General features: G+C 38.9%; 1 protein-coding gene, 1 non-coding gene and 1 pseudogene across 3 annotated transcripts; 1 reads left to right on the forward strand and 2 right to left on the reverse strand.

Annotated features, from left to right (window-relative positions):
• Positions 1–5,780: 5,780 nt before the first annotated feature.
• Positions 5,781–96,672, reverse strand: DEPDC1B (DEP domain containing 1B). 2 transcript variants are annotated; one of them, XM_047086859.1, is made up of 11 exons: positions 96,596–96,672; positions 88,829–89,094; positions 60,707–60,842; positions 55,915–56,042; positions 55,140–55,270; positions 53,160–53,207; positions 49,208–49,348; positions 17,879–18,045; positions 15,465–15,641; positions 8,060–8,245; positions 5,781–6,782 (listed from the first exon to the last, which is right to left on the reverse strand). In XM_047086859.1, exons 1-11 carry the CDS (start codon positions 96,641–96,643, stop codon positions 6,621–6,623), a joined length of 1,590 nt encoding a protein of 529 aa, XP_046942815.1. In that variant the 5' UTR covers positions 96,644–96,672; the 3' UTR covers positions 5,781–6,620. The 2 variants fall into 2 exon arrangements, with proteins under 2 accessions (XP_046942815.1, XP_046942816.1); XM_047086860.1 differs by lacking the exon at positions 96,596–96,672 and adding an exon at positions 95,694–96,293.
• LOC124523631 (small nucleolar RNA SNORA18) lies at positions 12,471–12,601 on the reverse strand. Its single transcript, XR_006965055.1, has one exon. It is a non-coding gene; the product is annotated as a small nucleolar RNA SNORA18 (small nucleolar RNA).
• On the forward strand, positions 26,840–27,663 carry LOC124517462 (protein YIPF5-like; annotated as a pseudogene).
• Positions 96,673–128,191: the final 31,519 nt, after the last annotated feature.

A 128,191-nucleotide genomic window follows, 5' to 3' on the forward strand; every position in this document is an offset into this window, starting at 1 on the left:
TATCCTAACATAACTGTTTTTCACAGGAAATTGTTCTGCTACTTTAGTAAATTACCACTGAAATGTTTGTTGCAGTCTTCCAAAGGGCACAAGTTCTTAGTTGCAAACAGTGAGCAAAAGACCTCTTCATTCCCATGTCGGATAACCCTACACTGATTAAAAGTACTTCTATTTTAAATATCAATTATAGTTTCCTAGTTCTTATGAAAATAAAATAATCTTCAGTCCTCTGGTGTTTTCTTTGTTTTACTAGAATGCTCAAGAAGACTACCTTGTTATTACTATGAGAGAGAGGCTGGCAGCTATAAGGAAAATTTGTGGAGGCTGGAAAAGGGGAGAACACCTTCTGTTATATGCTCTAGAAAAGTATCTGGAATCTGTTCTCGGTTTTGACAGAAGAGGCCCAACAGAGATATTATATAATGAATACACCCAGCCAAACACATATATTATTTTTTGCTTTGAGACAGGTATGTTTTATGGGAAATAGAATTTATTCTAGGTCCTCAAATGAGGCAAACAATTCACTTAACAATTCTCCAAGATGGAATTTGCAAAAACTACAGTTTTTTAACTAAATCTTAGATTCACTGAATTATGAAACTTACAAGAGCAACACAAACCTACACTGAACAAGCAACAACTTTCATTTTTTAATGGGCTAGTACCTTATTATCTCATTGTTGTTCCCATTTCATTTCCTCAAATGGAAAGTTGAAACACTGAGGTTATACAGACACTAAAACACACAAAAAATCCACAAGAAGTTACTCATTATATTCTTAAATTAGTGAATATACCCTCCAGTTATCCCAGGGAGTATATTTCTTCTACAAAATTAACTAACAAATGCATTTTCAAGTTGATAAAAAGAAGCAAATTCTCTGTTTATTAATGCTGTACCAGATCCCAACTTACAAATTACTTGCATACCCAGGAGCAAATATTTTCTTTAAGTCCTAATAATCATAGTTTGTTTTACAGTAATTTGTTCGCCTGGGAGACCCAACATGTAATGATTCAAGGTAGTATACTTTTTTGTAGGTTATGTTGTCTTAGGCAAGAAAATGCAAGTGCAAAATGATTCCAAATGCCACAAAATTAGAATTTCCAATGCTTTATTTTGAAGTAAACACTTCAAATTTGGGCCAATGCTATAATGATGGAGAGACATACAATTGAATTGCCTCTTGCTACTGATTGTAGTAAATAATAATTATTTTGTAAATAAATATTTACTTAGTAACAATATTGGTTTTAGTAAATTACTCCAGGACTTTAATGTTTAATGTCCGTTTTTGTTCTTCAAGGCAAAAGGAAAGATGTTAAAGATTCAGCCACCCCATATAGTAAAGAGGCATTTTAATTGATTGCTTTCTCAATCATGCGAAAAATTTTGTGCTCTTCTAAACATAGAAATATTCAGTTACCTATTCTTATACATTAACAGTTCACAAATACTGGCTCTTTTTAAGTTACATTTCCTATAAAAATGTATAGAAACGCTCTTCTGGCTGTGGGAATCCAAACAGAGCTCCTGGAGGACACAAATGCTAAGTCATGACTGACACATCTGCTGCATTTGCTAGAGCCCAAATATGACTTCCCTGAAGGTAGATGCAGGAACACAATGATGTATGAGAAATGAGAATGAAGAATGGCTGAATTCCATTACATGGGATATACTCAATCTTGAAATGTGCCTTAGAACCCCCAAATTTTCTGTATGGAACACTCGTTTGATAAATTCCTGATCGCAGTCTCTCAGATCAATGATAATCCCTATGACATTTTCTACTCATCCTGCCTATCACAATACCTTAAAAGGCATACCTACAAAGCCGATACATGACTGCACCAGAGAGCTTCTACAAAACACTCTAGTTTCATCACTGTTGCAATTTTTTTTATAGGGATATGTAGGAAATTCAGTGAAAAATCTTTAGTAGATATTCATAGAAAGTGACCAGAAAAAGAGTGGAAATGAATTTGGCAAGGTAGGTTAGGCCACTGAAAACACTGCCAATAAAAAAGAAATTTGAGTTCTTAAGTTTTACAAAGCATAGGCCAAAAAAATAACGTCTGAGCTTATACACAAATATCAAACGGTGCTCATAAAAACCATGAAACAATGCTCAATGGGAGACAATAAGACATCGGAGTCAGGAGCCTGGACAATGCAGTCACAGCTGGTCGTGACCGCTTACTATGCTGTTCACAAGATGGGTGATCTTAGGGCAGTTACCCAACCTTACTGAGTCTTGTTTCCCGAGCTGTAAACTGGATATAAATTCGAAAGTAGCAAATACAAGAATTTAATAGTAGACTAAACATACCTGAACAGAAATGTGCTGGAATGGAAGAAAGAGTAAAGAAATTATCCAGAATGCAGCACAGAAAGGCAAAAATATGGAAGGTACATGAGAGATTAAGAAACAGAGAATAGTATGAAAAGATCTAAAATATGTTTAAAGAATCAAAAGCAGAGGAGAGATTGTGAGAAAGGAAATATTTAAGAGAGTAAAAGACCTTGATCCTCTTATTTAAGAAGCCCCACAAATAACCAATCAGAATAATCACTGAAAGAGTACATTATATAAACCAGAAATGTCATTGTAAACTGCAGACCACCAAAGATAAAGAGAAAATCATAAACAGCAGCTGCCAAAACATGACACACTATCTATAAAGAGTGTCAACAGACTTCTCATCAGTAACAATGGAAACCAGCTAACAAATGAATTACTAAAACGTACTGAGATACAAAAACCTTCAACCTAGAATTCTATAAGCAGCAGAAATATTTGTAAAGAATGAAGGCATTCTTTATACAGAATTGTACGCTTAAAAATGATTAAAATGGCAAGTTTTGATATAAGAAAAACATAAAATGTAAAATACCAAAAACCACTGAATTATACACTTTAAAAGGGTTAATTACATGACATGTGAATTACATCTCAATAAAATTATTTATTTAAAAAAGGAATGAGGGCAAAATGAAAAAGACAAAAACCAGCAAATACTAAGTTCTGAAGAATGTACTCTAAGGAGAAATGTGGTAAAACATGGGTAAGTCTAATAAACAAATACTATATATAAAAACAATATAGTATGAGGTTTAAAAATAATAAAGTTAAAATATATCAGAAGAATAATACCTCATTTGGGAGGGTGTTGTTAGTGCTTTAAGGTCCCTGAACAGCCTCCGTGGAGGGTAAAAGGTATTTACTGACTTTAAACTTTGATATATTAGTATGTAAAATGTAATTTCCAGGGACCCAATAAGAAAATTAGAAACAGAATATTGAGTTTCAAATTAGAAGAAAACATGAAATTAGGTGTAAGATTCAAAAAAAAGTCAAGAAAGTAGAGACAAAGAGGTGTAAAACATCAATAAATGTTTATACCCAAATATAGAATTTTATTAAATATAATTTGTTACAAAATTTTGACTAGAAACAAAAATTGTCAAGTTGGCATCTTAAAAAACAATCTATATGATGGTTATAAGGGACACAACTAAAATATAATATGGAAAGACTGCAAACAAGTACATTGCTAAACATAAAGAGTGACAGTTTATAATACTTCTAAAAAATGAAGGAGGGAAGGAAGAAAGGAGGGATTGAGGGAGGGAGGGAGAAAAGGAGGGAAAACGAATTGGAAGGTGTATTGTATCTATCACTTCATAACAAATTAGCCCCAGATTAAGCGACTGGAAAACCCAAATATTTATTATCTCACAGTTTCTGTGGGTCTGGAATCCAGGCACAATGAAGCTGAGTCCTCTGGCTCAGGACCTCAGGCTTCAGTCAAAGCGTCAGCTAAGGCTGCCTTCGCCTCAAGGTTTAAGAGAGAGTGTGCTTGCAGGATCACTCACGTGACTGCTGGCAGGCTTCAGAACAGCCACTTCCAAGATTGCTCACACAGCTGTTGGCAGGCCGCACGTCCTCGCTCACTAGAAGGCAGAGACAGGAGTTCCTGGCCTGAGGGGCCTCTCCATAGGGCAGCTCACGCAGGTCAGCTGGCTTTCCCCTCAGAGCAGGCCTGGGAAAGAGAGAGGGAGGGCAAGCAAGACGGAAACTGGGTCTTTATGTACTCTAATCTCAAGAGATATCCTATCACTTTTGTCATATTCTATTTGTTACAAATGTGTCACTACACCCAACTTAACATTCAAGGAAAGATTACACAAATACCAACAGGCAGGGGTCACTGGGGACATTTTAAATGCCATAGACTGCAGAAATGAAAAACAAAAACTGTCATTGTTTGCTTATTATGTAGTGAATATGTAGGAAATAAAAAAAAAATCACACTAGATGTTTAGAATTAATAGGCACCTGGGTGGCTCAGTCAGTTGAGTCCAACTTCAGCTCAAATCGTGATCTCACGTTTCTTGAGTTCAAGCCTCACATCAGGCTCTGTGCTGACAGCTCAGAGCCTGGAACCTGCTTCAGATTTTGTGTCTCCCTCTCTCTCTATGCCTTCCTCTCTCTCTCAAAAATAAATACACATTAAAAAAAACAGGAAAGCCTAGCAGGGAGTTTGGATACAAATATCAGTACACAAAAATCAGTTTTATACTATATATAAGCAAGAAGCTGAAAGGGGAAATTTTAAAAATAACCGCCTTCACAATAGGATCAAACAAGAGGTATTTTTCAGTTCAATAATAACTAGAGAAGTTAGGGATGGATACTATTTACTTTTGCATATACTTGAAATTTTTGATACTAACATATTTTTTAAAAGTATCAAATACCTAGGAACACATCTAACAAACGATTTGCAAACCTTTGCAGAGATTTTTTTTCTCATTTATTCTAAATAAATGGAAAGATAAACTATGTTCATCCACTGGAAGACTTAATATTGTAAATATAGCAATTATCTCCAAATTGATTTATAAATTCAATAAATCCAAATCAAAATCTCAGAGGTGTGTGTGTGTGTGTGTGTGTGTGCGCACATGTGTAAAGCTTGACAGGTTGATACTAAAATCTGAATAAAAATGGAAAAAGTAAAAAAAACATATACAGTAGAAGTCTTTGGCTAAACCATATCCATAACACAAAGTAAAACCATAATGAGATACCATTATACACCCACCACATTGACAACAATTCAAACTCTGACAATAGCAAGTTTTGGTGAGGACATTAAGCAAAAAGAACTCTTAGACACTGTCAATGGGAAGGTTTACCGGAGCGCAAAGAAAGCAGAAGTAGACTTATTCTTTGCTTCTAAACGTCATTCTAAGATCTGAAAACAAATCCTGAAATACTAAAAATCTCCCATTCCTTTACCTATTCGGAGGGAAAGGTGGTATCCAAACCAAGAGGAATACTTTTATCCACTTGTAAGTAAACAAAATCTGAGTCACATGTAGGAGGCATTCTGCAACAAAAGAACAGGGCCAGAGGGCAAAGGCAAGGAAATTGAGTCCAAAGCCAACTAGTGACTGTTACTCTTAAAATTTAGGGTAATTACTTACAGAAGAAGGCTTCCAGATGCTCCATACTCTAAGTGTACCATTATTTGCAAAAGGGCAAAGCAAACTGGGTCTTTATGTACTCTAATCTCAAGAGATATCCTATCACTTAGCCACAACGGACAAAGGCTCCTGAAGGCTCATAAAAAGCCTAAACATCACTCATTTTATCATAGAAATAAATGAATGATGTGAGGACACTGGCCAAGATGATGAACTTCAGCATCTGAAGATGTTTTCTAACTGAACTAAATAAATACCAAAAAAGAAACACCACAGAGCATAAAAAAACAAAAACCAGTATTTATTTACATTCCATTTACTTTCCAAAGGACGAGGAAGGTGGGAGAAATACAAAGGAAGTAGTCTTGTTTTACTTAACCTATTTGTGCTTTTCATGAAACAACAAAGACCTGACTCACAATCACAGGAACAAGGGGACCCAAAAAGATTACTCAGTTCAATTTTCCATCTCCAGCCAAGACTGAAATTATACCACTGCAGGCAAATGAAAATCAACCCCACATATAGGTGAACACAAGTTAATATATGTTCTAAAAGAACCAGCTTTAGTTAAAGCTGTCATAACATCCAACGAATCTGCAATAAAAGACACAGTCATAATGTGGAGCCTTAAGACTCTCTGTACAACAATGAAAACCAAATTTTACACAAAGAGAAGTCACAACTATTAAGCTGTGAAGTCAAGAGCATCACAGTAGCAGTACCCAGTGTCTCTCTTATTCAAGTACATACACTATTTTTAAAACTTGGTTATAACAAAGACATCAGTAACTGAAATGTACAATTATTTTATTAACACCATGAAAGATAACAAATAAAAAAATAAAACTACCCACAAATTTTGTAACAATTACAGACACGCATATTAACCATACCACTATACATTTGTCTCAACTTTTAACTGACTTGTACACTTTAAAAATAGCATTGGGTTTTACAAAAATACTGATAATGGCTCAACATTTTAGGAAGTCCGGTAACTTTATATTTTCCGTAGCCCCTATTTTCTGCTCTTCTTTCTTCCATCGCCATAATCCTCCTATCACCACCAACTTGCTCGAGGCAACAGCAACAGAGATCTCTAAGAGCAATGTAAATACTACATCCGAAAACTTCTAGTTCTTTGAAATGGTTGGAAAGGGTTTTTTAGTGCCCACATCAGGAGCTGTGGTTTCGGTTTCGGCTTTTCAGGAAACAGAAGTGCTTCACTTTCTGGTGTAGGAAATCGTTCTTGGTAGACTTCAGGATAGGATTTTTGAAACTAAAAAAAAAAAAAAAAAAGATTCAAGATGAGTCAAAAAAAACCCACATAAGGGCCAATAAAATTAGGCGATCTAATTTTAAAATTAAAGACTTTCTGATCTGATTCCATACAAGCTGTTTTTGTTTTGTTTCAATGTTTATTGTTCTCTATCAGAAAAGAGAATAACAAGACAACTAATCGTAATCAAATTCACTCCAACACAAATCCGTTTCTTTTGGTAAGATCATTTGATTCCACTTGCTATAGATCTAATTCAATTTAAATTTGATCAAAGCTTCAAATACACTTCTCATTTTGGTCTTATTTCTTAAAATTTCCCCCACTGCTAACTATAAATAGACTTCACTTTAAAAATATTCACAAGTAATCCTGACTTGAAAATAACTTATGTTCTACACAGTTAAAGAAAATTTTGGCCCAACTACATTTCACGATCTCCCAGCTTCTCCAACTCAGTCCCACCTGCTTCTGCTCAAATGGAAGGGAAAACATTCCAGTATATATGACTTTATGAAAAGCTTAAAGAGAGGCAATATGCTTTTCCTTCATCCTCAACACTGAACTCTTCTCCAAAATTACTGAGAAAAATACGATAGGGAGTCTAGAACTCTGGTGATCTGTGTATAATCCTATATGCATGATGTGATCAGGGATCAAGCTTGCAGGAGTCAGACTTCAAAAATAAAAACAATTCACTTAATCTGGAATCAATACTTTAAGAATGGTCGAAGTAAATCTAGTGTGAGTTAAACACTATTCAATGAAACCCTAAACCTTGTTCCTAGCAGGAACTAAAAACTTTTAGTGCTACCCGAGGCAAAAAAACAATTTGATACTGGTGATCTAAAACCAAAGCCTTTCCAGTTTTACACATTTTCTATTTGCAAATTCAGTATAATTTGCCTTTCAAAAAAAAAAAATCAAAAGGAACCTGTCCTCATTTGATAGTTTCTCTGAATTTAAAGTTATTACTCCACTAACACATCAAGCCACATACCAAAACAAAGGACAAATAATAGAGAAGAGCTCCACAAATGAAGAGTTCAACAACGGTAAAATATCTACACTGGAAAGTAAAGATGTGGAAAACAGACCACAGTTGTGTAAAACAATGAGACTGCCAGAATGTATAAATTGAGTAATATACTTTCAAAACTGCTATGTCATAGAAGATGAGATTTATATGAAACTTAGTAAAACAGAGAATAAAAAGAAAAAATATAAGAACAGCAGGCAGAAGAAGAAATGACTTCTAAAGAATATTCTTCTTTTACCTGCTTCAGTTTTTTCTTCTTCTCTTTGCTGGAGAGTTTGGCATCTGTTATAACTTCTTCCAGCAAGGCTGCCAGAGGTTCCTGAGAGCCGTATGCTCTCTGGTATTCAAACTCCCCTGGACTGATCTGACGGCAAAATGAGGGAGCAGATAGAGTGATATCCATATCAGCTCCTGGGTATTTTATCTAAGGCAAAAGGATTAATAGTGAATGGAATAAGTATATTTTCACATAAACTGCAAAAATTAGTTCAGATCAAATACAGCATATCTCCTACTAAGGGTACCACATCATTCTTCAATTTGGGGAAAACTCTTTGGTAAAAGGTAACAGTGTTTCTATAACTTCAAAAAAAATATCACAGTCACAGTTTTAAGTAAGAGATATTTACCTTTTTAAACCCAAGATCCATTTTAATAAATAAAAAACCTGCGTGTTCTTTTAAATAAAATCTTAAGTTGAAACATAAACTAAACATGTTGACAAAAATGATTCAAAACAATTATAATATTGACCACACTTTGTGGATCCCTTCCCACATCTGGAGAATCTGATCCTCTCTTTCTTGGGGATGGACAGAGAAACACATATAGCTTGGCTGTTATGTAGAGAGAAGTTCTACAACCATCTCCAAATATGTTAACACTGAAAATCAAGAAAATAAATATTCAGACATTGTATGGGGCAAAAGGGAGAAGGAAGAAAAAAGAGGAAACACAATACCAAGACCTATAAATAAACGAGCATCCATTAAAAATATTTAATTTCAGGGGCATTTGGGTGGCTCAGCTGACTAAGCATTGGACCTTGCTCAGGTCATGATCCCATGGTTTGTGAGTTCTAGCCCCACATCAGGCTCTATGCTGTCAGCACAGAGCCTGCTTCATTCAGATTCTCTGTCCCCCTCTCTCTCTGCCCCTCCCTGCTCATTCTCTCTCTCACAAATAAGTACGTAAAAACTTTAAAAATATATATATTTAATTTACATAAAGCAAATATTAACAGGTATAAAGGGAGAAACTGACAGTAATACAATCATAATAGGAGACTTTAACACCCCACTTACATCAATGGAGAAGTCGTCCAGACAGAAAATCAACAAGGTTAGATGGACGTAACAAATATATACAGAATATTTCATTCAAATACAGCAGAATACATATTCTTTTCAAATGTACATGGAACACTCTCCATCATAGATCACATCTTAGGCCACGAAACAAGACTCAATAAATTTAAGAAGACTGAAATCATATCAAGCATCTTTTCCAATCACAACAGTGTAAAAGTAGAAATCAGTTATCAAAAGCAAACAAAAAAACAAAAAACCTGAAATAAAAACATGTGCAACTAAATAACCAATGGATCAATGAAGAAATCAAAGAAGAAATTAAAAAAAAATACATGAAGACAAATGAAAATGAAAACACAATGGTCCGGGGCACCTGGGTAGCTTAGTCAGTTGAGACCCAAAATCTTAAAACTCCCAAAAGAAAACATAGGCTATAATCTCTTGGACATCAGGCAAGGCAAACAAAAGTAAAAATAAGCTCCTGGGACTACACTAAAATAAAGAGATTTTGTATAGCAAACAAACAAACCAAACCAAACAAAAACAAAAAACCCCTCAATAAAACAAAAAGACAACATAGTGAATGGGAGAAAATATCTGCATATGATATATCCAATAAGGTTATACTATCCAAAATATAGAACTTATATAACTCAACATCAAAAAAACAAATAATCTGATTTAAAAATGGGCAGAAGACCAGAAAAGACATTTTTCCAAAGAAGACGTACAGATGGCCAATAGAAACATGCAAAGATGCTCAACATCACTAATCATCCAGGAAACAGAAATCAAAACCACAATTAGATACCACCTCATACCAGTCACAATGGCTAGAATCAAAAAGACAGGAAATAACAACTGCTGGCAAGGATGTGGAGAAAAGGAACCCTCGTGCACTGTTAGTGGAATGTAAATTGGTGCAACCATTTTGGAAAATAGTATGAAAGTTCCTCAAAAAATTAAAAACAGAACTACCATATGACCCAGTAATTTCTCTTCTGAATGTTTACCCAAAAAGAATGAAAATACTAATTTGAAAATAAATATGCACACACCTACGTTTATCACACACAAAGAACAAAACCTCGCCATTTGCAACAATTAAGGATAGACCTAGAGAGTATAATGCTAACAGAAATAAGTTACTTAGAGAAAAAAATTACCATATAATTTCACTCATATGTGGAATTTAAGAAACAAACCAAAAATAAATAAATAAATAAATAAATAAATAAATAAATAAATAAAAAGCAAGCAAAGGGAAAAAGAGAAAGACAAACCAAGAAACAGACTCTTAGCTATAGAGAACAAACCGATGGTTACCACAGGGCGGATGGTGGGGGATGGGTAAAAAAGGTTATGGGGATTAAACAGTGCACTTGTCATGATGAACACTGGGTGATGTATGGAACTGTTGAATCACTATATTACACTCTTGAAACTAACATAGCACTGTATGTTAGCTATACTGCAACTTCAAAAAAAAAAAAAAGGTGGTATATACATGGAACATTACTCAGCCATAAAAAGAATGATATCTTGCCATTTGTGACAACACAGATGGACCTATAAGATATTTTGCTAAGTGAAGTCAGATAGAGAAAGTTAAATACGATATGATTTCACTTACATCTGGAATATAAAAAAACAAATTAAAAAAACCCCAAATTTACTCTCATATACAGAAGAAGGGGCACAGGGATGGGGGGAGATAGGCAAATAGATGAAGGGAATTAAGAGGTAAAAACTTCCAGTTAGAAAATATAAATAAGTCACAGACATGAAAAGTACAACATAGAGAATACAGTCAATAATGTAACAATGTTGTATAGTTACCATACTCATTGTGAGGAGCACTGAGTAATGTACAGAACTATGGAATGGCTACATTATACACCTGAAACTAATGTAACACTATGGCAATTATACTTCAATTAGAAAGAAATTAAAGTGTTTTTTTAGGTAATAATTTTTTTCTGTACATGTTCCTTAAAATGTTTTATTAACTGTTAGATATTAACAAATATTATCTTATCCATTTCCTGATAGGATATATTAAAACGTCCCATTGCAATTGTGGATTTTCAAGTCAGCTTGTAATTTTGTCATCATTATACATTCTGAGGATCATAATGTGCATACAAGTTCAAATATTTTTTCCTCCAATTTCATTTTTTATTAAATTTTATTAAATTTCTCATTATTCTTAATTCCAAAAATTTACATCACGGTTTTGCCAGTACCTTCTTGCCAAAGATTACCAGGATGACATCTGTGGTCAAAAAGAGAGAGGTAGAATGAATTGTACTGCTAAAGATGACCACAAGCCATAAATAACAATGGGATTGTATTGGGGTACCTGGCTGGTTCAGTCGGGGGAGCACGCGACTCTTGATCTCGGGGTTGTGAGCTCAAGCCTCACATTAGGTGTAGAGATTACTTTAAAAAAATTAAATCTTTTAAAAAACAACAACAGTGGAGTCTGTCAATGCGAAGGTGGTCAAATGGTCTAGGATTTGGACTTGTGAAACTCTTACAGAAATTAATACATTTAAAAAGCAGACATTTTTACAGGGGGATTGGGTACAAAGCACACCCACAGACCCAGGGAAGACCCATGCCCAATAACGGCCTTCATGCTAGGCTGAAGGGGAAGACTTTTCTTTGCATGGAGCCAGTCTGCAAAGAGGTGATGTGGGTGTTTTATCAAATGCCCAAGTTTCAACAAAAGATCATAGGGCATACAAAGAAACTTGGAAACATGGCCCACTAAAATCAAATCCTAAATCTCCAGAAAGCATGCCTAACAAAACACAGGCCTCAGACTTTAGTAGACAATGATTATTTATTTATTTTTTTTTTACTTTACACCCAAGTTAGTGAGCATGTAGTGCAACAATGATTTCAGGAGTAGATTCCTGAATGCCCCTTAGGTCAATAAATTTTTAATTAAAGAATTTTACATGTGATTCTTTGCACTGCCAATCACCACAGTTTCTCCAAAATCAGAATCATAATCTTCAAAATAGCCCTTTTGAAAAGCACTTTGGTTCAATCCACAGTTGTCACTGTCACTCCAGAGTTCTTTTCAGTTGGACTTCTTTGATCTCCACTTGAATATGGACAGACTTCAAAAATTCCCCACACATTTAGGGTCAGAGTAGATGGATCTGATCTTCCTGGTGCTCAATTTCAGACAACCTTAAATGTGAATGAGTGCAAATCATAATCACCCCTAAACTATCCCACCCTAAAACTGTATAGATTGTTGGGATATGCCAATACCTAAGACTTAAAAAATTTGACTATTACATCTTTCACATAGTTTTAGCAGAAAGATGTCTTGCAGTTCTTCCTACAGATCTAAACACATAGTTCTGTGAATACAGAAAACCACACATATACTCTATGAGGAGTTTCCAATGATGTAGGTCTAGAGACAAAGCCCCATCAGGATAGACCTCAGTTAAAGTGTTCCATCTTCCCAAAAATATAACACCTTTTGTTCTTCTGCAGCCAGAAGCCTAGTAAAGAAAATTCTAGATATCTATGATTAAAGATAGCAAAGGAAGAAGAGGACTGTAGTCAAGGCTGATAAAAGGTTGGTGTCAAAAACAACACCTACCTCACAATTTATCTATCCCAGGATCAGCTGTGTAATTTCCCCAGAACAATCCAAGTAACATTGTTCATTTTCAGAGAAGCACTTCCCTAAATCTCACATGCTGTAGGGGCTGAGTAGCCCACATGAGAGAACAGAAATCTCTGAATACTGAAACAACTGGTCAGCAATTCTACTGAGTACTTCCAACAGAGAAAATGTAATTGGACAAATGAGTGCTTACTGGTTTTATGTAGTGCCAGAGCAGTGCCCTCCTCAAGATCATGATGAGCAGTTAAATGAATCAGCACAGCTCAGCCTTCTGATCCTCAACTGAGAGCAAAGGGCTCAGTTATAAGCTGCTGCAGCATATGCCTGTGCTATGGGACACACAAACCCAGCAAGCATATAGAGGAACATAGCTATTGCTATCAATTCTCCCTGCAGAAATTCAGTGAAGTATTTCTTCTTTACCTTTTTTATAGGTAAATAGAAATACTGGGCGGAGGGAAGATTTAACTAAAACAGCACTAAGGTTATACTTTTTACCCATTAAAACGGCAAAGGTCTATGTGTTAATGATAATACCCAAAGTAGCACAAGGGTGCAAAGAAATGAACACTTTCTTAGACAATTCATGGGAATATACATTGGCATAATCATTCTAAAGGGAAATTTGGCAATATGCAATCAATACTTAAAATACACCCACGGCCTTTGACCATGCAATACCACTCATAAAAATTTATTCTTATAGGGACACCTGGGTGGCTCAGTCCGTTGAGTGTCTGACTCTTGATTTCAGCTCAGGTTGTGATCTCATGGTTGTGATATGGAGCCTTGCATCAGGCTCTGTGCTGATGGCATGGACCCTGCTTGGGATTCTCTCTCTTTCTCTCTCAAAATAAATAAAAACAAATTATTTTTAGAAAATAATCAAGGATTACCACCACACCCCCCCCAAAAAAAATCTAGCTACAAAAATATTTACTGGTAGGTTGTTTGCAAAATAGAGGGGGAAATGGAAACAATCTAACCAAAGAAACCCATTTAAATAAATTATGGTATATATCCATATTACCGAACACTATACTATCAATAATAACAATACTGTGGAATGACATAACACTAATGATGATGATAATATTAACAGCAGCTACCAACTGAGGGCCTAGTATGTGATAAATATTATTCTAAGCACTTTACACATCTTAAGCCATTCAATCCCTAAAACAACCCCAGGAGGTAGGTATTGACTATTATTATCCCACTCTACAGATAAGAAAAGAGGGATGTCAGGTAGAGGCTGAAGCAGAGACATTTTATAAAATGTGCCCAAGGTCACAGGGCCAATAAAGGGTATATCAAGAACACAAGTACCACTTAGCTCCAGGGTCTGAGCTCTCAACAACCCTGGTGTCAGTCAAGAATATTTAGTGATATGGGAAATATTTCTTGTTGTACTATCAAAAGAAAATAAGGTATAAAAGAAAAGAGCAAGAGTGAGAGAGAGTGAGGAAAGGGGAGGGGAGGAGGAAAGGGGAAGGGGAAGGGGAGGGAATGGAAGGGAAGGAAAGGGAAGGGAGAAGAAGGGGGGAGGCAAGGCAAGACAAGACATGACACAGAAAAACATCTGAAAGACGATAATACTAACTGAATAGGTAGTGTTACTCTTTGAGTTTTTGGTGTACATTTTCTATAGTTTCCAAATTCTTTCAATAGATTAGGTTGACAATTACCCAAAATTTTTTATTTTAATTTTTAAATTGCACACTGAAACAGGTGAACAGTTATTCACCCTGAAAATACTTTGGGAGGTAGCAGCTCACTGGTCCTTAATCATGGAACCTCAAAAAGTACTTAAGCAGAAAGAGGGCCAATCATTCCAAAGGAGCTAAGCAGACCTTTTGCTTGCATTTATCAAGTTTCTGCTCCCACAGGCTGACGTACAAACCCCACTTGGGGCCCACATAATAGTTATGCATTACATTTCTTTTACATCATTTTAACAGAACAATAGTAAAAGCTACCTTTCAACGAGTACCTGCTAGAAGTCAGACATATATGCTAGGGGTTTTACAATACAGTATTCTACTCTTAGCAACAATTTTATAGAGCAGGTATGGCCCATTTTAACACTTGCAGAAACTAAAATTCAGAGAGGTTAAGAGACTTGCCCAAGGCCACAAAACCAGGAAAAGGGAAAACCAGGAACTGGCCCAGCCAGTACTTTACGGCTCTAAGGCCATTCTTCTACCACACCACATTTTATGGAGGCAGTGTGGTATGACAGACCATGGATTCTGGAAATTGAGTTTATATGTGTGAATCCTGGCTCTGTGACTTTAATTCTCCGTGCCTTAGCTCACTCATTGAAAAAATGCAAATATCAATAGTATGTCGGTCACAGGGCGATTATGATCAAGACATGTATTACACATAAATCATTTCCATCAGGAAGTATATGCAGATTCTAAACAAATTCATTTAAGGAAGTTGCAGTCAGAAGTATGCAGCATTGATTAACATAACCAAACCAAGTAAGCATTCTGTAAGTTTTCAATAATACCAAACACGTACAGAGCTTACCATGCAGCAAGCCCTGTTGGAAGCACTTTGTACAGATTTATTCACTTACTTCTTCCCAACAAGAGGTTCCAAGAAACCTAGCAAGTTTACATGACTTTCTGCTGGCAATTTTAAAGGACTGGTAACATCCCTTTCTTTACCTGGACTCTTCGTAGATGAGCCACACGCTCCTCTATGGAGGTCTGCAAGGCCAAAGGGACTTTCAAAATCTCTTGGTAATTGTCCATTAAAAACGTCACCAACCTCACAGCTAATAACTCATCCAAGTCTACTTCATCCTTGGAACACAAGATGCAACGGGAAAATGTCTGAACCATCTGAAACAAGAAGGGGAGGTATTTTTTCATGAAACACAGATGAAGTCTTCTTTCCCTACAATGAACTGAGTTCAATCTAATTTGCAAAAACCAAATGTGACTAGTCAGGGAGAAATGGCCCACAGGACAGGGTACACATCTAATCTGGCACCTGGCCATACCTGGTCATCTGAGATGGGCTGATTTTTATCAACCAGCAAAACAGAAGGTGCGTCTCAACTCACAGAGACTCAGCAGACATGCTTGTCTGAGCAGTTTTTAAAGCACACCCCTTTACAGACAGTTTTAAACATATATAAACGAATTCTGAAAATTATTATCACTACCATTACTTGAATCATGTAGCATTTCAAAGTTCAAAGTACTTTAAAGCCATTTAGTTTACTAATATCCTTATTTCACTATTGATTTTAAAAATCTGCTAGCACAACATATATGCCTCAACAGTTATGTTTTTTCCCAGTTAACTGTAATTTTCTCTAGGATTTTGGGTGTACATTTGACAATCACATTTGAACAAAATCATTAGACTTTGTAACAAGTTCATTAAATGATGAGACTTTACAAAAAGCAGAAATATAAAAAATATTATGTAGCTGCTTTCATAGAAGGCATATTAACTATTTCCTTCTTTAATACTATCCTTTGGATAGATACTTTTTCCTTTTCCTACTAATTTTACTGCTGACAATCTTATTTTGAAACCTACAAGCATGAAATCATGTAATTCTGCTTAATTAGACTTCATTTCATCAACTTACTGCAGAGGATCCTTTAATTTTCATTCACATGTACGTGTACAGAGAGACATGCAGACAGACATTTTTTACCTGGAGACTATGGACCTTAGGGAATCTGAATGCCTTGAAATTGTATGCAAAATTTTACATGTGTATCCTTCTGGGGAACAGTGCAAAGTTTTCTTCAGCCTTTCACAAAGGCCCATTAGCCCCATTACCTATCTACCCAACCAAAACCAAGGTCAAGAATCCCTCTACTGGGCACTGAGTGCTCCTCTGATCTTACCCCACCCCACACTTCTAAAACTGGACCAGAGGACCCCCAGAGGTACACCATGGTTCACCTGGACGTGAAAAGGACATACACCTCAAAGAAGCATCAAATTTGCTCCAAGGCCTCCAATTTTGAGGAAAATTAAAAATTTTTGTAATAAGAAATTCTAAACATAAACCCTATTTTAAAAGACATGCTAACATTAGCAAAGTAGAATTTAAAATTAGCATATGTGGCACACATGGGTGGCTCAATGAGTTAAGCGTCTGACGTTGGCTCAGGTCACGATTTCACGGTTCGTGAGTTTGAGCCCCACATCAGGTTCTGCGCTGACAGAGCACAGCCTGCTTGGGATTCTCTTTCCCTCCCTCCCTCTCTGCCCCTCCCCTGCTTGCTCTTTCTCTCCTTCAAAAATAGATAGATAGATAGATAGATAGATAGATAGATAGATAGATAGGTAGAGGCGCCTGGGTGGCTCAGTCCGTTGGTTGGGCGTCCAACCTTGGCTCAGGTCATGATCTCACAGCCCGTGAGTTCGAGCCCCGCATCGGGTTCTGTGCTGACAGCTCAGAGCCTGGAGCCTGCTTCAGATTCTGTGTCTCCCTCTCTCTCTGCCCGTAGCTCACTCGCATCCTGTCTCTGTCTCTCTCAAAAATAAATAAACATTAAAAAAATAATAATAAAATAAATAAAAACTTCAAAAAATAATAAAATAAAATTAGCATACATTGGTAAGCAAAACTGAGAATATTTTATGGACCCTAAGATCATAACCTGAGTGAACAAGTTCTCAATCTCCCTGCCAGGCTATCTGATCCAACTCTGTATTTTACTTCTTTCCTCTTTACCCCATTATACAGGCTGAGTCCACTTGTTATAGTGACAAATGCTTCACAACCCTTTTTGTCGTGGAAGAAAGAATACTGTTTTCTTGAGAGACCACTTATCCTCACTGTCCACCCTTCCTTCTCTTTATGTTGACAGTAGGCCCTAGGCAGCAGACGCCTTTAAACTCAGAGCCTATCCCTACTCACTCTCCACTTTGCATTATGTTATTTAAGACACTAACACCCAAAGTGTTTAGTGTCGGGGTGGTTTCCAAGCGATGGCTCTACAAGCAAGCCTGCCTTGCACCTTCCTCTGGCTGCCAAGCTAGTAAACTCTACTCAGGTGGATTTTATTGCCAAAACTGAAGTCAAGTTAGATGGTAGAGATCAACCTACCAGTGTTCGGGTACCAAGGCCATCACACAGGGGTGGCATCTCCTTATTTAGGCAGATTCTTGCCATCATCCTCATCAACAGCTGTAACTTTCTCCTATTTTCGGGTGGCAGGAGGAGGCAGCAAATCTGAAATGCTTCAATAGCCATTTTCTCTTTCTGTAACAAACCTGATTTAGAAAGAAGTTTTTAATCTTTTAAAACCAATAGCCAACTTGACTCCATTATGTTTACATTTTTCAAATTATGTACTATTAAAATTATATAGAACAAGTACACATATCCAACTACGCTGGGCCAAATGATTATAGATCTAATGCATTGGCACCGAAAATACAAACCATCAACTAAGGATGACAAATACATAAACCAAATACAGCCATTTCCCTCTCTCAGATTTTTTTGTAGTATTCTTTCCCAGCAAACCAAGAGCAGTCAGGTTAAGTCTAACCTAACACTCAACACTCACAGTTACTATAGGATGAAGACAGCATGAGCAAAGATATGAATGTGCCACTGCTGCCCTGAATTGCCCCCTTGTATTATGTCCCTGGGATGAGCAGGGTCACCATCTAACAGGATTCTCACAGACTGAAAACAGGTCCGATTGGCCTACAGTCAGACCACTGCCAGATGGCTGCACTTCTTTCCAAACAACACACATCAAATAACCCTTCCTCACACATAAGCTGTTCTTCCTAGCTAAGTGTACCGATTCAATCATGTTATATGCCAGCCCTCCTCAACCAAACTACAGTCTTCTAATACTGTGCTACAAATCACAGTTCTCTAATACTGTGCTCTCTTCAACCACATTTGTCCCCAGACACATCCACATCCAAACCCTCTAATGAGAAGAAACTGCTTTCATCAATTTATTTGTTCCATGTCCAACCTCTTCAAGTTCCCAATGGTTTCTCTTAGAGGCAAAACCATCTTTGGCACCCAGTATTTCTGACCATCTATGATATGCCAGGAACTGTGCCAAGTCCTGGAAATATGAAAATATGCCAGGTCCCTCACTCTGAAGAGCTGATGTGCTATGAGGAGACACCCATTAAAAAATTGTAAATGGCAAAATGTGAGAGGTGCTGCAAGAGACATCTGCAAGGGCAACATTAGGGAAATTATAAGTCATTCCTTAGGACACAGCACAGGCTTGGCATAGAAGTAAAGCTGGAAAGGTCAACAGAGATGAGATCCGAAAAGGCCTTGAACGCCAGACTAAGGAGCTTGGGTTTGGCCCTGATGGCAGTGGGTGGGCATGGGAGAGAAAAGGAGGCAGAAGGGGAGCTTTAATACACCAAGTTCAATCCTAGATGTTCACTGAAAATACTGCTGCTGATTCTCATCACTAGACCTTCTTTCAACTCTATATAATCAGGTCTATGAAAAGAAAAAAGGTTTATGATCAAATATTAATTCTTTCTTTCACTTATCCAACAAATATTTATTAAGCCTTGCCTGTATTCCAGGAACTATTTTAGAAGAGGACATACAGTAGGGAATAAAAACAAAATCCTTGCCTGATGTCATGGAGCTTACTTTCCAGCAGATAATAAGCAAAGAGGTACAAACATATGGCAGGTGGAAAAATGCTATGGAGAAAAAAGAAAGGAGCAGGGGGGTGATGGGATGTGCTCAGAAAAACATATCTGGTTTTTTGGGAAAGGTCTCCAAGGAGGTGAAATTTGAGCAGAGATCTGAAGGAAATGAGAGTAAGCCAGGGAAGTTATCTGAGAGACAAATTTCCAAGGTGGAGGAAAGAGCAATGACAGAGACTGTGACACGAGAGTATGTTTGGAGTGTGTGAGGAAAAGCAGTGAGGCCAGTTTGAAGACAGAGGAGTATATAAGAGCATTCAAACAGGAAAGGAGGTTAGAGTGGAAGGTAAGAGCCACACCAGGCAGAACCCTGTAGGCTACCATTAAGAATTTTGAGTTTTATTATGAGTGACCTCAGAAAACACTGGAGGGTTCTGCGCAGGGGAATCATTAACCTGAATTACTTTTTACTCTGGCAGCTCTAGAGAGAAGAGATTGTAAGGGGGTAACACAGAAGGAGGAAGATGAGAAGCATGATGACAGTCTGGATAAGATAGAATAAGTGGAACTAGTAAGAACTAATTAAATTCTAAATCTCTTTCTCCACAAAGCCTTTTACTTTTTCCATAAAGCTTTCTTTCACATTAGCCCACAAATCCCTTCTTTTTCCAAATTATAAACACCTTTTGACAGACTTTACCTTATTTTATTATGATTCATGTATATATACAATATGTATATTGTATATATGTATTGTTTTACCAAAGAGAGAGCAAGCTAATTGAAAGCATAATCCATTTCCTTTGGCAAGCCTTACTTCCTGATAAAGTACAGGTGAACATTCAAATACCTATTTGTCAATAGAGTATTACATGGCTATTAAAAATGGTAAATTTTGAAGTTATGGAACAATATTTCCAGTACAATATTTATGAAGAAAATCACAATAATAAACCTTATAAAAATAAGGTAGTAAAAAGGAAAAGATCAAGACTACATCAATTTTCTTTTAATTTTCAGATTTCTTTGTTGGGACACTGTTAAACTAACACATAAAAGTTACATTCATCAAATCTTTTAAAAAGTCTAAATTCTAAACTTCCAGTTGCTTAAATCCCAAACTTGGAGTTGGTCATGATTCTGGGTTTTATGAAAATTAGGGTGAGAATGTATCAGTAAATCCATCTCAGGAATTAATCTACACAAACCTACACAAATAGGAGACAAAGTCTACCCTTGACTCGCATACATCCCAATAACTCACTGGGCCCCCTGTGAAGCCAGGGACTCCCTTCCTTCTGCCAGGGATCCCAAGTGAGAACTCCCTGCAATTCATTCCAATTGCCAACTTCCCACCTCCTGTAAAAAGAGAATGCTACTGATACCTTCCTCCATTAAATTCCTAATCTCCCCCAAACAATGCCGCAGCCTCTGGCTGTGGAGGAGCCACCATCAATAGTTTGAATGAGGGAAGCTCCTGCTGAACAACACTCCAGAATGTGGAAGGAAGGAGAGTTGCTTATGCCCAAAGCTTGAAGAGTAACATGAAACTATGAGGCTCCTAATACTCCCTCCTGGAGCCTGGAATGCATTTTACCAGAGGAAGGAAAAACAAAACAAAACACTGTAGGGACTGATTAGGCCTAAAGTACCATTAGATTTTAACTACAGCTAAAATTCATAATGAATTAAGTATATTCTGTAAATTGATCTTATAACTTAGCTGTCCTTTACAGCACTGCTTCTTGGGGAGGGAGGCAACGAGCAGAACATTGTTCTAAACAACATACTCTGAAAGGTTTACAACAAAATCTGTCATTTTGACATAATTTAATAATTTATCAGATAAAATTAAAAAACTAAGGTGTTCCCACCTCCCAAAAGGTATAAAAATTGGTACTCCTAATCCCCGCTGTTTTTTTTTTTTTTTTTTTTTTTAGAGAGAGAGAGAGCGTGCATGAGTGGGAGGGTAGGGGTGTCAAAGAAAGAGAGAAAGAGAGAAAGAGAATGAATCTCAAGCAGGCTCCACGCTTAGCCTGAGGCAGGGCTCAATCCCATGACCCTGGGATCATGACCTGAACCCAAATTCAAAAGCCAGACGCTTAACCGACTGAGCCATGCAGGCACCTCTATTTTTTCTAATTATACATTATCACCTCCTAATACACTACAGAATTTACTTTTTTGTTATCTACCATTGTTTCCCCTCTGCCTTACTAAAATGTAAGCTCTTACATGGGCAGGGATTCCTTTTATTTACTGATACCTCCAACAGGTAGAACACTACCTGGTAGATCACAGGTGCTTACTAAATATTTTCTGTGGTGAACATGTGAATGAATGACTATATGAATGAAGGAATAACAATGAGTCCTCCCTTGCTAGGATTGGAACTAGAATATCTGGCTTAAGTCCCCGGTCCCATTGATTGTATATGCTTGGACAAGTCACTTAACCTCCATGAATCCCAATTAACCCAGCAGTAAATCGTGGTGGACGGCCATAAAACCGAATCATTGTACTGAACTGAGGGCCCACAGGCTATAAAAGAAAGCCTACGTGAATTGAAACTTTTAATAGCATTGATGATAGGTGCTGCTGCTGCTACTACTACAATTACTACTACTAAATTAAAGCATTAAGACTAATACCAGGGTGGAAAATAGGATGCAAATCAGATGCAACTTTGGCTAGATTTTCTTAAAAAGTCAGTTAAGAAATGTACTGTGCACTAGTACACAGACATGAATTTGGCTCTGGATCTCTGTGATGAGAGAATAAATAAAGTCCCACAATGCCCCAGCAGAACTGTATTACTGAGTAACAAATCATCTAAGAATGCCCTCCTCAAGCGTATATGCCTCAGCAGTTGCATAACCCTATGACAGAGGATGGAAAAAAATATAAACATATGTAAACATCATCTCATGCAATGGTTATGTCAACTTGACCATGCGTAATTCAGAAAGACTCACAATTATGACTTTTTGGGTCACTGGAACAATCTCATGCCCACATTATTATTAGGTAAAAACAGCTATGTCTGACTTACTGATGTTAGAAGATCTATAACAACCCTTAAATTTTTCTTGACTTTTTAGCTGAAAGGATGTGGATGCCTTTGTTGCCATCAATGACAGAACTATCACAATATTTGGTAGTTGGCCCCTTGTTAACCTAAAGATTATAGAAGTCTTTGTTAGAATTAACTACTAATGTATAATGTACAACGCTACAGTCTTAAAACTTAGGTGAAAGTTGTTCTTTAGGCAAAAGGCTTACCTTTCAACAGCGTTTAATTTGCTAACTGATATAGCAACCGTGTGGCTGAACACAAGATTTCAAGGATGAACTACAACAGCTGACCTGCTTTGGTTGCTTACTCCAATCAAATAATTCAAATAGATAAAAAGTTCATTGAGAAAAACACAAAAGAAATTATCTCATGTCCATAAGTGGCAAGAATTAGGAGTAGGGACTCACCTGACATGAAAGCAAGACTTGCTACAAAGCTATAGTTAATTAAACAGTATGATGCTACCATGAGAAAACATAAAAGACCAACACAACAAATTTGGAAGTCTAGAAACAGGCCCAAGTATGCTTGGGAACCTGATATATCACAGAAATGTCATCACCAATCAGCAAGGAAAGAATGGTCTGTTCAAAAAAGGTGTTTGGAATAACCTAATAACCATATGTCAGGAAAAAAAATAAATCACTAAAATTAAATCATTAAAAATACAGAAAATTCTGACTCCAACCAAGATAGAACAGCAAGGCCCAGACTAACCCTTCCTCCACAAAAAGCTAGAAATTGCAGTAACAATTTCTATACATGGGATAGTGAAACAGTACCATAATTCCTGAGAAAAGAGAACAAAACAAACAAGCTCTACAATTTCCCCACATTATGCCTAGAGGGGAGCTCTAGCAGACGGAAGAGACAGACTGGAGTTTGTGGAGGCTGAGTCAGCTGGACATTGCAAAGCAGAGTTCCAACTGCAGGGAACTAAACAGAAGAAGGGTTCCATAAACCTGCATAGAAATCCCCTGAGACTCTGATGAACACTGAAATGCATATACATGATTAAGGCAAAACTCTAGGAGGTCATACAAAAAACAACCAGTGAGCTTTGAGCTGAACAGTTCCCAGAGCTCACATAGAAGAGAGCCCTGCTGATCACTGAAGGCATTCCACAGAAAGCCCAGCAGGATTATGCTTCAACAGTAGGACCAAACTTCACTTCAGTAAAGGTTAATCTAATCTGGCCTTAAAAACAGCTTTAAAAATAAGACACAAATGAATCAAAAGGAAATTCAATTAAATTAACTGCCTAAGAGAACAAAGCTTACCCTCTTCAAAGGAAGATAACAAAATTCAGATACTCAACAAGGGAAAACATTTTGTTCAAACAAAATCACTAGACATACCAAGAAGCAAAAAAGTATGACCCATGGCAAGAGAAAAAATTAGTAGAAAATCATAAAAATAGCCACAGATAAAGAACTTAGAAAAAAGTATGTTACAAAAGATATTCTATGTTCTCATATTATTAGAAAATATATAAATACAGGAAGGAGAAAATGGAAGATATAACGAAAAACCAAATGGAACTTCTAGAAATGAAAAATCCTCATCCTCAAAAGAAACACTCACTAGGTGAGAACCATAGCAGACTAACACTTCAAAAAAAAGAAAAAAGAAAACTTAAATTCACAGTAAATGAATCAGCCAAAATAGAAGCAAAGTAGGCAAAAAAGTAGGGAAAAAATAAACAGAGCTGCAGCAAACTGTGGGAAAGCATCAGATGACCTAAACTCTGTGTCATTAGAAAAGTAGGAGTCACAGAAAAAAATATTTGAAGAAATAATTGCTAAATATGTTCCAAATTTGGTGAAATTGATAAATCAACAGAATAAAAAAATTCAATGAATCAAAGGGCAAAAAACACAAAAAAAAAACCCTTAAAAGCACATTATAATTAAATTCCCAAAATCAGTGATAAAGAAAATATCAAAAACAGTCAGAGGGAAAAAAGGCACATTACAAACAGAAGAACAAAAATAAGTAATGACCATAGACTTTTCTTCAGAAACTACTCAAGCCAGAAGACACCTTCAAAGTGCTAAATAAAATTATCTTAGAATTCTATATCCATTGAAAATACTTTCCAGAATTAAGTCTGAAGAAAGACATTTCAGAACCCCAACCTCCCCCTAAAAATCTACAGCCAAGAGACCTATACCATAAAAATGTCACAGGACATTATTCCAGCAGAAGGAAAATGATACCAGATGGTAATGATACCAGATGGATCTGCATAAAGGAATGAAGATTCCCAGAAAAGATTAATATGTGAATAAATGAAAAGAATAATATGTGAATAAAAGATTGCTTTGTGTTCCTTAATTTCTTTAAAAGAAAATTACCTGCCCAAAGAAAAAATAACATACAGTAGGGCTTATTACAAATGTTATAAAAGAATATATCACACAAAATGGATGATGATAATATCAGAAAGGATAGAAAAGAGAAAAAAAAGGATACGGTAACATGATAACATTATATGTGAAGAAATATGATATTTAAAGGTAAGCAAAGGTTTCTTGAGACAAAAAGCATGAACCATAAAAGAAAATGATAAAATTGACTTCATCAAAACTAAAAGCTTCTGCTTTTTCAAAGACATTGTTAAGGAAAAGAAACAAAAGACCACAATTTGGGAGAAAATATTTACAATACATAATCAAAGAAAGGACTTATAGGCAGAATATGCAAACACCTCTTACAACTCAATAAGAGAACAAACAAGCCAATAAAAAGCAGAATATTTCAATAGACACTTCACAAAAGAAGATAACAGAAAAGCCATTGGGCAAATGAAAACATGCTCAATATAACTAGTCATTAGAAACATACAGCTAAAAACCACAGATATAGCACTACCCACCTACTAAGTGAGCTAAAACAAAAGACTGACAGTATCAAATGTTGACAAGGGGGGCGCCTGGGTGGCGCAGTCGGTTAAGCGTCCGACTTCAGCCAGGTCACGATCTCACGGTCCGTGAGTTCGAGCCCCGCGTCAGGCTCTGGGCTGATGGCTCGGAGCCTGGAGCCTGTTTCAGATTCTGTGTCTCCCTCTCTCTCTGCCCCTCCCCCGTTCATGCTCTGTCTCTCTCTGTCCCAAAAATAAATAAAAACGTTGAAAAAAAAAAAAATGTTGACAAGGATGTAGAACTACCAAAACTCTTACACATCATTGATGGGGATGTAAAATGGCACAACAATTCTGGAAAATACCTTGTCAGTTTCATAATGAAAGTAAATATACATTTATCATATGACTCAGCAATTCCACCCCTAACTATTTACTCAAAAGGAGTTAAGATACATGTTCATACAGCTTTATTCATAATGGCCCAAGAATGGATACAATCCACCTGTTCTGCAACAAGTAAATGGATAAACCAATTATGGTTTGTAGTATATCCATGCACTAGAATACTCAGCAAAACAAGCCAGATACAAAGTACACAGTGTATAATTCCACTTGTATGAAACGCTTAAAAAGAAAACCTAATCTATCGGATAAAAAGCTTCTATTTCTGGTTGTCTGGTGCCAGTGGTGGCGTTGGGGACTGACTAAGAGAGAGCACAAGAGAACCTTCAGAACTAATGGAAATGACCTGTTAATTTAATGCTATTTACACTAGTATAAACTCATCAAAACTCACTGAACTGTACTTAAAATGAGTGCATATTAATTGTATATTATGTATGTTAATTATACCTTAATAAAGTCAACTTTATAAAGTTAAAATAAATTATTTATTCATTTAAATAAATTAAACAAATCAAGGGAAATTACAGCCCTAAACATGAGAAATGCAAAATTTAAAAATCTTAAAAGTACAGAATCTCTTTGTGAAAGATTTCTTAAGATACACAAGTAAATTAATTTGACCAAAATAGAACATAAAAGGTTTTTTTTACCTTTTGATTAAAACCAAAAGAGAAGCCACAGACTATAAAATATATTTGCAAGACACAAGGTATGAAGAATTAGTACCTAGAATATATTTTTAGAATGAAGAAAGAAAGAAAGAAAGAAAGAAAGAAAGAAAGAAAGAAAGAAAGAAAGAAAGAAAGAAAAGGGAAGGAAGGAAGGAAGGAAGGAAGAAACCAAGAGAAAAAAATGGGTAAAAGACAGAAAAAGTATTTCACCCAAGAAGAAATCCATATGACCAATAAACAGCAACAAGATTCCTTTTCACACATATCAGATTGCAAAAATTAAAAAGCCCCAGCAATTGTTTGGCCTTGTAACATGTAGCAACAGGGCCAGTTGGGGATCTTAAGCCACGTTTGGGGGTTTTGGGGGGTTCCTGACACTGCTGCCACGTTTGATCATGTGCAATGACAGGCTTTGATAACAAACACAGATTTCTACCAGACAAGTTACAGCATTGATGACCAATCACAGCAATCCTATGACTATGGAGGAAGTGGAGAACCCTATAGCAAACAGTTTGCTGGCTATGACTACTCACAGCAAGGCCAATTTGTCCCTCTAGACATGAGGCAGCCATAACAGCCACATACTGGGCCAATTTTCCAGCCAACTCAGGCATACACTCTAACACATTAGCTTGTCTATGGAAAACACTTTGAGGATAAGCCACCTTTATTAGAAGAATCAGGTATCAATTGTGACCACATCTGGCAAAAAACATGAACAGTGTTACATCCATTACAAGTGGCAGATGGCAGCATCATGAATGTGACTGATTTGGCACAACCAATGGTTTTTTCCCTTGCCTTTGGAGCCACATTGTTACTGGCTGGCAAAATCCAGTTTGGCTATGTATGTGGCATAAGTGCACTTGGATGTCTAGGAATGTTTTTGTCTACTAAACTGAGTATGACAGGTGTTTCATTTGGTTGTGTGGCAAGTGTCCGTGGATACTGTCTTCTTCCCATGATCCTACTTGCCAGCTCTGCAAGGAATGGCAAGAGTCATTCTCACTGCTGGAATTATTGGATGGTGCAGTTTTTCCCCTTCCAAAATTTTTAATTCTGCATTAGCCATGGAAGAACAGCCACTTCTAGTAGCATATCCCTGTGCTTTGTTGAACGGAGTCTTTGCCCTAATTTCCATTTAATGAACTGAATTTATCTGGCATGTGGACATGACTGGGCCAAAAAGGACTCTGAACTCTTAAACTAGACAAGTGAACTGCTACAGGGCATCTCTCATGCAGATCTAAATTTTGGCTTTTGGCGCGGTAGAAGTAAAGATTATCTTTCGTTCATTTTTATAGAACTTCTGAATACTATCTTGGATTTACCTGCAGCATGAGTAGCTTTAAATGTTTGTGCTTATACAAATAAGAAGTGCTATTTCTTTCCTGTTCCTGTGGCCTTTGAAAAAACAAGTGTTTTTTCGTGTAAACTATTAAAATGCTTTTGACAGAATTTTAACAACTGTGGGAAACTAACCACAGAGCTGATAACCTTTCTCAAAACCACCCAGTCATAGTTAAGAAGACACAAGACTTATTGCAGAAATAGTTCTCCAAGGGATTAAGAAAGAAAAATCGCCTGTATTCTCCAGTTAGATGAGCTTGAAGCAAAAATGCAATCCCAATGTAGAGTTTTAGGAGTTTGCCCTTCAAAAATTTGATATTCCTTTAAATTATCTCATGGAGTTTTGCTAAAATTCAACAATATAAGAAGTTCACAATCTACTTTATTGTAGATGGAAATATGAACACCTGTTGAGATTAGCGTTAAATAAACCATAATGACATAGACTGGCCATGTTAATGTATATAGTTGAATCTCCAAGTTTCCTGGGGGGGGGGGGGGGGGCGGAAATCAACACTTTTTTGAGAAAAATATTTAAAATGTCACAATTTCAGTACTGCAGTTATTGATGTAAAGTGCATTTGATGCTTAGTAACTAAATTTTTCCCAATTAAAAACATTTAATGCCTGATGAAACCAAGTATTGGTAAAAAAAAAAAAATGGTCCAACAGAAATATATTTCTAATATATGTGTAAGTTGCTGTGACTCTGGAAAGCAATTTGCTTCAACTAGTAAAGATGTAAATAGCAAACAGCCCAGTAGTTCAGCTTCTAGACATAGAGAAAGACATGGATGTTTTGTATCACTGCACAGTATATGTGTTAAATTAGGGTGATGGGCACATAGATGTCTCTTATATTACTCTCCACACTGACAATTTAACCACTATCCTCCTCCCAAATAGTACATAAAGTGAAAGTTTGGAAATCAGATTTCAGGGTCACTCATTTCATGTCACTGGAGAATTATTTTTTCTACAGACAATATTTCCAATAAAAATGAACACAACAACTATTAAATCTTGGCTTCTATATATCATTCTCTACTCACAGGAAGCAAGAATCCTTGAAGAAATGCCTGAGAAAGAAAGAATAAGGACCTTTCCTGCCAGAAAATAGAAAGTGTTCCAAGAATGATAGGGATGTGGTTTAAAAAATATATAATACATGAGCTAGTTTTTAAGGACCTCCTTCAGGGATTCCAATTACATGTATATTAGACTAGTTCATATTGCTCTATATGTCACTAGGGCTGTGTCTGACGCATGTTGTTTGTTTTGTTTCTAGACCCTGTTCCCTCTGTGCTTTCTTTAGGCTAGCTTTTATTACTGTATATTTAAGTTCACCGATCTTTTCTTCTGCAATGTCTAATCTGTTCCTAAACCCATTCAATGAAATTTCCACTTATAATATTGTGCTTTTTTAAGTCCTAAAGTCCAATTTGGTTCTTTTTCTCTGTTTTTTGTTATGAAACTATCTTTAAATGCACAATTCAGCAGTTTTTAGTATATTTATTAAGTTAGGTCCATCACCACTATCTAATTCCAGAATAGTTCTGTCACTCAACAAAGAAACCCTCATACCAATTAACACTCCCCATTCTCACTCCCCATTCTCTCCTCCCCTCACCTCGTAGAAAACACTAATCACAGCCACAGATTTGCCTGTTTTGAACATTTCATATAAATGGAATCATACAAAATAAGGTATTTTGTGTCTGGCTTCTTTCATTTAGAATAATGTTTCAAGGTTCAACCATGTTATAGCATGTAACAATACTTCATTCCTTTTCATGGCTGCATAATATTCTATCATGTGGATATATTAAGTATTTTCATTCATTTTTTTTAGTTTGTTTTTTAATATCATTTTTTATTTTTTAAAATTTACATCAAAATTGGTTAGCATACAGTAAAACAATGATTTCAGGAGTAGATTCCTTAATGCCCCTTACCCATTCAGCCCATCTCCTTTTCCACAACCCCTCCACCAAACCTCAGTTTGTTCTCCATATTTATGAGTCTCCTCTGTTTTGGCCCCTTCCCTGTTTTTATATTACTTTTGTTTCCCTTCCCTTATGTTAATTCGTCTTGTCTCTTAAAGTCCTCATATGAGTGAAGTCATATGATTTTTGTCTTTCTCTGACTGACTAATTTCACTTAGCATAATACCCTCCAGTTCCATCCACGTAGTTGCAAATGGCAAGATTTCATTCTTTTTGATTGCCGAGTAATACTCCATTGTATACATATACCACCTCTTCTTTATCCATTCATCCATCGATGGGCATTTGGGCTCTTTCCATACTTTGGCTATTGTGGATAGTGCTCCTATAAACATGGGGGTGCATGTTTGCACCTTCAAAACAACACACCTGTATCCTGGGGATAAATGCCTAGTAGTGCAATTGCTGGGTCGTAGGGTAGTTCTATTTTTAGTTTTTTGAGGAACCTCCATACTGTTTTTCAGAGCGGCTGCACCAGCTTGCATTCCCAACAATGCAAAAGAGATGCTCTTTTTCTACATCCTCACCAATATCTATTGCTGCCTGAGTTGTTAATGTTAGCCAAGCTGACAGGTGTGAGGTGGTATCTCACTGTGGTTTTGATTTCTATTTCCCTGATGATGAGTGATGTTGAGCATTTTTTCATGTGTCAGTTGACCATCTGGATGTCTACCTTGGAGAAGTGTCTATTCATGTCTTTTGCCCATTTCTTCACTGGAGTCTTTGTTTTTTGGGTGTTGAAGTTCTTTACAAGTTTTGGATACTAACCCTTTATCTGATATGTTGTTTGCAAATAACTTCTCCCATTCTGTCGGTTGCCTTTTAGTTTTGCTGATTGTTTCCTTCACCGTGCAGAAGTTTTTTTATTTTGATGAGGTCCCAGTAGTTCATTTTTGCTTTTGTTTCCCTTGCCTCCAGAGACAAGAGGCAAGAAGTTGAGTAAGTTGAGTAAGAAGTTGCTGCGGCCAAGATCAAAGAGGTTTTTGCCTGATTTCTCCTCGAGGATTTGATGGCTTCCTGTCTTACATTGAGGTCTTGCATCCATTTTGAGTTTGTTTTTGTGTATGGTGTAAGAAAGTGGTCCAGGTTCATTCTTCTGCATGTCCCTGTCCAGTTTTCCCAGCACCACTTGCTGAAGAGACTGTCTTTATTCCATTGGATATTCTTTCCTGCTTTGTCAAAGATTAATTGGCCATACGTTTGTGGGTCCATTTCTGGGTTCTCTATTCTGTTCTATTGATCTGAGTGTCTGTTCTTGTGCCAGTACCATACTGTCTTGATGATTACAGCTTTGTAGTATAGCTTGAAGTCTGGGACTGTGATGCCTTCTGCTTTGGTTTTCTTTTCCAAGATCGCTTTGGCTATTCGGGGTCTTTTCTGCTCCCATACAAATTTTAGGATTGTTTGTTCTAGCTCTGTGAAGAATGCTGGTGTTACTTTCATAGGGATTGCATTGAATATGTAGATTGCTTTGGGTATTATCGACATTTTAACAATATCTGTTCTTCCTATCCAGCGGCATGGAATCTTTTTCATTTTTTTGTGTCTTCAAATTCTTTCATAAGCTTTCTATAATTTTCAGATTTTTTACCTCTTTGGTTAGATTTATTCCTAGGTATTTTATGGTTTTTGGTGCAACTGTAAATGGGATTGATTCCTTGATTTCTCTGTCGCTTCATTGTTGGTGTATAGGAATGCAACTGATTTCTGTGTGTTGATTTTATATCCTGCAACTTTGCTGAATTCATGAATCAGTTCTAGCAGTTTTTTGGTGGAATCTTTTGGGTTTTCCATATAGAGTATCATGTCATCTGCAAAGAGTGAAAGTTTGACCACCTCCTGGCCAATCTGGATGCCTTTGATTTCTTTGTGTTGTCTGATTGCAGAGGCTAAGATTTCCAATGCTATGTTGAATAACAGTGGTGAGAGTGGACATCCCTGTCTTGTTCCTGACCTTAGGGGGAAAGCTCTCAGTTTTTCCCCATTGAGGATGATATAGCCGTTGGGTCCTTCACATATGGCTTTTATGACCTCGAGGTATGCTCCTTCTATCCCTACTTTGAAGGTTTTTATCAAGAAAGGATACTGTATTTTGTCAAATGCTTTCTCTGCATCTATTGAGAGGATCATAACACTCTTGTCCTTTCTTTTACTGATGTGATGAATCCCGTGAATTGTTTTGCAGATACTGAACCAGCCCTGCATCCCAGGTATAAATCCCACTTGGTCATGGTGAATAATTTTTTTCATGTATTATTCGATCTGGTTGGCTAATATCTTGTTGAGGATTTTTGCATCCATGTTCATCAGGGAAAGTGGTCTATAGTTCTCCTTTTTAGTGGGGTCTCTGTCTGGTTTTGGAATCAAGGTAATGCTGGCTTCATAGAAAGAGTTTGGAAGTTTTCCTTCCATTGCTATTTTTTGGAACAGTTTCAAGAGAATAGGTATTAACTCTTCCTTAAATGTTTGCTAGAATTCCCCTGGAAAGCCATTTGGTCCAGGACACTTGTTTTTTGGCAGATTTTTTATTACTAATTCGATTTCCTTACTGGTTATGGGTCTGTTCAAATTTTCTATTTCTTCCTGTTTCAGTTTTGGTAGTGTATATGTTTCTAGGAATTTGTCCATTTCTTCCAGATTACCCACTGGCATATAATTGTTCATAATATTCTCTTATTATTGTTTTTATTTCTGTTGTGTTGGTTGTGATCTCTCTTCTTTCATTCTTGATTTTACTTATTTGGGTCCTTTCCTTTTTCTTCTGATCAAACTGGCTAGTGGTTTATCAATTTTGTTAATTCTTTCAAAGAAAAGCTTCTAGTTTCATTGATCTGTTTTTTTGGTTTTGATAGCATTAATTTCTGCTCTAATCTTTATTCTTTCCTGTCTTCTGCTGGTTTGGGGTTTTATTTGCTGTTCTTTTCCCATCTCCTTAAGGCATAAGGTTAGATTGTGTATCTGAGATCTTTCTTCCTTCTTTAGGAAGGCCTGGATTGCTATATACTTTCCTCTTATGACTGCCTTTGCTGCGTCCCAGAGGTTTGGGGTTGTGGTGTTATCAGTTTCATTGACTCCCATACACTTTTTAATTTCTTCTTTAACTGCTTGGTTAGCCCATTCATTCTTTACTAGGATGTTCTTCAGTCTCCAAGTATTTGTTACCTTTGCAAATTTTTTCTTGTGGTTGATTTCGAGTTTCATAGCATTATGGTCTGAAAATATGCACGGTATGATCTTGATCTTTTTTTTTTTTTAATTTTTTTTAACGTTTATTTATTTTTGAGACAGAGAGAGACAGAGCATGAACGGGGGAGGGGCAGAGAGAGAGGGCGACACAGAACCGGAAGCAGGCTCCAGGCTCTGAGCCATCAGCCCAGAGCCCGACACGGGGCTTGAACCCACGGACCGCGAGATCGTGACCTGAGCTGAAGTCGGATGCTTAACCGACTGAGCCACCCAGGCGCCCCTGATCTTGATCTTTTTGTACTTACTTAGGGCTGATTTGTGTCCCAGTATATGGTCTATTCTGGAGAACGTTCCATGTGCACTGGAGAAGAATGTATATTCTGCTGCTTTAGGATGAAATGTTCTGAATATATCTGTTAAGTCCATCTGGTCCAGTGTGTCATTCAAAGCCATTGTTTCCTTGTTGGTTTTGTGTTTAGATGATCTGTCCATTGCTGAAGGAGGGTGTTGAAGTCCCCTACTATAATGGTATTATTATCAATGAGTGTCTTTATGTTTGTGATTAATTGATTTATATATTTGGGTGCTCTCATATTTGGAGCATAAATGTCTACAATTGTTAGGTCTTCTTGGTGGATAGACCCCTTAATTATGATATAATGCCCTTCTTCATCTCTTGTTACAATCTTTATTTTAAAGTCTAGATTGAGTGATATAAACATAGCTTTCTTTCGTCGGCCATTAGCATGATAGATGGTTCTCCATCCCCTTATTTTCAATCTGAAGGTATCTTTAGGTCTAAAGTGGGTCTCTTGTAAACAGCATATAGATGGATATTGTTTTCTTATCCATTCTGTTAACCTATGTCTTTTGATTGGAGCATTGAGTCCATTGACATTTAGAGTGAGTACTGAAAGATATGAATTTGTTGTCATTATGATGCTTGTAGAGTTGGAGTGTTGGTGGTGTTCTCTGGTCGTTTCTAATCTTTTGTTGCTTTTGGTGTGTATATATATATTTTCATCTTTTCCCCCCTCAGAAAAGTCCCTCTTAAAATTTCTTGCAGCGCTGGTTTAGTGGTCACAAACTCCTTTAATTTTTGTCTGGGAAACTTTTTATCTCTCCTTCTATTTTGAATGACAGCCTTGCTGGATAAAAAATTCTTGGCTGCATATTTTTCTGATTCAGCACACTGAATATATCCTGCGACCACCAGGTATCAAGCTGTGGAGTTGCAGTCTTTGCGCTCCCCTTGTTTACAGTCTTAATGGAATTTAAACCCTCTTCTTTCTCCTTTCTCCCTTTTCAGTTTAGTCCCTGCGGCTGTTTCCAATTTTCCCACTTTCTCTCCAGCTGCTTTTGGGGAGGGGTGCTTTTCCCATATCCCCCCGCCCCGTATCTGTCCTCTCTCCACCCACAAAAGCACCTCCCTTCTCGTGGCTTCTCGCTCCCCAAGTTTACCTCTCCCCACCATGTACCTGCTGAGTTCAGTGGTTCAGGTTGTGCAGATTGTTGTGTTAATCCTCAGATCGGTTTTCTAGGTGTGTAGGATGGTTTAGTTTTGGTCTGGCTGTATTTCATGGATGCGAGACACACAAAAAGCTTCCATGCTGTTCTGCCATCTTGGCTCCTTCCTCATTCATCATTTCATGGAGATCTCCATTATTTCCACTTTTTGGTTGTTATGAATAATGCTGCCATCAACATTTAGTGGTTGTGTGACATATGTTATCAACTGTTTGGTATATACCTAAGAGTGGAACTGCTGACTCATATGGCAATGTTTAACTTTTTTTAAAGAAATGCCAAAATGTTTTATAAAAAGGCTATGCCAAAGTAGTTAAGACTTGCCCCAAGAATACATCCGGGGGACACCTGGGTGGCACATCAATCGAGCATACGACTTCAGCTCAGGTCATCATCTCATAGTCTGCGAGTTCAAGGCCCATGTTGGGCTCTGTGCTAACAGCTCAGAGCCTGGAGCCTGCTTCCAATTCTGTGTCTCCCTCTCTCTCTGCCCCTCCCCCACCCCGTCTCTCTCTCAAAAATAAATAAACATAAAATACACCTGGGATTCACACCAATGTGCTCTTCCTCCCTTACACACATAATTATCAACACATAATCATCAACCTGCTTCCAATAAACTCTACTTGGTTTTAATTTAGTTTTAAAATTGATGGTCAGCAATTATTAATTGCTAATTAAAAGATTACACTCTTGAATTAATACCATACTCTATATCCTTTATTAACACTGACAGATATATTTTTCTTGACTACTCTAAGAGTCCTAAAGAAAAAAAATAATAATTTTGGAGTAGGTTTAAAAAGTTTATCTGTCAGCCATCCATCATCATTGTGTTAGATCATTAAGGAGTCTACCACCAAAATCTTCAGGAACCTGAAAAAAAAGTCTTCAAGCTCTAGTAGCCATTAAGTAAATCTACATTTTAAAAGAAATTGAACCTAGGGAATAAAGGAGACATAAACTAATAGCATTGCTCAACCACATCAAAGCCACAACTTGTAATCACAAAAATATTAACTGGTAGGAAGTTTAGAAAACTGGCAGGGGAATACTTTATAAATTATTCTTTTTAAATATTTTGGAAAGTTTCAAGAGGCAATAGCATAAAAAGTCATAGTCCCAGAATTCCCTTAGCATTAGAAATATAGATATTATAGACAAGGGGAAAAACATGGTCCCAAAGACATTTAACTGTGCCCCAGTTTATCACATCACTATACATACCAGAGAAAAATAGAAGACTAGATTAAAAGTAAAAATATTTGTAGAATGTGGCAATTTGCAACACTTCCACGCCATTAATCTTGATGAGAGTAGATAGGTCTACTACATGTAAAAGCACATGAATTTCACAAAATACTTTTTGAACTAAAGTACAAGATCTTCCACTACAGAAAGGAATTTTAAAAGAATGATAGTGGTTTTGAAGCTTATTTTTCTGTCTTTAAAAATCAGAATAAAAAAATAAGAGCAGCTAATATATATATTATATATATATATATTATACATAATATATATAATAATAAAACTAATTTTTTATGGGAGAAGAAAATAGTTAACATTAATGGAGTTAACATTAAACATACTTTATTATGTACCTAATAGTGTTCTAAACACTAAACATTATCTCATTTAATCTTTACAAAAACTCTATAAGGTATTTAACCATCATTAATCCCACTTACAGATAAAGACAGTGAGGCTTAAAGAAATGAGGTCACTTGCCCAAATCACACAGCTAGTTAGTGGCAAAGTGGGGTGTGAGCTTACTTACATGGTCTAGGGCAGACACGCCTCAATACCATTCTATATTACTGACTTTGTCCATGTGGCCAATTATTTCCTAAGGATAAATTCCTATAAGTAGAAATGTTGGCTCAAAGAATATGCACAAATATTTCATACGCAGATAGTCAAAATATCACTCTGCATTCTTCAACTGGGGGCAAGAAGTAGATGGTAAAAAGAAGAGAATTTCTCAACATAGTGAAATCTGAAACTAGTTCCTTTATACCAGAGAGAGCACATAAAACCATTTCTTCTCCTCATTTCTCTCTCATCAAGTAAAACTACAATGTAGTGTAACCCTGAAGAAACCTCCAAACCACTTTAAAATGTTAATTACACCACAAAAAGAAGGAAAAATTGAATGTAACTCTAAACAATATGATCCATAGGGGCCGCCTGGGTGGCTCAATAGGTTAAGTGGCCGATTCTTGATTTTGGCTCATGTCATGATCTCACAGTTCATGGGTTCAAGCTCCACATCAGGCTCTGGGCTGACAGCACCGAGCCTTCTTGGGATTCTCTCTCTCCCTCTCTGCCTCTTCTGTGTTTGTGTTCTCCCTCTCCCCCACCCTCTCTCTCTCAAAATAAATAAACTTAAAAAAATATATATGATCCATAAGTAAAAAGTTATTTTTTTATCGAAGTTTAAAGGACAAACCACATATAGCATAAGCATCTTTCACCATTAACTATTACTAGTAATATCTGAGAAATATTACACTTTGAGAGATTTTCTCATTCATTAAATCCTCATAGTCATCTTACTATGTAGGTAAATGGAGATGAAATTTAAAGTAGGGTTTTTTTTCAAAAATTTTTTACTACAACAAAAATTAAGAAATATATGTTACGTCACAATATATACGCATATACATAGGTATTTAAAACAAAGTCTACAAATATACCTACTATGTATATTCTGTCTTTTTAACACTGTTCTACTACAGAGAATTCACATCCAACACACAGTTTCTGAAATAGTGGCTTACAGAGACTCCTGAATTTGAACCAAGGCTCTTGTATAACGAACATCCAGGAATACACAGCCAGAGCCAGAGAGATATTCTGGCTCAGAGCTCAGGAGACAGATCAAGGATGAAAGTAAGGAGTGGAAATCCTTAGCACATGGGTCATCTATGAAGTGGTATGAATATGATCAAAGGGAAGACGTATGGGGAAAAGCTGAGATTTGAAGCGCCTGTAATACTTCAGTCCTTCTTGGCAACCAGTTCCAAGGATGTTATTTTTCAATCTGTCCAAATGTCAAAGCAGGACTCACTTTTAGTTCTGCTTTTGAATGCTGGAGTGCGACATAATGCTTTCCTCAGTTCAAACACATGCAGAATACTTACATTCTCAAAAACAGTTTAATCTGATTTCTCTGTTTCCTAACTTCTTTCTCATTGCTGACCATTACGTTTATTTTCTTTCATAAAATGTTACTGACAAAAGCACACTACAGAACTTGGGGAAATGACTGCAAGAGAATTTAGTTTTAAAATACACATGATGCGGAGTCTCAGGGAAGATGGCGGCATAGGAGGACGCTGGGCTCACCGCGCATCCTGCTGATCACTTAGATTCCACCTACACCTGCCTAATAACCCAGAAAACCGCCAGAGGATTAGCAGAACAGAGTCTCCAGAGCCAAGCCCAGACGAGAGGCCCACAGAAGAGGGTAGGAAGGGCGGCGAGGCGGTGCGTGCTCCACAGACTGGCGGGAGGGAGCCGGGGCGGAGGGGCAGCCTGCCGGCCAAGCAGAGCCCCCGAGTCTGGCTGGCAAAAGCGGAGGGGCCGGACGGAGTGTGTTCCAACAGCAAGCGCGACTTAGCGTCTGGGAGGTCATAAGTTAACAGCTCTGCTGGGAAAGAAGGAACTGGAGGACAAAGGGAGGGAGAGCTGCTGAGCCCCCGGACGACAGAGCTCAGCTTGGCGGGGAACAAAGGCGCTAGCCAGCACCATCTCCCTCGCCCATCCCCCAGCCAAAATCCCAAAGGGAACCAGTTCCTGCCAGGGAACTTGCTCACTCCGCGCAAACACCCAACTCTGTGCTTCTGCGGAGCCAAACCTCTGGCAGCGAATCCGACTCCCTCCCGCTGCCACAGGGCCCCTCCGGAAGTGGATAACCTAAGGAAAAGCAAGCTAAGCCTGCCCCTCCTGCCCCCGTGCACCTTGCCTACCCACCCCAGCTAATACGCCAGATGCCCAGCATCACAAGCCTGGCAGTGTGCAAGTAGCCCAGACGGCCACGCCACCCCACAGTGAATCCCCCTCTAGGGGGATTCTAGGAGAGGGGAAGAGAAGGCACACACCAGTCTGACTGTGGCCCCAGCGGTGGGCTGGGGGCAGACATCAGGTCTGACTGCGGCCCCGTCCACCAACTCCAGTTATACACCACAGCACAGGGGAAGTGCCCTGCAGGTCCTCACCACTCCAGGGACTATCCAAAATGACCAAACGGAAGAATTCCCCTCAGAAGAATCTCCAGGAAATAACAACAGCTAACGAACTGATCAAAAAGGATTTAAATAATATAACAGAAAGTGAATTTAGAATAATAGTCATAAAATTAATCGCTGGACTTGAAAACAGTATAGAGGACAGCAGAGAATCTCTTGCTACAGAGATCAAGGGACTAAGGAACAGTCACGAGGAGCTGAAAAACGCTTTAAACGAAATGCAAAACAAAATGGAAACGACGACGGCTCGGATTGAAGAGGCAGAGGAGAGAATAGGTGAACTAGAAGATAAAGTTATGGAAAAAGAGGAAGCTGAGAGAAAGAGAGATAAAAAAATCCAGGAGTATGAGGGGAAAATTAGAGAACTAAGTGATACACTAAAAAGAAATAATATACGCATAATTGGTATCCCAGAGAGGAAGAGAGAGGGAAAGGTGCTGAAGGGGTACTTGAAGAAGTCATAGCTGAGAACTTCCCTGAACTGGAGAAGGAAAAAGGCACTGATATCCAAGAGGCACAGAGAACTCCCTTCAGACGTAACTTGAATCGATCTTCTGCACGACATATCATAGTGAAACTGGCAAAATACAAGTATAAAGAGAAAATTCTGAAAGCAGCAAGGGATAAACGTGCCCTCACATATAAAGGGAGACCTATAAGACTCGTGACTGATCTCTCTTTTGAAACTTGGCAGGCCAGAAAGAATTGGCACGAGATCTTCAGTGTGCTACACAGAAAAAATATGCAGCCGAGAATCCTTTATCCAGCAAGTCTGTCATTTAGAATAGAAGGAGAGATAAAGGTCTTCCCAAACAAACAAAAACTGAAGGAATTTGTCACCACTAAACCAGCCCTACAAGAGATCCTAAGGGGGATGCTGTGAGACAAAGTACCAGAGACATCACTACAAGCATAAAACATACAGACATCACAATGACTCTACACCCGTATCTTTCTATAACAACACTGAATGTAAATGGATTAAATGCACCAACCAAAAGACATAGGGTATCAGAATGGATAAAAAAACAAGACCCATCTATTTGCTGTCTACAAGAGACTCATTTTAGACCTGAGGACACCTTTAGATTGAGAGTGAGGGGATGGAGAACTATTTATCATGCTACTGGAAGCCAAAAGAAAGCTGGAGTAGCCATACTTATATCAGACAAACTAGACTTTAAATTAAAGGCTGTAACAAGAGATGAAGAAGGGGATTATATAATAATTACAGGGTCTATCCATCAGGAAGAGCTAACAATTATAAATGTCTATGCGCCGAATACCGGAGCCCCCAAATATATAAAACAATTACTCATAAACATAAGCAACCTTATTGATAAGAATGTGGTAATTGCAGGGGACTTTAACACCCCACTTACAGAAATGGATAGATCATCTAGACACATGGTCAATAAAGAAACAAGGGCCCTGAATGATACATTGGATCAAATGGACTTGACAGATATATTTAGAACTCTGCATCCCAAAGCAACAGAATATACTTTCTTCTCGAGTGCACATGGAACATTCTCCAAGATAGATCATATACTGGGTCACAAAACAGCCCTTCATAAGTTCACAAGAATTGAAATTATACCATGCATACTTTCAGACCACAATGCTATGAAGCTTGAAATCAACCACAGGAAAAAGTCTGGAAAACCTCCAAAAGCATGGAGGTTAAAGAACACCTTACTAAAGAATGAGTGGGTCAACCAGACAATTAGAGAAGAAATTAAAAAATATATGGAAACAAATGAAAATGAAAATACAACAATGCAAACGCTTTGGGACGCAGCGAAGGCAGTCCTGAGAGGAAAATACATTGCAATCCAGGCCTATCTCAAGAAACAAGAAAAATCCCAAATACAAAATCTAACAGCACACCTAAAGGAACTAGAAGCAGAACAGCAAAGGCAGCCTAAACCCAGCAGAAGAAGAGAAATAATAAAGATCAGAGCAGAAATAAACAATATAGAATCTAAAAAAACTGTAGTGCAGATCAACGAAACCAAGAGTTGGTTTTTTGAAAAAATAAACAAAATTGACAAACCTCTAGCCAGGCTTCTCAAAAAGAAAAGGGAGATGACCCAAACAGATAAAATCATGAATGAAAATGGGATTATTACAACCAATCCCTCAGAGATACAAACAATTATCAGGGAATACTATGAAAAATTATATGCCAACAAATTGGACAACCTGGAAGAAATGGACAAATTCCTAAACACCCACACGCTTCCAAAACTCAATCAGGAGGAAATAGAAAGCTTGAACAGACCCATAACCAGGGAAGAAATTGAAATCGGTTATCAAAAATCTCCCAACAAATAAGAGTCCAAGACCAGATGGCTTCCCAGGGGAGTTCTACCAGGCGTTTAAAGCAGAGATAATACCTATCCTTCTCAAGCTATTCCAAGAAATAGAAAGGGAAGGAAAACTTCCAGACTCATTCTATGAAGCCAGTATTACTTTGATTCCTAAACCAGACAGAGACCCAGTCAAAAAAGAGAACTACAGGCCAATATCCCTGATGAATATGGATGCAAAAATTCTCAATAAGATACTACCAAATCGAATTCAACAGCTTATAAAAAGAATTATTCACCATGATCAAGTGGGATTCATTCCTGGGATGTAGGGCTGGTTCAACATTCGCAAATCAATCAACGTGATACATCACATTAATAAAAAAAAAAGAGAAGAACCATATGATCCTGTCAATCGATGCAGAAAAGGCCTTTGACAAAATCCAGCACCCTTTCTTAATAAAAACCCTTGATAAAGTCGGGATAGAAGGAACATACTTAAAGATCATAAAAGCCATTTATGAAAAGCCCACAGCTAACATCATCCTCAAGGGAAAAACTGAGAGCTTTTTCCCTGAGATCAGGAACACGACAGGGATGCCCACTCTCACCACTGTTGTTTAACATAGTGCTGGAAGTTCTAGCATCAGCAATCAGACAACAAAAGGAAATCAAAGGCATCCAAATTGGCAAAGATGAAGTCAAGCTTTCGCTTTTTGCAGATGACATGATATTATACATGGAAAATCTGATAGACTCCACCAAAAGTCTGCTAGAACTGATACATGAATGCAGCAAAGTTGCAGGATACAAAATCAATGTACAGAAATCAGTTGCATTCTTATACACTAATAATGAAGCAACAGAAAGACAAATAAAGAAACTGATCCCATTCACAATTGCACCAAGAAGCATAAAATACCTAGGAATAAATCTAACCAAAGATGTAAAAGATCTGTATGCTGAAAACTATAGAAAACTTATGAAGGTAATTGAAGAAGATATAAAGAAATGGAAAGACATTCCCTGCTCATGGATTGAAAGAACAAATATTGTCAAAATGTCAATACTACCCAAAGCTATCTACACATTCAATGCAATCCCAATCAAAATTGCACCAGCATTCTTCTCGAAGCTAGAACAAACCATCCTAAAATTCATATGGAACCACAAAAGGCCCCAAATAGCCAAAGTAATTCTGAAGAAGAAGACCAAAGCAGGAGGCATCACAATCCCAGACTTTAGCCTCTACTACAAAGCTGTCATCATCAAGACAGCATGGTATTGGCACAAAAACAGACACATAGACCAATGGAATAGAATAGAAACCCCAGAACTAGACCCACAAACGTATGGCCAACTCATCTTTGACAAAGCAGGAAAGAACATCCAATGGAAAAAAGACAGTCTCTTTAACAAATGGTGCTGGGAGAACTGGACAGCAACATGCAGAAGGTTGAAACTAGACCACTTTCTCACACCATTCACAAAAATAAACTCAAAATGGATAAAGGACCTGAATGTGAGACAGGAAACCATCAAAACCCTAGAGGAGAAAGCAGGAAAAGACCTCTCTGACCTCAGCCGTAGCAATCTCTTACTCGACACATCCCCAAAGGCAAGGGAATTAAAAGCAAAAGTGAATTACTGGGACCTTATGAAGATAAAAAGCTTCTGCACAGCAAAGGAAACAACCAACAAAACTAAAAGGCAACCAACGCAATGGGAAAAGATATTTGCAAATGACATATCGGACAAAGGGCTAGTATCCAAAATCTATAAAGAGCTCACCAAACTCCACACCTGAAAAACAAATAACCCAGTGAAGAAATGGGCAGAAAACATGAATAGACACTTCTCTAAAGAAGACATCCGGATGGCCAACAGGCACATGAAAAGATGTTCAACGTCGCTCCTTATCAGGGAAATACAAATCAAAACCACACTCAGATATCACCTCACGCCAGTCAGAGTGGCCAAAATGAACAAATCAGGAGACTATAGATGCTGGAGAGGATGTGGAGAAACGGGAACCCTCTTGCACTGTTGGTGGGAATGCAAATTGGTGCAACGGCTCTGGAAAGCAGTGTGGAGGTTCCTCAGAAAATTAAAAATAGACCTACCCTATGACCCAGCAATAGCACTGCTAGGAATTTACCCAAGGGATACAGGAGTACTGATGCATAGGGGCACCTGTACCCCAATGTTTATAGCAGCACTCTCAACAATAGCCAAATTATGGAAAGAGCCTAAATGTCCATCAACTGATGAATGGATAAAGAAATTGTGGTTTATATACACAATGGAATACTACGTGGCAATGAGAAAGAATGAAATATGGCCTTTTGTAGCAACGTGGATGGAACTGGAGAGTGTGATGCTAAGTGAAATAAGCCATACAGAGAAAGACAGATACCATATGGTTTCACTCTTATGTGGATCCTGAGAAACTTAACAGAAACCCATGGGGGAGGGGAAGGAAAAAAAAAAAAAAAAGAGGTTAGAGTGGGAGAGAGCCAAAGCATAGGAGACTGTTAAAAACTGAGAACAAACTGAGGGTTGATGGGGGGTGGGAGGGAGGGGAGCGTGGGTGATGGGTATTGAGGAGGGCACCTTTTGGGCTGAGCACTGGGTGTTGTATGGAAACCAATTTGACAATAAATTTCATATATTGAAAAAAAATAAAAAAATAAAATAAAATAAATAAAAAATAAAATAAAATAAAATACACATGATGGTATACAGTTGAACTCAAAACACATCTTCAACAAGTACTATTGGATTCTTCAAGATCATAAACTACTACTGATTTTAAAGAGCTTCTTGGGGGGTGTTTTAGGTTTTAAGAGCTCCTGAGGGATATTAGTAGGCTCTCCTCATTTTATAACCAAAGAGTTTAAAAGACTAACTACTTTATTCTTTGGATTAATTTCACTTTGCTGAACAAAAGCTAAAAGAGTAACTTTTCATCTTTCATCATTTCTTCAACCTCAACATCACCATAAAAATACTGAGTCTTCCTTTGCAAGAAAATGACAAGTACCTTTGGCAGCCCCAAAGGTAACTCGTTTCTTGCATTTCAGAATGATATACTAGTGCTTATCCCAATCATGGATTATAAAGATGTATCACAAGTAGTTTCACATTAAAAAAATCTTGCTATCATTTGAAAGAAGATATGGCTAGCTAGCAACATATGATTATCCTATCTTAATTTATACATTTTGCCATTTTTTTGTATTTTTCAAAACAAATAAAATGAAACTTAGTAGGAAAACAAGTGTAACCCACTACTTTAAATTTCATGTTTTCATATCTAAAAGTATAATAGGCATTACTGCCATTTACCAATGAAAAAACCAGGGTCTAGAAAGGCAGAGTGAGTCATCTAAGTGGGTACACCTCAGTGAACAAACCAAGTTCTTGAGTTTGGAGATGTTTCCATTGGTAAAATAAGAATAAAATAATGAACAAACAAAAAAAGAATAAAATAATGAAAAGACAATAATCCACCAAATAATTCATCTTTGAGACTTTTTCAATCAGGGAAACATTTCATTATTTAGCCCCAGTGATGAAGGATGAGTGAATAAATAATTGAATACTCAAAAAAATCCAAGTGTTCCTTATGATAAAAATAAGTAAAATTAAAATAATATTCTCTATGATTAGAGATTAGGTGACACCTCAGCCATGAAGATCACATGACAGGCTTCAGAGTTGTCAGTGCTTTGTATGACAACTACCTTTGTCACCCTCCTTCCCATTCTCCAGTGGTTACATCAGATTTCCATTCTCAAATCATTACAAACATAAATTTTTATTTCTGTAAAGTAGAAATGGCATTTCTACTAATATATGCTATGTTATCAATAAGCGATCCCTTATGGGAGCTTCAAAAAAAAAAAAAAATAGTGAAATATGAAGACTTTTGAAAGGGCCCAGCATTCCCCAAAAGACCAGTGGGATCGAGTCTGTTCAGCCGGAGAAGGAGAGACTCAAGAAGACTCAAGTTTTCGAACAACGAAAGGAATAAAAAAAAAAAGTTTCATTTTCACAGAGAAGAGGTATAAAAAGGATAAGGTTTATACTAAGGTAAAAGAATTCAGACTACACATCAATTGGTCAGAACTCCCTGCCTAAAGAAAGACATATCAAGAGAGACTATTTCTCTAGGGGCTTTTAAGGAAACACAAACAAGTCGTCTTTGAATTGCTTAAAAGTAGACACAGATTCACCTACCACAACATGATGCCCTTTCCTACATGAAGAGTCCCAAACTGCTATAGCACTTTCATGACTTCTTTTGCTTTCAGGCTGAGAAAGTCCTTCACCCACCCAACATCAACTATATTTTAGATGTCCATTTTTTACATTTAATTCTCTAATTCAGCTGGAATTTATCCTGATGAATGGTATGAGAAAAGTCTTAAGTTTTTTCCCCCAGAAGTTTTATCAGCTATCCTAGTGATTACTGGTATATTTACAAACAGCTTAGATATTTTGTTATAGCCAAGAAATACCTAGGCACTTCCCTAAATTGCTATCTTTAAGGAGCAGCTAACCCCACTTTATTCCAGCAATTGACTTAACAGTAGTCATTTTATTTGGAGGTGATTCAACATCCTTACCTTGGCTCATCTACATCTTCAAAAACTCCAGCCATAAGCCCTGGGCTCTGAGAGCAAAGAGAACCACCAGCAAGAACTTTGGCCTAACATGGGCAAGAGCCCTCTGTCTGGTCAAGCACACCAACTAGGCACTCTCTGAAAAAAAGAATTGTTTTCCCTTAAGAATTACTATGGGACACAGACCCTAAGATAACTTGAAGAACATAACAAGAGGTAATAAGTCCATGATGGCATATAGCTCCACAGGATATCTGAGAAGTCATCAGACAAAAGAATCAAAGATTGGAAAGTTAACCCTTATAGGTGTCTCTGGCTTAAAAAATACATAGAAGATCTCAGCTATTTAGTTTGATAATCCAGTGTACGATCAATCTAGTGAATTTCAATGGCATTTTCTAAACTTGACATTTTAGAAGGTAGGGAGCAGGAAAGAGCTACTCAGTATTCCAGCCTCTGAGCAAATAAACCAGGAGCCAAAAGCCCAAGTGCCTGCAGGAGCAGACAAAAGGGATAAATGAGCAAAGAGTCAAGTGAACTTAGCTTGAGAGTCTGAGAAGCAGTGGGAAGCACTGCAAATTGGAGTTTGTGTCCCTGGAACACTTGCTCCTTCTAGTGGTGGCACTAGCCACACAGATGCAACAGTTGGTGCCCATGTAAATTCAAGCCCAGAGCAGCCACATTTTCCACTTTTTCTCTTCACAAATTTACAAATTCTTACCTGAACTTCCTGTTTCTTAAAGTTTGGCAATTAATTACATTTTCTTTTTAAAACACAGGGGTCGGTGTGCCAGGGTGGCTTAGTCAGTTGAGCGTCTGACTTCAGCTCAAGCTCGCAGTTCAAGCCACACTGATGGCTCAGAGCCTGGAGCCTGCTTCTGATTCTGTGTCTCCCTCTCCCACGCCCCTCTCATACTCTGTCTCCATCTCTGTCTCTGTCTCTCTCTCTCTAAAATAAATACACATTAACAAAACAAAATAAAACAAAACACAGAGGTCAAATCAGATGTATTTATAACTCAGATCTGGCCCAGAGATCACCAGTTTTGGAACTAAGATTATAACATTATACAACCCACCAAGTCTCTCAACTGTCCAAACACCATCCCCTGCTGCTGTGCCTTTTTGTGCCTCCTACGGGTGTCCATTTTTCCTCAATATGACAAATTACAGCAAGCTACACAGCTCAGTGGATTTTAGGGTACACATGGAATGGAATGAAGGATGCTATACCATCTCATTCACCCCACTTAAGAGTCAGCCAAATTCTATCTTAATAACAAACTGACATTTTAGAAATGAAAATTTATTATTATATACAGCTATGTTGTTTGGTCAGACTGCTGACCCAAATTAAATCATTTTCTAGTGATTAAAGAATAATTCTCATATCTCCAAAAAATCTTTTTTCTTTTTCTTTCTTTTTTTTTTTTTTTTGTTTAAGAACTCTTAGATGTTTTGTTTTTTTTTCACATATCAATAACTAACAGCTCTCAAGGTCACAACTTTTACATCAAGCTAGCATTATTTCATTCCAGAAGCAAAGGAATCAGCCTCAAAAAAGCCCATGAATTAAACTGAAAACTATTTCCACTGAAAATGCTATAGGATTTTTAGCTGCTACACAAAGTATGCTGATTACCTACTTTATTACTTACTTATCTAATCTAATAGCATCCTACTGCAGTCCAAGTAAGTCAAAAAGTTTGAAGAACTGAGTCAACCACACCAAGATTCAACCTATATATCTGCTTTGCACATATCTATATATAACACCTTTTCCCACAGACTCTTAACAAGATTACTATACTAGATGATCTTCATTGATCAAATGATGATCAAATTTATGATAATCTATACGTCCTTATATTTCTCCTTTTACTACATAAGGATCTAAAATATATGGTTTTCAATGCAAGGTGTCTCAAACATGTTCACTTGAGAAGGACTGGATCAGAGAAGGATAATAAATCTTGACTATCTGCACACATTAGTCTATTCTTGCTGATACTTAACTGCCAAAATTCTCCAATCTATCCATCCTTCTCCACCCTAAACACTGTATAAGTGATACTTTAGAAGGAGGCTGATTCTGACATCAATTTGGAAATAATCAGCTTTAATTCCTAGCAGAGATCAAAATGAACAATTGTGGTAGAACAGACCAGTGATGTCATACACACAGCTGATTCAAACTGGAATCTGTTCTCCAAAAAAAGTTCCAAGTACTTGTGTTTCCAAACCAGATCATTTTTACTACATAACATTATGAAAATGGAAAATGAAAAGAAAACCTAAGTAATTTTTATTCCAGTCTTTAGAATTCTTATTTTACCAGTGGCACATGGCAGTGAGTGGCTAAAAGAATCTACTCAATGAGTCTAAATGCATATTAAACAACAGCAAGTATTCATCATTAGGTACGATGTTCAAAAGGACATAAGCACTCAATCCTCTTTGGTTGAAAACAAAATACCAAGACAGCCCAGTGGTCTCAAACACCTGTAACAGGCCTAATCCTTTCATCTGTTCCCAATACTAATCCCTCTAAAAACAAACTCACTCTTATGCGCATGATTTATAGTTTTGTACTTTGTTTCTTCTTATCAGAAAACTTATAGAATCTTAAAATTTAAAGTACTGTACTATGAGATCAGGTAAATTACTCATACTATGAGTATTTTCTATGGTAGCATCCATACTTTCCAATAAGATGGAAAGCAGAAGAAAGGGCAGGGTGGGGCAGGGCAGGGGGCTAAGCCCCCCAGTACTCAGGAACAAGAGCAGGCAAATTCCTACAAATTTACATAACAGAGTATGATATCTACACAATGATCGGTCATTAAAGCAAACAATAAAAGAATAATATTTATTGAACAATCACAATAGCAACAGGAAAATCTGATATGCAAGAAGAAAGGAACAATACCAAAAAGGCCTACAGCAATAACATTGATTTTTTTTTTCCTCTCTACCCTGCTTTTGTGACACTGTAAATTCTGGCATACAGATCTATGTGAAGAATAGTAACAAGTTTCAGAGAATGATAAAGTTACTATATTTATTTTTCATGTTACAAATAACAAATAGCCCTACAGAAACCTGTTCCTTCTATGAAAAGAAATTACATTTCTAAATGAAAATCTGTCTCCCATACATGACTGTTCATAAAGGCACATCCAGAGTAGTAGATCTACTGCAACAGTCAATATCAAACTGACATTCTTCTCTACCAAAGAAGTTGTACTGTTTTGCACAAAAGTGACACATAGCATATTATTCTTTCTTATCAAGTAAAAACTATTGGTCCTTGATTTCAGCTTCTTAACAGAGCTTAACCATTTTCTTTTCCTCCTTCACAGAGCAGGACTGTAACCAGGCAAGCACCTCATCCATTTTTATTTTAGAAACGCTATGGAGGTTTGACTAATGGAAATCTCAAGACACTGGAAAATGAAATGATTCCATATCAATAATACAGACACACGTTCATTATATTCCAACTTACCTAATACACTGACAAAGGCATCAAAAAGATGAAATGTAAGTAGAGGCTCTTTCAAGTGACCATAGTAATCTGCTATAGTTTTAAAGACATCCTTTTCAAATCCTAAATACATAGGCTGCTTCAAATCTGAACAATTAGGCCCTGTTAAAAAAAGAGAGAGAGAAAGAAGAAACATTACTGGGATGATCACTTATGAGGATTAGTCTCTGTGCATATGTATGGTGTGTATAGATATTCAAGATCACAAAAGTTTTCATGGGGAAAATTGATGTTATTTAAAAGGACATTATACATTTGCTTACATGAATACTTTATGTCTAAATCGAAATCTATTATAAAACAAGGAGGAAAATCAATGGCTTACTTGCATTTTAAGAGAAACCCACTCTTTCTTTTACACCTTCTGAAAGGCATTTTTATTAAATGTAGACAATGATTATTTTGTTTGAAATATTCGATGTTTTCCTAGGCTTGACACAGTTGACCAAGGTGATAATTATCTCACATATGTAATAGACAAGTTATAAAGCAATTTTCAAAGCTTTTTAGTATTTTGTCATTGCTATATTATGAAATCCTAGAATCAGAGTTGAGTTAATCAATGTCTGCCTCTAACTAAATTATTTCAGACTAATAAAAACTTACACTCTTTTTCATAAAGATATTCTAAAAAGGAGATTTTACACTGGGTCCTGTGATTCATTTTGATTGTAAAACTCTATGTGATCCCCAACCAACCTTTAAAAGATAGTGTACCAGGCAAAGCATATTCCAAAGTTAGGGTAACAATAAGAAGCCTGGAACAATGTGGTCCCAGCCATATCCCATGCAGACAGCAAGGCAAAGATCCAGTTGTATCTGGGACCAAAGAGGAACAAGAAGAAATGCCTAGCCCTCTACAGATACAGCAGTAAATGCCCCCAAGAATCCACACACAGACTACAGATTGACATTGCCAAGTGGAGAGACAAACCAGAGCTGCCCATGCCTTGGGGAAATGGCAAGTAGCCTCATGAGGGAGAGTTTGGCCAGTCTTCTCAATTGCTCTGACAGCGTGGAAGGGAGAAGCAGTGCAAGTGCAATGGCCGGTTCTGGGCCAGCAGAATACAAGACTAAACAACTAGATCCAAACAGAGCTCTACCCTCAGAGGAGAGTGAAAGATAAAGCCAGTAAAAACTAAAAGAAAGCCTTCCTCCAGCACCACTGTAACTGAAGAGAAAGGATCAAACTAAAAAGAACAGATAAACATTCTGGGCCTTCACATCCCAAGGCCAATGGGACAAAGTGAAAATGGCTTTTTCTTGGTCTCCTTAAAAACCCTCTCACCTTTTAATATTCTGTATACACTTGTCATAAAATAACTTAATTTGATTGACTAAAATAATGAAAATTATGAGAGAATCTTGTGTGGTACCACGTTAACCTAGCAGCCAACATAACCATCATTCTTGCCTGCTTCCTCCTTTGAAATACTCCAAGCTTCATCGATTGAAACAATTAGTTTAATGTCTCAGTAATCCATAATGCCGTGAATTACTTCCTCCCAAGATAAGTATGCGGTTGATTGTAAGCAGCTGTATCCCTGAACAAACATTTCATCATTCTTGCTAAAAATATGCAAAAACAAAACAAAAACAGTTTCCATACAAATGCAAATGCATAGTAGGCCCCATGAGAGGAGGCCATATTTCTAAGATCTTCTGTTTCTTAATCATCTTGAACTTCAGAATAGCTTTTATAAATGTTATTCCTGACAGATCTTGGAAAAGAGTTGTCTGTATCCATCCGTTTTTGGTTTTGTTTTTTGTTTTTTCTTTTTTATTGAATGCAAAGTACATGCACAAAGAAGACATAGTTAACCTGGTTTTATACTTAGTATCAGTTCATCATCCTGTGGCCAACCATGAGGCTGGACAAAGAAAGAATGCAGGCCTATGTGCACATGGTCTACCAATGGGCCTCAGAGAAAGAGGTAGGCAGGAAATCTACAGAAAAGGAGGCAAGAAGCCTTCAAAATATCACATAAACCAGCCGGCCTATCCTTTTTGTTCCCTATTACATGACTGTAATGGGAATCTAGACTCAATAAGGATAAGAAGGATAAGTAACAGGTCATCACTTTGATAGACTCAAAGTAAACTCAAGGGGCTAAGGAGCATTTGGAAAATTTAATAATGTCACAAAACTATTCAAAAGGATGTTCTTGCCTTTTGGTCACTTTTTTTGTCTTTGAAACTTTTAAACAAGCATTTTTATGGATATGCCAACTATCTGTAAAACACTGCACTTGATACATGTGAGACATGTCCCTGTTCTCAAGAATTTCCACCTAATAATATAACATCACCACACACATGGAGAACATTATTAAGTTGCTCTTTACATCTTTCCTCTCCATTAATAAGTAATTCCAATTATTATAATATTCCTGCAGAAGTTTTTGTGGCTTTATGTATACATCTTACTTGCAGGAAAAGTTACACTCTTCACAACGTTTTGATCACTGAAAAATCTGTTTCATAATCCCACCTTAATATACATTATACAACATATTATAGCCTAGATTTGCCATACTGGCTTCTTCTATTCTTTCCCAGTTCATCAATTACCAAATGCTTGGTTTGCCAGGAATTTAGAAATGGGTAATTTAACTTTGCATTTAGACCTTCTATCTCGTCATTGCCAACACTGTCCAAAGATATAATTTAAATTTAATTTACCTCAAATGGTTGAGTGGGAATAATAAAAAGCACTCTCCCAAGCTAAAACCACTCTACGTCTCAGACGTCCCAAAATATTAACCAAAACCAATGAAAATTTAATAGTTAAACACAGAGAACCTTGGGCTTCATACAAGCTAATGATTGGTATTCATATTCAGAATGATAGTATATAATCATTGTCCATATATTATGACTGGAATTACCTACAGTAAACTGCCTGGTTATCTTAATTTCATTCCATAATCAAACAAAACTAACATCAATTAAATAAATCATTCAGAGTCTACTAACTCAAAATTTTATTATACCTGTCTCTGTACATGCTAGTTCTACCCAAAAGGTACCTCTCTCAGGCCATCTGTGAGGCTTGAAGGCCTCATAGACCAAATGTCACCACTATTAGCAAAAGAACTAGAATTCTTCTCATTAAAATCACTTGTTTGGGTTAAGCCATTAACTATTAGAATCCCTTCTTTGGGTTAACCCTTCTAAAAAATCCCCAGAAAAAAATGGCAATGTTAGTGGGATACTATAATACATTTTTCACAGTGCCTACAGCATCCGATGACGTGGATATCACATGCCTGTGAAATGGACTGTGGGTGCCTATGAAAATCCTTAGAAGGACCATTGTGATCCAGGCCCCTTCGTTTTACATCCAATTACTGAAACATCCCTTCTTGTTTCTCTGCATGCCAAGTTCTTCTCCTTCCAAACCAGCCTGCTTATCAGTCAGACTAGTCTAAAATATTTCTTTCCCACTTCAACTGGTGCCCTACAAAAAGCCAATAGTAGATAGGATCTGCTGAGCAAATGGAGATGTAAATATAGGGCATATTTAGGGATATATGTTTTAGGAATAAAATACATGCTTTAGAAATAAAAATGTGCAAACAGTCAACAGGCAGCTATCTGTACAATATTATATTCAATACTACTAATTTTTCTTTACTGTGATGAAGCAGTCAGAAGTAGTAGTATGGGCAAATCTGTAGTGTGATTATATGCACTAGAAAAAAGAAGCACAAAATACCTTTAAAAATGTTCTATAACTCAGCCCTTTCACCGAGTCACAAATTCATCACTAAAAGCACACAAGTCTCAAAATAATTAACTGCCAGTCTCACAGGTGTCAAATCAATGTTCAGGCCATTGAGCAAAAATATTTTCTAATTCAGGGCACTAATTTCTGTTAATCTCATAAAACTGGAGGATAATTAGTACTTACAATTTGCCAAACACTTCATAGCTGACAGCACCCAATGAGGAAGTTCTTCTGCAGAGAAATGAAAATAAAAAGAAGATATTTTACTCAATTGCATATAACTCAAAGAATTATATACATACATAGTATCATAAGAATATATAACTTGCCCAAATAATATGAAACCTATCTGCCAATCGCAAACCACAAATCACCTATTAATATAGCCGAATGTTTTAAAAACATGGAAATTTTTCTTTTGCAGCAGTGTCCAATATGCTTTTATAAATCATGCCTACAAATTTCTCTAAGGATAAGATGCACCTTTTGAAGCTTTGGTGAAAAGTATACATCTGACAGTTTATTCCAAAGAAGCAAACTAACAGATCAGTTATCCTAGGAATTAAAGAAGGAAAAGAAAAAACAGAAAAAGCAAAAATATTAGTTATCAATTGTATTTGTGAATTCAGTTCAGCAAACAGCTAAAAAAAGAAAAAAAAAAAGGTGAATTCTGTATGTCCAATGTCCAATATAAGCATCATTTTACACATTTCAATTTTCAAAATGTTTCAGGGCAAGAAAGTGCTACTGACATACTAATATAGGCTACTCCTTTTAGGACAGTCTTAAAATAATAATTGTTAACACGGCTACAAAAAGTCCCAGCTGAGCCTTTTTTCTGGAGTCTCTCCCCTCTTTTGATGAAATGGACCTCTGATGAGATGGACCATCACTCATGCTTCCCCTTCTCCACTTTCTAAAAACTGCAAAGATACTGGCTGAACTGTGTTAGATCTAATGAACCTGAGGCTCTTCTTTCTGAAGAACTTGATAAGACAAAAGATGACTGGTCATCTAACTGGTAGGTAAAAGTATTCATGTTTGCTGCACTCAAAGAATGTGGAAGGATTTTAGATATATTTCAAAGGCAATACCTCCATCATTCTATGTAAGTTAATTTTATATGTTGATATTAACCTGACAACTCACAAGGTCACAAATTCGTTTGTTTCCTTAATGTCCTTCATTCCCAATACAGGGACTATATGAAAGAAGTGTTTCAAGTTTCAATGACACATTCTGTTCCTGTCAGGAAACATGGCCTAGAAAAACCTCTTCCCCTCTCACAGCTGCTGAGGCTCCTTCTGGTAGAGTTCCATCTTGTTGCCCAGGAGACTCCAGCTCTAAATTTAATAATAATTTATAAAAACCCAAAAGTACTATACCATCTTCCCACATCCAAAGGTCATTCTAGTTCCAGCTATTTCCAGGACCAAGGGTTGGAAGTAAAGGAAGAACTATTCAAAAAACCCATCTAATTCTGATCCATCCCTGATCCAAGTAAAGTAAGCTTTAAAATCAGTAAATCAGTTCGGGGATTCTGGCCCACCATGGGTACCATGACCTTATTTTTCCAAACAAAAAAAGAGGATAGGCAGCTGCCTAATGTCTTTTTTTCCTGATTTGTAAACTGGCTTGGAATAAAAGGTATAAAAAAAATTGAAGCACCTTCAGCATTTACAGAACTACCCTTATTAATTAAAAAACAAAAAAAAAACAAAAAAAAAAACGACATAAACCAAGACTATTCTGGAAAATCTACCACAGAGACTCCATAATGAAAAGGTCGGGGAGAACCTAAAATCAGTCAAGCTCACCTGAAACCTAAAATTAATCTCCAAGACCCAGTTCTAACTGACTTAAGCACTCAGGTCTTAAACTTACCTACTTTTCAGGGATTTTCTGTGAATAATATAGAACCACTTAATGCCCAGTGTGACTAACATTGAACTAGCCTCTGGATGGACTGTGCTGAGGCTTTGACTTTCCATGACATCTCCTTTATGCACACAATCATTTAAAAGGCATGAAAGTGAGAGAAGGCTATACATAATGAGGAGGTACCTTCATTGAGGGTTTGAGGAATGGTCAAAAAGAAGCTGAGGGAGCTGTGCAGCCAGCATAGTGGATCAAATGGGACCACAGGGGTTTTTATGCACTTACTTGACTTGTCATCAAGGATGACAACTCCCTGCTTGCTCACACTATATACATTATGGATGATGAACTTGGAGTTGACCAGTTTAATATCTAAGACTTCTTCCAGAGAATCCAGGCCAAGGACTTTCTGTAAACTGAAAAGATATATGATAATTAATTACTTTAAAAAATCATTATTACCCAAAAACCCGGCATGTAAAAGATCAATCTTCAAAATGTGCTGCTTTCAGGCATTTTATACAATCTTTGGCAAAAAGGCTAGAAACTAAATATGACAAAACAAATTTAAAAGATCTTTGGGTCATTAACATGTTGCTTCACTAATTTAATATAACACCTTCAATGCCAAGAAAAAGATTTCATAAGATACAATAAAAACAGAAAATAGCTTATCCAATGATGAGAAACTGCTATTAGTACACATTTGTGAGGGAAAGAAAATGCTTTGTAACATCATTCACCTTAATTACCTACAGTACAGCAAGTATCTAGGAGATGAAATTTACCACTGTGTTTCATTAATCATAAAACTTCAGTGTTACTAGAAAGCTGAAGAACTTTTAAACTTCTATTCTTAACTGTCCTATAAATGACAAGAGAAAATTCCCAGAATTCAGTTAAATTATGTTTGCTAAGCAGCATAGCTGCAAATGCAAAGTTAAGCTTTTAATACATAATTTCAGAAAATTAAATATGCAGAGAGTAGTAGAGAAGCAAACCACAAAAAAAAAAAAACAAACAAACACTGAAAGTTCTCATTAATATCAAATGCACATACTATGATAATGTCATAGACTTCCATATCTCTTCTACATTGGCCTCCGTCAGCTGTCTGCGGTAGACAAGACGGCAGGCCGGCACCTCTCCAATAGCAATACTGTGACGCTTGAACCACATCTCAGAGTTCTAATTGGGGGAGAGTAGAAAGAAAAAGAGAATCAATATTTCAACAGGCAGTAGTATGAGAAATTTCTTTGACTTGGTTATTTGTAATTTGATTTAAAATAATAACTAGAAATATAAACTAACTTTCTTTGTACTGACTGCAGAGAAGTATAACTGTTAAAGATCAGGTTATATCATAAATGAGTATTTGTAAATTGCAAAAGAACTATAGCAATAAACATGACATTGACTAGCTATTTTTTTCCTGTGGGAATTTCAACTAATCAACGAGGTAGCCATGAAATAAAATTGTATTAATTCAAAATTAAGTCAAAGAATACCTATCCAAAAAAAAAAAAAAAAAAAGAATACCTATCCATATTCACACGCTGCCCAAACTGAGTGATTGTTTAAAACAAAATTAAAGTCTATTACTTTCAAGAACTCTCTATTTTTTATAAGCAAAAATCAAATAAGTACAATTTGAAGAGCAGCCCCCAGATCTTAGGCAACTGCAGAAGGCAGAAAAAACAAGAGCTCCCCGGAAAACTGAGACAGTAGGAAGAAAAACTAAAATTCAGAGAGGTTAAATAATTTGCTCAAAGCCACACAGCTTTACCAGTTCAACATTCTTAGTATCTCCTTTCTCACATAGTCTACTAAACGTTTAATTCTTAAAACTTCCTTTTTATAATCACAAAGAGAAACATTGAGGTTTTACAGACAAAACATGTAAGAAATCACTTATAAAGATTTTCTGTAATAGTTTTTTACAAAAGTATCATTACAGAAAAATCTTACAAATTTGGATGAAAGGAGCCAGAAAGTTGTTTTATGATTTTGTTTTTTAGAGAATTACTGAATTACAAAAGAAAGTCGAAGACCATGTGGATTTGTGAATTTTTTTTAAGTATCTAAATTAAATTAGGTGTTCATTTTTGAAGGCAGGCATGTAAATTGTTGCATTTGCCTAGAAAATCTACTTCCAACTGAGAACAAACTGAGGGTTGATGGGGGGTGGGAGGGAGGGAAGGGTGGTTGAGGCATATTGAGGAGGGCACCTGTTGGGATGAGCACTGGGTGTTGTATGGAAACCAATTTGACAATAAATTTCATATTTAAAGAAATTGCCACTAGGCAACACACACACAAAAAAATCTACTTCCAAAAGTTACCTTTTATAAAAAAATTTTTTCTTACATTTATTCATTTTTGAGAGACCGAGAGAGAGCACAAGTGAGGGAGGGTCAGAGAGAGAGGGAGACACAGAATCTGAAGCAGGCTCCAGGCTCTGAGCTGTCAGCACACAGCTCGATGCAGGGCTCGAACTCACAAACCGCGAGATCATGACCTGAGCCAAAGTCAGACACTTAACTGACCGAGCCACCCAGGCGCCTCCGAAAGGTTATCTTAAAGAAATACCATGGACATACTCAACTAATTATCTGTAAAGACATTGCTCATTACATTGTTTACCCGAAAACTAGAAACATGGTATGTACTAACAGTAAGGGACTAGATACATAAACTATAGTGCTTTTATATTAGACAAGATACAGATACTAAATATGATGTCAAATGTTTAATAACATGAAAAAAGGGGGTGACTGGGTAACTCAGTTGGTTAAACATCCGACTCATAATTTTGGCTCAGGTCATGATCTCACGATTCATGAGTCCAAGCCCCTCATTGGGCTCTGTTCTGACAGTATAAAATCTGCATGGGATTCTCTCTCTTCTCTTCTCTTTCTCTCTTTCTCTCTCTCTGTCTCTGTCTCTCTCTGTCTCTCTGTCTCTCTGTCTCTCTCTCTCTCTCTCTCCTTCTCTCTCTGTCCCTTCCCTGCTTGTACACTTGTTCTCTCTCTCTCTCAAAATAAATAAACTTAAAAATAATAACATGATGGGGCGTCTGGGTGGCTCAGTCAGTTGAGTGTCCAACTTCAACTCAGCTCATGATCTCGTGGTTTGTGAGTTCGACCCCGCGTCAGGCTCTGTGCTGACAGCTCGGAGCCTGGAGGCTGCTTTGGATTCTGTGTCTCCCTCTCTCACTGACCCTCTCCCGTTCATGCTCTGTCTCTCTCTGTCTCAAAAATAAATAAACATTAAAAAAAAATTTTTTTTTTAAATAATAACATGAAAAAAGAAGCAAAACATTGTCGTAAGTGAAGAACACAGGCCACAAAAAACTCAACATGATCTCCTTTTGGAGGTAAAAATGTGCACAGAAAAAAGGATACAGAAGAAAAATGTTAATATTAATTCTCTCTGGATGATATCATGGGTGATTTTTTTTTTCATCTCTGCCTGAAAACAATTCTATTGAATAAGTGAATTACAGCAATAGCAGTTAAGTTACTGACTACCTGTGGGCCAGACACCATTCTAAGCACTTTATAGATATGAACTCACCTGATTCTCACAACAAGCCTACCTCAGAGGGTACTATTATCATCTCAGTTTCACCAATAAGAAAACTGAGACACAAACACAATGACTAAAACAGAGAAACAAGTCCAAATAAATAGTAAATGGAGGAGCCAAGATCCAAACCCGGTCGACTCGCTCCAGAGTGCACAATCTTACTTTCCACACTATTCTGCCCCTCAGCAAACACAACGGTTTCATTTTATTATTTTATTTTTTAACTGTGTAAGTGGCTAGGCAAGAGAAAAGACAGGATAAAACAAAAAAACCACCGAGCAAAGAGGAAGAAAAGATAGAAACAGGGAAAGTAAAATGGAAATAAATGATCAGTTGAAGTTCTTTTTAAGAAAGGTGACATTTCTTTATTGACTAATAACCTCATCATTCTAAAACCCTACACCAAGGCCCAAGCGGGGACACAGATCCTGCTCTGCCATTCTTCCTGTGAACCATGCTCAAGAGGTAGCAGCCTAAGCTTTGCTGGAATTACAATGAGCAGGGAGCTCAAACCTCTACCATTTGAATTAAGGGGGATGTATAAGAAAGAGAAGGCGAGACAAAAGCATCAAAACAAATACAGGTACAGATGACCTGGGAAAGGATAAGCTTTGGGCTAAAATGGTTGATGAATCTAGAACATTGGTCTACCACTTCAGGGCTCCTGAAAAATTAGAAAATGACAAGAAAAGACAGAAGTCATTGTCACTAGGGCATTAAAGTATGCTAATGAGCATTTGGTCTTCTGCAGGTGATACCAGGAATATTCCAACTTCATAGAACCAAGTGGAATAGAAAAGGAAAGTAGTTATTATTGATGACATAAATACATATTAATTTACGGGATTTTATCTCCTTTGTATAAACAGCACTGAAGACCTTATAATGAAAAAAATGTCTGTTGAATAGCCACTCTGCCAATGGGGTCATATCAGATGTTTAAATGCAAATGTTAAAAGAAAAAAATGTACCTGGTCTCATGGAACTTATATTCTAATTTTCTCTGGGACAGAAACTATCAACTAGACCTTAATTAAGTACTCCTTATTAGGAATTAATTAAAAGTCCTCAAATACCCTAAGTCACTTGACTCTGTTTTCTAATTATCTATTTTGGTACTGTATGCTTCACTAGACTATGAGCCTTTTTAGAGTAAAAACTGTATCACATATTACTGTGTCTGTGGAGCCTAGCACAATTCATGGCACACAGTAGACACTGATTCAATATTATCTTTGTTGAATAAATAAATTAATTAATGACTTCCAAATATGATCTTGCCTTTAAGTTCCAGGATGATTATCTCCATCTGCCTATGAGACACTTCCATTTAAGATAAGCCAGGTTTATCACCAATCATATTTAAAACGAAATTCATCACCATCCTGACTGACAAACCTGCAAGTCCTTAAAGGAGTCCTTATTTCTGTTACTGGTGCCACTCTCTTTCTAGAATTATCTTTGATAAAGCCTAAGCTTCTTAGCTATTCTCTTCAAACTGAAAATACAATCTCTTTAAAAAATAAGTGTTTTTTCTTTTAATTACATTGCCTAAAAATGTTTACATCCCATCTTCGCAAACAAACGTATGAACTGGACATCTAGTCCTATCGGACTAGACTAACTTAAAACACTGGTGTGAGTACAATTCTTAAAAACTGCCATAAAGGAGTTTTTCTTTGTATTTTATCTTTTAGCATCGTCTCAATCATGGTAGTTTTCTACTGGGAATATTTTAATGAAAAAGGATACCAAAAAAATTAGATTATTCAACAATAAGCTTAGGTTTTCCAAAACTAACAGAATCTACCTTTGATCATCTATAGTGTCAGGGGTCATTCCACAATACTTCACATCCTAACCTTCTCACTCTCAACTAGTAATAGAACAAAATCCAGGAGACAAAGAGGCAAAAGAGTAAATTCTAGAACACAAGAGAATGAGATTATAAGGGAGTTGTCACATAAACCTGCTTGTTCTGAACATATGAAAATAGATACCATATATATGCCAAAGCCTCAACAGGCAAGAGTTCAACAGCTAATCTTTCCTTGTCACTGTTCTCTCAGCTACTGACACCTAAGATATTTTAAAGTACTTTCAGACCATTGTTCCTAAGGGACCAGTAGAAAAAAGACTAAGGCTGGTGGTTCACAGATCATATCCTATTTCTGGTAGCTGCTAGACCCGCCCCCAGCCACCGCCACCACCATCGTCCCACTCCACCCCGACCATCCCACCCACTCTTTTAGTAACACACTTACCATCACAAGTGGCCTCACTGGGATGTTCTCTTGTGAAGTCCCTGGTGGGGGGTCATTCCATTCTGGAAATTTTATAGCATCTTTTTGGTAATTAGGCTTCTTTGGATATGGTTTCAGGGGTGAGGAAGGAGGAAATCTAAAAACCAAGAAGGAAATCTCTATTATTTCAGTCAATGGGAGACACAGATATTTTAACAATAGCCCCCATTTCTTCTGTCCTTGAGAATTTATGTAATAATTCCAAACTTCAGATAATGGAATTCTCACTATCAATCAGAGTATGAATGCTCAAATTATTACACATGGCTCACTATGCCCAACATACGATTTTTTTCAAAATTCATTCATTATGTCTACTAGAAAACATTTATGAAAACAGGAATCAAACCTGTGACACATTATTAAATAAATAAATAAAAGTTGTTCTCTTATCAAATGATTTTCACGAATAAAGATGTTCTTAATGGACTGCTGGAGCAAGCCAGTTCTTTCACCCAGCTGGAAATCCTTAGTACCTCACAACTCTCTGAAATGTCTAGGTGGTACGTATGCAAAAGAAAATATGGACCGATGAATGTTCAGCGCTACTTGCTGAGGAAGAGCATATCAGCACAAGAATCTTTTACCCTAATGTTCATTTTTATAACTATTTCAAAAGAAGATTAATCAATCCTCTTTCCCTTGAATATGGAACACTTCACAGTGAGATGGAAGCCTCAGTCCTGGAGGAGGTGAAAGCTGCCCAGTGTCCTTCTGCCTTTTGATCCCCTCCTCTGTCCCCATACCGCCAAGTCACTGGCAACATCACTCCTTGGACCAACACAGAGAAACCTAAATATGCTAACTCTCCTTAAATCAGTCTAGGCCATACCTGATAAACAACAATAGAAAGGTAACTAAATACATATTTTCCTCAGAGTAACTGTTCTTGTTAGTTTCTTAGAAAAAGACAGGCTGCAGGACATTGAAAAGGTAACACAAGATCTCTAGTTCTTCATGTTGACATGGAAGTCAGTAGGTAGTTTACTTTTCATTTATTTAAGCCAAAATAAAGGTTTAAAATCTTATCCATGATACCTGTAGGAAAAATAATCCAAATAAACTAGAAAGATCTTATTCCTAAGGCAAATGAAGACAGAAATAGTTTTCAAATGCCTATAGTTTACCAAAAGAGTTTGTATTGAGGTGAATCAGAAGAATCACAAGTAATAAGCACTATGAAGCAACATTTCAAAAATAGTCACAATAGACTTGAAAGGGATGGCTAGAGGCACCTGGGTGACTCAGTTGGTTAAGCGTCCAACTTTGGCTCAGGTCATAATCTTGTAGTCCTGGGTTTGAGCCCTGAGTCTGGCTCTGTGCTAACAGCTCAGAGCCTGGAGCCTGCTTCGGATTCTGTGTCTCCGCCTCTCAATGCCCCACTTGCACGCTCTCTCTCAAAAAAAATAAATAAATAAACATTAAAAAAAAAAAAGTGATGGCTAATGAAGATAAGTTTCATCTTCTCTGAAAAAAATATGCAATGACTTTGCTTTATTTGAAAAGTCAATGAGAAAAAAATGAAATCATTAAATCAAATTAAAGATAAATAAACTGAAAGCTTAAATTTTTTAATCAAGTTAAAAGACAGGTATTTTCAAACAATTCCAAAATATAAATTAAATCTCTAAAGCCCATAAAAGTCACTCTACTTCTTTTTTTTAATGTTTTATTTATTTTTGAGAGATAGAAAGACAGAGTGCGAGCAGGGTAGAAGCAGACAGAGAAGGACACAGAATCCAAAGCAGGTTCCAGGCTCTTAGCTGTGAGCACAAAGCCAGATGCACGGCTTAAACCCACAAACAGTGAGATCATGACCCGAGCCAAAGTTGGACACTTAACTGCTTGAGCCACACAGTTGCCCCTACTCCTTAAGTGAAGGCTGGCTTTTACTTAAGCCAGCTTATTTCTAAGAAGCCAACAATCATAACACAAGTCCTACTGCCAACATACAGCACGTAGGCACACACTCAGGTACACACAAACACTCTCACATTCAAAAACACATGTGGTGTAGCAAATTGTCTCCAGGGAATTCAGAGATCACCCACTTCTCAGTTCTTTAAAAATTAAACACCATCCTGGAGTGCCTGGATGGCTCAGTCGGTTAGGCGTCCGACTTCAGGTCAGGTCATGACCTCACAATTCATGAGTTCAAGCTCCACATCAGGCTCTCTGCTGTCAGTGCAGAGCCCACTTTGGATACTCTCCTCTCTCTCTCTCTGCTCCTCCCCCCACTCTCTCTCTCTCACACATCCTCTCTCTCAAAAATAAACATTAAAAAAAATTTAAACACCATCCCTACTCCCACCCCACCACTAACACCCACTGCTTATTCCCCAACTCGGTCAACTAAAGGGTGAAAACTTGACCTGTGCTCCAGCCCTAGTTCTCTCCAGAACAGTCTTTGTGTCCTCTGGAAAATAACAGTGTCTCTAAGTTTATTCATTTGTCAAACAAAGGGACTAAATTGGATGATCCATAAATTTCCTCCTGGGTTCAAAATGCGTTTCTTGTATTCCCACACCCTGAAACAAGTAATAGCTTCCAAAACCCACAGCAGCAGTTCCTAAGTGGAGAACTGTGATTGAAGAGATACCAGGGAGTCACTTTCTGCCTTTGCCCTGAGAAGATGCCCTGGGAAGATCAATAACAGATGTGGTGTCTTTGCAGCCACCTGGCCAGAGATGAAATGCAGAAGAGCTCCCTCTCATGGACTGTTTTTATTGTGTGTATTGAAAGTTTTCCATTTAATTCTAACACTTTAATCATGTCTTCTCAGGCTTCAAAGGCTGTCACAGATGATCTAATCCAACGGTCACGTTCTTTACTTATGGAAATCAAGGCCCAAAAGAGGAAAGCAACTTATTAAAAGACTCACAACTAACTGGCCATGCGAACAAACCACCTTGCACAAAAGATCTGTAAGCCCTTTAATAAGAACATCACAAAACTTTATTGAAAAACATTAATGAAGTAAATTGACAGATGTATCATATTGGTAAATAAGATTCAATATCAATATTCAACAGCAAAATGGCAATGTAAATATTCCTCATGAAGATACACACTTACAGAGAAATTCTAATTAGAATATAAAGTTTTTTATGAAATATGATAAACTGATTCTAAGTTTACATGGAAATGCAAGAGGCCAAAAACAATCAAGACATTCTTAAAGAAGAAAAACAAAGCAAGGAGACTTACCCTACCAGCTATTAAGGCTAATTAAGATAATATGGTAGGGCTATACTGATGGCATAGACTATGGATTCTCAGCCTCAGCATTATTGACATTTGGGGCTGGATAATCTTGTGGTGGAGAGCTATCCTGTGTACCATAGGTTGTTTAGCAGCATCCCTGGCCTCCACCCACTAGATGCTAGTAGCACACCCTCCCAAGTGTGACAACCAAAAATATTTCCAGACACTGTCCCCAGCAAAATGGCCCCCAGTGGAAAATCATGGGCCCAGACAGATAATCTAAAACAAACATACACATTTATTTAGAAACCTGGTTTATGGCAGACCAGACATTACAGATCAGTGAGAATGTATGGACTGTTCAATAAAGAGTTCTGGTCCAAGAGTTTCACACATGGGAAATGTGAAATCGCACCCCTGCTGTAGACTGTACCTCCAAAGATGTTTTACAAAGGCACTTCCCTCCCACATGCTTCTCTGCAAGTGATCTTGCCACCACTCTATCAAGAGGCAGAGTGTGTTTCTCTACTCTTTTGGTTCTGGGTGAGACTCCCTCCAAGGGCTTTGGTAACTAGGATGGCAAGAGTAAGAGGGTGCCAGTTCTACAGCCTGTATTTGCTTCAGATCATTAAGAAATAAATTTTAGGGGCGCCTGGGTGGCGCAGTCGGTTAAGCGTCCGACTTCAGCCAGGTCACGATCTCGCGGTCCGTGAGTTCGAGCCCCGCGTCGGGCTCTGGGCTGATGGCTCAGAGCCTGGAGCCTGTTTCCGATTCTGTGTCTCCCTCTCTCTCTGCCCCTCCCCCATTCATGCTCTGTCTCTCTCTGTCCCAAAAATAAATAAACGTTGAAAAAAAAAATTAAATAAAAGAAATAAATTTTATACTTCAAGTGTGAAAAAAAAGGGGGGGCGGTGCCAGTTCCGGGCATTAGCCTTAAAATGGCCTGGAATGCCCTTCCTGCCTCTAAGAGCTTCCACTCTTCTTGCCAAGCTCCCTCTTATAGACTAGCCATCATGTAAAGAAGGGGGAGTACTCTGAGACCAGAATACTGCGAGGCACGTAAGCATCAAAAAGAGGTCCTAGAAGATGAGACACTGCATGGAAAGAAACTTGAGGTCAAGTGTATGGCAGTTCGAGACTTGTGCATGCAGAGGTCACCATGGAGGTGCATTTTCCAGGCTCAGCAGTCCCAGCCAATGTCCAGCTAAGACTTCCCAAACTCCTGACTCACAAAATTATGTAAAAACAACAACTGTCTTAAGCCACTGTGTTTGGGCATAGTTTTGTTACACAACAACAGATAAGCTGAACAGAAATTTATTTATATCAGAACAGGCAGTCAGTGGACCTCTGAAGAGCCTCAGGGAGACTTGTTACAGGAACGTGGAAGGGCTGTGAGAAGGCTGAGGTTGGAGGTATAGGAAAGACCCATGTTGCCTAGTGGCAACAATTCCAGTCAAAATTGTCCCCTGCAGTGACATGGAAAATACGAAAGGTGGATTTGGATAAGGAGTTTTCCAAGATGAATGTTGAAAGTGCCAACCAGTCTCTTTCAGTTTTGATAACCAGGTATGGATGGACAAAGATAAACTAAAGAAGGACCACTTCAAATTTTAAGCAGAATTTAAAGGAAACATAAAAGAGCTATGACTTGATTCATAAACAAAACTATTTCTCATCCCCAGTCTCTCTCAACAAAAGGTTCTCAAAGTAAAATGGCCTTACAACCAATATCAAATTCAAGATGTTTCTAGTAAGACATGGTCCTTGGGTAGTTGCATGCGTGGCTATAAAAGACTTTTACTATAACCTTAAAAAGATTTAAGGCAGTACCTTACAGATAATCTTGGTTAAAGTTAGAGTTTAAGAATCTTGAAGGTGTTGTATCATGGCAGACTTATAAGTAGCCCAGGGAGAAAAGAGCCTGTTTCAAAGACACTTGTGTGACTTTTGTCTAATGGAATAAATCAAAATAAAATTCACAGAAGAGCCACAGCACTTTTAAGACACTAATACTAGCAGAATCACCATCCACTTGGACTAAAAAGTGAACAGTTCAAAATGCAAAAAAAAACAGTCAAGAATCTCAAGCTTCTGTAAGCGGGAAGTTTATCAGAAAGTTATTTCACTGCAAACATGAGCCATTCTTTACGGAGAAGGAAAAATGACTAAGTGTGCACAGACAAGACTCTAGGGGGAAGAGCCAGGAAGCAGAACTGGGTGCTAATCAAGGAATGGCAGACACATGTTCAACTGCATTTTAAAAGTGCTATGGGCTAACACTGTTTTATGTGATGCCATAATGGGACAAATTTAGAGAGTCATGATGCAGAGGATGAATGCAGTTTGCCAATGAATGCCATTGTGGCCAAAGTGTATTTTGCAAGAATGGCCACAACAGTATTGCCCATCCTTCCCCAATGTGACTCTTCTCCAGTGTGACTCTTCCTCAGTGTAACTTTGATGAGGTCAAATATTCAACAGGATGAGATGATTTCTCTACCTCTTTGAATGTGAACAGGCCCTTTGGCTGCTTTGACAAATAGAATATGACAGAAGTGACACTTTGATGATTCCAGGAATAGACCTTACCTAGCTGGCAGTTTCCTCTTTTAGCCTATTGTAAATACTTGCTCTTGGGATGCTCATTCTTGGGACATAACCTCTTGGAAGCCAGCTGCCATATAAGAATAGTGACCACCCTAACACCATCATGTCATGAAAAGTATAACCCATGTGAAAATGCCCGATACGATCAAACCTCATGTGAAAAGAGAGAGGGGCCAAGAAGCACAAAGGCACCAACCACAACTCTGAGCAGAGAAAGAAGTCATCTTGGAAGTGAATTGTGCAGCCCAACAGATGCTTTATGGGTAATGGGCAAACTGCCAGATGTGCTCTTTCTCAATTCTTGACACAAAATTATGAGCAGAATAAAATGCTTAAAGCCACTAATGTTTGAGATAGGTTGTTTCTCAGAATGAGGATACCAGAACAATCCCAAATTCACACCATGAATAAAAATCATCGGTAAAAACCTTAAAATTTAGAATACAATATAAGAAAATATCTCTCTGACTTTCGTAATAAAAGGACGCTTGTTAAGCAAGATACAAAAACCATAAAGTAAATGGGGCGCCTGGGTGATTTAGTCGGTTGAGCACCCGACTTGGGCGCAGGTCATGATCTCATGGCTCATGAGGTCGAATCCCATGTTGGGCTCTGTGCTGACAGATCAGAGCCTAAAGCCTGCTTCAGATTCTGTCTCCCATTCTCTCTGCCCCTCCCCTGTTTGTGCTCTCCACCACCCCCATCTCTGTCTCAAAAATAAATAAATATTTTTAAAACTTTAAAACAACATAAACTATTTAAAAAAAGATTGACACATTCACTTACATTAAAATAAAAAAAGTTCTGCTTATCAAGACACAATAAAATGAAAAAAAGGAGATCTTTGCAATCCAAATAATTGACAAAAAGGATTAATATCCAGAATATACTTTTTTTTTTTAACTCCTAAAAACATATAAGAAAAAAAATCCTATAGAAAAAGGGCAAACACATGAACCAGGCATTTCCAGATGTGGAACCAGGAATGATGAATAAACATATAAAAGACACTTGATCCATCAATAATCAAATAATATCACAACAAGACAGCATTTCATACTTACCAGATTGGCAAAAGATCAAGTCAGTCAATATCAAATGTTTTCTACTACTGGATAAAACTTAGCATAGCCACTATGCTATGTTGGCACTGCCTAGTAAAGGTGAACAAATATGCAGTATCTTCTAAACTAATTTCACTCTATGTAACTCTGGGTAGCCTAAAGAAACTCTTACACATGTACAAAAGGAGACAAGTCCATAAATGTTCATGGCAGCACTGCTTATAAAAGCAAAAAACTGGAAGCAACCCAAATCTCACTGGAAAAGGAAGAGATAAATGGATTGTGGTATACTGATAAAATATAAAGTAGCTGAGAAAATTCCTTAACTATAATTAAATACACCAACATGGATGAATCTCAAAAATCATGAGAACTAAAAGTCAGAAAAGAATACATACTGTTTGATATCTGTTATGTAAATTTCAAAGCAGAGAAAAATATTTCAGGAGCCAAAATGATCCAAGGATAAGTGTTAAAACAATAGAGAGAAGCAAAGAAATGATTAACACATAAGGCAGGATAGTGATGACCTCTTGCAGAAGAAAATGCAAATTGTCAGTGAACAGGTGTTTACTATTCTTATATAAATCATTCAGATAGTTTATACACTCACCTATGGCATATATTTTAAATACAACTGACAACATTTAAAAAGAGCAGAGCTCCCTCCAGTGGGTTATATTGGTCTTTGCTTTTAAAATTCTAAATTTAATTCTACCATTATGATCATGGATTCCAAAATTATAGTCTCTTAGAAATGATCTAGTTGTACACTGAATAAAATGAGACCAGAAAAGGAATCAGCACCAGCTAATCATCCAACACAACAACAATCCAGGTCTTACCTGTATTGCCAAATTTTTGGTTGGAAAAAAAGCAGTTAAAAATAAACCATTCCGGGGTGCCTAGGTGGCTCAGTTGGTTGAGCATCCAACTCTTGATTTTGGTTCAGGTCATGATTCCAGAGTCATGGTATCAAGCCTTGCATCATGTTCTGTGCTGAGCATAGAGCCTGCTTCAGATTTTCTTTCTCTGTCTCTCTCTCTCTCCCTCACCCCCTCCCCCTCTCCCTCTCTCCCTCTCTCCTTCTGCCTCACTCCCCAGCTCATGCATCTGTCTCGCTAAAAATAAAATGAATAGTAATAAACTATCCCAGAACTTAATATATTTTGACAAATTTACTTAAATTAGAATTTATTAACTAATCAATCAATTAAAATATTCTAGGGCATCTAAACTGCAAGGAGAACATAGTTGATAAATCTTAATAAATTTGAGTCATAAATGACACAATGCACTAACAAAGTTCTTCCCATTACATATGCTAAAGTTGTTTCTTTAGCATCAGCAGAAATTTGCAGCATCTACAGCTTTTGCCAGCTTGCCTCTTTGCCTTAGTCACCTAAGCCTCTGTACAAGAAAAGCCAGGCAGAAAGTGATTATAGGAGCTGACCTCTCTGAGACTGTGGTTTCCAAGAAACCCATGCATTAGGCAAACCGGTAGCAATTTGCTGGGCTCCAATGTGCTCTGTACCCATTCAATGTATTGTTCAGGACCAGTAGTGGTATATAGTACAGTACTGTGTAAATGCTGAAAAACCGTAAATGACTATATTTCACAAAAACTGCTTAAAGGTGTATCAGAAACATAAAGTAACTGAGGGAATGAGAATAAAAGATGAAGCTGGAAAAAACAGTTGCCAAACTAAGGAAGCCATGACCTCTGAAATCAGAAATCGTTCCTTATTCCATATGAATAAAGATTCCATTATGAGTAAAGGATCAAGTAAGTTTTTTTTAAGGAAGGGAGAAATGTGATCTGGTCTGAAAGACACTCTTACCTTATTAGCAATAACTATTTAGAAAATGAATTCCATTTACAACAGAAGAAAATATATAAAATATCTATAACTTAAAGAAATGTGTGAGATCTACAAAGAAAATCACCACTATTTACAATAGCAGCAAAAAACATGAACTACTTAGATCTAAATCTAACAAAACTTGTGCAGCATCAGTACATGCACAGCAACAAAGCACGGCTGAGAAATTAAAGACCTAAATGAACTGAGAGCTATGCTATGTTCATGATTTGGAGGGCTCAATTTTGTTAATTTGTCAAATCTCCCAAATTGATCTATAGAGTCCATACAATATCATTAAAAATTTTGACGAAATTTTTATAGAAATGCACAAGGAGAGTCTAAAATTTATGTGGACAAGCAAAAGAACTAGAATAGTCAAAATAATTTTGAAAAATAACAAAGTTGGAGGGCTTACACTAACTGATTTTGAGAGTTATTATATGTCTGCAGTAATCAAGACTGTTGTACTGGAGACAAGCTGGACATACAGGACAGTGGAACAATATATAAATTAAGTCACAGGACTTTATATGATGTTATGTCCCATATCCGCAAGAGTACACGGCCCAGGATCAAGGAGTGGAAGTAAGAAGAGCCCTATTGACCATCCCTCCCAGTGACCCATCCCCACAACTCTTGGTTCTGCAGTTAGAGGTCCTGTTCCCAAAAGAGAAACAAGTATTCCTGCCAGGAGACATAGTAAGTACACTTTAGACTCCTTGCGGCAAGGAGCAGAGGCAAGAAGAGGGGCTGCTGTCATGGTAGGGGTAACTGATCCTGACCAGCAGGAGGAGGGTGGGATGCTCTTCACCTGTGGGGGCAAGAACACCTTGTTGTATGGAAACCAATTTGACAATAAATTTCATATATTGAAAAAAAAAAGAACAAAAAAAGAACACCTATGGCACCTGTTGGTACTTCCTTGTCCCACTGTAACTGTACATGGGTATGGACAGAAACATCAACCTGAGAAGTGTATGGTTGTCAAAGGTCCAGACACTTTCAGGAATGAACTTTGGGGTCACACTATGAGGTAACACACCCAAAGCTTGTCAAGGTGATAGCTGAGGGTGAGGAACTTTACAGTGGCAAGAGAAGAAAGAGGATGAGGACCAGCTGTAGCCCTAAGACCAGCTGTGGCAACAAGGGATATATTCTTCTCAGTAATTTCCATCTCCTGCATGTCGTCTCAGGAGGAAAGTCCCATGCCCACGCAAAGAGAAGCAGATGTGTGCAGCACAAGTGATTGACTATGCCAGCCATGGAGGTGCACGGTCCCTACCTCCCTTCAAGAGGCCAACAGCCTCCAAGACAGTCCCCAGGCTCTAACCGCTGTGCCTTTCAGGCTTTGCCACGATGCTTCCAGCACATCAGTGAGTACACAGTGGGTATTGGAGCTGGGCTAATTCCACCAGAAGACATAGGAGTCCTCTAGAAAGGAACTATTGTCCAAGGACTCCCCATCAACCTGGCCAAGACTTTCTCAGAACTGCACCCTATCATCTTAGGTCCTTCCTGCCCAATTCTTTCCCCCCTGCTTTCCCAGAGATCAGACCTGCATCAGAGTCCCAGCCCCCTTGCTCCCTTCCCCCTTCAACCATTCCAGACAGGCCCCAAATACTAGCATTAATTTCCCTTCACATCTAGCCCCATCATGGCATCTCCTTCTCTTCTCAGAGACTTGAACTAACAGACTCAGGCCTGTCTCACTCCAGTGTGTTTGTTACAGTCCTTCCATTACTGACTTCACAATTATACTTAACTGCAGCTCACTTGATGTGGGAAAAGACTGAGCCACTCTGACTCAGGAACAGGTGGAGTGATTATTGCTTAACTTCTCAGTTTAAAGGGACCTTATTAACCTTAGAACTTCTTTCTCAATGAATACTAGGCATTGTGTTAGGTGTGGGGGACACAGATAACAGCAAATTCTTTCACAGCCTTATCTTCCACCACACCCTTCCTAATAACACCCTCCACGTTCTTATATCCTTCAAGCTCACTTGTGATGACCACTTTTATAAGCAATTCCCTCCACCCTAACTGACCCTCTCCCTTGCCTGGCAAACACCCACGGACGCATCAAGACTGAACCCAAGCATCACTTCTGGGCAAAATATTCTCTGACGTACACAAGCAGAGTTGATTCCTCAGTCCTCCTATAACACACCCTAATCATGGCATCTGTGATAATGAACTCAGATTTATCTGTCTTCCTAACTAAAATGGAACTCTTTGAAGCATGGGTCATGCATCCAAAGTGTTTAGCACTGTGCCTGGCATAAAGTAGGTACTCCTAGATGCCTGAGAAGAGAAAGGGAAGCAAAAAGAGGACAGCAACAAGCAGCACACTTAAGGATCTAACTAACAAGGACCGTAACAAACAAGAACCAACACCAAAAAGAACCCAGAAGTATTGTGCAAGTGGTGAAATGCTGACTGGACACCAGTTGCATAAAAACACTGAAACAGGGGCACCTGGGTGGCTCAGTCAGTTGAGCATCTGACTCCAGCTCAGGTCTTGATCTCACAGTTCATGGTTCAAACCCCATGTCAGGCTCTGTACTGACAGTGAAGAGCCTGCTTGCTGAGCAGCTCGCACATGAACTCTCAAAATAAATAAACATTAAAAAACAAAAACGGTGAAACAGACTATGCTTTCTGACACTCCCATAAAACACCTGTCAGGCCTCTCCCACTGCTAGTTTGCAGGCTTATCAAATTCAGAGAGTGGCCTGCCCCACCCTTCCACAGCCCTCACAAGTCCACTCTTACAGCCTGCACCTCAAGGCAAGTTCCCACTCTTCTCAGAAACTTCTGGCCTGGGGTTAACTGAGAAAAACTGATGGATCCCCATGGGATCATTTTGTTTTGAGGTCAGAGTATTTAAGAACTACTCCTGGGGCGCCTGGGTGGCTCAGTTCGCTAAGCATCCAACTCTTCATTTCAGCTCCGGTCATGATCTCATGGTTCATGGGTTCAAGCCCCACATCGGGCTCCGTGCTGATGGCATGAAGATTGCTGCGATTCTGTCTCCCTTTCTCTCTCCCTCCTCCTCTCCCTCCCCTGCTCGCTATCTATCTCTCTCTCAAAAATAAATAAACATTTAAAAAAATTTAAAAAAAAAAAGAACTGTTCAATCTACCTTCTTTGGCCAAAATACCTTTCTCTTCCTCTAAGGGGAGCGTTCAGTGGGTTATGTTCACTGATTTTTCTGGATTCTCTACTGATGAAACTCCATTCTCTATTAATTATAATCACTAGGCATCATGAATTCATAGGAAAGAAACTTGGGTAAGGATTAAAGGAAAAAAGAATTAAAGACCAAGTGGGTGAAACAAATACAAAGTGAAGGGAAAAAGAAACATGACACAAAACATGAAACACAGGAATATGACCACACATGAATGGCCAGGGTAGAAAGATAAAACATAGGTTCGAAATTAACCTGAGGTAATCACCAAAAAGCCTAAAAAAAAAGGATGCCACAAAAGTTTATCAGTAACCAGTAGATGCTTTTCATGAGTCAAGACAGTCTATTCAATACTCTGTTTAACACACCTACTTTCCCTGGCACATTTTACATCCAAAGAGGGCAGCGATAATGTAACCTCAGGATGAGCTGAGCCTGGTATAGAACTGTCTGTCCCAGGGCAAAGATCAGCTTACGGCTTATTTTTAGCGGATTCTGCTCCTGCACCTCAGGGACTGCCAGGGTCCTCAGTTGGAATCCATCCCCACAGCTTGGGACAGACTGCACTGCTGCTTACCTTTTGGGCAGTCTATATACACACCATAATCATGGCACTGTTTCCTCTGCCCAAAACAATTCCCCAGTTTTGCTCCTGCAACAGGCACTGCCTGTCGTATCAGTTTGAGTTGTTGGTTGCAAAAACCAATTCTGACTAATTTAACCAGACACAAAAAAAATTGAAAATATCCAAGTAGGTTACAAAATCAATAGGAGGGAGAGCTGGAGAACTAGCATCAGAAAGGGGGAAAAAAAAGTGCTAGGGAGAAAGGAAGCCACAGCAGCACACAGAGCAGGAACCACAAGGGACAGTCTAGTGTGAGAGCGACGGCTGACACCATGGCCTCTGCATGCCTTTGCCTCTATGTGCTCTGCCCTTGCTCCTGCAGGCCACCACTGCTGTCACAAGAAATTCTAAGCTGTCCCTTCCCCTTCACATCTCTCACTTGACATTCAAAGTCGTAGGTAGGAGTGTATCAACCTCCAAGGGCAGGACAGGTCCCTGAACCCTAACTGCTGAAAGACGGAGAATCTCACCTACCTCGGCTTCAGGGCTCTGCCTCCCTCCAAGGCTCACAAAAACAGGGAATCTCACAAAACAGAAAAGGAGCTTAAAATGTTTGGCAGCAAAAAAGGTGAAATGTCCAGTATATGTTTTTTATCAGTATCCCCACAACTATGACATGGAAACCTGGACATTCAATCTTGACTTTTATGGGAGGAGTGGGTACAGAGACTCTGAGATACTCATCCAGCTCCAAAGGGTCTAAGCTCCCAGAGACTTTATACAGGAACAAATCCTAAAGATTTAGATGTTCACTAACCGCAGATGTATTTGAAGAACTGCAAGGACTTACAGATTGACAGGTGCCTTGACAAAGGTAAGAGTTAGACTCCAGACCTCAATAAAAGAAAATGTTAAACATCAGTAAAGATTCTAAATGCAAAGGGGTGAAGGGAGAGATCCAAGACGGCAGCATGGGAAGACCCCAAACTCACCTCATCCCAGAGACAAACGGAATCTACACCTACATGTACAGCAATTGCTCCTAAAGAACTGAGGAGCAGTGAACAGCTTCTGCACACCCAAGGATAGAGGGACCACACAGAGAATGGGCAGGAGAGACAGAGACAAGGTGATAATGAGAACACCACCACCCCCCCCACACACACACACTATAAACTGCAGAAGGAAGGGATAGCAACAGAGGGCCCTCAGCAGATTTGCACAACCTGGGGCACAGCAAAAAATAGCAGTTTAAAGGGCAACTAGACTTTGAGTGGAGGAATCCCATTTACTAACCCTAGAGCACCCACGGAACAGTGCGGGAACTGCTGAAACTCTCTCGAAGGCTGGAGATGCCAGTGAGGGTCCTGTTTTTGTTCCTCCCCTATCTTGACAGCACAGAGGGGGGCAGGGCCAAGGCACTCTAGCCAGCCTGCTGCCTCAGCAAGCGCAGGGTCCCTGGCCCACACCAGCTCCAGCCATGCTGCCAAGGTGGCCACCCCATCCACACCTGTCCCAGCTCCACCCAGCCCAACAAGGGCTACCGCATGGTCCACTCTGGGAAACCTCCCGGCCCATGCCTCCTCTAGCTCCAGCCATCCCACCAGCATGTCCCCTCTGCAGGGTCCTCCACCCCACTCCAGCTCCAGCTGCACACAGCCAGCCCAAACCACCTCATTCACGGAAACATATACACAAAGTGTATATGAGGAGACAGAAAAATATACTCCAAACGAATTAACAAAACCTCTGAAAAAGAACTAAATACAACAGTGATAAGCAATCTACCTGAAAAAGAGTTCAAAGTAATGCTCATAAAGATGTTCACCAGACTGGAGAGAAGAGTGGTTGAACTTAGTGAGAACTTCAACAAAGTGATAAAATATAAAAAAGAACCACCAGAGCTGAAGAACGCAATAACTGAAATAAAAAAACACACTGGAGGGAATTAAGAGCAGATTAAAGGATGCAGATGAACGAATCAGCATTCTGGAACATGGGGTAAGAGAGAACACCCAAGCTGAAGAGCAAAAAGAAAACAGAATTTTAAAAACTGATGATAATAGGTTAAGGGACCTCTGGTACAACAAGCATACTAACATTCACATTATAAGGGTCCCAGAAGAAGACAGAAAGAAAGTCACAGAAACTTATTTGAAGAAAAGTTCCCTAATCTGGGGAAAGAAATGCCCATCCAGGTCCCAATAAGACACCTAATAATTAAAATGCCCAAAATTAAAAATAAAAAGAGAATCTTAACAGGAGCAACAGAAAAATAACAATGAAGCCCTTAAACAATGTGGGGGTTAGGAGCAATGACACCCCACTCACTGCCCTCATGCACCCCAAACCCAAGTCTAACTTTGACTCTCCCAAAACTTAACTACGAATAGCCTACCAGTGACCAGAGCCTTGCCGATGAACATAGTCAATTAACATATATTTTGTGTATTATATGTCATATACTATATTCCTACAATAAAGTAAGCTAGAGAAAAGAAAATGTTATTGAGAAAATCATAAAGAAAAAATACATTTATAATACTGTACTGCAAAACATCCACGTATAAGTAGACCCATGCAGTCAAACCCTGTGTTGTTCAAGGGTCAGCTGTGGTTATAAACAACAGAAACTCCCTAAGGCTGTCAATTGATTTTTCAGCAGAAACTGTGTAGGCCACACAGGAGTGGCATAATATATTCAAAGAGCTGAAAGGAAAACACCTATAACCAAGTTACTCAGCCCAATAAGGTTATCATTCAAAATTGAAGGAGAGATAAAGAATTTCCTAGACAAACAAAAGTTAAAGGAGTTTATCACCATTAAAGCAGCCTTACAAGAAATGTTAAAGGAATTTCTTTAAGTAGAAAAGGCCAATAAGTATAAGGCAATTCTGAAATGAAAAAAATACACAGGTGGGAGAATATAAATGTCGGTTTTTAGAATGCGCTCAAACTTAAGTGACCATAGACTTAATACAGACTGCTATATATTTAGGATATTATAAATAAACCTCAAAACAGCCAAAAACCAAAAAGAATAAAATACCTAGAAATAAATTTAACCAAGGGGGTAAAAGACGCACTCTAAAAACTCTAAGAAACTGATGAAAGAAATTGAAGACAAGAGAAACAAACGAAAAGATACATCATGCTCATGGATTGGAAGGTAATATGGTTAAAATGTTGAGAGGCACCTGGGTGGCTCAGTCAGTTAAGCGTCCGACTCTCAGTTTCAGCTCAGGTCATGATCTTATGGTTTCATGAGTTCGAGCACCACACATCAGGCTCTGCACTGGCAATGGGGAGCCTGCTTGGAATTCTCTCTCTCTCTCTGCCCCTTCCCTACTCAAGCTGTCTCTGTTTCTCTGAAAATAAATAAATAAACTTAAAAAAATTTTTTTTAATTTTTTTTTTAATCTTTATTTATTTTTGAGAGAGAGACAGAGTGTGAGCAGGGGAGGAGCTGAGGGGAGGGAGACACAGAATCAGAAGCAGGCTCCAGGCCCTGAGCTGTCAGCACAGAGCCTGATGTGGGGCCCGAACTCATGAACTGTGAGATCATGACCTGAGCTGAAGTCAGATGCTTAACCGACTGACCAACCGAGGCACCCCGAAAATAAAAATTTTTTAAAGGTTGATACTATCCAAAGCAATCTACAGGTTTAATGCAATCTCTATTAAAATTCCAATGATAATTTTCACAGGACTAGATAGAACAACTAATCCTAAATTTTGTATGGAACCACAAAACACTCTGAAGAGTCAAAGCAATCTAGAGAAAGAAGAACAAAGCTGGAAGTATCACAAACCCAGATTTCAAACTATACTGCAAAGTTATACTAATCAAAACAGTATGGTACTAGCATGAAAATAGACACGTAGATGAAAAGAAGAGGACAGACAGCCCAGGAATAAACCCAAGCCTATAGGGTCAACTAATAGACAACAGAGGAGGCAAGAACATACAATGGGGGAAAAGGTGGTCTTTTCAATTAACAGTGCTGGGAAAACTGGACAGCTACATGTGAAAAGAATGAAACTGAACCACTTTCTTACACCATACACAAAAATAAACTCAAAATGGATTAAAGTCCTTAATGTGAGACCTGAAACCACAAAAATCCCAAAAGAAAACATAGGCAGTAATTTCCTAGATATTGCCCTTAGCAACATATTTATGCCTCCTCAGGCAAGGGAAACAAAAAAAAATAAATAAACTTTTGAGACTACATCAAACTGAAAAGCTTTTGCACAACAAAGGAAACCATCAACAGAACAAACAGGCCACCCACTAAGTAGGGGCAGATATTTGCAAATGATGCATCTGATTGGGGGTTAATACCCAAAATATATAAAGAACTACAACTCAATAGCAAAAAACCCAAATCCAACTAAATAGCAAAAAATCCAACTAAAAATGGGCACAGGACTTGAAGAGACATTTTCCCAAAGACATAACCAGTGTCCAAAAGACACATGGAAAGATGCTCAACATCACTAATCACCAGAGAAATGTAAATCAAAACCATGAGATACCACCTCACACCAGTCAGAATGGCTAGAATCAAAAAGAAACAGCAAGGGTTGGGAAGATGTGGAAAAAAGGGAGCCCTTGTGCAGTGTTGGTGGAAATGTAAGCTGGTGCAGCCACTGTGGAAATCCACATGAAGGTATCTCAAAAAATTAAAAAGAAATACCATATGACCCAGTAATTCCATATTAGGGTATTCACCTGAAGAAAACAAAAACACTAATTTAAAAAGATATATGCACCTCTATGTTTATTGCAAAAGTATTTTCAATGGCCAAGATATGGAAGGAGCCCAAGTGTCCATCAACTGACAAATGGATAAAGAAGATGAAAGAGAGAGGAAGGAAGGAAGGAAGGAAGGAAGGAAGGAAGGAAGGAAGGAAGGAAGGAAGGAAGGATTTCCAGCTATAAAAAAGAATGAAATCTTGTCATTCACAACAACATAGGTGGACCCAAGGACTATTATGCTAAGTGAAATAAATCAGACCGAGAAAGACAAATACCATATGATTTCACTTACACATGGAATCTAAAAACAAAACAAATGAACAATAACAACAACAAAAACAGACTCAAAGACAAAGAACAAACTGGTGTTTGCTGGAGGGGAGAGGGGAGAGAAATTGGTAAAACAGGCAAAAGAGATTAAGAGGTACAAAATTCTAGTTATAAAGTAAATAAGTCATGAATAAAAAGTACAGAAGAAATATAATCGATAATATTGTAATAACTCTGTATAGTGACGGAGAATAACTATACTAATCGTGGTAAGCACTTTGTAATGTATATAACTGTTCATCACTACGTCATACACCTGAAAATAACATAATACTATATGTCAACTATACTTTGATTAAAAATAAATTTTAAAAGTTAAAGTCTGCTCCACAACCACATATTTAAGTAACTGCACCAAATTTATCCCTATGACTTCCTGACCTTAAACTTCTCCAGTCAGGCCATTCTCCTCTCTCCTCTCCTAGGAAAGCCCACTTAGACATTTCTGAACAATAGCCTCAGTCTTGCTATCCTTGTCACCTGAAATACCCTCTCTCTTCTCATTAACCAGATCCCACCACATTCTTGGGACCCAGGTTGAAGTCCTCCACCTCCTGCTCCATGAGATCTCAAAACACTCCCACAGCAAGTGGGTCACAAACACAAATCCTGCAGTGGCCAGGCAGACAACATCACCATGATACAGTGCGGTATAATGGAAGGGAATGGTGGCAAGAATATCAAGTGCAGTGGGTTTGCCCCAACTAAAGACTTTCAGGTTCACAATTTCTTAAGACACTGTGTCAAAGCTCAGAATTATTAGGAGCCTCTGGGGAAAGGAACTGGGTAGCTGGAGGAGAGAGGTGGAATGGAGATTTTTTCATTGCAAATACTCTATTATACTTTGTAAATTTTGAACTACATTAAAGTATTATCTTCCCAAAATACCCAAAATTGGGGAAAAAAAAAAACGAGATGAAAACATTTTAATCACTAAAAACACTACGCCAGTGAGACAAAACAGATGTGTCAATCCAAGGGCTATCAGTTTAACACCTCTAATTTATTACTTGTTCTGGTTCATTTTGGTTAATTAATTAAATAACACCCTGTTTCTGCTACTTACCTTTTTCATATATGTATACTCTATCTCTCCAGAGAATGCCAAGTTAGGGAGGAAATGAATCATGTTATATTGCATTAGAATGACAAACACGTGGGAAAACTACTGAATATTTGGAATCATAAACATTTAGAATTTTAAAAGTCCTTAAAGATCTAGGTTATCACGTCATTTTATTTATTTTTGTGTTCATTCTTTTTATTTATATATATAAAATTTATTGTCAAATTGGTTTCCATAAACACCCAGTGCTCATCCCCAACAGGTGCCCTCCTCAATGCCCATCACCCACTTTCCCCTCTCCCCCACCCCCCCAACAACCCTCGGTTTGTTCTCAGTATTTAAGAGTCTCTTATGGTTTGTCTCCTTCCCCCTCTATAACTTTCTTCCCCTTCCCCTCCCCCATGGTCTTAAGTTTCTCAGGATCCACATAAGAGTGAAAACATATGGTATGTGTGTTTCTCTGCCTGACTTATTTCACTTAGCATAATACTCTCCAGTTCCATCCATGTTGCTACAAATGGCCAGATTTCCTTCTTTCTCATTGCCAAGTAGTATTCCATTGTATATATAAACCACAACTTCTTTATCCATTCATCAGTTGATGGACATTTAGCTCTTTCCATAATTTGGCTATTGTTGAAAGTGCTGCTATCAACATTGGGGTACAAGTGCCCCTATGCATCAGTACTCCTGTATCCCTTGGATAAATTCCTAGCTGCGCTATTGCTGGGTCATAGAGTAGATCTATTTTTAATTTTTTGAGGAACCTCCACACGGTTTTCCAGAGCAGCTGCACCAGTTTGCATCCCCACCAACAGTGCAAGAGGGTTCCCGTTTCTCCACATCCTTGCCAGCATCTATAGTCTCCTGATTTGTTCATTTTAGCCACTCTGACCAGCGTGAGATGGTATCTCAGTGTGGTTTAGATTTGTATTTCCCTGATGAGGAGTGACGTTGAGCATCTTTTCATGTGCCTGTTGGCCATCTGGATGTCTTCTTTAGAGAAGTGTCTATTCATGTTTTCTGCCCATTTCTTCACTGGATTATCTGTTTTTCGGATGTTTTTTGGAGTTTGGTGAGTTCTTTATAGATTTTGGATACTAGCCTTTTATCCAATACGTCATTTGCAAATACCTTTTCCCATTCCATTGGTTGCCTTTTAGTTTTCTTGACTGTTTCCTTTGCAGTGCAGAAGCTTTTTATCTTCATGAGGTCCCAATAGTTCATTTTTGCTTTTAATTCCCTTGCCTTTAGAGATGTGTCAAGTAAGAAATTGCTGCAGCTGAGGTCAGAGAGGATTTTTCCTGCTTTTGCCTCTAGGGTTTTGATGGTTTCCTGTCTCACAGACAGGTCCTTCATCCATGTTGAGTTTGTTTTTGTGAATGGTGTAAGAAAGTGGTCTAGTTTCAACTTTCTGCATGTTGCTGTCCAGTTCTCCCAGCACCATTTTTAAAGAGACTGTCTTTTTTCCATTGGATATTCTTTCCTGCTTTGTCAAAGATTAGTTGGCCATACATTTGTGGGTCCAATTCTGGAGTCTCTATTCTATTCCATTGGTCTATGTGTCTGTTTTTGTGCCAATACCATACTGTCTTGATGATTATAGCTTTGTAGTAGAGATTAAAGTCTGGGATTGTGATGCCTCCCACTTTGGTCATCTTCTTCAATATTACTTTGGCTATTCGGGGTCTTTTGTGGTTCCATACAAATTGTAGGATTGCTTGTTCTAGCTTCGAGAAGAATGCTGGTGCAATTTTGATTGGGATTGCACTGAATGTGTAGATTGGGTAATATTGACATTTTAACAATATTTATACTTCCAATCCATGACCATGAATATTTTTCCATGTTCCATGTGCACTCGAGAAGAAAGTATATTCTGTTGCGTTGGGATGCAGAGTTCTAAATATATGTCAAGTCCATCTGATCCAGTGTATCATTCAGGGCCCTTGTTTCTTTATTGATCCTGGGTCTAGATGATCTACCCACTGTTGTAAGTGGGGTATTAAAGTCCCCTGCAATGATCACATTCTTATCAATAAGGTTGCTTATGTTTGTGATTGTTTTATATATTTGGGGGCTTCTGCATTCAGTGCATAGACATTTATAATTGTTAGCTCTTCCTGATGGGTAGACCCTGTAATTATTATATAATGCCCTTCTTCATCTCTTGTTACAGCCTTTAATTTAAAGTCTAGTTTGTCTGGTATAACTATGGCTACTCCAGCTTTCTTTTGACTTCCAGTACCATGATAGATAGTTCTCCATCCCCTCACTTTCAATCTGAAGGTATCCTCAGGTCTAAAATTAGTCTCTTGTAGACAGCAAATAGATGGGTCTTGTTTTTTTTTATCCATTCTGATACCCTATGTCTTTTGGTTGGAGCGTTTAGTCCATTTACATTCAGTGTTATTATTGAAAGATACAGGTTTAGTCATTGTGATGTCTGTAGGTTTCATGCTTCTAGTGATGTCTCTGCTACTTTGTGGTCCTTGCAACATTTCACTCACTGAGTCCCCCTTAGGACCTCTTGTAGGGCTGGTTTAGGGGTGACGAATTCCTTCAGTTTTTGTTTGGGAAAACCTTTATCTCTCCTTCTACTCTGAATGACAGACTTGCTGGGTAAAGGATTCTTGGCTGCATATTTTTTTCTGTTCATCACATTGAAGATTTCCTGCCATTCCTTTCTGGCCTGCCAAGTTTCAGTACATAGGTCTGCTACTACCCTTATGTGTCTACCTTTGTATGTTAAGGCCCATTTATCCCTGACTGCTTTCAGAATTCTCTCTTTATTCTTGTATTTTGCCACTTTCACTATGATATGTCGTGCAGAAGATCGATTCAAGTTACGTCTGAAGGGAGTTCTCTGTGCCTCTTGGATTTCAATGCCTTTTTCCTTCCCCAGATCAGGGAAGTTCTCAGCTATGATTTGTTCAAGTACACCTTCAGCCCCTTTCTCTCTCTTCATCTTCTGGAATTCTTATTATACGGATATTGTTCCATTTGATTGCATCACTTACTTCTCTAATTCTCCCCCTCGTACTCCTGGATTTTTTTTTAATCTCTTTTTCTCAGCTTCCTCTTTTCCCATAATTTTATCTTCTAATTCACCTATTCTCACCTCTGCCTTTTCAATACGCACTGTGGCCACCTCCATTTTATCTTGCACCTCATTTACAGCATTTTTTAATTCATTATGATTATTTTTTAGTCCCTTGATCTCTGTAGCAATAGATTCTCTGCTGTACTCTATGCTTTTTTCAAGCCCAGCAATTAATTTTATGACTATTATTCTAAATTCGCTTTCTGTTATATTGCTTAAATCAGTTTTGATCAATTCCTTAGCTGTGGCTACTTCCTGGAATTTCTTTTGAGGAGTATTCTTTCGTTTCATCACTTTGGCTAGTTTTCTGTCCCTTATGCATTTTAAAAACTTGTTGTGTGCTCTGCACCTGTGAGCACTGCTATATTAAAGGAGGGTCATACACTGTCCAGGGCCTGGCCCTTTAGGAGGTGTTTTTTCTCAGACTGTTACTTGCTTTCTGTTATTGTGACTTTGGTTATTTTATTACCGTACTCATAGTGATATTTTGGACCCTCCACCAGGTGTGCTTTGATTTGTTCCTTGAAGTAGCCCTTTTTTCCAACTTTCCCATTTTCTTCCTGGTAGATTTCAGTCTCTTTTCCTCCCAGGCTCTGATGTTCAAAGTCCTTTGGCTTCTGCACTTCTTTGTTTGAGAGACACAGGAAGTATGGACCCCCTACTTCTCCCCCATGTTGGCCCCTCCAATTATGACAGGACAACGACCCAGGATTTGATGAAAAGAATAAAAACAAAAGAAAAACAAAATCACACACACATTTTGAGCTTACTATGAGAATACAGGATGCCCACTAGAGGGAGCCATAGTCCATTAACTTGAAGGTGAGGTCCGTAAAAGTGTTCCCTTCAAACGGATAATGAAAACATTTTCCCAGGGCCACAGGATGTGACTAAAGAGCCACGGACCTAAACAATTCAAATTTCTTTCTCCAGAGGTACAAACAGAGATCTTCAAATCTCCAGCATTAAAAAAAATGTTATTAGCATACAGTAAAATTGATGTGTTTTTTTTGGTCCACAATTCTATCAATTTTAATACATGTATACATTTGTACAACCACCACAATCAGGAAACAGAACAGTTCCATTTTTCCCAAGAACTCACTCCTCTGATTTTACAGTCACATCTCCCCCCAACACACACAGTGGCATTCCATTTTATAGATGTAAAATGTTTATCCACTCACCCACTGAAGAACATCTGGTTTGTTTTCAGCTGCTGGCAATTACTATAGAGCTGCTATCAATATTCATGTACAAGTTTTTGTGTGAAAATAAGTTTTCATTTTTCTAGGGTAAATGCCCAAGCATGGGAATACTGAGTTATACAGTACATAGAGGTTCAACTCTAAAAGAAAATGCCAAACTTCTCTCCACGGTGATAACCAATCCAAGCTTCCTACCACCAGTAGAGCAGATTTCCAACTGCTCTGCATCCTCTCTAGCGCTTGATATTGTCAGTATTTTTATTTTAACCATTCCCATAAATATGTAGTAGTATCTTATCCAGGTTTAATTTGCATCTCCCTAATACTAATCATAAAAATCATTTTAGGCATCAGTAGCTCTTGAGTTATCTTTGGTGAAATGTCCATTTAAGTGTTCTGTTCATTTTTTAATTGGGTTGTTTGTCTTCTTACTGTTGGGTTTTTTAAGTTCTTTTTATATTCTTGATACCAGTCCATTGTCATATATATGGCTTGCAAAGTCTCTCCCCATCTGTACCTTGTCTCCTCAGCCTCTTAATAGTGTCTTTCACAGAGCAAAGGTTTTTAATTTTGATGAAGTCCAAATTATCATTTTTTTTCTTTTATGAATCATGCTTTTGGTGTCATGTCTAAGAACTGTTTACCTAACCCCAAGGCATAAAGAGCTTCTCTGGTTTCTCTAAATTTTTCCTAGTTTTACATTTAAATCTATGATTCACTTTTAATTAACTTTTGCATAAAGTACACAGTTTACATTTGAGGTTCATTTTTTTAATATAGAGGATATATATCTAATTGTTCTAACACCATTTGCTGAAAAGACTACTCTTTTTTCCTTTAAACTGCTTTTACGCTTCTGTCAAAAACCAAGTGGCCAAGTTTGTGTGTGATTCTGGACCACCAATTCTGTGCCAGCAATCTAAGCATCCATTCCTTCACCAACACCACAGTCTCCATTACTGTAGCTTTATGCAATAAGTCTTAAAACTGGGCAGCATGAGTCTTGCTTTTGTAAATTAAGAATGTGGAAGTAACATTATTCAATAGAGCTGGCAATATCTACCTAACAAATTCTAGTTTCAAATTAAAATCAGTATTTTGGAAATAGGACAGGAAAAAAAGCAAATATGAAGGAAAGGGAACAGAAAGAATACAGGAAACAAAGAGAAAGAAGTAGGAACGTGAGAGAGACACACGTAAAGAGGTAGAAACAAAGGAAAAGAAGAGAAAAAGGGGACAGGGAGAGGTGGGAAAACAGAGGAAGTGGCTCCCTACACATCAGATCTCAACCACTAAAGCTGAGCCAAGCAAATTCCTATCTGTGAACACCAAACACCTTCCCACTTACACGATCCACCAGAGCTAGCATCAGTAATGAGAACAGGTCAAGGGCCAGGTATCTCACCAGACCAGGAACCTCATCCTCCTAAAAATCTACAGTAGGACAAACACTTTTCTCATTAAATCATTCAAAACAAGCAATTATCATAATATCGACTTCAATTTTTATATGACCCATTACATTAGTCTTAAATACTCCTATATAACTGCCTGTTCACATAAATAAACGGGCACATTTGATGATCAGCATGAACTTTCCTTAACTAGAACACTCCTGGTGTTTGGTTTAGATATTTCAAAGAGAAACATCCTTGGTTCTCTTTGGATGAACTATCCACCCTGTCCACCTCCCAGGGTTGCCATGAAGATCAAAGGAGATCATGGAAGGGAAATTGCTTCATAAACTGAAATTTTTCATACAAATATATATCAAAGCCTCTCCTCATTAGAGGTATAGGACCAGGAAACTTTGTCAGACACAGATGAAAGCATCTGGCTCAACTACATAGACCCTTTAGTGAAATCTAAAATGGTCTTTAGTAGCAGCAAATTCAGAATTCTTTCCAGACAACGGCATTATTAACAAGAAGAATGTGGTTCGGTAACTAGCTCTGGGCAGTTCTCTGCAACATCTCTGACAATGATGGACATTCAGATATTGGGATCTTGCTTTCCTTTCTTGCACGCTAAAATTCACTACTTCCTTCTATTTTCTATACTTACATCTTTGATTCTGGGGGGAAAAAAATCATGGTTAACAAATGTAACTGTAGTCACAGAAGAAATATGACACACAGTCTTTAAGAACTAGAAATAAAATTTGGTACATTCCAAAATAAAAGCTTAACTTTCTGTTACAAAATTCTCCCACATATACTGTGTGTGCATGCGTGTGTGTGTGTGTGTGTGTGTATGTGTGTGTGTGTGTATGTGTGTGTGTGTGTGTGTGTGTTTTCTGTCTTCAAAAAAATGCTGTAAGAGCCTTTGGTATTTCATGTAGCTTTCTGTAATTCACAAACTCAAGAAACCACCCACCTCCTGCTATATTTGTAAGTGCTTAGGTTGATGATGTTTACCTCACTTCCTTTATTTGACAACTTCTTTTCTTTCTTTTAATGCTTATTTTTCAGGGACAGAGAGCACGTGAGCAGAGAAGGGGCAGAGAGAGAGGGAGTGAGAGGATCCAAAGCAGGCTCCCCGCTGACAGCAGAGAACCCAATCTTGGGCTCAAACTCATGAACCGTGAGATCACAACTAAGCTGAAGTCAGACGCTAAACCAACGGAGCCACCCAGTCATCCTTTGACAATTTCCTGAAGACAGAGGATCATTAACTGTATTACCTGGTACTTAAAACATTACTGGAATTCTGTAAATACATAAACGCATGTTGGATACACCAAATGCATCTTGTTTATTACTGTGTGTTTACTCATCCAATCACTATCTAATAACCTAAGTCAATCTCACGTTGTGGAAATGGAGGCAATATAGCCTATCGTAAGAACACGGGCTTCAGACACAGACACCTCAATTCAAATCCTGACTCTTACTACCAGCTGAGTGACTCTGCAGAAGTTAGTAACTTTGGCCTTAATAACTTCCTAATCTTTAAAATCAGGATAATACACTACATCGACAGATGCTGAATTAAATAACAATAACGTGACAAGTCAGCACATCATCAGTGTGTGAGTACCTTAGCTCCTTCCTTGCCAGCAAGACTCCTCGGCTATCTGTTCCAGCCTCCTTGATACTACCTAGGAAGGCTTGATATTTAGAAGCATGTTCTGGAATTTCTCCACCTTACTGACTCTCCATCTACTTTCAAATCTAACCTGCCTCTAGATCCTCATCTCCCTCATCTGCTTCCATTATAATCCGGCAGCAGGACGTACTCTGCTAGGAAAGCAGGTGCAAGCAGAGCAGGCAGGGCAGCCCTCGTCCCACTCTTCTCTGGAGCCCTGGCACACAGCTGCGAGGATCCGAGCTCCGGTCCTGGAAGCTGCACGCGGGCAACAGCTGCCGCCTCTCTCATTAGCTCACTCTCAATTCAGGGCACATGCTCCTTAACAAATGCTTTACTTATCTGAATAGATTTCATCTGACAGTAATCTGAGAAATTGGCAAACACCAGTGGTTAACTCAGAATACTTCCACTGGGGCAAATGGAAAGCTATGAGTTTTCAGGTGGTAAACAACAGAAGAAAATAGTGCTCCCTTTATGATTCACAAGTATTACAGAAAGTGAAGAGAAAATCGCTATTTAAAGGACAAATGTACTCTGGCTGTGCACTCGATGTTTTAAAGTGGGACACCTGATTAAATCTTCATCCTGACGTGAAGCATGCTCTGCCAGGGCGGGGTGGCCGGCTCCTAGAGCATTCTCCCATTTCACTCTTCTGAGGACCCTGAAAGCCTCCTGAGATGCAAGGGATGTTACCCAATGTAAGGTGGTCACAAGAGAACAGATTGCAAGTTACTCATCCAGAGAATCTTTCAAAAGTGTTCTAACTAAGTTGTGACGGGGTACAAGCAATTACAGTTTCCCAAGAGAAATAATCACTTACAAATCCCCAGGGAAGTATGGCATGCAGAACCAGGGCTGGAGTTTCCACTGCCTGATGCTAACAAGCACTACAGTCTCAGAATAAGCTCAAATCACCCAAGATCCTAATTAAAAGTTGGATGAGCAAGCCAGAAATAACTGCCAAATGGAGAGACAACTAAATGTCCCATGACAGTCTTGCTATCTAGAAGCTGGAGATTGCTGATGAAACTCCATAAAGAAGTTAATGCTAAGTGTGCAGCAGTGTCTGGTCTTAGCCTTGGGGCTGGTGGCAACCCTCACACTGCTCTGTGAGCTTCCTCAGCAGCTAGTCCACAAAAGAGCCAAACAAATGGTTCAGGGAGGAAATAAACAGGTTTTCTCTGCTCAAAGTCATGGGTCCCAGGGACCCCAAACTCCCTTACTAAATGTGTTGTAAGAGCATGCCCAATTTTCTTTTGGAGTAAAAGAAAACAAATGTTAAGGATCCATATTCTCCATTTCTTCTTTTAAACACTTTCAAGTTCTCACCCCTTTGGTAGGCCTGTCAGTAACTCAATACTTACTCTTTTCAGGACATGTGCAGCTTCATTCCTCTAATACTCTCCCAGTCCCTAAAGCTTACTTAGGTAGGTCCCCTCCGCCTCCAGCAGTAAAACAACCTAGCATGTAGTGAGAAGGAAAGTCTGAGTGAGAGACATGCATTTTTCCCTTGGGCGATCAGGTGGTAAGTGACCAATCACAAAATAGCACTAAAACATGAGCAAAAACATTTGGTGGAAAGCAGACTTACATCAGGGAATTCTAGTACAACACTTCATACAGGCTCTGAGATCTGCCTAAAGATCAGACCCACTCTGCCGCTAACCCCCTGAATAAATACATTCTCACTGCCAGAGAGGCCCGGCCCAGAGCTAGCTATTTCACCCTTTCCTATTCTCTAGAAGCACTGAGCCACTGTGATCACCCTCCCAGATGTGCAAAAGGCAAGAAAAGATGTCCTTTCTGAAAACTCACTACAACAAAACACGGCCAGGGGGCACTCTACAGACCTAAGAACACGGCAACAGGCTTTATTGTGACAACACATTCAGGTCTTCACTCAACAAATCACAAGGACGAGCAGCACTCCAGTGGACAAGAGAGATTCTTTCACATGAGGCAGTTTCAAGAGACTGACCAGAGCCGCCCGTCCTCCCCCTTCAGGTTTACTTGTCACCGTTACCTGTATAAGTGACGATTGTCTTCAAAATCTTCCTGACCCCATTTTCCCTTGATGTCTTCAATAACATGATTCTTAAGGAATTTTTTCAGCAGCTGGACTGTTTGCTTGCGGGTCACCTCGGGGCCAAAATTCTGACTGCACCTCAACAGCTCATGCAGCCAATCCACGGCTTCAGCCGCCGTGAAGCAGCGTTCGTAACTTTTAAAACGACAGCGATGTTTCCGTAAGGGCATCCTAGCGCGAAAAAGCTCAACTGTTTCATTCCACTGGGGAAAAAAGGGAGAAAAGCATGTAGCAATCAACTGGTTTTGTTCAAGTTATTACATCCCAAATATTTAAGATGATGAAGGCAGTTTTTCCACTTAGAAAACCATCTTAATGACAGCCTCGACTTTTTTTTATTTACAACCTTCACACTTGAAAAATAACTTTTAAAACGGTATTTTATATTTTAAAAAACTGTATTTTATTCATTCAATAGGTATTTACTGGAGATAAGACCAGAAAGTTGTCCCATTATGTGAATTTAATGGATTTTTACATTAATGACAAACATATGATCAAAAAAATTGATAAACCAGAGCCCAATATGCCTAATTCACTTCTTGGAGCTCTAATATGATTTTACATCATTAAGCAAATATGTATCATTTATTACATGAAAAGCATCAAATGGAGAGAAGAAAAGGTAGATGTACAAGATATAGTCCTGATGTCAAAACATGTTTAAAACTCCTGCAAAATATTTCCCTCTTAAAAAAAAAATCTAGACATCCACCCCTTCATCCGCCTTCCCTAAATTAAATGAAATGTTCACATAAGGTATCCTTCCTACATAATTATACCAATTTCTTTTTAGGACTCTAGGCTTCCTGCCAGTACTCCTAAAAGTATTAAAACCTCACGGTCTTACTCTCCTAACCACTGTCCCTTCTCCCACTCTTCTCTTTTTGTATCACTGCACAAAGTGAATTTTTACTTTTCACCTCCTTTCCCATTGAAATCAGAAAATCTTTTTCTAATAATTATAGTTGGGTTTTTTTGTTTGTTTGTTTTTTTAGAAAGACAGAGAGAGAGCATGAGTGGGGGAGAGGGGTAGAGGGAGCCAGAGAGTATCTTAAGAATCTTAAGCAGACTCCACGCTCAGGGCAGAGCCCGACAAGGGGCCTGATCCCATAACCCTGGAATCATGACCTGAGCTGAAATCAAGAGTTGGAATGAGCCACCCAGGCACCCCCAGGGTAATCTCTTACAACAAATCTGGGGCTCAAACTATTCTAGGGCTAGAAAGAAATTGGGGCAAAACCAAGACCCAAGGAAGACGTGCAAAATGGCACATCTCCCTCAGGCAGTTAGTCTCAGAATATAATCTGAAATCTGTTCTGTGGTTTCCTCATTAAGTGGTCATTTCATTATAGCACCTATAGCTATAAATATAAACATGCTTTTAAACAATATCCACATATTTTTAACCATTGTTGTTGTTTATTCTCTGCTGACACCTAGCCTTCACGTTAGTCCTGATCAAGCATATTGGGAGTGGGAAGAGTTAATAAAAAAGATTTGCATTTATTTTAGGTTGACTGAATTATCATAATCATTATCAGTTAAACTTAATACATCGTACTTTATACATTACTTAATAAATGTAATGGAGACATGGGTTCCTGGGATCCAATATTTCAAAACAGAAGTAAACATGCCTATTAATTGACTCAAGCTGGTAAGCAGTTTCTCTATTTTAATTACGTAAGTAATAATATACACTGTAACAAATTAAATGCAGAAGTGTATACAATAGAGCCTGCCCAGTCTCTCTCCAATCCCACATACCTATCAAACATATGCACATATATATAGATTTTTTCTTTTTTATATATGTGTTATTTATTATTACTGCTGTTGTTTGCTTCCTTTTTAAAGAAATACGATCAATCCTATTGCACACATTACCCAACTTGTTTTTGCACTGAACATAGCATGGATGTCTTTCCATATGAATACCTGTAGATCCAGCCCATTCTTATGAATAAGTTGTTGTTTCAATGAGTATTGTGGTTTCAGTGAGTTGTTACTCATTCTTATGAATAAGTTGTTGTTTCAATGAGTTGTTGTTTCAATGAGTACTCAAATAATGAGTATTTGTTGTTTCAAAATATTCTTATTTTAAAAACCTAAAGGACCAATGTTTTTATTTATTTTTGTTAGAATGGATTTCTAGAGACGATCAGCACATTTAAATCAGATGTAACAATTTAGAGTGATACCAGCAGCGTATGCACATCCTACCTTACCTTTGTCCATCACTAGATGTTACTATCATCTAGATGTTACTGTTTCTGCCAATCTGCGTTCAAGAAATGGTATCGCTTAAATTTTGTTTGCATGTTGCTCTCTTCATCTTTAGTAATTTTCATTTACTCATCTGAGACTTGACATTTTTCTATTGGGTAGTCTCTTAATTTTTTTTAAATGTTTACATCTAGCATTTAAGTCAAAGTGCAAAGAAGTCAGGAAAGTCTATTTTGCTCAGTTCCATATCCCCACAACTGAAGACAGTGTACATGTATTTAATAAAGGTGTATTGAATTTAAAAATATGGAATATTAATCTTTTTTAAAATATATTAGGAATGTTTTCTCCTGGCTTATCAATTTGTTTATGTAGTCTCTAGCTACATGAAGGTTTTATTGTTGATGATGATATTTTAATGAAACAAATATATCTTCTTTTTCTTTATAGCTTCAGGGTTTTCCCCTTTAGGGGAAGGAAGTTGGACATTTTCCCATCCTGATGTATTAAAAGTATTCATCAAAGTTTTCTAATATTTTAGAGTGATTTTTTTTTTTTTTTTTTTTACTGTTTGAATCTACAACTGGAATTTTTTATGGGAGGAGGAAGAATACCCTTTTTTCAATGAATTGAAATAGTAAATTACCTTACATAGTATCTTTCTTGATTCTGTTCTGAATCAAGATCTGAACTCTTTTTTATCCCACTGTGCTACTTGTGTTTTCCTGTGCTATACTATACCACAGGAAATTACAATTAATTAATTACAATTAATTAATTGTGATTACAATCAATTAATACTAAGTTTAAATTTCTGGTAGGTCAAGGTCACCTACAGTCTTTTTTTTTTCCAAAAAAATTTTTTTGAACATACTTTTACTATTCTGTATGAGCTTTTCATTCAACGCATTTTCCACAGAGAAAAGAACAATTCATTATGATAACACTTTTACTGACTCTGTGGACAGCTGGTTTTCATTATGCACTAGAAATTTGCTAATAAGACATATTTATCAAAAATAAATTATAAAAAGAACTTTTAATTTATGTTGCTTTTTAATGGCATTTATCATTATGGATTATATTTACTTAATCCATGAAACGCTTTAGAATTCTGAAACCTAATGAGAACCATGATTTCTGTTCCCACTTATTTCCAAAACTAATAATGTTGCTATTTCGTTACTCTGTAAAAAAAAGAATTAAGTTCTCCGTAAAACAAGTTACAATTCTCAGTCACACTTAGAAGGAAAATAACCTACATCAACAAAGAACAAGGCAGAGCTTCAGAATGTGATTTTGTTCTACAACATATTACATTTGAAGAGATAATCTTTATAGCAAAGGGGATAAAACAGATTTCTTTGTGATTAAAAGACTTTTTTTGTTTTACTTATTTATCCCTTAAACTAGGGATCTGAAATAAGGAATCAAACAATTGTTTTTGCTTCACATCATGAACCAAACTACAAAATACAGCACTGAGTGTTGAAATGTGCTTCCTGTTCTTTTCTCTAGGATATTTATTCTATTTCCTTCCTTGTTAGTACCAAAAATATTGTGATAATGGTGCTACAATGATATAGCACCTGGGAACAGAGACAACCAAACTCTAGATCTAGTTGTACTTGCCGCGTACTAACAAGACAGGCCTAATTGAGTCAGTTCACCCCTTTAGGTCTCAACAGAATGGCGGGACTGGACTAGACAATCATTCACATCCATTCTAGTTCTCAGATTCAATGACAGCTGTGTTTTAAAGTTTAACAGTTGCTTCAAATGCTATAAATAACTCAGAATTAAGTTCAAAGAAAGAATCCATAGATAATAAAGGAGTTTTTAAAAAGCTATTTTCTTTCTCCTCATTATTTCTATTAAAATGATCAACTATGGTTGCCCCTTAAACAACGGGTTTGAAATATGGGGGTCCACTTATACACATTTTGGTCTATAAATACAGTACAGTACTGTAAACGTATCTTCTCTTCCTTATGACTTTCTTAGTAACTTTTTTCTCTAGCTCATTCTAAGAATGCAGTATATAATACATAAACATACACAATACAGTAAAACCCGGATTACAAGTAACTTGCTCTGCAAGTGTTCCACAAGATGAGCAAATACTTCTAATAAATTTAAACGAGAGGTGTCTTGCAATATGAGTTGCACGTGATGCCAAACATCATATGATCACAACTGACCCAATGGTTCTTCTCTCTCTCTCTCTGTCGGATTGTGGGTGATCATCTCCCATGCTCGGACACTCGGTCTCAGGCCACGGTGATTAGCAGAAATGATTTTTTAGAACGCTGGAAGGTGCCCACAACTGGCACCAGTGTATTTTTTGTCACTTCAAAGCACCTATGGACGGTCCTTTGCTTTTCCATACAAGAGTAAGCTTAGGAATGCTTTGCTTCATTCTAGGTCAGGCTGCCTGCAGATACAGACCCTATCCTCTGCTGCCTTATTGCCAGTCTCATTAAATACAGTATATGACAAGAGCTTATTAATACTGGACTGTAGTCAACATCAATGTGAGTGTATACAATGGCCCCTATGCAGAAAAAAATTCCATTGAGCCAATAGATAGCAGTGATTCCATTAATGACAGTGAAAGTCGTCCTATACCATAACCCTCCTCTCTCGTCCCCCTCACACCAGCCACAAAGGTTTTCAAAGGTAAGTGCATGTTCATTTGTTTATTTTTCTTTATATTTTGTATTTTCTTTATTATTTTGTATTATATAACAGGATTGTCATCATTTTCATATGAATATTTTTGGGTTGTGGAATAAATCATCTGAGTTTCCATTATTTCTTATGGGGCAATTCGCTTTGATATAAAGTGCTTTGGATTACAAGCAGGTTTCCGGAACAAATTATGCTCGCAAACCAATGTTTTATTGTATGTGTTTATTGACTATTTATGTTATTGGTAAGACTTCTGGTGAATAGTAAGCTGTTAGTACTTAAGTTTTAGGCGAGTCAAAAGTTATACACAGATTTTATTTTTTTTAAATGTTTATTTTATTTTGGGGGTGCAGGGGAGAGAGGAGCAGAGAATCTGAAATGGGTTCTGTGCTGACAGCAGAGTCCAATGTAAGGTTCGAACTCAGGAACCATAAGATCATGACCTAAGCCAAAGTCAGATGCTTCTGACTGAGCCAGCAAACACCCCCAATTTTCAAATGCACATGGGTGGGCACTCCTAACCCCCATACTGTTTAAGGGTAAACTGTATTTGTATGTGGGTTACAAAAGTGAAAGCTATTTCAAAGAAGATGAGTAAGTTGCTAATCAACTTCCACATTCATCATGTAATGACTTAGAATCTGTCATCTGATTTTTGGCATAAAAAATTCACCGAATCCATAAAACGTTATTTTCAGATAAGACTTTGATGCTTTAGAAAATGAAGCTGTACATGGTTTGAAAAAGTACAGCAAGGCATGAAAGGAGGAAGTAATGGTCTGCTCTTGGAATGCCAACAGATTTTCCCAAGCTTTTCCTGAAGATTGGGTTGAGAGTGATGCTGGGAGAAGGGGAAAATGATAAGTGGGGAGAGGGAGATGGAAAGGGGAGCTGGGATAAATAAGTAAAGAGAGGACTGGTCACAAACTTCATGATTTACCTGGTAAGAGGTGTAAGACACAAGTGAATTATGCTTGAGGAAACATACATTTTATAATGAGGGAGAAAGCACCTGTAACGATGACTGAGATTACTGATAAATCAGAAAGTCTCACTTTTTAAAAAAATTTTGCTAATGTTTTTTGGGCTTTTAAAATCTTAGTTTAGGATCAAGGATCTCAAACAGAATAAAGCTGACAAATGAACTGACTACCTGGGAAATTCTGGTAAAATTGAGGTGCTTTCATTAATGATTCGCGTAATTTTCTGCTTAACTTGATCAGGCTTGGCTAAACTTGACCTGTGTATCACTCCTTGGGGGATGACAGCCTCTGGAGGACAAAGAACACATTCCTTTATAAATTCCTTTGATAATATTTTAATGTGACTCAGAATGAAGCGGTGTCTTGTTACATAGGTACTCTGCATCCAAGAAAAGTAGTGATTCATACAATTCAGTGAATGAGATTAAAAACAGTTCCAATTCTGAGGTAACTTGTTTTAGTCTAAAGCAGGAAGGATGAAAACTAGTTACTCCAAGATCCTGAGCCTCTCTGTTTCCCTTGCGTAACTACTGTGAATAAACTGGGGGGAGAGGGATGTGTCTTTTCCCTCCACAAAGGACAGTAAACTTTTTCAAAGTTCCTGATGAAGCACAATCTGTATCTCATCCCTAAAGATGGACCTACTAATAGCCCCGACCCCAGATGGCTTCAAATGGTAGAAGCAATTGTGAAGTGGAAGCAGATATGAAAACACGATTTTTTTAAACCCTTATTTGTTCTCTGTCAGCACCATCCACACCTCTAAGAGGCTAGCCCAATGGAAATTCTAAATTTATATTTGCTGAATTTTTTTTTAATGAATGAATCATTATGAATGCCTGTAACAAACAGATTGTTTGCAAGGATGAGTGCAATAATTCCTCCCGTGCTGTTCCTACCTTTTCCTGGATATCCGTTAGGTGGCAGAGAACAATGAAACGAATTCCCAAGTTAGACGTGGCCAGAAGTGGTAACAGACCAAGGAGCGAGGTCCTTCCTGCCAAATTATCAGCAGGCTTGCATACAAAGCTTCTAAAAAACCTGCCAGTGACATTGACAAATTGTCACCACTTACTCCATTACAGTAATCCTCTGAAACGCAAAGCACTAAAATTACTTGCTCCAGGTCACAAAGAAATCAACTACACCTAAGAGCCCTTAACACCAAAGTTCTTCTCCCAGAAGAAAAGACAGCACCCGGGACCATCAGGGGCTGCAAAGTCCCTTTCACATCCATTCGGGTCAACCGCTGATTTAGGTCGGTGCTGCCAGAACCAGAAACGCTGGGAGCCAGAAAAGCGGCTAAAACCCACCACCATCCCGGGGGCACCGTTAGAAAGAACCGCAAGTGTCACCACACGAGACACTCAAGACGGAGACACACCCTGCCTGGATTGCGGCAAAGGGTGAGCGTTAGAAAGGGTGGGTGGCCGTGAGGTTACGGCCTAGGTGGGTCCTTCCTCTCCCGGCAGCAGGCGTTCGATTCCAGAGGACAAAGGGGGTGGGGGGTAGGGTCACCCTAGTGTTTCGGATGCTTTATATCGGAAGGCGTCACTTACTGCCGAGAACCAGGCCGACGTCTGGGGACGAAGCTGCACGCACCCCAGCGACGTGCTGAGCTCCAGACCCGGTAAGCCTTTCCTAGCGCACCGTCCGGAAAACGGCCGGTTTTCCGGTGGGGCCCGTCCGCACCGGCCGAAATATGTCCCGCCTCCAAACCCGGGCCCCGCCAGCCCTGTAGAGGGGAGTATTGACCAGTACGCGGCCGGCGGCTGCGCCCAGCCCCGGTATGGTCACTCACCAGCTTGGTGGCCCGGTACGGGCCGGGCCCCACGATGCGGTGCTCCATAGCTGGTAAGCAGTGGCGGCGCCGGCCGCCCCTGCGCGGATCCCTGCAGGCTGGCGGCGCAGCAGTTTGAATCGCGAGCCTAAGCGCTACAGACGCTGATTGGGCGACACGGAGACACGTGACGGGAACTGAGGGCGGGGGCGGGGCCCCGCCTGGTAAGCGACTGGTGGCTGCGTTGGCGTCTCCTGTGAGCTCAAACCGGCTGGGGACCGAGTCGGCTGTCCTCCCTTATCCCACCCGGCTCACGCCAGGATGTGCACTGACCGTGCGGGGTGTCTCTGTTTAGCACTGGGGCGAACCTGGCCGACCTCAGACAACGGCATACCTACGCTTTCTTTGGTAGAGGGTCAATAAAGAGTGTATAATTCGGTGATGGAAATCGTGGACTGTGAACAAATCCGAGTCAGCATTCCATATGTACAGTGAACCTGCAGGTGCTAACTAGTAGGATTGGGAGAAGTGGGCAGTGAAATGAAGCGAGTGGACGGCATCTACAAGTGGAGGGACACTGAAACACTGGATAAGGTCACTTGGCCCCAGAGTGTCGACAGCCCCTAGGAAGCAGTAAAGAGCTGGAAACAGGGATGACTGCGTGGCTCAATAGGTTAAGGATCCAACTCTTGGTTTCAGCTCAGGTACTGATCCCAGGATGGTGGAATTGAGCCCCGCATCAGGCTTGTGCTGAGCGTGGAGCCTGCTTAAGATTTTCTTTCTCTCTCCCTCTGCCCCTCTCCCCCGCTGGCTCTCTCTCTCTAAAATAAATAAAATGAGGGAAAAGGGGGGGGGGAGAGGGGAAGCGCGGGGATGGCTCAGTCAGGTAAGCGTGGGACTCTTGATCTGAACTCGTTGATTTGGGCTCCAGTCAGAATCCCGGGGTCATGGAATAGAGCTCTATGTCCTGCTCTGCGCTGACAGCTAAGCCTGTTTGGAATTCTCTCTGCCTCTCTCTGTGCTTACCCCACTCCTGCTCTCGCTCTCTCTCTCTTTCTGGCAAAATAAATAAACTTTTTTTTAATGAAAAAAAAGAGCAGGAAGAGTGCCAATTCATCTATTTTTTCTTTTGATAGTCTATCCCTTGAATTTGAATTCTATATTTTATATCAGCTTAAGAATTTCTGTCTTTTGCCAGAGGGCTGTTTTTCCACTCAGAATTTTCCCCCTTGGAAGTGCTGGTCTGATTTGCTATTGTTAAAGGAAAAATGAGGTCACCACTCTATACCTACAAGTGGAGTTCGAAGTTCAAATATGAAAAAAAAAAAGTTCATATCTGGTCACCTCAGTGAGTACCCGGGATAAGATCAAACCCCCACTTTCATGACACCCCTCCTCCATTTGCTCCTTTAGATATATAGTTAGCTGCATTTTAGAAAGCCCAGAAAAATTCAGAGATGACATGTATGTATTACTTTTATATTCAGAAAAAACAATACAGATAATATAAAGGTAATTTTTGCCTCCACTGAGTGAATCCTTATCAGAAAGGATTCCAATGAGGCACAAGAGAAAGAAAAAATGTAACTTCAGAACCTTATCCATCCGGGACTTGTCACCAGCCACTGGGGTTGTAAACTGCGATCTGATACAAAATGTCATGCCCTGCCTCCTGAGCATTTTCCCAAGAGTCCATTATGAGCCATATACAAGATAATTACTTTTACTGGAAAAACTTATTTCAAAATGATCTACATATCAGAGGCCACAGTCTTTGTGACTGGAGTTTAAATTGGGCTGCTGATAATCTACCGGTCTTTCAGCATCACATAAAAACAATTGGGAAACTGCTGTACATACTCTTCTCTGGCACATTTAAGTGTGACACCATCAAGATCCTGTAGAAACTTTGACTCAGCCTCAGAACATCTTTATAAGGTACAGTGAGTATTGGCAATTTCACCATCACCAGCTAACTTATCACTGGCGTTAGGAAATTCCAGGCTGTGGAGCAAAAAGCAACATAGGCACCAAGTGTATTTAATGTGGGTTTGGAAATTGTGTTTCTCAATCACTGAGTAGGGAGTGGTTGGGAGCAAGTCCCTCACTGCCCAGAGGGTTCCTGACTGCCGCATTCATTGCTCCTGCTGCCTGAAAGGTCTCCCGGCAGGTTGGATGGGTCGTTTTGAAAGAACTCCTCTGCTGAAACCCAAGTCACTCACTGCTTATATTAGACTTGAGCCATTTGGATTATGCTGTAACCCCATTCAGTCATGTTCCTTGGCATTTAAGCTATCGAGACAGTCCATTTGCTGAGGTTCTTAAAAGTTGCAAAATCTGTGACTTGATTTCCATACTTATTAGTCTGTACTGTCATCACTCTACTGGGAAATGTTCCCCCAGAAATTGTATCAATACTATTCACTAATAAGGGCATCATATTCTTTGGGGATATGGGTGGCAAAGAAAGGATAAAAATATATGGAAAATGTAAAACCATACTATTTCTTTTTTTTTAATTTTTTTTTTCAACGTTTATTTATTTTTGGGACAGAGAGAGACAGAGCATGAACGGGGGAGGGGCAGAGAGAGAGGGAGACACAGAATCGGAAACAGGCTCCAGGCTCCGAGCCATCAGCCCAGAGCCTGACGCGGGGCTCGAACTCACAGACCGTGAGATCGTGACCTGGCTGAAGTCGGACGCTTAACCGACTGCGCCACCCAGGCGTCCCAAAACCATACTATTTCATTGAAACTGTTAAATAATATTTTTATTTCAGCATTTAAAAAATAAATACCACAAAAATAGAGATTTACATTCATTCATTCGCTTATTCAATATGTATGAATTCCCACTATGTGCCAGACACTCTTCCAGTCACTGGAATACTTCACAAGAAAAAACAAAGTCCAGAGGCTGACATCCTAGGGTGGGAGGAGACAGCAAGCCAACTATATACCTAAAAATGTATATATTATATCAAGGGATAACTGAGTGCTGGGAAGCAAAGTAGAAGAAGAAAGAGGAGAGGGTGAGGGGATAAGGATGCTATTTTGGCTCCAGTGGTCAGGGAAGTTCTCTCTGACGAAGTGACAGCTGAGTAAACAATCTGAGTCAAAAGACTAGCTGTCTGGGGGCAGACCTTCTAAGATGATGGAATAATAGCCCGTGTGAAAGCATGAGGTGGACACATGCTTGTCCACCCAGGGAACATGGGAAGGAAGCCTGTGTCACTGGAGTGGAATGAGTGAAAGGGAGAGGGGAGGAGATGAGTTTGGACACAGAGAGGAGAGGTCACATTATGGGCCACAGGACTTGGATTTTACTCTGAATTGGTTGAAAATGTATTACAAAGTTTTAAAAGTGTGTCAATATCTCAGTGGGTTTTTTAAAGCATCACTCTCCCCACTGTGTAATGGACTGGAATGGGGGTAGGTGTGGAGTGGAAGCAGGAAAACCAGTTAGGAAGCTTGCAACACTCTAATAGAAAACAATAAATAAATGTGGTTGACACAGTGCTTGGCACATAGTGCCATTCAACAAACAGTTGCTGAAGGAATAAATGGATGAACAAATTAAAACGAAACTTTGTAAGTTATTTGTCTCTTAAAGATCAATTCATTCTGTCTCTAAGTTGATGTCTTAATTATATTGCATGTACTCTGCAATATAATAGCTAACTTTTATATTTTCAATATAACCTATAAAATTTGCTACTGAACCTACTATTTTGTTTTTTTCTTAGACACAATCCATACCTGATGCCTTGTTATAATCTCTCTCTCTCTCTCTCTCACACACACACACACACCTCCTGCCCCTTCACAATTACATAATTGTGTGCTAAATTAGCATAATAAAACCTTTGCCAAGGATATAGCTGAATGGATTCTCATATTTGAGTATAAGTTCAGTTTCTTGCACATTAACCATGCCTCTTTGTTGCTATAACTAAGTATGATTCTTTATATCTAGGAAAGCCACTTGGTGGCAAAAATGTTTTTAACTAACATTGGTCTGGCTTGCGTAATTTCAAGGAGGAAGATTGTGGAAACAGGAAAGCCATTTAGAAGGTAGTCAAATGAACATAGACATGAAAATCCAAGAGCAGTGGAGTGTTATGAAAACAGTTGTGTAGCCTTGGGCAAGACTCCTGTGTGTCAGTTTCTAATCCAAAAACTGGAAATAACAGTGGTATCTGCTTCATAGGGCTATTGAAAGACTTACTTAAGGAAATACATGCAGATTTCTGAGAATTCTGCTTCCCTTGTATGGTAGGCAGATTCCAAAATGGTCTCGAACATTCCCAGGCCCAATGTGCCTACTTCTCCCATTTTGTCAGCACTAACCCAGGTGCTGCTGTAAAGGGAATTTGCCTATGATATCAAATCAGTTGACCTCAGAACATGGAGATTACCTAGATGAGCCTGACTTAATGACACGAGCCTTTTAAGAGGAGAGTTTTCGCTAAGCTGGTTGCAGAAGTCAGAGATTGGAAGTAGAACAGAATTCTGTCACCCTGAATGAACATGGAAGCAGATGTCCTCCCAGAGCCTCCACAAGGGAACCAAGCCTGGCTGATGTCTCGACTTCAGGCTTCTGACACTTAAGACGCTGCACAGAGAGCACAGCCACCTCACTCCAGACTTCTGACCTACTAAACATAAGCTAAGAAACGAGTGTGTTTCATTGCTAAATGTATAGTACTCTCTTATTTAACAATAGGTAACTGATACATCTTGTACACACAAGCTCTCAATAAATGTTTGTTCTAGCTACTACACAGCAATAGAGGGGATAGTGGAAATGTCAGTGCTTAGTGAACGGTTAGCTATAAGAACGAGGGAGAAGAAAAGGCCACATACGGCTCTGAATAACTAACTCCTGGAAGACTGGCAGAAAGATTGTATTGTTGGTCACAATGAAACAGGGTTTGTCTGCATAAGCAAGAAGGAACAAAGAGAAGGGACTTTACTATTCATAAGAACCAACAAAGTAGCTTGTTTAAAATTCAGTTTTATGGATTCTACCCACAGAAGTACCTACAGGTATCTATATTCCATAGGTATTTATGGTTTGACTCTTTACCAGTGACTCCAGAGATCCATGACATGTACAGATTTTTAATTCTGATAAGGCAAAACCTTAAAACTCCCCTTGGAGGTTGGTGTGCAAGAGTATGTCATCCAGATTGTAAATGAGCCTACGTAACCACCTAGGTAGGAGTAGGTATTCCCTCACTCAATACGACCCTGACATTCTCGACTCTTCATGTTTATGCATGGTAGGGGGAACATATCTACTGGTATTTGAAAATTCACCCAAGCCATAAATGTCAAAGGCCAAAAGAAGTTGGGGTTTGGACATGCAGCATTTGACTGACAGTGAAACATCCAAATAGAGATGACTCATGGTTGAAAATATTAAGTCAAAAGGGCAGGAGAGACAGAGTTGGGTAAGCTGGAACCCTACAGGTAAATGAGGACTTAGAGGAAGGAAGAATATGGAGAGAAGAAAGGACTTCTCCACTGTCCCATTCAGACCTTTGGGCTTACTACTCTGTCTGACCTGTTTCTTTGGCCCTCAAACCTGCTGCTTCACCCCTGAATCTAGGCTTTTCTGCTCACTCTTGTCACTTCACTTACATCATTTCCCCAGGCTTCCCTGGAGCTTGTCCCCATTCTTGGTTCCCTGTCTATAAGCTTACGCTCTGGACATCTATCAAAGACCTTCTCTTCCATTTTGCTGCCAAAGGCACCAGATTCCAGTTTTAGCCTCACCAGAATTGCAAATCAATACATGTTACCGAACTTTTGACTAGCTCTCAAAGAGACCAATGATAAACTCCAGCTTCAGTAGATCAATTGCCTTGACCATAGCACCTAAGCTCACTTTTAAGAAAAACTTTTAAAATCTAGGATGACGTCGTCTGCATTTTTAAAAGATTCATCACAGGGGAGCCTGGGTGATTTAGTGGGTTAAGCATCTGACTCTTGATCTCAGCTCAGGTCTTGATCTCAGGGCGGTGAGTTCAAGCCCCGTGTTGGGCTCCATGCTGGGCATGGAGCCTACTTAGAAAAAATAAATAAAATAAATAAAAAATAAAAAGATTCATCACAAGTGGTCCCTGAAATAGCAAATGTAGTTAATATAGCCAAAAAAGAACTCAATTTTCCAAGGAAAAATAAAAGTAGAGTAGACAGAGAAGGATAATGTGCAGAACTTTCAGAAGACACTACTTTCGGGTCTCACTGCCAGACACTTGTAAGTAGTAGCAGGGGTTGCATCCTGCAAGGTAAGATATGTAATGGGGTATTTCCTCTTCTGGCAGCAGCAACAGATAATCCTGGTAGCCAGGGCCTGTGGACCACAAACACACACAGGAGGCCAGAGAGTAAGTGGGACAGGGTGAGCATTACTAAGCCGGAGCAGGGATGCAAATGAGATCGTGTGGCAAAAGCTGTTGTCAAACAAGGAAGGTCTGTGAGCGGGGGTTGGGGCAGGGTGTCTGTACTTGTTGAGCTATCTGGAAGGGCTTACAAAGGCAACAATGGTTATTGTGTTTGCCTACAACATTGCCACTCTTATTTTCTTTCAGGGACAAGGAACTGAAACTGGTTTGGATGTATTTTTTAAAAAATGATTTTAAACATTTGTCCTTACTAATGATGATTATTTTCTATTTCATAGTTTTCTTTAGTTCATTCCTGACACAGATCCCTTTCTTCCTTCTTTCCTTCCTTTCTTCTCTTCCTTCCTTCTTTCTCTCAACTTTTCACTGGATTGTAACATATATAGACAAAAAACACGCACATTATCTGTAGAGAGTTTGAGGAATTTTCACGAAGTGAACACACCCTGGTAACAAGCACTCCAATCCAGAAACAGAACATGGCCTGAGCAGACATTCTCACACCACCTCCGGTCTCCACCCCCAAGGATAACTGTCACAGGTCTTTTGCTGTGTAAGAAAAAAAAAGAAACAAGAAGGAGTTTATCCCAGACCAAAGAGGGAACAGGAGTCAACTCACAAATTAGTAGGAATTTAGTCCATCTATATGGCAACCCAAAAACCAACTATAAATGTGGAGGGAGAAGGGATGAAAGGATTTTATTTAGTGTATAAAACACAGTAGTTTCCAGCCTGACTAGATATATTATTTTTTTTAAGTTTTTAATCCTTATTTATTTTTGAGAGAGAGAGAGACAGAGAGACAGAGACAGAGGCACAGAGCATGAGTGGGGGAGAGGGGCAGAAAGAGAGAGAGACAGAATCTGAAACAGGCTCTAGGCTCTGAGCTATCAGCACAGAGTCCAATGCAGGACTTGAACTCACAACCGCGAGACCATGACCTGCGCCGAAGTCAAATGCCTAACCTACTGAGCCACCCAGGCGTCCCTACGTATACCATTTTTAGACTTCTCCGTTCATTTAAAATTAAACAGAAACGTTGTAGTCATTCAAACCTGTTTGAATGCATTTTCTTATATAGCTCTCTCTAAAAAATCTCAGCTTGGGGTACTCCTGGAATTAACAACAGGACAGTGATTTGATTCCAGCTCCAAGGAGGGAATAGGCGGAAGAGTATCTATGCAGAGTTCACTAAGAAGTGGCCCCCCCAGGCTGTCCACACACCAGAACACTGAAAACTAATGAAAATACTGATGCCAGACCTGACTCCAGGTCCCCTGAAAGTAACGGCTCTGGGGAGAAGGGACAAGAGAGGAATGACCACAGAAATGTTGTAATCTGACCCCCTCCCACAGGCCAGCTGACAGCTGCTGGTAAGGTTCTGTTGAACCTCCAAGAGGTGTCCTGAGAGCCTGGGCAGCACTCTAGGAGAGAGTGCCTTCCATGTGTTCTATGCTCAAAGCTGACATTACCAAAAGTAGCATCCTAAAGGAATGTTCAATAAAGTCCATAAGCAATGTCAAGTCAGGTCTCCAAACTGGGCCAAGAAAAATAAAGAACTCAAGGAGATGGGAACAGAGGAGGTACAAGGACATGGGCTTGAGGCAGAGCATGGAGTATAATCACAGAACTGCAGTACAGATAGCTAGAACCCAGTTTGGGCCAGGAGCTTTTAAAGGGAAAAGGACCACAATTCCATCTACTAAGGATTCTTGCCCCCTACCCGTGCTACAAGTAGAACTTGAACCTGGCCACACCTCACTGTTATGACTCCACTGTCAATTTTCAGGCAATGCAGAGGATGGAAGAATATGGAAGGCGGCAACCAACAAAATCTGGAATGTGGGAGAGGCTGTAATGAGCAGGTGTTTGCCACTGAAAGGAAGGGGGAGAACAGAGGGTGGAGGGACAACCCCAAGAGATTTAAGAGACACATGAACTAATTGCAGTGTGTGGACATTATTTGAATTATAATTCAACCAAGTGGAAAAATAATAACAACTAAAAAATTTTAAAAGAGACAACTGGGAGTTGGAACCACTGAGCAAATACTTGAAGATAATCAGGAATTGCAGTTTAAAATGTTAGGTGTGATCATCGCCATGTAGTTATCTTTTCCAAGCCTCCTTACTCTTCCCGGCAGTGGACATAGAACTTTAGCACACCTCGGAATCACCTGGAGGACTTGGTGAGCCACAGATTACTGGACCCTCCTCCCAGAGTTTCTGTCCTGTAGGACTTTTTGGCAGTCTGAGAACTTTACATTTCTAACAAGCTGGATGATGGGTACATGAGGGCTCCCTATGACTATTCTGTCTACTGTTGTTATGTTTGCAATTTCTGTTCTTAAAAGTTCTTTTTTTAAGATAAGGGAAAAGAAAAAATACAAAAAGCATTTGACCATATCCAACATCCATTCCCGATTTAAACACACACACACATACCTCAACAAACCAGAGAATAAAAGGGAGGTTTCTCAATGCGATAAGAACCCATGAACATCCTACAGCTAACATCATACTTACTGGTGAAAGAGTGAACACTTTGTCCCTAAGATCAGCAGCACGACAAGGATGTCTGCTCTCATCAGTTTCATTCAACATTGTACTGGAGATTCTAACTAGTGTAATGAGGCAAGAAAAAAATAAAAAGCATCCAGATTAGAAAGAATTAGCAAAACTGTTTTTATTTGTAGACAATGTGATTGTCTATGCAGAAAATCCTATGAGGTCTACAAAATAGCTGCAAAAGTTGTGCAATCCTGTGGCCAAGGATAGAGACTCCAGCAACGTAGGGACTGGATGGTTATGGGCACAAGGGTTCTAGATTGTGTAAGCTCCCAGGAGCCTTTTTTCCCTTTCTGAGCCTGCATCCTATTACAACTTGAGGGCCGCTGGTGGATAGCTTTTCTTCTCTGACTGGTGTTGCCAGCCTTGCCTTAATGCGATTTCCACACAGAGAGACTTCTTTAGGGTAGTGGTTCTCAAGCTTGTCTATACATTGGAATCACTTGGGGAGCTTCAAAAACTACTGATGCCTGGGTTCCTCCTCCACAGATTGTGCTGTAATTGTTCTGGGAATGGCCCAGGCATCAGACTGTCAAGGGCTTATAAAGCACAATCTAGTTTGAGAACCATTGCTCTAGAGCCATATTTCTGACCTTGGAATTTCTCTGAGTAGTGAGTTCAGGAGGTGAGACAGCAAGCATGGCTCAGGCTCTGCTGGGTTTGATTTGGGATCCGCCTGCCTACAAAGTATGCCAAATCTGTTCTACTACTCAGAGACATCAATTTTTTAAATGATAGGCCCTATGGCAAGGGGCACAGGGAACAGGAGCTGGGAGAAGCCTATGGTTGTGCACAAGTGACAAAGACAAGTTAAGGCTATCTAATTTAGGTATAAGGAAGTTTCAGCAATCCCACTTAGTCAACAGGTTTGAAGCCATCTTCCTCGAACATTTACCTCCCCAGATTTAATTTGGGAAAACGTCAACCTACATAACTCTTCACATACATTCATTAATTGGTTTTTTTTTTTTAATTTTTTAACGTTTATTTATTTTTGAGACAGGGACAGACAGCGCATGAACGGAGGAGGGTCAGAGAGAGAGTGAGACACAGAATCTGAAACAGGCTCCAGGCTCTGAGCTGTCAGCACAGAGCCCGACACGGGGCTTGAACTCACGGTCAGCAAGATCATGACCTGAGCCGAAGCCGGTTGCCTAACCGACTGAACCACCCAGGCGCCCCTTTTAATTGTTTTTTTTAATGGAGTAGTTTTTAATGTTTATTTATTTTTGAGAGAGAAAGAGACAGAGTGCAAATGGGGGAGGGGCACAGAGAGAGGGAGACACAGAGTCTGAAGCAGGCTCCAGGCTCTGAGCTGTCAGCACAGAGCCCAATGTGGGATTCGAACCCATGAACCACAAGATCATGACCTGAAGTTGCACACTTAACCAACTGAGCCACCCAGGTGCCCCCACTTTCATTAATTGTTAACGCTGTGCTTCATTTGCCACCTCTCCCCACCCACTGCTGAAGCTGCATAGTTCAATAGGTATCTCCCAAAAACAAGGGCATTTTTCTACTTAACCATTATATCATTTTTACCCTCAAGAAGTTTAACACTGATACACTAATATTACCTCATCTACAATCCATATTTAAATTTTGCTAATTATCTGGGGGCACCCGGATGGCTCGGTCAGTTAAGCATCCAATTTCAGCTCAGGTCATGATCTTGTGGTTTGTGTGTTCAGGCCCCAGATTGGGCTCTGCACTGACAGTGTGGAGCCTGCTTGGGATTCTTTCTCTCTCCCTCGCTCTCTACCCCTCCCCCACTCATGATTTCTCTGTCTCTTTCTCAAAATAAATAAACTTTAAAAAAAGTAAATTTTTCTAATCATCTCAAAATCTCTTTTATACCTATTTTAAGGACCTCACACTGCATTTACTTGTCTCTTTACTCTCCATAATCCAGCATAATCTCCCTCCTTTTTACAAGACATTGACAAATTTAAAAGAGCCAGAGTATGTTGCAGAATACCCCGAAAGTCATGATGCTTCCCTAAGATTCAACTTAAATATTTAGCAAGAATACCATGTTGATGATGTTGTGTGGTTCCAGTTGTATCACATCAGGAAGATCATAAAGTCAGTTTGCCCCATTGTCTCCAATGCTGAGTTTAATCACTTAGTTAAGGCGGCACCTACCTGAACTCTTTGTTTTAAAGGTATGTTTTTACTTTATACAGAATAAATAATCTGCAGGATGATACTATTAAACCATATGAATATCCTGTTTCCCAACATACGTATACCCAATGGTCTTAGCATCCACTGATAACCAGTTATGACAATGGTGGTTGCCAACAGCAATTTTCTAATTCTGCCATTCCTTCTACATTTTTTAACAGACATTCCACTATAAATAGGAGCTTTTCTCCCCTTTACTCCACTTCCTACTTTTTTTCCCGTTTCCTGATTTTTTTTAATTTTTATTAAAAAAAATTTTTTTTTAATGTTTATTCATTTTTGAGAGACAGAGAGAGACAGAGCATGAGCGGGGGAGGGGCAGAGGGAGAGGGAGACACAGAATCCGAAGCAGGCTCCAGGCTCTGAGCTGTCAGCACAGTGCCGGATGTGGGCTCAAACTCACTGACCATGAGATCACGACCTGAGCTGAAGTCGGACGCTTAACCGACTGAGCCACCCAGGCGCCCCTCTTGATTTTTTGAGTATCATTATGGACCAATGGATTTTTGCTTATTTGACAAATTATGATTCATTATTGTTATTTGTCTTTTTGAAACCAGCTCTTGTGTTCTTTCAACATATCTCCATTAGCCTTTAGGAAGGGCCTTTATTTTTACTGCAAGACACTTCAGGCTCACTTTGTACATTTCCTTCTCTAGACATGAAATCAACAATCTCTCCAAGAAGCCGACATCCCTTTTAAATAGAGATGGCATTTATCATACCATTTCTGTTCAGTAGTAACAGTAATGTTTTTATCTTTATCTGCTTGATTCCTGCATCTATTTCCATGTTTGCAGGAGAATTTGTGGTATTGTGAATTAATCCCCCTACACTTCAACACATGACCCAATGTGATAAAGAACAGACTCACACCTTATCTTCACATTTCTATGTTGATTCAAAGTATTTTTTTAATGCTTATTTTTCACAGTGTTATGCTAAGCACCCATGATAAAATGTGAAGCAAAACAAACACATTCGTGGGCTTCATGGAGCACACAGTCTAGGGAGCAGGGCAAATATGCATCAGATGACCCTACAAATATTTAAAAATACCGTAAGCACTCTAAATATAGGCACATGATTCTAGAGTTCTAAGCGTACAACAGGGAATCTGATATAATCTGAGTAGTTGGGAAAGCTTCATTAAACATATGAACTGAAAAATGGAGAGCAGTTATTCAGTCCAAGGGTAGGGAAGTTGTGTAATGTTGGGGGTAGTGATGGTGGTAGCAGAAGGTAAGGGGGGTTGTCAGTCAAGTAGGTTCCAGACCCAGGTTAAGGGAGGAACTTGAGAAAACAGAAGGGTGTGAGATCTTTATTCAGCCAAGAGCTAGGGTAAGAGGCTAGCCGGGTTGCTGGAAGACTGGGCAGATGCTAACTCCGTAGGAAGCTCAGGGCAAGTTACAGGGTTTAGTCTTTACCATATTCCAAATAAAGGGACGCCATTAAAGGACTTAAACAGGAGAGAGGCATAATTAGATCTACACTTTCAAATGAATAATGGCTAATACAGAAGAGATTGGCTGGGGAAAGGATGCATGTTAGCCTCCAGATGGCAGGCTCTTTGCAGGAGTGCATAGAGAGCTGCCAAATAATGTGTTATAGAGTGGTGGCTGTGAAATATCACTGTCACTTCCTGTCACTGAAGCTAGCACACACCCATGTTCGGCTCTCTAAAAGTTTCTAAAGACAATGGGGAATCTAGTTAATGGGCTCCTCCCTAAGATCTCCCTCCCAGCCCCCACTCTCTCTGCTCCTCGCTTTTCTTTTATACAGTAGGGAAAACACAAAGGGGAGATCAGAGTTGATCTCTCGGCAAGAGCTTAGGAACAGAAAGGTACAAGAACCCAAAACCCGAACATACGTCACAAGTAGGGTGGAAGTCTCTGGAGGAAGGGAAAGAGATGGGATAGGAGGTAGAAATTTGTTTGGCTTTTTTTTTATTATTATTAAGAGAGAGAGAGAACATGTGAGTGTGCACAAGAGCAGGGCAGGGGCAGAGAGAGAGAGAGAGAGAGAGAGAGAGAGAGAGAATCTCAAGCAGGCTCCACACTCAGCAAGGAGCTGGATATGGGGTTCCATCCCACTACTGTGAGATCACGAGCTGAGCCAAAATCAAGAGTTGGATGCTTAAATGACAGAGCCACCCAGGCTCCCTTGTTTGGGTCTTTTGAGGAGGAGGAAAGGATGGATGAGAGGTTAATGGAGGACTGAGCACAGGACTTCCCACACCCAGCCCTTACTCTATAGGATCTGCCCTTTTCCCACCATAAGATGTGGCATCATGAAAAAAACCTGGTCTGTCCCAGCGGTGGAAATGATTTGAAATAGAGAGCAGGGGTAATGGTGAAAGCAGAGCAGGAAGGAATGAAGTCTATAGTAAGGTGGGGGCGGGGAATGTGTGAGAGATGAATGTTAGCAGACATAGCTGGGAGGAAGGGAGCCAGAGAATAACCTGAATGATTGCTTAAAACCACATCCAACTCATAAGCTATTTCAAAGTGTCATAAAGGTTTTTTAAAAGCTTTCCAACTCCTTTCAAAACACTAGCATAACTCTGACACCAAATCTGACAGACATAGTAAATGCAAATGGGAAGGAGGCAACATAAAAGACACTGTCTTCACCATTCTGATCGTACAGTTCGGTAGAGGTCAAGCACACTCACAATGTTGTGCAACTATATTGTGCAACTCCATACCCATTAATAACAACTACCCCTTCCCGCAGCCCCTGGTAACCACCCTTCTACCCCCAGTCTCTACGAATGTGACTACTCTGAGTACATCATATATGTGGAACAACACAGTATTTGTCGTTTTGTGACTGGGTTATGTTACCTACTGTAATGGCCTCCAAGTTCATCCATGTCATAGCATGTGTCACAATTTCCTTCCTTTCTAAGGATGAGTAATTTTCCACTGTGCCCATAGACCACATTTTGTTTACCCATCCATTGGTCAATGCACACTTTGGTTGCTTCCACCTTTTGGCTAATGTAGCAAATGCTGGGTGTACAAATATCTCTGAGTCCCTTTGATTACATACCTAAAGGTGGAATTGCTGGATCATACGGTACTTGCATTTTTAATTTTTTTGAGGAACTACCATCGTTTTCTCCATAGCAGCCACACAAGGTTCAATTTCTCTGTCTTCACCAACCCCTGTTATTTTCTGTTATTTTTTTTAATAGTAGTCATCCTAACGGGTGTGTGTTTACTTTTTAAAATTTTAAAAGTGCATATGTTTATTGTGAAAATTGGAGATAAAAAAAGAAAAATAAATGCAAGAAGAAAGTTAAAAAAAACTTTAAAAACGTTTCATTTCAAATGGAAGCCAAGCGCTGCTATGCTAATGTAAAGGAGACTTTCCTTAAAAAAAACAAAGACAAGGGGCGCCTGGGTGGCACAGTCGGTTAAGCGTCCGACTTCAGCCAGGTCACGATCTCGCGGTCCGGGAGTTCGAGCCCCGCGTCAGGCTCTGGGCTGATGGCTCAGAGCCTGGAGCCTGTTTCCGATTCTGTGTCTCCCTCTCTCTCTGCCCCTCCCCCGTTCATGCTCTGTCTCTCTCTGTCCCAAAAATAAATAAACGTTGAAAAAAAAAAATTTAAAAAAAAAACAAAAAACAAAGACATTAATAGAAAAGTGGGTAAAGGATGGGCACAAGAAGGTTGCCAGGGATGAAGCAGAAGTAGTCAATGAATATGTCCAAGGATTGATAGCAGGGGCTGGGGAGACAGGATGGAACCCTGTCTAGCTCTCTGGTCACTTCCTCTGTGAGGACAAAGAGTGAAGGGACCTTGTGTGGCTACTACAGCAGAAGGGGTGTCAAAAATGCTTCTGTCCTGCTCTGCAAGGACCAGAACCCAAACTGACGTATCCGTTTAATGTGAGAAAATGGAGGCTGGACAGCCAGAGGAAACATTTCCATCCATAACGCTGAAACCAATGATACATTTGAAATGCTCTAGCATTTCAAACTGAGCACTTAAAAAGCTCTGAAAACACAAGTGAGATGGATGAACTGCACATTTTGTTTCAGAGAAAAGAATGCTGGGGCCTTTATGGAAAAAAGGCAAGACTCCTAAAGTGCTCTATTTAAGACTGCAATGCCAGGTGGGAGTTATAAGTTGCATACGTATTTATTATCATGCCGGTAGCAAAGCACCTTACCTGGGGAGTTCTGAAGGCACAGCAGTTCCCACTGGAGCTGGAATCCACTGAACACCAATGTGGTGGTTTTAAATGTTATTTTTTTAAGTTTATGTATTTATTTTGAGAGAGAGAGAGAGAATGAGCAGGGGAAGGGCAGAGAGAGAGGGAGCCAGAATCTCTCAGCAGGCTTTGTGCAGTACCACATGCAGAGCCCACAAAACCATGAGATTGTGACCTGACCCGAAATCAGGAGTGGGCTATGTAACTGACTGAGCCACCCAGGTGCCTCTGTGTCTCAGTTTTAAAACTTGCCCCAAAGCACTTTGAAATTCCTCCCATTAAGAGGTGAGCTCTAAATCTCCTCTTGTGAATCTGGTAGGCTTGTGACAGTTTCAACTAACAGAACAGAAGTGATACTGAGTGATTTCTGAAATTAGGTCCTAAAGGGTCTCACAGCTTTGCCCCAGTTTTCTTAGACTGCTCATTCTATGTAAATTCCTTCACTGGGTACTCCCCCTTGAACCCCAGCCGCCATTCTGTGAAAAGCCAAGCTGGTGGGAGGTCAAATATTGGTGCATGAATGATGGTCCCAGCTGAGCCCAGCTTTGGAATCATCTCAGCCTAGATGCCAGATGTAGAAAAAGCCTCCAGATGATTTCAACCTTCAGCCGTTCAAGACATTCCAGCCTTTTAAGTCTTCATTACTGAGGCCCTGATATCACAGTAGACATAAGCAATACATGTTGTGTCCTGTCCTGATCTGAGAGCATAACAAATGGTTAGTTGTCTTTCAGTGCCACAAGTTTGGGGCAGTTTGTTGTGCAACAGTAGATAACCTAAACAAATAGTTAAGTTGTTAGCACTGCAAATCATTAAATAACTTTAACTACTGATTAAGACTTGATTCACCTGTGTCTGGTAGGAGACTTGTTGGGGTTATAGGTGCTTAAAAAGCAAAGAACTTAGAATATCCAGCAACCAGTCAAACTTTCTAGGAACTCTTCATTCCACTGGTAGAGTTATTCTTTTTTTTTTTTAATGTTTATTTATTTTTGAGACAGAGAGGGGGCAGAGAAAAAGGGAGACACAGAATCTGAAGCAGGCTCCAGGCAACACACTGTCAGCACAGAGCTCAACATAGGGCTCGAGCCCATGAACCATGAGATCATGACCTGAAGTCGGTTGCTTAAGCGACTGAACCACCCAGACTCCCTGCCACTGGTAGAGTTATTCTGATGGGTGAAGTCCTGATAGGATTTGGAAGCAGATCATTCTAGATCTTAAGGCTGAGTTTCCTATCCGTGGAAATGTCCTATGTCTGTGGGACATTACCATAATGTTTGATGACAAAGAAGATGCCCTGTAGGACTGTGCATGTGTGAGAAAGAAGATATGGCCCTACTGGCTGTGAGTTCCTTAGAGCTCAGACTGGAAGAGAGTGTGATGAAACCCCTCACTGAGGACTTGTTCTCTTCTTGGACGCAGTAGTAGATGGAGGAGGGTTGGGTCAGAGGCAGTGGGCCCTTCTTTTGCCCAGTGCCCACTAACAGGGGTTCTCTTGAAGTTTAACAGGAGAGTGGCATGGCTAGTTATAGTGCCAATAAACTTTGGGATTCTATAGTAAATACACAGGTGGCAGATGGGGTATGAGTAAACAAACCATGTAATTGCTTTGGGTATGATTATTCCAGGGAGACGTGGCAGGCAGAGTGGCTCGTGTGGTGATCCTGGTGGGTCCACTATTAAAATGCTTTCCACAGATTTGTCCGTATCTATTACTGTAAAATACAATGAATGATACAAATATAACAAGTCAGGAGCTTCAATAAAAGTTGCTGGGCCTTTGATAGGCCCTTTGATCTTAAGAGCAACTCATGACCATGACAGGATTATAGACTAAATACCTAACATACAGTATTTGCTACCAGATAACAACAATAACTGCTATACTACTATTGCTACAGTGTGTAGACATTAAAGATTGGTTTAAAGAAACTGCTAATAGTAAAGGCAGTACCCTGGATATAAATTAGCTCTTTATTATGTAAAAGTTTAAAAATATACAAGAGTATAAAGAATAGTATAATAAACTCAGTTTCAGTAACGATCAACTTAAGGCCAATGTTGTTTCATCTACAGCCCCACCCACTGTTACCCAGCCCAACATGCATCCCACCATATCATCTCACTGGAAAATTGTAGTGCCCTTCAAGCTCTTCAGTCTTATTTGGGCCCCCAAAATAAATCCCATGAAGGGGACCTAACACACATCGGTTGTTTGAAGCAAAATCCAACTGAGTCCAGCCAAAGTCAGTCCAACCAACGCACAGACCCATGAGTGGAAAAAAATAGATATTTGTTGTTACAAATTACTGAGACTTTGAAGTTGATATGTAGCATTACTTGCCTATAGTTACCTGAAACTTCTAACAAAATATTAACCGTGGATTTCTTTCGATGAATAGAATATTCCACATTTTCTAACCTTAGCCTATGTCACCTTTTAAATTGAGGTGGGAAAAAAATAATATAATTTAAAAGAATAATTAGGAGGGGCAACTGGGTGGCTTAGTTAAGCGTCCAACTTTGGCTCAGGTCATAGGATGAAAGTTTTCTGTTTTGCTGTCTTACTGTTAAGATGAAAGAATCATGGGGGCATCTGGGGGCTCAGTGGGTAAAGAGTCCTACTTCGGCTCAGGTCATGATCAGTTGGTGAGTTTGAGCCCTGCATTGGGCTCTCTGCTGTCAGCACAGAGCCCGCTTCAGATTTTCTCTCTGTCTCTCTCTCTCTCTCTCTCTCTCTCTCTCTCTGCCCCTCCCCTGCTCACATGCATGTGCTCTCTCAAAAATAAACACTAAATAAATAAACATTTAAAAATAATAAAAAAAGAAGGATTAGGAGAAAAAGCCCCAAAACAATGGAAATAATTATGTTTCTTCTCACTCTGTATTTAAACTAGAACAAAATTGCTAATTTTCCACATTGTGTGCAAGGTTACAATCAGTCAATGAGTGTTGGGAGTTTCACACTGTAAACGTGGTAAAAAAGTATGACATCTTAACAAGAAAATCATCATGGGCCTGTCTTGGTGTTCTTCTCCTTAAAGGCTTCCCGAATTAGGCAGATACACAGACCCTTCTTTCGTCTACTACCTCTAAACACACAAACCACACATTTCTGCCTCATTTAACAACTTTTTTTCTCCTTTTATTTTAAACCTAAGGAAAGGAGAAACTGTGAAGGATCAATACATTATCAATCACCAACTGCTTAGAGGGGAAGAATTTGAAATGTAGTCCTCACAAAGCTGAAGAATCACACCCACTCATTTATAAACAATGGTAATGCTCTGTCCCATTCTCTCATTTCATGTATCACAGTAAAGAGTTATTTATCTGCCCACTCCATGTCTTTTTCCATATTAGCCTATATTGCCTTTGGTTATAAGACTGTCTTATGTATGTTTGCTAACTGCGTATGTACAGACATAAAAACATATCCCCTACGAGAATGCATTCGAAAAAGTTAATTTAAGAACATTCTGTAATCTGACATTACTGAAATATTTTAGACTAGCAGGTTTCATTCTTCAGTTTTACATTCTCAGTGTATTGGAGACATGATTTTTTATTAAAAGTTTAGGGCAAAGCAACTAGAAGTATTTAAATGTATATAATTTATTTAATAACATAATATCTAAGTTTCCCTTTTTTGTTGTTGTTGGAGAAAAAGATGTTGTTTTTTCTTTATTTCACCCTGTGAAAGGGAACAAAACCACATTAGGTAGAAATTACTATATGACGTTAAAAAAAAGGAATCAGATTCCTTCCAAAGATTAATTTAGAAATTAAAACTTGATAATATGATTGGATTAAATGCACTAATGGTTTAAAGACCAGAATGGTAGGGGTGCCTGGGTGGCTCAGTCGGTTGGGCATCCGACTTCGGCTCAGGTCATGGTCTCACGGTCCGTGGGTTGGAGCCCCGCGTCAGGCTCTGTGCTAACAGCTCAGAATTTGGAGCCTGCTTCAGTTTCTGTGTCTCCCTCTCTCCCTGCACCTCACCCATTTGCACTCTGTCTCTCTCCCTTTCAAAAATAAATAAACATTAAAAAAAATAAAGCAAAGACTAGAATGATTTTATTTATTTATTTGTTTATTTATTTATTTATTGAGAGAGAGACAGAAAGCACATGAGTGGGAGAGGGGCAGAGAGAGAGAGGGAGAGAGAATCCCAAGCAATCTCTGCACTGCCCGTGCAGATCCCAGAGCCCCAGAGCCTAACACGGGGTCTGAACTCAGGAACAGTGAGATCATGACCTGAACTGAAGTCAAGAGTTAAGACATTCAACCAACTGAGCAACCCGGGCACCTCGAGCAGAATGTTTTAGAGTAAAAATTATTTCTAGCAATTTGATAATCTTTGCTTCTTGGGGTATAAATTCTTAAAATGGGAAGATACTGTTTTTACTATCAAAAATGAGGGGTTTTTTTTTCATCCCCAAATGAGAAAATAAAAATTATTCCAGCCAAACCCACAATGAGATATTGTAAATGAACTCAAGTTTGCCACTTGGGGTGCATCAGATTGGCCACAACCCAAGGAGGCGTTGAGAGCAAATAACTTTTTTATTACTTTGTTACAAGTAAAGAGACCTGGGTGTGGGGGGTGGGGGGTGTATAGCTCTCAAAGTGCTGTCTCCCTGTGGAGTTTGTCCAGGAAACTTTTATTCAGTGTATTGGGGGTGGTGGCAGGGAGCTTCCATATATATTAAGGAACTTACTCTATTACTGGGGAACTAAGTTTCAATTGTGCATGCCTACCATGTCAGTATTCTAGTGCATACATTGTATGTTCAGAAAATGGTGGAAAGCCCTGCACATAGGAGGAGCTCTCAGTATTATAATGAGCTAAAAGTATTTCATGAGCTGAAGGTAACTCAGAGGGGCTTCCGTGCAGGTTCTCAGCTCCAATCTGGCTCAAACTGGCTCTCGTAAGAAGGGACTATCAGGCAAAACACCTCACAAGGGTTATCAGGCAAAAGACCTAGCTCAGCATCTGCTTGGCTGGAACTGAAAATACATTCCTTCTCTGCTTTTGTCTCTTCCTCTCCTCCCTCTGCTGATAGCTTTTAGCCCTCTGATTTCAGTAACTTCCCTAGTTATGTCCTGGCCAACAATATCACTGCACTTTTGTTAGAATGGCTGTTATCAAAAGATGAAAGATAATTTGTGTTGGCAAAGATGTGGAGAAAATCCACATCTTGCACAATGCAATGGGAATATAAATTGTTACTGTCATTATGGAAAACAGTATGGAGTTTCCTCAAAAAATTTATAGAGAACTACCTTATGATCTAGCAATCCCACTTCTGAGTATATATTCAAAGGAAGTGGAATCATTATCTTCACAAGTTATCTGCACCCTCGTGTTCAGTGCTGCATTATTCACAATAGCCAAGATACAGAAACAACGTAAGAGTCCATGGATGGGCAAATGGATAAAGAAAATGTGGTATGTGTATATACAATGGAATGTTATTGAGCCTTAAAAAAGAAGGAAATCCGGGGCACCTGGGTGGCTCAGTCAGTTAAGCATCCGACTTCAGCTCAGGTCATGATCTCGCAGTCTGTGAGTTCGAGCCTTGCATTGGGCTCTGTGCTGACAGCTCAGAGTCTGGAGCCTGCTTCAGATTCTGTGTCTCCTTCTCTCTCTGCCCCTCCCTCACTTGCACTCTGTCTCTCAAAACTAAATAACCATAAAAAAAAAAAAGAAGAAGAAGGAAATCCTGTCATTAGTGACAACATGAATGAACCTGGAGGACATCATACAAAGTGAAATAAGCCAAACACTTAAAGACAAATACCGCACCATCTCACTTAAATGTGGAATCTGAAATAGTCAAACCCATAGAAGCAGAAAGTAGAATGGTGGTTGCCAGGGGATGGGGCTGGGGTGGTGGGGAATGGGGATGTATTGGTCAAAGGGTACAAAGTTTCAATTATGCAAGATGAATAAGTTCTAGAGATTTAATGCACAGTGTGATGACTACAGTTAAACCGCACTGTATGTTATACTCGATATTTACTAAGAAAGTAGGTCTTAAGTGTTCTTACCACAAAAAAGTAAGAGAATAGTTATTATGTGAGATAAAATGTTAATGGGCTTGACGGTGGTGATCATTTCACAATGTATACAAACATCAAGCCGTACACCTTAAATAACGTACAATTCCTAGTTGTCAATTATACCTCCATAAAGCTGAGAAAAGAAAAGGAAGGAAAAAATGATACAAGCACACAATAGTGAATTAAACACGATAAAGTTAATGGTAGTACAGGTCTCACAACCCTAAAGCATCAGAGCCTATTAAGAAATGACAACAAAGGGCTGCCTGGTTGGCTCAGCAAAAGACTCTGAAAGCAGTAGTTACGTTCAGTTTGGAGAGGCATGCGTTCCACGCGAGGACACCAAGAAGAGTCTTCATAGTCAGTAGTAGCCAAGAAGGAAGCAAGAGGCAGTTACTCAGGTGGGGAAGGAGGCCACTAGAAACGAAAAACAATCACACGTCGCATCACTACCACCATCACCATCACCACTACCATCCAGCAGCAACAGACACTCCCTTCCCTCTTGTAGCCAGGGACAAGAAATTAAATGCTCAAGTAACTCTAATTAAATGCTAAAGTAACTCCCTTAAAGTAACTCTTGGTTTGATTTCACTGGGACAAAATACATTGAGGTTTTACGGAAAAGTGCTCTCCAGTGAAAGAAGTAAATAATGACAAAAGGAATGTGTTTTAAATGAGGAATTGCCATGCTAGGCTACCTTGCCTGTAGGCATGAAACTGATTCATACTCCTAAAATCAGAGTCTTAAAGTTTCCCCCCTGGCAACTGTGACTACTCTCACTGTGAGTAGGAGAATGGTGGAAAGAATTTATCTCCATTCACCTGCAAAATGGTGTAAAGAAGAAAGCTGGAGAGACACACAGTACACATGTGGAGAAAAACCCACGGATAAGTACCATAATGTAAGCAATCCATCCACAGAACACCACAGGGCGATGAACTAACAGAAACCAGAAGAAACTGTGGTGAGTTTTCCATCAGTAGCCTCAGGCTTCAATGACGATTCAAAGACCTCCAAGAAGTGAGACCCGGAGCAGTTGATTTCAATAAAATAAAAAGAAGACCAAAAATAAAATCGTCTCTGTGAGGACTAGATGTAATTTTACGTCTATATGTCAGAGATGACTTTTAGTCCACAAACTCATGACTCCAAAAAATAAAACTGTTTTTATTATAGTCCAAATTTCTAACACTGAACTTTTCCTTACTGGTTTGGTCTTATGTATTTCAACCAATGAAACTATACCCTCAGTTCTTTCCAGTTTTCTCCAGGTACGGGAGGGTGGGCTGTGAAGTGGGAAGGTGGGGGTGGACATGTGCCTTTTGTCATCTGACTTTTAGAGATGGCCCTTGTGATGTCTGTGGACCCTCCTCCCTCTCCTCATGGATTCAACAGCTCCTTTCTACATTAGGACCTTAGGGTCCAGGCTCTTCCTGGCCCTGTTTGACCAAATGCCCCATGCAGCCATTTCTCTTGGAGTACTACTTCTCCAGAAATACTATCAGAAGGAAGGTGAAGTTCCCCTCTCAGGAGCTCTGTATGAGGGGAGCTCTCAGGAGCCAAAGATATCCCTCTGCCTCTTCAGATCCATTCCCTACGGGTCCCTAGAAAATTAAAATACCTCCATTCCCTGAGGATTACTAAATGCAGTCTAGGATGTTTCTGAGAGGATTATGCTGTACATATACCACATATTATTTAACATCACAGCAGGGTTCGGCCAGCACCCCATAGTCAAACACATTCCTATTGGGGCACCTGGGTGGCTCAGTCAGTTAAGCATCCGACTTCAGCTTAGGTCATGATCTCGTGGTTTGAGTTCGAGCCCCACGTCGGGCTGTGTGCTGACAGCTCAGAGCCTGGAGCCTTCTTCAGATTCTGTGTCTCCCTCTCTTTCTGCCTCTCCCCGACTTGTGCTCTGTCTTTCTCTCTCTCTCAAAAATAAGTAAAATGTAAAAAAAAAAAAAAATTAAAAAAAAAAACAAACACATTCCTATTTCTGCAGTGAAATATATTAATAGTTACTTTATGTGGATGAATAAAAAGATAAATGGTCTCTCGGCGCCCAAGTCAGGTTTGGCCACCAAATAAGTGTGCTGCAAACTTACAAACTTCAGGTTTCAGGACTTTTGGATTTCTTAATCACAGGAAAAGACTGGGAATCTGTAAGTGAGTTTGAGTAAGGTAGATATTCTTAGGGTATTAGTTAACTGTAGTACAGTGCAATAGCAATCAAAAGAGGAAGGTGTTGCTAGGAGGACTAACAAGGTCTGTAAAGATTTCATGATGGGGATTAAGGAGGGCACTGTTGTGATGAGCACCAGGTGTTGTAGGGGACTCTTGAATCACTGTATTGTACACCTGAACCGTATAACACCGTATGTTAACTATACTGGCATTTACATAAAAACTTAAAGACAAACAAACAAAAACCCCAATAAAACAATGAGATAAAACAATGAGAACACACCTATGAGAATGCCTACAACCCTAAAGCCTGAAAATACAAAATTCTAGTAAACATGTAGAGCAACAGAAACTCTCATGTGTTGCTGGTGGGACTGCAAAATGGTCCGGTCACCTGAGAAGACATGTTGGCAGTTTTATTTGCAAGGCTAAACATAGTCTTACTGTACAATCCAGCAACTGTGCTCCTGCATATTTATCCTCCTGATTTTGAAAACAAAAACCAGCACATGAATGTTTACAGCTTCTTTAATAATAATCTCCCCAAATGGAAACAACCAAGATGTCCTTCAATAGGTGAGTGGATAAAGAACAGTGGTTCAGGGATGCCTGGGTGGTGCAGTGAGTTAAGCACCCGACTCTTGATTTCGGCTCAGGTCAGGATCCCAGGGCCATGGGATAGAGCCCTCATCGGGCTCTGTACTGAGCATGGAGCCTGCCTGAGGTTCTCTCTCTCCTTCCACCCCTCTCCCACTTACCCTCTAGACAGAAAGAAAGACAGAAAGATAGATAGAAAAAAAGAAAGAAGGGAAGAAAGAAAGAAAGAAAGAAAGAAAGAAAGAAAGAAAGAAAGAAAGAAAGAAAGAAAGAAATAACTGAGGTTTCTCCAGACAAGGGAATATTATTGACCAGTAAAAAGGAATGGGGTATCAAGACACAAGAAAAACATAGGTGAATCTTAAACTCATCTTAAAAAAACAAACAAACCTTAATTATATGACACTCTGGAAAAGGCACAACTATAGAGATGGTGAACAGGTCAGTGGATAGGGGCTTATGGTGGGAAAAGGCTGAATTAGTGAAGCAGAGAGGATTTTTTTAGGGTTGTGAAACTATTCTGTATGATACTGTAATATTGACTATATGACACCACACATTTGTCAAATCTCCAAGAGCTTTAGAGCACAGAGTCAAACTCAAAAGATGCAAAAATTGCAAAAATCATTTAGAGGGGCACCTGGGTGACTCAGTTGGTTAAGCATCTGACTCCTGATTTCGGCTCAGGTCATGATCTCAACATTCCTGAGTTCGAGCCCTGCATCAGGTTCTGCACTGACAGCTTGGAATTCTCTCTCTCTCCCTCTCCCTCTGCCTCTCCCCTGCTCTCTCTCTCAAAATAAATAAATAAACATTTAAAAAATCATTTACAAAGTGAGGGAGTCCCAGGAAGGAATGTTGAATGGTAACAAAAGAACCTAACTGTATTATAAATATATGAAACAACCTCATTGAAGAGGGTGACAGGGAAGAGTGCTAACTTAAGTAATTTTGGAAATGAGTGGGATCTGTAAATGGAAAACAAAAGGAACTCTAGTTGATAAAGTGTGGTATGAGTTAACAATTCTGAAATCACTGTATGTGTGTGTGTATATATATATATCAGAATTGAACCATAAAGTAAATAGATGGCTGATGTGAGAGCTAGGCTTTTTTTTTACTGTTGGAGTTACAGAGAAGCAAGTGGGGTAAAGGCTAGAATGAGCCATGTGGTAATGGATTAGAATTGGGGATATCAATATGAACTCATGTTTTCCTTAATATATATACAGATGGTTACATATAGAAATATTTACAGGGATGTGTGTATGCACTAGTTAGTATACACACATGTAATTCTTTGCTGTCATCTGAGAGGGCCTAGAAGCAATGACACTCCAGTAGCAACAAGCGCACTTAGCGCCAGCTCTTGGTTTCTAATACCATTCCCCAGGGAAAGTAACCAAGACCCCTGGGAGAATTGGCTGACTGTAGAACTAGGGCAGGAAATACACAAGATGAGCTTGGGGCATCTAGCAGTGCCAAAAGGTAAGGAAGTGGGAATATGTCAAAATGACACAGAGCCATCCAGAAAAACGCTCAATGGCCAAAGCTGGAAGAATTTGAGCAATTCAATAAGTAATGCAGTATTAGATTACATCCCAAAGTAGAAAATAGATATTCACAAATCCACACTAATGTGAATAAATCATTGCATAAGGCAACTAGGCAAAAGAATTCCAAATAATTTGTGTAGATACTTTGCACTGAAGTGTGATCCTGAAGTGTGACTGCACAGTGACTCCCTTCCAAAGAATACAATATAAAAGGAGAAAAAAAGAGTAACATTACCTCAACCAGGTAACCAAGGTTAGTATCAATAGTGAAAAGTCATATTGATAGTAAGTACCCATGACATGATGTGATAAGAATGATACTTCTTTACCTCTATTGTCTTCCTCCTAAAAACTAATAACCCCTATCTCATCTTGAGAAAAACATCAGATACATTCCAACTGAGGGACTTTCTACAAAATACCTGCCCAGTTTTCCCCCAAACTGTCAAGATCATCAAAAATAAGGAACATCTGAGAAACCATGACAGCCAAAATGAGCATAAGGAGACAACTAAATGTAGTGGTATCCTAAATGGAATCCTGGGAAAGAAAAAGGATATTAGGCAGAAACTAAGGAAATCTGAATGAGGTATTGACTTTAGACAATAATACAGTATCAATATTGGCCTATCAAATGTAATAAACGTATTATACATATGTAAGATGTTAATAAGAGGGGAAACTGGGTGCGCATATATGGGAATTCTCTGCACTAACTTCAGTTTTTCTGTAAATCTGAACTATTCTAAAATTAACTTTTTTAAAATTTGTTTCATTCTTTTTTTTTTAATTTACATCCAAATTAGCATATAGTGCAACAATGATTTCAGGAGTAGATTCCTTAGTGCCCCTTACCCATTTAGCCCCTTCCCCCAATCCCTCCAGCAACCCTCAGTTTGTTCTCCATATTTATGAGTTTCTTCTGTTTTGTCCCCCTCCCTGTTTTTATATTACTTTTGTTTCCCTTCCCTTATGTTAATTCGTCTTGTCTCTTAAAGTCCTCATATGAGTGAAGTCATATGATTTTTGTCTTTCTCTGACTGACTAATTTCACTTAGCATAATACCCTCCAGTTCCATCCATGTAGTTGCAAATGGCAAGATTCCATTCTTTTTGATTGCCAAGTCATACTCCATTGTATAGATATACCACTTCTTCTTTATCCATTCATCCATTGATGGACATTTAGGCTCTTTCCATACTTTGGCTATTGTTGATAGTGCTGCTATAAACATGGGGGTGTATGTTTGCACCTTCAAAACAGCACACCTGTATCCTGTGGATAAATGCCTAGTAGTGCAATTGCTGGGTCATAGGGTAGTTCTATTTTTAGTTTTTTGAGTAATCTCCATACTGTTTTCCAGAGTGGCTGCACCAGCTTGCATTGCCACCAACAATGCAAAAGAGATCCTCTTTCTCTGCATCCTCACCAACATCTGTTGTTGCCTGAGTTGTCAATGTTAGCCATTCTGACAGGTGTCAGATGTTATCTCATTGTGGTTTTGATTTGTATTTCCCTGATGATGAGTGATGTGGAGCATTTTTTCATGGGTCGGTTGGCCATCTGGATGTCTACCTTGGAGAAGTGTCTATTCATGTCTTTTGCCCATTTCTTCACTGGATTGTTTTTTTGGGTGTTGAGTTTGATAAGTTCTTTATAGATCTTGGATACTAACCCTTTATCTGATATGTCATTTGCAAATATCTTCTCCCATTCTGTCGGTAGCCTTTTAGTTTTGCTGATTGTTTCCTTTGCTGTGCAGACGCTTTTTATTTTGATGAGGTCCCAGTAATTCACTTTTGCTTTTGTTTCCCTTGCCTCTGGAGACGTGTTGAGTAAGAAGTTGCTGCAGGCAAGATCAAAGAGGTTTTTGCCTGCTTTCTCCTCAAGGATTTTGATGGCTTCCTGTCTTACATTGAGGTCTTTCATCCATTTTGAGTTTATTTTTGTGTATGCTGTAACAAAGTGGTCCTGGTTCATTCTTCTGCATGTCGCTATCCAGTTTTCCCAGCACCACTTGCTGAAGAGACTTTTTTCCATTGGATATTCTTTCCTGCTTTGTCAAAGATTAGTTGGCCATACGTTTGTGGGTCCATTTCTGGGTTCTCTATTCTGTTCTATTGATCTGAGTGTCTGTTCTTGTACCATATTGTCTTGATGATTACAGCTTTGTAGGATAGCTTGAAGTCTGGGATTGTGATGCCTCCTGCTTTGGATTTCTGTTTCAAGATTGCTTTGGCTATTCAGGGTCTTTTCTGGTCCCATACAAGTTTTAGGATTATTTGTTCTAGCTCTGTGAAGAATGCTGGTGTTAGTCTGATAGGGATTGCATTGAATATGTAGATTGCTTTGGGTAGTATTGACATTTTAACAATATTTGTTCTTCCTAACCAGGAGCATGGAATCTTTTTCCATTTTTTGTGCCTTCTTCAATTTCTTTCATAAACTTTCTATAGTTTTCAGTGCATGGATTTTTCACCTCTTTGGTTAGATATATTCCTATGTATTTTATGGTTTTTTGTGCAACTGTAAATGGGATTGATTCCTTGATTTCTCTTTCTGTCGCTTCATTGTTGATGTATAGGAACACAACCGATTTCTGTGCATTGATTTTATATCCTGCAACTTTGCCAAATTCATCAATCAATTCTAGCAGTTTTTTGGTGGAATCTTTTGGGTTTTCCATATAGAGTATCATGTCATCTGTGAAGAGTGAAAGTTTGACCTCCTCCTGGCCGATTTGGATGCCTTTGATTTCTTTGTGTTGTCTGACTGCAGAGGCTAAGACTTCCAATACTATGTTGAATAACAGTGGTGAGAGTGGACATCCCTGTCTTGTTCCTGACCTTAGGGGGAAAGCTCTCAGTTTTTCCCCACTGAGGATGATATTAGCGTTGGGTCGTTCATATATGGCTTTTATGATCTCAAGGTATGCTCCTTCTATCCCTACTTTCTTGAGGGTTTTATCAAGAAAGGATGTTGTATTTTGTCAAATGCTTTCTCTGCATCTATTGAGAGGATCATACAGTTCCTTTCTTTTATTGATGTGATGAATCACGTTGATTTGCAGATATTGAACCAGCCCTGGATCCCAGATATAAATCCTGCTTGGTTGTGGTGAATAACTTTTTTAATGTATTGTTGGATCTGGTTGGCTAATATCTTGTTGAGGATTTTTGCATCCATGTTCATCAGGGAAATTCGTCTAGAGTTCTTTTTAGTGGGGTCACTGTCTGGTTTTGGAATCAAGGTAATGCTGGCTTCATAGGAAGAGTTTGGAAGTTTTCCTTCCATTTCTATTTTTTGGAACAGCTTCAAGAGAATAGGTGTTACCTCTTCCTTAAATGTTTGGTAGAATTCCCCTGGAAAGCCCTCTGGCTCTGGACTCTTGTTTTTTGAAAAATTAACTATTTTAATGTTTATTTATTTTTGAGAGAGAGAGACACAGAGGGTGAGTAGGGGAGGGGCCAAGAGAGAGGGAGACATAGAATCCGAAGCAGGCTCCAGGCTCCAAGCTGTCAGCACAGAGCCAGATGCAGGGCTCAAGCCCACAGACCACAAGATCATGACCTGAGCTGAAGTTGGACGCTTAACCAGCTGAGCCACCCAGGTACCCCTAAACTTAATTTTTAAAAAGAACCCCATTCATACACAAGCCCAGATCTTGAGGCTTTTGAGGCTACTGCTCATTTGCTTTTCTCATTGTCATCTACTGTCTTCTTGGCCATATACTCACATTCAGAGCACTTTATCATCTGGCTAGTTTTTCATTCCAAGACTCTTCATCATTCTGAGGCCTTTCAACATTCATGTAGTCAAACCATCCACCACCATGTCTAACACTTCATCAGTCTGTTCAGTTCCAATAACCATCATACCCATTCTGTATCAGCCACTCACTTCCAGAGCTATACAGTACTACTCCACAGTTTGAAATGCTGACCACAGACTACAGCCCCCACTATGCCCATTCACTTCCTTCTTCCAGAGACGTAGAATCTCTGACTTTAGATAGAGTCGCCTAAGATAAAGAGTATATTTCCCAGATTTCTTTCTGTTACATGTGACCCATGTGGCAATTCTGGCCAGTGATGTATCACTTTCGTTATAGGTCTTAGATGGAGAGAACATTCCTTCTCTTATCCTCTTCCTCCTTCATGCTGCCTGAAATGTATATTAATAGCTGGTTATATGTATATTAATGGATGGTTTCAACATCCATTTTGGATGAGGGGACTATGGGAAAGGAAGCCCATATGGCAGAACTGCAAGACAAAAATCTCCTGGGTCTCAGATATTATAATACAACTAATCCAACTTTAACTGCCTATCTCTGGAACCTTATATGAGAAAGCACATCTCTCTTGTTTAAGGAACTGTTATTTTTAGGTTTTCATCATTCCTAGTTAAACTTACAAATCCATTCACTCCCTTATTCCATCAGCCTTTCTTGGCCATACAGCACAATGGTCAAGAGTTTTGAAATCAAAGAGAGTTGGTTTGACACCCAGCTCTACCACCCAATAATTTCCTGATCTTGGGCAATTTATGTAAATGGTATAAGCATCAATTTCCATATGTGTAGCTACCTCATTGTATCTAACTTATAGGGATATTGTGAGGTTCTTATTGCATGATACATATAAGGAGTTTGGTAAGCACCACTGTCCCTTGACAGCCTCACTCTGCTCTCATAATGCATCACTGTATCCATTCTTGCTGGCGTTCCCAACCTTCTCCCTTGTCCTGCTGCATCTTTCTTGCAATCCCTATCTTGGTCAATACAAGTCTTCTCCATGCCTACATGATTATGGGCTAACACAATTATGCAAATTGGGACCACTACAAGTGTATGGTCTCCAGCAGGGCTCTCCTGGAGGCTAGGAAGTATTTGAAATCTGTATCTATCCCTAAGCACATCCCTTCCCACAGTTTATGCATTTTCACTCTTCACGTCATCCTAGAATAAAGAAACATGTTTATTTTGCTTCCTTAAAAGAAAAAAAAGGGGCTCCTGGGTGAAGTCAGCTGAGCATCTGAGTTCAGCTGAGGTCATGATCTCATGGTTCATGAGTTTGAGCCCATCGTCAGGCTTGCTTCAGATCCTCTGTCCCCCTCTCTCTCTTCCCCTGCCCAACTTGCTCTCTCTCTTAAAAATAAACATTTTTTGAAAATTAAAAAAAAAAGAATTTTACCTCAATCCCTTTATCTCATCCCCTCCCCAATCATCACATACCTTACTGAAGTAGAGAGAAATGTGACCTCTGTGCTCTTTTGAGCTAGGGACTCACTTTGCTTTCCTCCCCATTTAAGCCTGCTGAGTTAATATTCTCTGTGCTTATGGTCTTATTTTTATCAATTACTACAAAGGGCTTTTAAATACATTGTTTCATTTAAGCCACACAATAATCCAGCAAGGAGAACTTGTACTATCGTTTTACAGTTGAAGAAACAGAAGCTGAGAGAGGTTAACTGGCTTCTCCAAGGTCACTTGGCATCTAACATCCATGCCCCATGGCTTCAGTTTCAGACCACTTTCCACACCACCACACAGCTTCCTTGGACCCTGCTACCCATCCCATCCATGGTCAGCCTAGATGAAACTCTCCCTTCAGAAGCTCTCTCACATCTGCCTTTCTTTCTGGTCACACATGCTGGCTATCCTCCCCTCACCCTTAATCAACCAATTTATCTCTCTCTCCTTAGCATCTAAAGCTGCCACTCCACCCCGCCCCACCAGATGACTCTTAAGGTACCACTCTGATTAAACCTCACCTCCCTCAAAAAATGCTGAATGCTCTCATTTTCCTGGAGAA

Source organism: Lynx rufus, unplaced genomic scaffold (assembly GCF_022079265.1).
Source record: "Lynx rufus isolate CCGP_SWC_20201006 ecotype Redwood Valley unplaced genomic scaffold, mLynRuf1.p SCAF_1, whole genome shotgun sequence".
Classification (NCBI taxonomy): Eukaryota; Metazoa; Chordata; class Mammalia; order Carnivora; family Felidae; genus Lynx; species Lynx rufus.

Coding starts and splice junctions, on each gene's coding strand:
- DEPDC1B (XM_047086859.1), bottom strand. CDS start 96,643: ATGGAGCACCGCATCGTGGGGCCCGGCCCGTACCGGGCCACCAAGCTG. Junction 60,843..88,828: donor GACAATCGTCACTTATACAG/GTAACGGTGACA, acceptor CTTGGTTTTTAG/ATTTCCTCCTTCCTCACCCC. Junction 55,271..55,914: donor AAGTCTATGACATTATCATA/GTATGTGCATTT, acceptor ATATCTTTTCAG/TTTACAGAAAGTCCTTGGCC.